This window comes from Rosa rugosa, chromosome 4 (genome assembly GCF_958449725.1).
Source record: "Rosa rugosa chromosome 4, drRosRugo1.1, whole genome shotgun sequence".
NCBI lineage: Eukaryota > Viridiplantae > Streptophyta > Magnoliopsida > Rosales > Rosaceae > Rosa > Rosa rugosa.
In genome coordinates, this window is record NC_084823.1 from 2,832,860 (window position 1) to 2,973,621 (window position 140,762).

The 140,762-nt window shown below is 40.2% G+C and overlaps 9 protein-coding genes and 1 long non-coding RNA gene across 11 annotated transcripts; 2 read left to right on the forward strand and 8 right to left on the reverse strand.

The window, feature by feature from the left end:
* Window positions 1–19,767: 19,767 nt before the first annotated feature.
* LOC133706771 (membrane-anchored ubiquitin-fold protein 6) lies at window positions 19,768–22,392 on the reverse strand. The gene is made up of 3 exons (XM_062132313.1): window positions 21,870–22,392; window positions 20,975–21,145; window positions 19,768–20,222 (listed from the first exon to the last, which is right to left on the reverse strand). The coding sequence occupies exons 1-3, from the start codon at window positions 21,997–21,999 to the stop codon at window positions 20,167–20,169; spliced, it is 357 nt and encodes a 118-aa protein (XP_061988297.1). The 5' UTR covers window positions 22,000–22,392; the 3' UTR covers window positions 19,768–20,166.
* Window positions 22,393–25,261: 2,869 nt separating this feature from the next.
* LOC133745598 (F-box/kelch-repeat protein At1g22040) lies at window positions 25,262–28,140 on the reverse strand. The gene is made up of 2 exons (XM_062173695.1): window positions 27,952–28,140; window positions 25,262–27,103 (listed from the first exon to the last, which is right to left on the reverse strand). Exon 2 carries the CDS (start codon window positions 27,094–27,096, stop codon window positions 25,660–25,662), a length of 1,437 nt encoding a protein of 478 aa, XP_062029679.1. The 5' UTR covers window positions 27,097–27,103; window positions 27,952–28,140; the 3' UTR covers window positions 25,262–25,659.
* Window positions 28,141–52,913: 24,773 nt separating this feature from the next.
* On the reverse strand, window positions 52,914–54,107 carry LOC133742835 (uncharacterized). Its single transcript, XM_062170519.1, has 4 exons — window positions 53,763–54,107; window positions 53,638–53,701; window positions 53,293–53,529; window positions 52,914–53,248 (listed from the first exon to the last, which is right to left on the reverse strand). The coding sequence occupies exons 1-4, from the start codon at window positions 54,105–54,107 to the stop codon at window positions 52,914–52,916; spliced, it is 981 nt and encodes a 326-aa protein (XP_062026503.1).
* An 11,570-nt stretch (window positions 54,108–65,677) lies between these two features.
* LOC133744058 (large ribosomal subunit protein eL20z-like) lies at window positions 65,678–67,612 on the reverse strand (the record flags this gene model as incomplete). Its single annotated transcript, XM_062172183.1, has 4 exons — window positions 65,678–65,898; window positions 66,728–66,842; window positions 67,195–67,270; window positions 67,357–67,612. Coding segments are annotated over 4 exons (507 nt in total), but the record flags the coding sequence as incomplete, so codon positions are not given.
* A 4,765-nt stretch (window positions 67,613–72,377) lies between these two features.
* Window positions 72,378–77,784, reverse strand: LOC133706695 (uncharacterized). 2 transcript variants are annotated; one of them, XM_062132239.1, is made up of 3 exons: window positions 74,711–77,784; window positions 73,707–73,775; window positions 72,378–73,479 (listed from the first exon to the last, which is right to left on the reverse strand). In XM_062132239.1, the coding sequence occupies exons 2-3, from the start codon at window positions 73,748–73,750 to the stop codon at window positions 72,477–72,479; spliced, it is 1,047 nt and encodes a 348-aa protein (XP_061988223.1). In that variant the 5' UTR covers window positions 73,751–73,775; window positions 74,711–77,784; the 3' UTR covers window positions 72,378–72,476. The 2 variants fall into 2 exon arrangements, with proteins under 2 accessions (XP_061988223.1, XP_061988224.1); XM_062132240.1 differs by lacking the exon at window positions 74,711–77,784 and having other exon boundaries at window positions 73,707–73,890.
* A 405-nt stretch (window positions 77,785–78,189) lies between these two features.
* On the reverse strand, window positions 78,190–79,163 carry LOC133707073 (uncharacterized). Its single transcript, XR_009844903.1, has 2 exons — window positions 78,794–79,163; window positions 78,190–78,493 (listed from the first exon to the last, which is right to left on the reverse strand). It is a non-coding gene; the product is annotated as an uncharacterized LOC133707073 (long non-coding RNA).
* Window positions 79,164–96,627: 17,464 nt separating this feature from the next.
* Window positions 96,628–98,973, forward strand: LOC133742841 (uncharacterized). Its single transcript, XM_062170523.1, has 4 exons — window positions 96,628–97,173; window positions 98,109–98,180; window positions 98,439–98,576; window positions 98,916–98,973. The coding sequence occupies exons 1-4, from the start codon at window positions 96,857–96,859 to the stop codon at window positions 98,971–98,973; spliced, it is 585 nt and encodes a 194-aa protein (XP_062026507.1). The 5' UTR covers window positions 96,628–96,856.
* Window positions 98,974–102,356: 3,383 nt separating this feature from the next.
* On the reverse strand, window positions 102,357–105,441 carry LOC133707299 (uncharacterized). Its single transcript, XM_062132859.1, has 2 exons — window positions 105,290–105,441; window positions 102,357–103,766 (listed from the first exon to the last, which is right to left on the reverse strand). The coding sequence occupies exon 2, from the start codon at window positions 103,577–103,579 to the stop codon at window positions 102,704–102,706; it is 876 nt and encodes a 291-aa protein (XP_061988843.1). The 5' UTR covers window positions 103,580–103,766; window positions 105,290–105,441; the 3' UTR covers window positions 102,357–102,703.
* A 1,853-nt stretch (window positions 105,442–107,294) lies between these two features.
* Window positions 107,295–108,995, reverse strand: LOC133743947 (large ribosomal subunit protein eL30-like). The gene is made up of 4 exons (XM_062172034.1): window positions 108,791–108,995; window positions 108,573–108,674; window positions 107,635–107,703; window positions 107,295–107,531 (listed from the first exon to the last, which is right to left on the reverse strand). Exons 1-4 carry the CDS (start codon window positions 108,915–108,917, stop codon window positions 107,491–107,493), a joined length of 339 nt encoding a protein of 112 aa, XP_062028018.1. The 5' UTR covers window positions 108,918–108,995; the 3' UTR covers window positions 107,295–107,490.
* An 8,395-nt stretch (window positions 108,996–117,390) lies between these two features.
* LOC133745585 (sulfite exporter TauE/SafE family protein 3-like) lies at window positions 117,391–121,142 on the forward strand. The gene is made up of 12 exons (XM_062173680.1): window positions 117,391–117,612; window positions 117,845–118,004; window positions 118,981–119,181; window positions 119,256–119,320; window positions 119,406–119,442; window positions 119,549–119,613; window positions 119,687–119,773; window positions 119,871–119,921; window positions 120,003–120,227; window positions 120,411–120,504; window positions 120,623–120,763; window positions 120,869–121,142. The coding sequence occupies exons 1-12, from the start codon at window positions 117,391–117,393 to the stop codon at window positions 120,952–120,954; spliced, it is 1,434 nt and encodes a 477-aa protein (XP_062029664.1). The 3' UTR covers window positions 120,955–121,142.
* Window positions 121,143–140,762: the final 19,620 nt, after the last annotated feature.

Consider the following 140,762-nt stretch of genomic DNA (forward strand, 5'->3'; position numbering starts at 1 on the left):
ATTGGGTGCCCATATCAATTTCTAGTTTTTTTTTTTTTTTTTGCTACCCACTACATTTCCTGGCTGGTCAAATTTTATTTTTCCAGTAGTGATTGTTTTTTTTTTTATTATGATTTGGTTGGAAATAATAAGATTATTGGAAGGCAATAATAAGATTACTGAGGAGCAATAAAATGTTTATTGGGGCAATAATAAGATTATTGGGAGGCAATAATAAGATTATTTGGGGGCAATAATAAGATTATTTATTTGGATAAACCTCCGAAAGCTTTCAAAATTCAAAGCATCTTCATTTTTCACTAATTATTGATCCCCAATAACAAGTTTATTGGGGAGCAATAATATGATTATTGGAGGGTAATAAAATCAGACGACGGAATCCGGTCACCAGTTCGGCAGTCGGATTCGGGATTCCGGTGACTGGTTGTCGGATTTCGGTCACTGGACGCCGGACTCCGGTCACCGGAGACCGCAGCCGGCCACTGGTCACCGGTGCACAGCAAGGTGGAGGATGACTTCTCTCTCTAAGTGAGAAAGAAGGAAAGGGCAAAAAAGTCCCAAAAATAAATAAAAAGAATAAAAAAAGAATTAATTGGGTATTAGGGAAATAATCCCTTAGAGTGTTTTGGGTAAATGGGGTTAAAAAACTGTTGGTGGAGCAAGCGGGCAATTTTTAAGCTAAAATTGGGTAAATGATCATTTCCCCTAGTAATTATTCTATGGTCCTGCACTATCACTATAGTGAGGTAGTCAGGTCAGTTGTTAAGAGCACATATTGTATGACTTTCATGTGATTTTATTTCACATATTGTATGACTTTCACGTGAATTTTATTTCAAAATTATAGGCTTTCACTAAAAATTTGTAAGAAATGTTTATGTCATTTGAATGTTTAAAGCTAAAATAAGATATTGGAGAAAGATTAATGATATGTAACAAAAGACATGTGCTTGAATGGTTCTCTTAACCATTATGCTACTCAAACCAATTAATTTTCTTGTCTTCTCATGCTTTTATTGTTTTGGAATAATACGAAGATCAAAATAGTTAAAGCAAACATGTAATGATGGATGAAGTAAGTAATATATGCAAGTGAAAGAAAGATATTTATTGTATGGGGTGAAATTCGGACACCCCCTTTTACATTCTACACACCCTTTGCATTTTTTTAATATTTATTATCAATTCACTATATTTCTCTTCCAAAATTACACAATCTCTCTCTCTCTCTCTTTCTCTCCCCCTCCCCCTCCGATCCAAATCTGACCCTCTCTCCCATTTGGGGCTTGAGAAACGTGAGAGAGAAGAGTACCCATTTGGGAGCTTCGTATTCTGTGATTGTGGGAAGAAGGCGACGGCAGAGACGATATGGGCGGACCCACGTGTGGGCCTGCAGGGGTCCGGACCCTCCCAAACAAATAAACAAATCAGTTAAATAGTACTAGAGTTTGTACAAAAATTTAAAAGTTTAGGTTTTTTAACCAATTGGACCCCCCCTGTAACGTACCGAACCTAAATTTACCAGTTTACGAGTCTTTCGATGGGTAAACGACATTTACATTTACTGTTTGGCTCTGTTTTGACATTTTAGGGAGCCCTAAAAGTTGACTTTTTGTTCAGGTCAAAATTTGAGAAAATGTTCATAAAAGTTGTAGAGGATGTTAAACCGAGCGCGTGTATATATGGTACGTAAAAATCGGAGTTCGTATGCGAAAGTTATAAACCAAAATGTAAAGTTACTATTTATGGTAAATTAGTATATATATTCAAAAATTTACTATGGTAGATCAGTTCTACCACACACTCTCTCTCTCCTCTCCGTTTCTCTCTCCCCGAGCTCTCTCTCTCTCTCCTCTGCACCTCCGGCCACCTTTCGATTCCGGCCACCTGGGAGCGAACCGCGACCACCGTTGGCTTCCTCTCCTCCTCCTGGACACGCCTGCGGTGGTAGCTCGTCGAGTTTTGGCCGGAAAACGGCGAACCAAGGCCGAGAAGGTTACTGTAGCATGTGACCGTTCACCTCAATTCCGGCCACCTACGGCGACAAATCCAGGCTTTTTAGAAGCACATTGAGGCGTACTTGAAGCTCCCCAAATATCTTGAAGCGATTTGCAGCGTGGAGGAAGAAAGCATAATTAGAAAATTTTACTCTACTTCGGTTTGCTTAATTGTTCGGCCACTTAGAGGTATTTTTTGACTTGGCCACAGTTATGAAAGATGCTTAGAATGTTGAGTTGATGATGTTGGTAAAATTTGGTAGCCAGATGTGGTGGTTAACCGGCGGCACGTGGGGCCAGGCACAGCCGCCTGTGGCGGCGCGTGAGGGCGCGTCCGGCCGTTCCTGGTGAGTTGTTTTGGTCGATTGAGTAGTATATATTGTTTCAAATTTATGGATAGGTGTTTGGTGGAAGTTGGAGGAGGTTTGGATATTAATCAGAATTTCCGAAGTTCAATAGTTTGGTAATGGATTTATGAGAATTCCACTATCGAATTTCTCTTAGCTTTGCCCTAGAAAACCTTCAATTAAAGAATTGGTGCAAATGATAAAGTTTTGGTTTAATCAGAGAAGAAATAGAAATGTTAATTTATGAGGATTTGATGTGGGAATCGTATTTAATTTCCAGATTGTTATTCATGAATTATAATTGTATACAGGGCAATATAACGAGCTATTGCTCGATGAAGGAACTCGTATGCGTGATCGCCTAAATAGTACTATGAGTGGACATTTGTTTTAAATTAAATGTGCATGCAGTATATTATTATTTTCTGATTGAGGTTTAATTTATTATTTGAATTATTGAGTATTATGATTTTCTGAGCTTGATTTCTTGAGATTTATTATGCTCTATGAGTTACGGGATTTTTAGTGGATTTTCTTCCCAAGGGCTTTCAATAGATTTTTCAAGCTAATTATTTATGAGTTATTGAGTGGGGAAATGATTTTCGGGAAGTGACTGATTCAGAAAATATTATGAAAATTATTGATTTCGAATATCAGTTTTTATGATGATATACGAGTACGAAGGATTTAGCAAATATTTGAGCATGATTGAATTATCGAGATTTATTGAGTTTTGAGCTCCTCACTTATCAGCCTTGAGTTAGATTGAGATTTCTTTCCGAAAGCATTTATTGATTTACAGAGTATTTGATTTATGCTTTCGAGGATTTATTGAGATATTGAGGTTTGAGTTAGCGAGGCAATCCTGAGTTATGCTTTCGATGAATTTTTAATGTTTTATTGAAGTAACAGCGAGTTTCTTTCTGAAAGCAAGTAATTGAAAGAGGTTGTTTCCAGTTTATTGAGGAGGCTATCTTCGGTGCATGCGTATATTACCTAGTTGGCAGTCCCTTCTAGGTAATAGTCTGGTTGGCAGTCCCTTCCGATGCGTCACCTGGTTGGCAGTCTCTTCCAGATGACATGAGGTAGTTAGTTGGCAGTCCCTTCTAATTACCTGTGGCTAGTTGGCAGTCCCTTCTACCCACCGCCTCCTATTCCGGTTGGCAGTCCATTCCGATGCGTCATCTGGGCGGCAGTCCCGTATGAGATGACTAGACAGCAGTCCTTTCTAGTAATCAAACGAGCCTTTTGAAAAGGATGTTTTATAAGGATTGAGGATGAGATTTTAAGAGATTGCAAGATGTTCTATTTTTACGTGATTAAGATCGCAGTATTTTCAAGATTATTACTGCATGCGAGGTTTTAGAGAATAACTTGGGAAAGCATTAAGTTTTACATATTCATTCGAAATTACTTATTTTTCGTCCACTCACTCTAATGGTTTTTTAAATGTTTTCCCCTGGGCCCTTCGATTTTAAATGCCCAGTTTAGCTTGAGGTCGAGCGTACATGGGGTTGAGGCATAGCTGTCATAGCTTCCGCATTATAAAGTATCAGTCATTTATCTTGTATTCTATTCTTTTGTACACCTGTACATTAGATTGCTCTGATAACCTATGAGATTAATATTCTTAAGTTCAGAATTTTTTGTGAAATGGGAGATGTTGTGTTTTAGGGAGCATGGTGGCTCTAGTAGAATAAGGATAGATGATTTAGAAGTGTAAATGTTTTTCTACAGGTTTTGGGTTGTCCATTTTTAGGGGAAGTTCTGTCAAATTTTTGATAGAATTTCTTCTAAGGTGGGCCCCACAGGACCTCTTCGGATTTCAGGGTGAAATCCAAGGCGGGTCCTATCACCCCCCCCCCCCCCCCCCAGATTGCATAATGTAGTCATAAATAATATATTTTATTATAAAAGTTAGTAGTTTGTTTAAGGAAAAGACAAGATAATAATGAAATCACAAAAAACTAAAAAAGAAAAACGAACCTCTCATTAAATATTTTCTAAAATTATTAAGAATTTTTTTTTTTTTTTAGGGGAATGAAAGACTAATTCATTGATGAAACATCATTACAATCAGAGATTAAAATTGCCTCCACAGACGGAGGAATAGTTGAAAAAAATTCCAACTGAGAATCGGTATTCTTAGCATCTTGTGCCAAGATATGAGCCGCTCCATTGGCTTGTCTTCCCACCTTAAGAACACGAGCATCCAAAGCTTCATGCAAAAGCTCCCGTAGGTCTGCTAGCAGAAAACCCAAGTCAGAATGGTCTAAAGAAGATGACAACAGAGCCGTCACCAACTCCAGGCAATCGGTTTCCACAATTAGAGGTGTGAGATGATGCTCAAGGGCTATCTGCACCCCAAGAAGCAAGGCCAACAACTCAACATGTTTGGCTGAGTTTGCTGTCATGACCGAATGCCGAAACCCATGCAGAAACAACCCTGTATGATCATGAAACACTCCTCCCAACCCTGTACGCCTAGAGGTCTGATCAAACGCTGCATCAACATTCAACTTTACATAGCCAACTGGAGGCTTAGTCCAATTTGGCATGACCCGGATCCCCGACACGGACTGAGGAGCAACCTGAGCTGCTTTGTAATCCTTCCACCATCCCAAAGTCATGGGTACCACCTCAGAGGCTTGCTTGAAATCTCCATCCCAAACTTTGGCATTCCTATTTCTCCAAGTAGCCCACAAGATCATCAAGGAAGGGGCAAAGTTTTGAGGAGTCAAATGATGGACAGTAACCAACCAATCAGCAACGTTTGTAGGGGCCGAAACCAAGGGTAAAGTGGCACCTTCAATCAAGCTAACAGCGTGAGGACAGTCACGAACCGCATGGATAGGCGTCTCAACGTCTTCGTCACAAAGTGGGCATTGGGTATCAAGATCAATACCACGTTCACTTAGCCGACTCTGAGTAGGAAGAATATTAGACGCTGCTTTCCAAGCACAAATTTTCACAGTATTGGGCACAGATGCTTTCCACAATTGATTCCACAGAGCCGCACTCGGATTGAGTGCGGAAGAATGATCAGCAAGAATTCTGTGTCGAGCCACATGGTAGGCTGACTTCACTGTAAACCGGCCTTTTTTGTCCCCACCCCAAATCCATCTATCCTCATGATTCCGAGGACTAAGCGGAATATCAAGGATCTTTTGAACAATATGAGCAGGAAAAAGTTCTGAAAGCAAAGTAGAATTCCACACACCTGGGGACAAAAAAGAATTCATTTAATGACAGTCAGTTATATGCAAGGGAAAAATAAATAATTAAAGGAGATTGATGTATAAGGCTCTAGATTCGCTCAGAGAGTTTAGGATATTTATATATTGATTGATATATTTTTTTTTTTACATATCTCATTTATTTTTAGAGCTCTTTTACGTTTTGAGATTCAGCAACTCTAAATTGAAATAGTTTATAAAAATGAATTGCTTGCTATGTGTAATGTTTAAAGATTTTTTTTTGTAAATTATTTTGGTAACAGTTTTGTATTTTGTATGGACCCCCCTGATTACAAATCCTGGTTCCACCCCTGGCTGCGGCGACAACGACGTTGACGAGTTGGGTCTCAACAAGGAGGTGAAATTCGGACACGTGCCACGCTTGAGGTGCTCGGAGGCGGTTCTGGTGGGGTTTGAGGCCGAGAAAACGGCGTCGCAGAGAAGACACTTGAGCTTCACAGCTTTGAGGACGTTGGTGTTGGGTTGCGAACCATGACGGGCTCCAAGTGAGCCCAGTACCAAGATCCCGTTTCTCAAGCACCAAACTCCGAAACCTTTACCCTCGTCGCCGATTTCTGCTACGGCGCCCGCCTCGTCATAACGCTGTTCAACGTCGCCGCTCTAAGAACCGCCGCGGAGCTACTCGAGATGACGGAGACTAACGACGATGATGACAACAACTTACTCCACTCAACGGATACCTACTTTAGCCAAGTGGTCGCCGTCAACAGAGACTACGCTTCAGTAGTGTTTAGGTCTTGCATGCCGTTACTTCCCGAAGCCGAAACTGTGGCGTTTCTCGTGAGCAGGTGCATTGAGGTGTTGGCTCTATCGAGAGCCCAGTATATGCTTTAAAGTAAACGAGAGCCCAGTATATGCTTTAAAGTTTACACCACTGAGCCTTACGAAAGGCAGCACATTGAATATCCATTCATATATTACTCCCAGTTTATACAAAGCACTGGAGATAATAGTAAGAACACAAATTATTTCTAACTATGTTCTTCACTTATAGAAACAGTATCTTGGTTTAATTTAAATTGCTAACAAAGGTCTAAAAAGATTCAATGTAAATAAGATGTGATAAGTTGGGCATGTTTGACATCTATGCACAACGAAAGTATGTCCTTGATCTATTGACTGAGACCTGAATGCTTGATTGTCAACCGGCCGAAACACCTATGGAGATGAAACACCAACACATGTTTGACACTTATGCACAAAGAAATATGTCCTTGATTTATTAATGATTGAGACCGGAATGCTTGACTATCAACCAGACGAAAACACCTATGGAGATGAATCATAAGCTTGCTGAGTACAAAGATCAAGTCCCCACAAATAAGTCCAGGTATCAGTGTGGCGTTGGTCGATTAATATATTTGTCACATACTAGGTCAGTTATTACCTATGCAGTAAGTGTAGTGAGCTAATTTATGCATGCACCTATTGAAGATCATATGAATGCTGTTTATCAAATCCTGAGGTATTTAAAGGCTACCCCAAGAAAAGGGTTGTTGTTTGCCAAGAAAGGAGAACTGACATTTGAAGGTTATACATAGGCAAATTGGGCAGGTTCATAAGTAAATAGAAGGTCCACTTTAGGGTATTTTACTTTTGTTGGAGGAAACCTTGTGACATGGCGTAGTAAGAAACAAAAGGTGGTTGCTAGGTCCAGTGTGGAGGCAGAATTTAGAGACATGGCTCATGGAGTTTGTGAGTTGTTATGAATTAGACATCTGTTAAAGGATTTGAGTTTCACGAAGAGGAATTCGATGAAATTACACTATGTTAATCAAGCTGCAATTGAGATTGCACATAACCCAATTCAACATGATCGTACAAAATATGTGGAGGTAGATCGGCATATTATTAAGGAGAATTTGGACAAGAAGATAATTCATTTTCCTTTTGTTCAATCAGATGATCAGTTAGCAGATGTTCTTACCAAATGCGATATCAGAAAAAGTATTTAACAGCTCACTTGACAAGTTGGGCATGTTTGACATCTATGCACCATCTTGAGGGGGAGTGTTGCATTATCTATACTAATTAGGATTAGTTGTTGATTGATTGATTGACTTGTAGTTGTAGATTTATTGGTTTGTAGTTATAGGTGATTGAATTGTAATTGTAGGAGTGATTAGTGTAGGTGTTAAAAGTTTACCTTTTGTATACGTGATGTAATCTTATTTAAACCTCATTGTGATATTAATGAAAACATATAATTCTAAACCATTAATTTTGTCATTTTAGCCATTGCAATTTAGTCATCTCCGGTGAACATCAAATAAATTGAAGTGAGATGAAAAACAGATTAGAACTTTCGCCGACATGATCGGCGGGAAATCAACAAAGAGCCCGATTGTTATCCTAAAAACTAACGAGAAGGTAAAAGGAGGTAGCAGCGGTTTAACCAGATAGACTTGTCGATGTGTCTGCGGCTTTAATCATGATGAGGATGAATGACCGCACAGTCGTCGACGTTGGAGGCCGGGTAGCAGGGCGGAAAAGGTTTGAATGAACTGCATTTCAGGTTAGGGTTTGAGTTCGGGTGCAGCAAGTGACCGGTTTTGATCGCGGCAGTAGAGGCGGAAAGAAGAGCTGATAGACAGGTTTTGATCGCTGGCGGCTTATTGGTGAGACGGAAAGCAATGATCCAGTTGAAATGGTACTGCTTCTTGCAGTACGGACACAGTAGAGGCATAAACTTGTCGATGCGGTACTCATACCAGTTCTTCAGAAAAATTCTCCTAATAATAAATTCTTTAATTTCATCCAATATCGTAATTGGTTATTGATTGAAACCATAGACGAGACCAGAAGCTTTACGTTCATAAACTATAATCTAGCTGTAGTACCCAAAGATCATGGTAATGTACATAAGATATAATAACATAAAAAATGTTGTGAATATCTGAGGTCGCTCATTTTAGAGAGCAAATTATACAAACACGCTTAACATATATACATGTAGTCGGCAATATTCCTCAACTGCTAACATGCTAATTACATATCATAGTTAGTTCTCATGTCTCTCACCAACCACAAGTTGAATAAATAATGACTTTTGTTTTACACGAAGCTAATGCCAGCTATAGGCTAGGCACAACTTAAGGGCTTAAAGCTATCTCAAAGTATTACTTATCCCATGCGGGCAAGTTCATTGAATGTATCGATAGTTCAATACCTATTTACTTATACATGTCACAGTTCATATTTTTAGTGCAAATACCTATTTTACATATTATTACAAGTCAAACATGTAAATATTTAGTTGGACTTTTTACTATTGATCATTGCCCAATAAATGTGAAGGTTTACCTTTTTTACAACATTGAAGACTTGGGCTTTTTTGGTCCCCTTTAAAGGTTTACCTTTTTTAAGCACACATGTGTAGGGCTGGGCTCGGTTCGGTACCGGAGCTTACGGGTCGATACCATGTACCGTACCAACTTATACTAGTATGCAAAAAACCATACCACTACCGGCCACAAAATCCGGTATACTGAGAAGTCGGTATAACGATTTAATGAAAATTATTACAATGCCTTCATCAACTGTCCTTATTTATCGTAATATGCATTATCAGAGATATTAGTTGTCTTATCAATGAATGACATTACACAAGATAATATTTTAATTACATAATTAAGAACCTTATTACATGAATGAGGACACATGCTTTATTTGGTCTAAAATATGAAGATTTACCACTTGAACAACACATTTATTGTCAATTTTGTAAAATTATTATCACATCCTAGACGGAGTAATTACCACAAATAGGACATTTATTGCAACGTTTTTCATCATTTGTACTTATATATGATAATATGCGTTGTTAGAGATGTGATTATCTTATCAATGAAGCACATCACACAAGACAATACCCTAAAATCGAGAACCTCATTATCTCAGTGGGGACAGATGCTCCATTTGCTCTATAACTGAAGGTTTGCCACTAGAACAACATATTCATTGTAACATTTGTAAATAAGTTCATAGATATTTGAAGGAGCCTCGTTAGCCTTTTTTTTTTTTTTTTGATGACAAGCCTCGTTAGCCTTGTAAATATGGTCATAGGTGGAATAAGAACCCCAAATAGAATTAAATTTCTACATCTACATGGTAACATAATATCATCATATAAGCAATTATTTATTTCATGATAAATTAATCAAATTAGACCCTAGTAATGGTCTAATCAAGTAATACTCAAGTAATTTGACCTAGCGCTCTGCTAGGGTTTACTCGACGACTTTCCACCGTCGACAAAATTTCTAAAATTTCCAAACCTTGATGGCCATGGTCATCACTAGTCTTGTGGCCAATTGTGTCGTCATGTTTGCTGTGTTTGGTTTGGCTTATGGAGAGCCGCCTTGGTCTGGGGCTTTTCTTTCCTCCTTCGTCGTTGATTCCGAAGAGCAATCGCTATCGCTGGGTATGACTTTGGGGCGGAGCTCAATGGAGGATCGATCCAGGAATTGGCTAGTTGAGGTTTTGCAGGAGGAGTTCGTTGGCTTTCGAAGGGAGTCGATGAAGGACGACGGAGGTCTAGGGTTGATTCTGACCCGATTTGCTTCTGCTGGCGGTTGGGACGCAGTCTCACAGGGACAGGAAGGTGGCGGCTTCTCGACAGCAATGCGAGCGTTCGGTGGCCAAGGCCTTGCAGCGACGGCGCTGGCTCATGGTTTCGGTGGCCGAAATCTGTTGGGTGGAGGTGTTGGGGTGCCCATAGCAGTCTCCATGCTTTGGGCCTTCTTCTGGGTTATGGGTAGTTGGGCTGTTATTTGGGTTTCAGAGTTGTTGGACCTGAGCTGGAAGTTTGTTCATGGGGCTGTTGGGCCAGTGCTTGGACGTTGGCCTCCCTGTGATTGGATACTAGGCTGGATGGGTGTCTTGTTGGGCTGAGGTTGATTGGAACTTTTCCTCTTGGGTGGCTCTGATGAATGAAAACGGAGTGGATGGTGATACATCATCATCTACTCTAAATATTGTTTAATTTTTTATCTTGGTCGCAAAGACCAGTTTCTCTTAGGGTTTTTTATTCTGCTTCGGAGTTCCTAGGTCTTTGTTTGAAATAATGGTGCGTGGACTTTCTAAAAGGTGGGTGTACTGGGGGCATCCTGGGTCTTATTATTGTTTTCAGAATAGGTTTTAGTGTTCTCTAAGGAACGATTCTTTCTGTCGACCCCTTAGGGGTGTTTCGTTTTTGTACTGCTTGCTGAATCTATATAATGGGCTGACCTCTTTTGATAAAAAAAAAAAAGAAAAAAAAAGTCATACTCAAGTAATGGTCTAAAATATTCAAAAAAAAAATGGTTGTATAGCAAATAGGGGTGTAAATGAGCCGAGTCGGAGCAAATACCAAGGTGATCATGTTCAGCTCATTTGCTTTTTGTCGAGCTCGAGCCGGGCTAAAGCTTGAATTTTTTTTTCCATGCTCAACTCGGCTCGGCTTGAATATTTTTCTTAAGCCCGATCTGGGCTCGGCTCGGCTCAGCTCGATTCATTAGACGAGCTCGAGCTTGAATAAGTTTGGCTTGGCTCATTTGACTTTAAATTTAAAAAATAAAAAAGGAAGAAAGAAAATTTATCCAAATTTTGATGTCTATCCATCAAATTTGGATTTATTGTTTTTCATTGTAATAATTTTACTTAAATTCTCAAATTCTCTTCTAATTGAAAAGGAAGGTATTAAAAAGAATGATTAAATTCAGTTTACCCTCCTGAGGTTTGGGGGTAATTTCATGTTAGTCCCTGTCCTTTCAATTTAATCAGTTTACCCCCCAAGCTTGTCAATTCTCCTCAACCGTGTCCATTCCATCCAATTTGGACGTTAAGTCTGATTTTTAGGGCTAAAATGGTCATTTCAAGACAAAAAAAAAGAATTTTTATTTATTTTTATTTTTTCTTTCTGTTTTTTATTTTTTTTATTTTTATTTTTTCGGTTTTTTAATTTTTTTTCTTCTGTTTTTTCATTTTTTATTTTTTTTATTTTGTCTTCAATCTATACACCACAAGTTATAATAGGTTTATAAGAACAAAAAAATACTCTAGGTGGTTGAAAGCCGCTCACTGATCTACGATATTTGTGATATATCTCCGATAAAGTGAAGAATTTTAGGAGATATCCCCAATAAAGTGAAGAAATATCAGTAAAAAACGATTTTACACTTTATCTATAAATATCTGTAAAAAATGACTTTACACAGATATTTCTTCATGATTTTACACTTTATCTGTAAATATCTGTAAAAAATAATTTTACACAGATATTTCTTCACTTTATTGGGGATATATCCTAAAATTCTTCTTTTTATCAGAGATATATCATAAATATCGTAGATTAGCGAGCGACTTTCAACCACCTAGAGTATCTTTTTGTTTTTATAAACCTATTATAACTTGTGGTGTATATGTTGAAGACAAAATTTATATAAAAAAAAGATGGAAAAAAAAATTTTAAATGAAAAAAAAAAAACAGAAAAAATAAAAAAAAAATTCCTTTTTTTTTTATAGTTTTTTTTTTCTTGAAAGACCATTTTAGCCCTCAAAAATCAGACTTAACGGTCCAAATTGGACGGAATAGTAGAAATTGGACACGACTGATTGAAATTGGAAAGCTTGGGGGGTAAACTGATTAAATTGAAAGGACAGAGACTAACATGAAATTACCCCCAAACCTTAGTGGGGTAAACTGAATTTAATCCTAAAAAGAATTAAAAGATTTGAGATTAGAAAAATTATATTTTGTTGTAGAGAAACTGAAATTGAGAGAAATTTTCTGTGCATTCTCATTGATAATAGGGGCCTATTTATATAGAGGATTACAATGCATAGAATCTCAATCATACAAGGAAAGTAATCTTACATTGAATAGGAATCTAGATCCTTCTAATTTAACCCTCTTACCAGTAGGTCAAGTAACCTAGAGTTTGGGCCAAACACAAATTAGGGTTTACTTGAACACTCCCCCTTGTGTTGCCCAAACGCGGTGCTTCTCTCATTGCCTCGTTAAAAACCTTGCCAAGTAACAAAAACCCAGTGGGACAAAAATAACCTCGGTCGAAGGGGAAAAAGAGCACAACACACCCTTCACGCTTCGAGACGAACATGTAGACATCTCCCCCTGATGTCTGCGCGTCCCCCTGATGACTACGATCATGGGAGTTCAGATAATTTCCGCAAGCCAATCCTTGCCACATGTTTCTCTAACGTGGATTTGGGCAATGACTTAGTAAACAAGTCTGCCACATTGTCCTCAGATCGAACCTAGTTCACTTTGATCTTGAGGAGCTTCTGTTGCTGCTGATTGTAGAAGAATTTAGGCGATATGTGCTTGGTGTTGTCGCCTTTGATGTAGCCTTGCTTCATTTGTGCAATGCAAGCAGCATTATCCTCATAAATGCTTGTTGGCTCATCTGTGGTAGACTTCAAACCACAATTGCTTCGAACATGCGTAACTATGGATCGAAGCCATATGCATTCACGAACTGCTTCGTGAAGAGAAATAATCTCTGCATGATTCGAAGAGGTAGCGACTAAGTTCTGCTTTGTAGACCTCTAAGATATCGCGGTCTTTCCCATGGTGAAAACATAACCAGTTTGGGAGCGACCTTTGTGTGGGTCAGAGAGGTACCCAGCATCAGCAAAACCTTCCAAAACACTTATATCGTTTTGGGATGGGGAGAGGGAACGCAGTCCACCATGTGTGGCGTCCCTGGCACTTGATGGGTCCGAATCCATCTTCTCTCTGTAGGGATAGAACAAGCCCATATCGATCGTACCACTTAGGTATCGAAAGATATTTTTAACACCAGTCCAATAGCGTCGTATTGGCGCAGAGCTGTATCTAGCTAGCAAGTTCACAGCGAATGAGATATCCGGTCTGGTGCATTGTGCTAAGTACAATAATGCGCCTATTGCACTTAGGTAGGGCACTTTTGCCTCTAGCACTTCTTCATCGTCATCTTTTGGACGAAATTGATCATTCTTTGGATCAAGACTATGGACGACCATTGGGGTGCTTGAAGGTTTAATCTTGTCAGTGTTGAAATGCTAAGCATCTTTTGGGTATAAGCTGATTGATGAATCAGGATACCATCTCTACGGTGCTCAAGTTCTAAACCGAGGCAAAACCGTGTTTTCCCAAGATCTTTCATCTCAAACTCGGATTTCAAGTGTTCAGCGGTTTCCCTTAACTCTTTAAGGGTGCCAATTATGTTCATGTCATCGACATAAACCGCTACTATTGCAAATCCGGAACTTGTCCTTTTTATGAACACACATGTGCATAGTTCATTGTTGACATATCCTTTCCCAATCAAGTAGTCACTTAGACGGTTATACCACATCCGTCCGGATTGTTTCAATCCATATAGTGAGCGTTTCAATCTAATTGCAAACGCGCTCCGTGGTTTAGAGCCACTTGATTTGGGTAACTGAATTCCATCTGGAATCTTCATGTATATCTCTGTATGTAGATCCCCTTATAGATACGCAGTAACCATATCCATAAGCTGCATGTTCAGTTTTTCAGAAACTACCAAACTGACAAGGTAGCGGAACGTTATGACGTCCATTACGGGAGAATAGGTCTCCTCGTAGTCGATTCCAGGGCGTTGTGAGAAGCCTTGCGCCACAAGGCGAGCTTTGTACCTTACAATCTCGTTTTTCTCATTACGCTTTCTAACGAATACCCATTTGTGACCAACTGGTTTGGTGTTGGGCGGTGTAGGCACAACATTGCCAAATACCTTTCTTTTCGCTAGAGAATCAAGTTCTTCCTGGATCGCATCTTTCCATTTTGGCCAATCAGCTCTACGTTGGCATTCATCAACGGAGCGTGGTTCGATGTCATCGGTCTCAATAATCTCACGCGCCACTGAATATGCGAATACATCATCAATGATGATGGAGTTTCTTTCCCACGTCCCATGTACACTAGTGTAATTTACAGAGATCTCTACGTTCTCAGGGATAGGTTCTGACATTGAGGCGTCCCCCAATGATGTCTCTTGGACATAACCATAATCCGGAACATTCTCATGGGACGGATTTTGAGTATCGATGATCAAAGGATTTGTTTGTGCCTCATTCGCTCTCTTTCTAGGGCGAGTATCCTTCGAACCAATCGGTCTACCGCACTTCCTTGCGGGACCTGCGGCCATAGATGCCACATCATTGCCATGTTGGGCAATGGCGCCATCTCCTAGTGTCACAAGAGTGGCGTGATGTCCAGTATTTGAGACATCGATCCTTGTAGGCACGTTTGCAGCAGGTATGTGTGATCTCGTCACTTTGGCAACATCAGAAAACGCATCAGGCAGAGTGTCTGCTACGTTCTGGAGCTTGATTATTCTTCGCACTTCAAGTTCGGACTGTGCGGTACGGGGATCGAGATGAGACATAGTGGGGACAGACCACGACAATTCCTGTCGTTCCTGTTGAACATCTGTGTTCTTATCTCCCCCTAACGATGGGAAGACTGTCTCATCAAAGTGACAATCCGCAAATCTAGCGGTAAAGAGATCGCCTGTCAAGGGTTCAAGGTAGTGGACGATCGTTGGAGATTCATATACAACATAAATGCCCATTCGTCGTTGTGGACCCATCTTAGTACGCTGTGGCGGCGTAATAGGCACATAAATGGCACACCCAAAAATGCGTAAGTGCGAGATATCAGGCTCGTACCCAGTCACTAGCTGTAACGCAGAGTAAGATTGGGTTGCAGTGGGTCTTAGACGAATTAGCGTCTCTGCATGCAATATTGCATATCCCCAAGCAGAAACAGGGAGATTGGTGCGCATAATCAATGTCCGTGCTATCATTTGTAGTCGTTTGATAGCGGCTTCTGCGAGACCATTTTGGGTATGAACATGGGGAACTGGATGCTCTACATCAATCCCCAGTGACTTGCAATAGTCATCGAATGTTTTCGATGTAAACTCCCCAACATTATCAAGTCGAATTGACTTAATAGGATGGTCAGGGTAGTGAGCCCGTAGACGGATAATTTGGGCGAGGAGTTTAGCATAAGCAGCATTTCGAGTGGACAACAGCGCGACATGTGACCAGCATGTCGACGCATCAACCAATACCATAAAGTATTTAAAAGGTCCGCATGATGGTTGAATTGGTCCACAGATATCCCCTTGGATTCTCTGTAAGAACGGAATGAGTATTTTGGGATCCTTTGCGTAGGACGGTCTCGGTCCTAATTTCCCGAATGAACAGGCTTTGCAGAAAGAGCGAGGGGCCTTAGAAGCAACCAATGAGGATTTTGGTTGGGCCTGAGCGTCTGTAGCGCTATTAGAAGCAAAATGTGTGACTACATCTCCCATCATGGCGTTAAAGCCATGAGAATTGCTGTTCATGGCGTCACGGCCATTGGGAGGAACAACCATGGCGTCATGCTCATGGTTGGCGCCATTTATGGCGTCATCACATGGGACTTGGGCGGCCCTATGGTGCCCCAAGACGGCTGCGGCGCCAGATGCTGCAATTGTTGCTAAGTCCATGAATCAATTTTCGATTCTTGCTTCTTCTCACTCTGAAGAATGGATGTCCGTGTGAAGTCTTTAGTATACGGAGCATCATATCACGACCAGGATGTCCTAGTCGGTCATGCCAAAGCCAATATGTGTCTGAATCCAAGAGATCTTCTCTTTTGACATTATTGGATTCAATAGGTCGAATTGTAGTGACATAAAGTCCACTAGATTGACACATAAGCTTCTCTAAGATGCGCTTTCTTCCGCAATCATTAGAGGTAATGCAAAGGAATTCTATTCCGTTCTCACTATGCGTTTCCGCATGGAATCCGTTGGCTCTAATATCTTTAAAGCTCAATAAGGTTCGGTTTGCCTTAGGAGCGTAGAGAGCTTCAGTGACTTTAATCAAGGTGCAAAAGGAATTGGGTCATTCCATGTCCTTGAACTAAACCTGATGGCCCAGCCATCGTAGTCACAGATGAATATGTAGGCAACATCTCCAAGAATAATTGCCTATGTCGTAGAATGGTGTGCGTAGTCGCACTATCCGCAAAACATTGAAGTTCATCCATTCCTAAAAGAAAAGCTCGTAATTAAAAAGGAGTCATAAAGAAACGAACTCAACTTTTATTAATAAGCCAAACGGAATTACATCATCATTTCTTTAACCAAAGAAAATCTAATCCAATAAACTAGCTAATGCAAAACAATGGTAGTCGTCTAACTCCTTTCGGTAATTCCAATGCAAATGTGACCAGGTGAGTAGAGAGATGTCGGTGGAGCAAGGCTCGCTTAAGTACCACTTATCTCAAAACCTTCCTAGACATCACACTTACATTGAGTACGCCTACTTTGAAGAAAGACTAATATCATTGGCATCTACTACAAAAGTAATATGGCAATTGCCTACATCTCTTGGAAAATAAAAAGACTTAATCAAAATCGCCAGTTTCTGGGTCTTGATCCTTGTAGTCTTCCACCCTTAGATCGAGATAGCCATATTGATCTTCTTGTTCCATGTAATGTGCCTCCCTTGCTTCACGATACATCTTGTATGCGTTCGCAACGTTCTGGGATGCAGTACACTTCTTTGCCCAATGTCCACTTGATCCACATCTGAGACAAGCATCATTATGGTCAGGTTCCCTTGATCGAGTCGCTCTGGGAGTGTTTTGAGGACGGTTATTGCCTTTGGTGACATTACCACGATAACCAGAGGCTTGGCCTCTCTCTCTCTTCACACGTTTACCTCCACGGTTCCGTGCACGCCTATCTTGGCGGTTTCCTTCCTCTTTAGGGCTAGAATATGGACCAGAACGTCCAGAATTATCCCTATTCTTAGGGTTTCGCTCCTTGCGTCCTCCCTTGGAGGTGCGACTATAATTAGACTCCGGAATTGACTTGGTTCCCACGGGTCTAGAGTTATAGTTCTTCACAAGTATGTTGTCGTGCTTTTCAGCTACGTTCATGGCACCAATTAGCTCATGAAATCTTGTGATGCGTCTAGCATTGACATCAATCCGATAGTTTTTGGCTATCATCAATGCAGAGACGGGGAAGGTGGAGAGAGTTTTCTCGATCAACATCGTATTAGTGATTTTCTGTCCACAGAATTCCATCAAAGATTTGATACGAAGTGCTTCTGAATTGTTGTCAAGTACAGACTTGAAATCACAGAAGCGGAGGCTAGACCATCTCACTTCTAAGTCTGGAAGCAGGGAATCACGGACGTTGCCAAAACGCTGCTCGAGTTCTACCCATAGCTTTCTTGGGTCTTCCTCATTGAGGTACTCATTTTGGAGCGCGTCATTCATGTGCCTTGTCATGAGAATGATGGCTTTAGCTTCATTCGCCTCTCTCATAGCTCTATTTGCTTCAAAAGCAGCAGCTTGTTGAGGAGTAAGCACGTCCTGACTTGGCTCTTGGATCGTACTCAGGATCCCATCAGCCTTAAGATGCTGGCTCACATCACGGACCCACTTGTGGTATCCTGCGCCTGTTGTCTCTAGTGGAGCGAAGCTCAACTTGTTCAGGTTACTCATCCTGAAAAACAACAAGAAAATAGGGTTAGTTTCGGAGCGAAGAAGGCTACCACGAAAAACTATAAAATTTCTGAGCGTAGTCGCTTCCAAGAAATTAGGGATTTTCTGAGCGTAGTCGCTTCCAAGAAAATCCGATTCCAAGAGGGGTTTTGGATTAGAACGAAACAACGATGTATGTGGTCGATCGTTTTCTTCTCAACAAACTCTAAGTTTGGAGGACTCTACAAGCTCCAAGGTTGGAGTGAGCACGAACCCCCACAGTTCGGCTATTGGTCTCCCCTATGAAGAAGAAAGGGGGGTAGAAGAAGGAATGTTGGAAGTCCCCGAGAAAAAGAAGAGAAAAGTAATAAAAACTTCAAAAAACGGGAACTTTTAGAAAAGTTTACCTTGAAAAGTCGTCGGAAATCTTGACCGGAAAAAGTTGGCCGGAAAAATGTCGCCGGAAAAGTGGTTGGAAAAAGGTTGACCGGTCGTTGACTGACGTTGATCGGAGGTGCTGACGTGGCAGTCGGTTGCTGACGTGGGCGCTGGTGCTGACGGGACGCTTATGCAGGCGATGACGTGGCAATGGCCTGAGGTGGAATGACGTCACTGGGCCACGTCGCTGCGCTTCTGGGCTTTTGGGCTTCTGGCTTGTGGGCTGCGTGCAAGGCTCCTGGGCTCGGCTGGAGTTGGGTTCGGCTACTGTGCTAGTGCAGGGAGGAAGGGAGGCTGACGGTTCGGAGGTGCAGCGCTTCTGGTGGCCGGTATGGACGTCGTTTGCCCGTTTCCGGGAATAATTTTTCCGGTTCCGTGGATCTGAGGTCAGAGTGCTTCTGTTGGTGAAGTATGGATGTCAGATTCAGAGGTTAAAGCTTCGAACCGGTTGGGGGAAAATCTATCACTTCCGGAGGCCGGTTCGGGTCTTTTCCGGCCGGTTCTGAAGGTGGCGCCACCGGTTCTGGGCTCCTGGGGTTGAGATATTCAAGGTAGGCGGTGGTGGTATCTGGGATTTGAAGGCTACGAATTTAGGGTTTCAGGGTTAGGGCTCGTGCTAATAACGTGTTGTAGAGAAACTGAAATTGAGAGAAATTTTCTGTGTATTCTCATTGATAATAGGGGCCTCTTTATATAGAGGATTACAATGCATAGAATCTCAATCATACAAGGAAAGTAATCTTACATTGAATAAGAATCTAGATCCTTCTAATTTAACCCTATTACCAGTAGGTCAAGTAACCTAGAGTTTGGGCCAAACACAAATTAGGGTTTACTTGAACATATTTTTATTTATGCTATAAATCTTCGTAAGTTGAGTTTTAACAAACGAGCCGAGTTTTAACAAGCTCGAGCTACTTTTGAAAATTACAAGCTACTCACAAGCTAGACGAGCAGAATATATCCTTGTTCAACCTCGACTTGTTTTTTTGTCGAGCTTAAAATTGAGCTCAAGCTCGGCTTATTTATCTTACGAACACGAGCCGAACGAGCTAAAATCAAGCCGAATACGAGTCGAACACGAGCCGTATCGAGCCTATTTACAGCCCTAATAGCAAACACTCCAATACCTTAAAATTTTCTTCATCTCATGCTTTTATTTGTTTTAGAATAATATGAAGATCAAAATAGTTAAAGCCAGCATATAATGATCGATGTAGTAAGTAATATATACAAGTGAAAGAAAGATATTTCTTGTACCACAAACAACAATGGGTTTACAATAAAACTCTCAAATCAATCAGATCAATTGCTCTCTGTTCTTCTGCTTTTTCTTTTTTTTTTTCCCTCTCTTTTACCACTTGTTTGCATGGGCGCCAACAAATCCGAAGCTCCCAATCCAACAGTGTGGTTCATGTTTCATAACAAATCACATGCAATATAGAACTGAAAATGGTGTTTTACAGACGGAACAATAAGATTCAAAGTAACAAAAGCCAGAGCTGATGGGTTTATGAACTTCTTGCTGCCCCTTGTGATTGGGAACTGAGATCTCATCAGCAATGAATGAAGAATACATGCGTGAAACTAAGAAACTGAGGAAGCTCTGCCTTGCTTGTTACCTGGAGCTACAATATTGTGCATGAACATCGAGGTGTCTCCGGTGAATCATTCTGCAATTTATCTGTGGAAAATTCAACCATTAGTTGCTAGTATCTGGAAATGCCTTCCATTGTTTGAAACATAATCTAATTTCCACATGTTATATAATGTATGCTGCCAGAGTTTCTCATGTGAAGTACATAACGTTTTTGTTAGCCACAACGTGTAGTACCATGTAGTACCACAACTAGTAACTGAAAAGAAAAACCTCCACCATTAAATTTTTCTTAGAAAGTGAGAATTTCTAATGGAAGAATGATGAAAACATAGGAAAAATTAAGAAGGGATAACCCGAAGAAAAACCAAGTCACTATATATAACACCAATATGAAGGGAGGGAAAGGACCAAAAGAACAACATAAATAATAGTAAACGAGAGCCCAGTATGCTTTAAAGTTTACACATTGGAGCCTTATGAAAGGCAGCACATTGAACATCCATTCATATATTAATCTCAGCTTGCTTGTATACTGCAATATCATTAAGAAGCTGTAATTATGAGAACAAGCTTCAGAGATTAATGGTCGGCTAAAATAGACCCGAGACTTCTAACATGCTGAGTTGTCTATGCTTAGGGTCAAGGTACGGAGAGATTGATCCATAAGAACTTTGCATCTTAACTAAATCAGATAGGCATAGAAACTGCTCATCATCATGACCAAGATATTGGATACTTAGGGGAAGAGACTAATAACAACAACAAATTCACCAAATGTGATAGAAGATATAGGTTACATAATCGCAACCATGTCCAAAAATAGCAACATAATTTACCACTCTTTTTGTCTGCAACAGGAATACGCACAACCACATGCATAGTGATGAGACCTCCTGGGAGTTCACCAACTGGAAGTCTAGAATCAGCAAGTGTCCTGTTGTTTTCCAGTATCTTTCCCGCATTAATAAGCTTCAAATCATTTATCGTCCTTGGACCATTTTCTTTCTCTATAAGATATTGTATTGAATGAGAAAATATGTCAATTTCAAATCAAAGCACAATGTTAACAATGTAATCATTCAGGAATTCACTCATAAATTTGGGCAAAATAGAGGCCTTTCTGCATTTGACTAATATTCGGCATTGGTTGCTGCTAGGGAGGGAACAAAAAGCAGGATATGGCCAACTATCAATACCGGAAACACATATGAAACATGAATTATAAAAACACACTACTCAATTCATGAATTATAGGTCGAATAAACAAAAAATTCATTACTCAGTATATGGCCAACATAAGCATATACTTAAAAAACAACCCGAAATGGTTTAATGATTCTTCCACTACATCAAACCATCATCTTGGGACTATACGTACACTAAAGGACAGAGTAGGAGCCTCAAAATTGCTTAGACAAGAAACTGCAGATAATAATAACACAAACAATTTCCAAGTTCTAACTATGTTCTTCACTTATAGAAACAGTATCTTGGTTTCAACACCTTTGGCCAATAAATTATGTGGCCTTCAACTCTTCTACAGATTATTCAAAGTATATGGCTCCAAACATTAGTTCCAATAAAAATGGCTAACAAAGGTCTAGGAAGAATCAATGTAAATAAGATGTGATAAGCATAATGACAAAGATTGATGCAAAAACCTCCCAAGAAAAAACCAACAGAATCATATAAAAGCAACAAGTACAGAACTTTTAACAAAAGATATATAACCTTTGGGCCATTGTGTTAGTATTTTCTCTTTGAGTGATGCTACAGTAGCAGCTGGGCTAAACTTGTGTGGACCTATGTCGGTGCCATCAGATAATCTGAATTTGACCTCAACCAAATCTTGGGTTGCCATTGATGAACTTTACAGCAACACCCCACTTCAAAATCTCATCACACTAGAAACCAGGTTAGTTTCCACAATCAGAGAAAACCCAGATTGAATCTGATAAAAGATTTACTTATTAGACCCGAGAAAAGCTGAAGGCTTTGATGGCCATGGAAGAAGCAATATCCAAAAGAGATTGAAGTGAACTTGGAGTTCACACACTGATAAAGATTCAAGCTTTTGTTGATGTAAAACCCAGAAGCAGGGAGATTAGATATCTGTGAAATCAATACAAAGAAAGAAGAAAGAGTCCTCCTTTTGCTTTTGGCCAGTTAGTACAAGACACCTCCTTTTGAATTGCTTGATGTAGAAAATAAGGAGGTAGAAAGTGCCCAAAACAATCTGGAATGAGATATTTCACCAGAATTAACAGAAATTTCAAGTCATTAAAGGATGTGATTACTTATTTGCCCATATATTAATTTGATGATAGCGAAATTGCTATAGTTATTTTATGACTTTTTTTTTTTTATGCTCTACAAAATCAAAGGAGAGGACCACAACAAAGAAAATAATTATATCGTGAAGATATATCGTGTTAGCACCGTGTAAAGATTAAACAAATAATAGCACAAGATTTATATAGATTAAGTATATCTTCTTATTCTTTCCTTTTTTTCAGATGAGGAGATTTGTTGGCAATCTTAGAGAAAAAAAACAAATGCTTTGGGGAGTTAGCCCAAATGAGGAGGAGGAGGAGCGAAAGAGAGAGAATTGGATTAGGACAAAACCTAAAGATTAATTCTCTTCTAATATAATAAAAATAGTTATTAGAAAATAGCTATCGCACCTTTAGATTTCCTAAAACAATACGGAGTTCACTAAAAAACTAGTGATCACAGTGGAGCACAACTAAAATGAACAAAAAAAATCTCATATATTTTCTATCTTCTTTTCTGGCTGTTCGTCTTAGCTTGAAAGGGTTCAGGTTTTCTAAGCGAAACTGAAAATCCAGTTCTTGATGCAATTGATCCACAATCCTGATGCAAGCGGGAAGCTATACAACATTACAACCCCAAGGTTAGCGATCCTAGATATAGGTTGTGCAACTTAGCCAAAGCAGTAGCAGATCTAATCGCAAAGCCAACTTTCTTTGATGAACACACCAACGGTCTAGAGTTTTTCTCATTGCATTGACCTCGGTCAACCACTTTGAATAATAATAGGTAGTCTTATGGTAAAAATGTTTTGTTAGTGCAAGTGCACGACAGTGCATTGAATACTCTCTGTGTATGATTCACATATAGTGCATTGAAGTATCTAGGTAGTTAATTGAATTCAAACAATACACTATTTAGTTCCTTCCCAAAAATCATTTAACAATTCGTGGCTTTTATTAAATTATTAACTGAGGTGAGCCGCACGACCTTGTTAAGTGAAGAACTAAAATCCATGGAGTGAAACATGTTCAATAGAAAAGAAAAGAAAGTGCTAGTAATTTGGGAACTGAAGACAAAGTCAAGAATGCAAGTCACGTGTGAAAGGTTTAATTAATTAATTCATCAGATCCTTGTTAAGTAAACATTATTTTCATGAGCTGTATCTCCATTTGTGAGTTGTATCTCCATTTTCATTATACTTTTCACTAATGGGGAATTAGAATCAAACATACTTTTAAACAAGATAACTTACGCATATAGCATAGAATTTCCAGATGTGACTTGTATAATGGAAGCATCTAACTTGGTTTTGAATTTTGATGCACCATTACTGTGTGTTTTTTGCTTTATATGATTATTTGGTTCCGAAGTTAGAAGGGAGGCGAAAGTTTGAACTCTGACATTAATAAGGTGTGAGAAGTTGAGTACTCTAGATTGTTGATTGAATTAGTCACTCATCCCCCCCATGAATCAAAGTCATGGAAGGCAACCACAAAAATTGGCAACAATAACATCTCCATCCAGAAAACAACAGGTTTCTAGGGAAGTTATCACTTTGACAGATTCAAATGGAAATGAATGATGAAGACTTGAGAGAATGAGCGTGAATATGTCAAACTCAGATGCGAAGTCAGCAATCTTATCCAAACCATGTGCACCAGAGGAAGTGTTTATATCAACAGTGCTATTTACAAACAGACCATTTCATACTGATGCACATTTAGCAGCTTTTACAGTATTTGATGACTTTCTGCAGGGTTTCTTCTTCGTTAGTTGAGTCCTCAGGTTTCATGTCCTAAACATTCACATAATGTTTATGAATTCAAGTCCATCGATTTGCCAAAGCAGCAGGACTAAGAAGTTTCATGCTATTACATGTTCTTATCCTAGGCCATCTTTACAGTAATAATGAGCCAATCGCCTCAACAGATTTGACAGAAGTTAGCAGAAGCACCAGAAAATCTAAAATGCTTCAACCATTATAGGATATCAACCATTATGAGAACAAGAAGTAGTGCTCAGCAATGTAGTGCAGATTCATAAATTTCACTGATGACTTGATGAGTACCATTATATATCTGATTGTATAGAACTAGATCAGTACCACCTTCACTACTAATGTCAACTAGACAAACTTGAGCATTGTCTCCTATCAGAAAGCAATTCCCAATCATTTTATTGGAGGTGGATGTCTGCACAAAAATATATGTCAACATATTCAAATTCTGCATTATTGGCTCACTGAACCTAATCTTATGCATAATTGCATAAACCCATGTTCAAAAGGATTTGTTCACATGGTTTTTCTTGACAAGTCTCATTCCTTTATAAAAAAGTGAAACAGCAGTCAATGTGCCAAAATCTCCTGCTGGTTGAACTCACATAGTTGGCATGGGTATCCTTGAAAGGTTTCATGTGATTCCATGGATTTAATCAAATTTCTGATCTACAAACTGCACAGTTTAGATAAAGAAATAATAATTTTTCTGTCAAGAATCAACACAGCAATCTGCAACAGATATTCAGATCATACAAGCATTTTTTTTTTTTTTTTAATATCTCCTAGTTATGCAATTGACAGATCCTGATAGTAGAAGAAAAGACTGTCTTTGAGGGCCAAAGCCCATTACCACATACACAAATGGTGGACAGAGCTCATCACTAGGTGGCAAAGCTACTGATAGAGTTTTGATATTGATCATGTAACTCATAATTGGGGCTGCACCCAAATCCAACTAAACCATGCAATTTAAGGCATAAAGATAAACTTAATCAGATAAGCTTAGACAAGGTTGAGACCAAAATTATTCCTCATGTTGTAATGGGATAGTAAACTGTTTTTCTCTACCTCCTGGAAAAAAGATAAATTTAAGTTTATATAGATAAATGTAGCAAGTCACTTAATAACATCAGATTCACCATACTGATTTACCATATCTGCCAAATGATCACACAGATATATCAAAATCCAGAAACCCAAAGAGTAAAGGCTATGATGGAAGATGAATTACATAGTTCTGGAGGATCATGATGGAAAATAGATCACTATACAAGAAGCGTAATTTGTAGACTTCAAAGACTGAATAACTAGTGAAAAGCGCATCGTATCATATTTCTCTGTTTAAAAAAATTCTGGATCAGAACAAGCCCATTTGAAATGCTTTAAACAAGTAATTTTCATAGTAAACCACATATACGATATTATATGAAAGGCCAACCCATTGACTTACAGGGTAGTCGCCTTAAACTAAATGTCAATAACTTGACAACTGACCAATTCACTTGACCCAAAATCCTTAGTGCCAATGGCTTTCCACACAACTGTATCTGATTCTGCCAGTGACTCGGGATGTTCATGTAATAAGGATCCGGCTACGACAGAACATGAGCTTGACGACAGTGAACCCAAATTGTTCCGCAGATCAGCCCGCAGAACAGCGATATCATGATTAATATCTTTTGTTATAACATGAAGCTTTCCATGAAAACCAGCAAGTAAATATGGAGATTCTGAACCAGCCAAATCACACATGGGGACTTTCCGTATAACAACTTTCCAAGCATCTTCCTGTTGATCATACACCTTAATCTTGCCACTATCCAAAGAACTCGAAGGATCAAAAGCATACAATTCACCATCTACCACAACACTCAACTTCGTACCAGCTTGCCGAGCAGGCCAACCGTCACCCATGCCATTTGGCATTTCAATCCATGAATTTGTCTCAGGATCATAAATTTCTCCTCCAACATCAACAAAAAAGGGCCATGAATACAGACTCTGGGATACACATAACCTTCCCATGTATGGAGTCAACCCGGTGGCAATAGGCTTTAGCATGTCAGTCAAGAAGGCAGTAGGCAAGGCTTGAGCTTTTGAGAATGGCATGCTTGGTACTTCGGACCACGTACCTGTGGAGGGGTCAAAAACTTCAGCAGATTGAAGAGGAGCCAATCCACCTTGGCCTCGACTAACCCCTCCAACGACATAGAGCTTGTTATTCAGAATGCCCGTCTTACCATAGGCTCTACTTGTGGACATGGCTGGCACTTCGCTCCATGCATTTTGAATTGGATCAAATCTCCACACACATTTCATAGTTGAAGTTTTACAAAATCCACCTAGAACATAGAGGCATCCATCAAGAGCACCAATGGCACAACCACAAAATGGCATTTGATCAAATGAGTTCTTTCTCCCAAGCCAGCCTCTAATAGTATCAGCAATTTTGATGCTTGGCCCAACCATATTCCATATCGAAAACCAAGGCAAACCTCTAGCATACTCTTCTTCATAAACTACGTTTGGCATCCGAGGTAACCTCTGCCACTTCCTTGACAGGGGATCAAAAGCATGCCACGAGAGTTTATCCTCTTCAATTTTAGTCAACAAGTACAGCCATTCTTCTGTTTTTCCAAGCTCTTTTCTCAACTTAAATAGTTCGGAGCTTGTAACAGTTTCCTTCCACTTCTGTGACACCAGCCTGATATGGGGGTAGCAAATTCTAGGAAGTCTAGCAATAATTTGGATTGAGAGCTCATCAGGAAGGTTGGGAATTAGTCTTTTGCTCTCCTCATAAGTACATGATGACATTCTTTGCCGCTTACAGGTATCATTCTGAGAAACCTCATGATAATCGTTTGTCCTAGATTTGGCTGGTCCCAAACTCAAAATAGCCCCCATTCAATATCTGCAAAGTATCAGTAAGCCTATGAAACTCATGCCTTTATGTCAGCCCCAAACTTGGGACGAAAAGCAACACAAAAAAAAAAAAAAAGAGAGAGAGAGAGAGAGAGAAGAGAAGAGAAAAAAATATTGGATATCTTTTGACCTCATATTTTACTGCAAAAAGATACTTTCTTTTCATTAATGGAAAATTAAACTACACACAAAGCTACAAAACAGTGAGTCAACAGATCAATTCACAGTGATTAACAGATGCAAGAAGAAACTTTTGAACATTTGGCTTCCAAAGCTACTCAGAGGTAACACTCCTGTTTTTGACTAACTTGAGCTAAATTATGCTACTTTTTCCATGGTAGTATGCTAATATGCAGATATATTAGTTCCAGAGAGCACTGGTCTAATCTTCCCAAAGATTTACCTTTTTCCACCCAAAAAGTTCATAAGTTTACTTTCATCATCTTATCAAATGATCACCTATCTATATCCAAATTCAAATTTTACAAATATCACCAAATTTCTCAAAAGAACCGATAATATATCTGATCATTATACATTTCAGATTGGATGAAAATGAAAGGTAAATAAGATGTAATCCACTGAAATGCAGCCTCTGAACCTTAACCAAAGAAAACTGTACAAAACCCAGGATCAGAATCAAATCAAAGACAAACCCAAATGGAACAATTACTAACCAAGCAATAACAACAACAACAAAAAATCCCATAGACACCAAAATTGCAGCAAAAATCCCAAAAACAGAAACATATTACAAGCCTTACACACACCAAGTAAATCTTTCAATTCTCAGCCAAAATCAAAGAAAACCAGAAATTGGGTGTGCATGAATTGTACCTCTTGATTCAGAAAATGAAACCCTCCAATTTGGTAGGTTAGAAAACCAAGGTAGGTTAGAAAACCAAGGGCATCTATCGAGATGCTTTCCTTCTATTGAAGCCTGATCTGCTTCAAGGTGGTGTTTATGGCGGGTGACTTTAATGGAGAACTATTGGAGCTTATTGGATCATGACATGTATGTTGTGCCACGTGTTTGGAATGAAATTTTATCTTACAGTCTTTTTTTTGAAATGATCTTACAGTCTTTAGGACGACAAAGACTAATACTTTTCGTGTTTTTTGATGATTAAGAAAGACCAAGTTTTTCAGTCTTGGACAGTCCAAATGATGAGCTCATATGAATGCCGACAAATGGTGGATTGTTAAATTACATTGCCCATGTTTTGTTTGATTGATTGTTTCGCATTCTTCGTGTTCGTGGGAGTAGAATGATTGATCATTGACTGGTAAAATAGGCTACGTTACGAGTGGATTGACTTGACCATAACATGGAGCGAAATTGAATTGCAATTCATGTGCTCCAATTACTCCGATGAAGATTGATCATCTTTTCTATGAGATACTGAAATCAATTGTTTATTACTAAAGTGGGACTAGTGGGTGTCTGTTGCTTTCTGTTCTTTTCTTTCTTTTGAGAGGAAAGGTGTTTGGACTTGAAAGTACAAACGAAATTTACACGCTCTTAAGGTTATGTAAGAGGAGAGCTGCTATATTTCGACGTCTAGAGCCTAAAGAAAATAAAAAATAAAACTCTGAATTCAAGCAATCTTAACACCCAAAATAGGGATTGTGAAGTGGAGCTAGTAGATACGACTTAATATTCTTCGTCGACACATCCAGCTTAATGGCGTGTAGAAGAGGAATCAACTTTGGATTTGTTCTTACTATTAAAGAATAATCACAACGCCAACCAGAAAACAGAACACGATTCGTAGTACTTGAAGTCAGAAAACCAAAGCCAAAACCATGTCTACATATGCACAACCCACCATTAAAGAATCAGAAATATGTTCAGGCTTGAAAGGATGTGCCTCCCCATACTTTCTGATCTTTTTAAAACGTGACCACTAATCACCATTGAAAGCAAAATGTCCGGTACCTAGATTTGTAAATGGAGCGGGTTTGGAGCGGATTGACCTAAATCCGAATATGTTTAGTAACAACAAAATTTAACCTGACCTGATTCGATAGTCTGGCAGATCGTTAATAGCTTTTTCCAAATCCGTATCCGGCGAATTAACGGATACCATGTCTACTAGTCCGATCCGTTTATTATAATGAATATTCTTAAATTTTAAATAATAATATTAATTTTTTTATTTATTATGATACATCATAAAACTTCAATAAAACTTTCAGACAAAATGAAAAGTATCACCGAATGTTGAATTAAAAACTAGGGTTTTTGTCCATTTACCTCATTTCTAGGGATTTTTTTCCCACTTACCCCATTAATTTTTTTTTAATTCCCTCTTACCTAAAAGTAGGCCTCATCAAAAAGCCCGCGGATCAAGTGGGCCGATGGAGGCCCGCCGGCCCTGAGGGCTAAAAGCCCGGCCCGGCCCGTAGGCCCAGCCCGCCAAAGGCCCGCTAGGCCCGGCCAGTAAAAGCCCGTAAAATATTTTATATATATATATATATATGTGTGTGTGTGTGTGTGTGTGTGTGTGTGTTTATAAATATATATATACACACATATAGATATATATTTGTGTGTGTTTATATATATATATATGTGTGTGTGTGTGTGTGTGCGTGTGTGTTATATAGATATATCTATATATGTGTGTGTGTTTATATATATATATATATATATATATATATATATACATATCCTATCTAGAGCGGAGCTCTGCTTTGAAATTAACGGTGTGAAGTTCGAGTTTTGTGTCACTTTTCGATCGCACATCCACATCTCGACCGTTCAGTTTTTAGGTACTAGTGTATAGATCATCTCTGCAAATTTTCAGCCAAAATGATGATCGTTAAGGCATTGATAACTTCCTTAAAACTAGTACGGTTCATGTTGACAGATTCAGTCCATCCATTGGTTTAAGTGAGTTAGATACCTTAACGATAATCAATTTGACTGAAAATTTGCAGAGATGATCTACACAGTAGTACCTAAAAACTGAACGGTCGAGATGTGGATATGCGATTGAAAAGTGACCCAAAACTCGAACTTCACACGTTAATTTCAAAGCGGAGCTCCGCTCTGGATAAGATCTGTATATATATAATATGTGTGTGTTTATATATATATATAGAGATATATAGATATATACACACACACACACACACACACACACACACACACATATATATATATATATATGTGTGTGTGTGTGTGTGTGTGTAGATATATATATATATATATATGTGTGTGTGTGTGTGTGTGGAAGTTCTTATACTTCTATATAAAATATGTGCATATATATATATATATATATATTCTAAATATCGGTTGACCAATTTGATCGGATTCGAAAATATGGTGAAATTGGCTAAATTTTTTACCACACTCATAATTTATTGTAATAAACTCAACCAACGGTCGGTTTTTCCATTTTCTTTGAATTAATAGGTGTTGCTCTTAGGAGTGTATGATATATAAATATAGGTTTATAAGAGTAACTACGTTTGACCTAGTTGATCGAATTCGAAACGATAACCAAATTTGCTAGATTTTTTACAACCACCATAAAATATTACAATCTCTCAATCGAGCGGTTGGTTTCTCCAAATTCATCTTCCACTTCATGGTTGTTTTAGTGTTTGGACCCAAAATGAGCATTTTCGCCTGACAAGGCACGTCTTGGAGAAATTGAGCCAATGTCAGTGGCTCAAGCTATATATTGTCGACAAGCTCGAAATATTTATTTAGAGGCTAAATAAAGCCTACTATGGAAGCATGGAAGCATGGAAACATGAAAAGTCAACTTTAGCACATTTTCCTACTTCGGCTAGGAGAAACCGAGCTAAACAAGGAAGGAGGGGCGGCAGACTGACCAAATGAACTTGAAATGAGCTGAAACTCTGCAGATCCATTCTAGACAGCCCAAGGATAATTTCTTATGAAGAGTGCCAGAGATTTTTTTTGAGTGGAAGGCCTTCAAACAATCAGTCCAATTTTCTACAAAAGCAAAACTGGAAAACTGGACCTGTAAGAGGGGGGCAACACTATACAATACAATAGGGGGGCAATCAGTCAAGGGACACCCCCGACGACCGCACCCGAACGGTGCTGGCACGCCCGCGCAGAAAAGAGACTGTTGACCAGCTGCAACAAAATTGGAGCCAAACATTTAGAATGGACCTCAACAATTTAAATGCAATGTATAAGTCATACAACTTTAGGAGACAAATTAGTATAGGCCAACGTATTTGTAATTAAAAATTGAAATTTTTATCTTATGTCCACACACATCCATCGATGAATTATTTACAAGCGTGATGTAAAAAAATAAACAAGTTTTGCGTTCATCACGCCATCGGTCAACCAAGAAAACATGCAAGTGACTACAGTTGACCAATCCGATCGAGTTCGACACTATGGTGAAATTGACTAAATTTTTAACCACACTCATAATTTATTGTAATAATCACATCCAACGGTCGGTTTTCCCATTTTCTTTGAATTGATAGGGGTTGCTCTTTGGAGCGTGTGATATATAAATATAGGTTTAGAAGAGTAACTAGGTTTGACCTAGTTGATCGAATTCGAATCGAAAACCAAATTGGCTGTATTTTTTACAACCACCATAAAATATTACAATCTCTCAATCGAGCGGTTGGTTTCTCCAAATTCATCTTCCACTTCATGGTTGTTTTAGAATGGACCTCAACAATTTAAATGCAATGTATAAGTCATACAACTTTAGGAAGAAAATTGGTATAGGCCAATGTGTTTGTAATTAAAATTAATTTTTTTTATCTTATGTCCATGCACATCCATCGATGGAATATATACAAACGTGATGTGAAAAAATAAGCACGTTTCGCGGTTGTCACGCCATCGGTCAACCAAGAAAACATATAAGTGACTACGGTTGACCAATCCGATCGAATTCGAAAATATGGTGAAATTGGCTAAATTTTTTATCACACTCATAATTTATTGTAATAAACTCATCCAACGGTCGGTTTTTTCATTTTCTTTGAATTGATAGGGGTTGCTCTTTGGAGTGTATGATATATAAATATAGGTTTATAAGAGTAACTACGTTTGACCTAGTTGATCGAATTCGAAATGATAACCAAATTGGCTAGATTTTTTACAACCACCATAAAATATTACAATCTCTCAATCGAGCGGTTGGTTTCTCCAAATTCATCTTCCACTTCACGGTTGTTTTAGAATGGACCTCAACAATTTAAATGCAATGTATAAGTCATACAACTTTAGGAGACAAATTAGTATAGGCCAACGTATTTGTAATTAAAAATTGAAATTTTTATCTTATGTCCACACACATCCATCGATGAAATATTTACAAATGTGATGTAAAAAAATAAGCAAGTTTTGCGTTCATCACGCCATCGGTCAACCAAGAAAACATGCAAGTGACTACAGTTGACCAATCCGATCGGGTTTGAAAGTATGGTGAAATTGACTAAATTTTTAACCACACTCTTATTTTATTGTAATAATCACATCCAACGGTCAGTTTTCTCATTTTCTTTGAATTGCTATATGTTGCTCTTTGGAGTGTATGATGTATAAATATAGATTTATAATAAATTAGTGCCTTTAAAATTTTTTTGGTACAATATAGAATTATAGATATGTTATCTTTGATTGTATTTGATCATTATCCAATGAATTTCCAAAGCTTGATTAAAAAAAAAAAAATTTTGTCTTTAAATATTTATTTATACATAAAGCCCGCAAGGCCCGGCCCAAAAAAGCCCGCAAGGCCAAGCCTGGCCCGGCCCGAAAAAGCCCGCAAAGCCCGCTTTATATGGACGGGCTTGGATCCGTCTATTTTTAATAAAGCCCGGCCCGGCCCGCTATTATTTAAAAATATAGCAAGGCCCGGCCCGGCCCGTTGACGACCCCTACCTAAAATAGTGTAAGGAAGTCTTCCCTAAATTTTTTTTTTGTTTTTTTTTTTAATACCATTTTACCCTCACCCCTTTGTTAGTTAGAGAGAGAGAGAAAATGGAAGAGAGAAAAACCACAGGAGATTCCGCCGGAATCCGGTCACCGGTTGCCGGAATCTGGTCGCCGCCCACCGGATTTTTCTGAAAACCTCGCCGGAGATCCCCAAAGAGGTCGTCGGAGATTTCATAGGTCGCCGAAAAGGTTTATTGCCCCAATAGACGTCTATTACTCCCCATTGCCCCCCAATAGACGTCTATTGCCCCCTAATAGACGTCTATTGCCCTCAAATAGAACTTTCGGTAGCCGAAATGGAAACTAATCTTCCTAAAATTAGACAAATAAAACTTTGATTAAAGAAAAAAACGAAGATATTATATCAATTTAAAAACGTCTATTGCCCCCCAATAGACGTCTATTAGGGGGCAATAGACATTCAAAAAAAAAATTTCTTTAATTCTGTCCAGTTACTTAAAAAAAAAAAAAAAAAGCTTTGGGCACCCAATCACCAATCTCCTCTGCCACAACCTGGGCCGAGCACCTGCGGCGTCCAGGAGGCCATCGAAGACGTCGTCGTTGTCAGCGCGACGGTGGTTGGACGGGGCATAGCTTGGGCGAGCTGCAGCGGAATCTGGGAAAGAGTTTACCCGCGCTGGCGAGGCGTCCAGGAGGCCATCGACGACGTCGTTTGATCGTTGTTGTCAACGCCATAATGGTTGGACGCGGTCGAACTCTCCGGCAAGCTGCAGCTGAATCTGGGCAAGAGGTCGAACCGTGCTGGAGTTGGAGATTGGGGAGCGAATCGACGCCTGCCGGAGGTGGAGAAAGAGTGAGAGAGGATCGATGCCGGGCGGAGGTGGAGAGTGGATCGACGCCTGCCGAAGGTGGAGAGAGAGAGAGGATCAACATCGGCCGGAGGTGGAGAGTGGATCGACTCCTGCCGGAGGTGGAGAGAGAGAGTTTCAGATCGGAGAAGAGAGAGAGAGATCGTAGGCATATGTGTAGTTTATTAATTTAACTGAGGGCAAAATTGTCTTTCTACGTTAAATTGGGTAACATGGATTAAAAATCTGTTGCTGGAGTAAGTGGGATAACTTTGGCTCATTTTGGTGCTTTTGGTCAAGAACCCTAAAACTATCATACTCCTTAGAATAATACACTAAGATAAGCAAAATATTGGGGTAAAGCTATGGTATGTTAACATTTCTCATACATCAACTATTTTTACCACTTTAAAGACTCATGTTACCACTTTGAGGACTAATATTACTATTTTGAGGACTCATATGGTAAACTAAGAAAATTTACCACTTTAAGGACTCATGTTACCACTTTGAGGACTAATATTACTATTTTGAGGACTCATGTGGTAACTAAGAAAATTTACCACTTTAAGGACTCATATTACCACTTTGAGGATTAATATTACTATTTTGGTGACTCATTTTACCACTTTTAAGGCAATTGTATGCATGTCATACGTTAACACATTGTAGAATTTTCCAAAATATTGTATTTATTAAAAAAATAATGTTAAATACTTATAAAAATGAACTGCATCATTAATTGATCATATCAATCTAAATTCGTGTTTGATCCGTTAAATAAACTGATTAACAGATCCGAACCATTACCGGATTAAATTTTCGATCCAAACTCATCTAATAATCACAGATCCAGGCTGGATACTAATCAAAATCCAGTCCATTGACAAGTCTATCGATACCAACGAGAGCAACTACTTGCTCCTGCCAATGTGGCATCTTCTCGTTGAAAGATTTTGAAACCATCTTCATAGTTGAGAAGCTCACGAGAAACCAAACTCACATGCCGAGAGAATCGTGGTTGTTATTGCAGCTTCAATTTAGAATTAAAAAGAAAACGGAGCCCCTTTTTTTATTTTAATAGAAATTGATATAATTAGGATCAATAGCCGGCGAACTATCAATGGCTAGAGTCTAACTGTACTTAAAACAAGATAGTCGACAAGAAAATCCGGAAATCCTATCCTAAGCAAAACAGACTCATTTCAAATTTACAAGTCGATGATAAGCTCGCTACAATTAGTGAACTTATAAACAAAAAAACTGCATGTCTTCTGGGGCAAAATCATTCATTAGCCTCCCATTAGCCAATCACGTAATTATGATACCAATAGAAAACCACTTCCTAGCCAACAAATAGGAGCAACTCCTTATCCATAAGCCGCTTGAAAGCCAATCTTATAATAGATAATTATAAACTCTCGGAGAAGTCATGATCTGCAAACGATTGGTCTTGGACCATATATCAACCTAACTACCCAAGAAGGTTCACCTCTTAGACCAGACCCACCCTCATCACTAAGTGATAAATGAGGGTGGCAAGGCACCCTCCCTACTGGTCCACATCATAGGGCCCAACAACTCAGACTTGAGCCCAAGCCCAAACCTAAGCAAAGTGAGCAGAAACCTTAGTATGTTTCCGCCAATACATCACCGTCACCGCAGCAGCCAAATTTTCTGGCGGCCTACCACTCCAGCTCCGCATCCCATCTCTGGTACTCCTCAACGTCCCTTTTGCAGCCGGTAAAAAGACCCAGCCAGAATTTGGAGCCGAGAACGATTCCCAAACTAACCGAAATCCCGTCACGCCAACCCGCCCTGGTAGTCGATCGGACTCCCAGATCCCCTCTTCTCCCGAATCAGCTGAACCGGCGTCACCAGCAACTGCCTTCGATCTAACCAGCATCAGCCGCTCTGCTGCCCGACATCGCTCTACTGTCCGACTTTGATCTGCAACAGCGAATTCCCACTTCAAATAGTGCCAGGTGTTGTGCGTAAGCGTAACAAACAAGGTATTGATATGAATTCAACAGTAACAAACAAAGCAAAAGAAAACAACTAATAAACAAACCACAAAGAACACCAAGAATTATAGTGGTTCACTCAATCAGCGTGATTGAGCTACATCCACTTTCGGAGCCGGCAAGATATTCCACTATGATCAATTTGGAGAAACATACAACTAGAGTTTATGAACAACTCTCTCTACCCAAATCCCCAATACACCCAAAACCTATTAACTCTCTTCTTGATTCAAATGGAGAAGAAGAAGAATACTTACTTCTCATATACAATACATAGCAACACCAACAACTAAGCTTAAGAAGCTTCAACTATGGAGTAGCTAACTCACCAACAAGAAGAGGAAGGCTCTTTGAGTATTCAAGGATGGATTCTTATGTTTCTCTCCACTTCTAATAATCCCTTTTTCGGCTGCCAACTTCAAAGGCATATATATATGCCTACATATGTGCAATTAACCTAGCACATGCAGCTCACGTGGGATACGAACTTGGGCCAAGCCCATCAAGTCAAAGCCAACATCAACAATCTCCACCTTGGCTGGACCTGGTACAATAATATCACAAGTAGAATATCATATATCAATTTTCCGCTCTGACATCCCCGTAGGGAGAATCAAATGCTACGAACACCAATCAAGTTCAAGCAATGCTTGAACTTGCTCAATGGAACTGGCTTAGTCAACATATCAGCAGGGTTGTCTTCAGTTCCAACTTTCATGAGCTCTATATCACCATCCTCCACCAGTTGACGAATCTTGTGAAATTTGACATTGATATGTTTAGTGCGAGCATGAGTAACCTGGTTCTCTGCTAAATGAATAGCACTCTGAGTAACCTGTAGTAATCACTCTTTCATTCATGTTTTGCTCAATTTTATCATTCTTTTTACTTTTTTAGATACTCATGCCTTTTCATTTCTTTTTCGGCTAATTTTCCTATCTATTATATTCAATCATATATTTTTCATTCTTATATTTTATTTTTGTTTTCTTTATTATATTAATTTGACCATGTTTTTATATATACTTCTTTATAATGTTGTAATTAGTAAGGCCTCGTTTAGATTTTCGCTCAAGGCCTCTGAAAATTCAAGACCGGCTCTGAGTGTGACTTCACCGAAGTGAACAAACCAAGACATTCACACCTCATCAAGCAAAGATTCACTCACCCGCCAATCACTTTAATGCCCTGCTAAATTACAAGTCTCCGCTACAAGACTCGGCGGCTTTTCATAGTCACTACTCCCTATAAAATGCCCATACATATGTTTGGAGGTATGAAAGAATTGCTTTAGGTTCAAATATCTAGCTTTTCATTTAGTTTTAGTTTATTTCGATTTGAAAAAAGCTTAATTATTCTTACAAAGTTTTAAATAACATGAAAGAAAGAAATTAAAAAACCAACATCCTAGATTCACTATGTTCGATCTCACCCGATCTAAGACTACACATAACAAGGCTACTTAGCTTGATCCAGAAAACACCCTAATTCTTCTTATGAGTTGCTCTAATTAGATGACAGCAGTCATTGGACGAAGAGGAGCTGAAGCAGGGTGTGCAAATTAGTTTTGCAGTTGTTCATGGACACTTGCAGCTAACTTTGTGAAATACATCGGCAGATTTCCATATTTCTCAGCACACCTGCTGATCTCCGAGTGTGACTGAGGCACCGAATTGCAAATCAACATAGTTTTACTCTTAGGCCTCATCATTTGGCTCGCGGATCAGTGGGCCGATGGAGGCCCGCAAACCCGACGGGTGACTTGAATCATAAACTCTTCTCAAGCGTACGAATCGTGTCAAGTAAGGGAAGTATTTGGACCTTAGTTTATCGTACCTCGGGGATTAGGTGTTGGACCTAACCAAGATAATTGGCGGTAGGATACTAAAAGCACACAAGAAAAATAAAAAGTAAAATAAACACTATAAACAATCAAGGCACCAAGCCTTGGCAATGCTCGGCTTAGCTCACACCAAGCCTATTCAAAGCCACTAACTTGTAGCCTCAAGATGGGTATACACAAATGAGTCGATGGATTTAATATTTGAGAATTGATTTGAACTTAACAAAAAGTAATAAAATGCAAAGCTATTAATAAAAATGCAAGGAAATTAAACTAGAAAAGTGTGAACAATATAATGAGAATGTCGGGTGCTAGGGAGGTTCCTTCACCCAAATCTCATGTGTCGGAAGCTAATCTAATGTAGATGCAAATTTCCTACTTTGGCGGTAGTCGTATCCAAGGCGGTTCGAGGCTCAAGGACCGAAATTCCCTTTCATGGTATTCCTACTCCGGTTCAAGGGTCGTATGAACTCACTTGGCATGAATTAGAGCCGGTTCAAGGGTCTCTAATTCACATCAAGAGGCCTAAAGATCGAGGAATTAGACTACTAAGCGACCCGCCCGTGCATTCACGCAACGGGTGTAAATCACCATGCTTATAACCTCTCGAATACGAAATTGAAGGTTTCTAGCTTAGGAATTAGAGGGGGTCAAGCCTCTAACTCCATCCTAGACATGCTCAAAATACACACCTAGAGTTGACTAGGCTCCTAGACATGCATTTTAACCCAATAAAAATATATATAAGTATCCATCATATGAAAATTGCATCATTACATTAAAATAAGCATCTTTTACACAAGATTTTGGCTAGGGCACACCGGCACACAACCCTAGCCCCCAACAACAAATCTACTCACTACTCATCATTAAACAAACATCAATATACATAATTTAAAGAGGAACAAAGTGAAGAGAAGTAGGAGTAACAAGAACAAGCCACAAATTGCTATAAAGCAATTATGACTAGCTTTGATTTATGGCTCCCCACTTTAATTTACCCAAATTTAATGGTGATGAATTTCTTGATGCTTGGGCTCTCCCTTTGAAATTTGTGGAATTGATGAGAAGGTGAAATCTTAGTGAGGTAGATCTTGGTGAGGTGAATTTTGGTGAGGAGGTGATGAAATTTTAGTGAGGTAGATCTTGGTGAGGTGAAGTGGATCTTGGTGAGGAGAGAAAATTGATGAAGTGGTGTGGAGAAGGAAAATGAGGTCTGATGCGGCACTGTTGGAGAGAGGAAGAGGAATAGGTCTTCCTGCGGCGCTGTGTCTCTTCGTCTCTATTTGAAGGAGAGCATCTATCCCTAAAGAGATTCGGTGGTTGAGAGTAAAAGGAAATGGAGCTGCTACGTGTAGGCAGCCAATTGGCTTAAGGAAAAGCATAATTAAGCCATTGCTTAATTAATGAACCAACACGTGCACAGCAAGCAGATTCCACTCCTCCTTTTCTTGTATATCTTTTTCATTTCTTTTCTTCTTTTTCTATTTCTTCACATATATATATATATATATATATATATATATATATATATATATATATATATATATATATATATATATATATATACTCAAATCTTCTCCGCGATCTCAATATATTTTCACACCAACCATCCAAGAAGTAGTCGGGTTTTACTTCTCTCGCTGACATTGACCATGGTTGACCGGAGTTACTATTTTGTCTTTTTGTCGGAAACTCCAATTTTGCTCCAAATTCGCACCATTTTCTCTCGTTTCGCAATTCTGCTTATTTTCTACAAAATAACAAAAATGGATTAATTACATATTAATTGACATGAGGATTGACTTTATTCTAGTGTTTTAGATACGATTACATGCATAAAAATGCATGTAATCAACGGGTAAAAGTCCGGCCCGGCTAGCATAAAAGCCCACAAAAGGCCCGGCCCTGTGGGTAGAGGGCCGAGTTTAGTTTAGGGGTTTGAAGCCCGACCCGGCCCATAGGCCCGGCTCGCCAAAGGCCCGTAAATACCCAGCCCGTAAGCCCGCAAATTAAATATTATAGTATATGTAGTTAATTATATATTAGACAATAAATGCATGCATATATATGCACACACATTGTTAACGTTAGTGACCGAGTGGTCTAATTAACATAAAGAATGAGAGAGAGAAAGAACGACACAAGCGAAGTATAGTGGTTCGTTTCCCGCCTTAGCGGGAAACTGCGTCCACTTGAATGTTGTAGTATGTGTGTTTGGGATTACAAAGTGTGTAATGGAGTGTGTTGAGTTGTGGGAGGAGGCATTCCTTTTATAGGTGAAGGAAGCCATCTCCTTTACATTTTCTTAGATGTGGGACAAGAACCCACTATTCTAGTCTTGAAGCCATGTTGTGAGGGCAACTTTGCAAGGCCGGAAAGGTGGCTTCCCGGCGACGTATTTGCCACTTCCGGATACCATAGCGTAGCTTGAACATAGGGTTACAAGATGCAAGTAGCGGTTGGATCCCACGAGGGTGTTGTTTATGCTTGGTGAGGTAGCAAACTAGTCTTGCTAGTAGAGGTATCTACAAGTCCCCGAAGTCCCCGAGTAAGAGGAGCTTCTTGTTTGGGGAGTTATAATCATGAAGTCATCAAGCATAAACAATGTCCGAGAGGCGCCTAGCCCCTACAAGTCCCCGAACTCCGTAAGCAAGAATGGGCTCTTTTAACCTACACAATGAGACAAAAACGCGCATATGTAGAATGCTTGTTGTATTGGTTACCGTTCGTATTAACGGAATGCGAAAAGAATTCGATTTGTTGCAAGCGACAAATGGTAGAAGAATTCAATATTCCATTAATGTGTATGAACATGTAAAATATTGGTAGTTGTATATGTGGATCTTATGGCTATAAAACACGCACAATAGATAGTGGTAAGTGTAATGATTGTCCATATAAAATTATGGGAGTAGTCCCGGTGACATCGTATGAAGCGTTTGTGAACTTGGGGCTTAAGTAAAACATGTTGGACATGATCGAGCAAGTTGGGTTGTTCGAGCAAGTTGGGTGTAGTTGAGCGTGTAGGCGCTGTGCGAGCATGCGGGTCGTGGCGATACTCGATACCCAAGTGAGTCGTAACCCGAGCAAGTCGTTTATCCGAGCATGTTTAATTAAGTCGTAAGTGTCACAAGCTTCTAGATGAGTTGTCACATGTTGATTTAATTGAGTTGCAATTAAAATAGAAGCATGGCATATGTGTATAGCATGTACTTATAGTAAAGTCGCTAATAACGTACATTTTGTAGGCATGCGCCAGGGTCATGGAGATATGTATAGTCATGGCAAAGGCTCTAATTGCAAGAGCGTAAGAGATAAGATATAGTGACTTATCTTATGCCGATTTGGAGGCTAGCGGAGTTGGCCGAGCGTGACGGTCCATTGGTTGTGGTGGTAAAGTATTCCGATAATGTATTTCAACTCGTAGTTGAGGTTGAATGCTCCATAGAAATAATCGAATTTCCTTAGAACAAAATAGGTGATTAGTACATGAGTATGTAAAATCAACACTAGTATTTTGCATATGTACTTTGATAAGATATTAAGCAAAGTATATATGCGAAGTAGTAGTTGACGGCAAAATGACATATTTAATTATGTGCTCTAATATGCATTTCAATTTTGACCATGAAATTATGAATTTCAAAGTAACAATGGAAATAAGTCATCATGTGTAGTAGGCGCTGGAGCCTTTATAGACACATATCGATGCCAACATTGAACTAGAATGACTAGGTCGGGTTTTGAGTTGGTAGACAAATGTGGCAAATTCCCTGAAGTATGAGATCTATAAGCATGTGAAAATGTGAGACCAATACATAGAATAAGTGCATGTGTTACTGCCCTTCAAAAAGGTGTGAAAGAATTTATCTTATCCTTGCTGGAAGGACATGTGATATGCTTGAAATCCATTTACAGTTGCGCAAATGAGAAGCATCCATGCATAGTTCAAATGTAGAATGATTGTTAAAGCATGGATAATGAGCTAATCTTTGATATATATACAGCAACTAATTGCCAGAAGAGGAGAAAGGAGTAGTACTCATGCTTTGTGTTTCATTTGAAAGCTATATGATGAGTGATGCACTGAGCATATGAATGCGTACAATTAAATAGATATATGGCCTGATCTGTGCATCAAGTATGCAATTTAATGCAATCATCATAGAGGTGATCTATACGTGAGTGTATCACCTCCTTGGTGCTACCTGTCAAGAGGTTATATACTTGACTAACAACATATGAAGATATATGGTTTACAATTTGAGAAAAGTATAATATGTGCAATTAACGATATAACGTTATAGGTGGCGTCACCTTAGCATGCATGCTTTTGCTCAGAAGCAAGCACGTGGTGTGCAAACATGCTTATCAATAAAGATAGGATATACATAGAGCGACACAGAGACTTAACTTATTGGCTATTTTGACCGGAGAGCGGGAGAGGAATTCAAAGGCTGAAGCTTGTAGCCATTACTGACGGAGTAAGAGAGATGGCCGACGTTGATCGAACAATTGTGTGTGCCAGAGATCCCAGCAGCGGACGCAGTGCAAGAGCAAGATTGGGTGTCTTGTCAGTTGGGTGTCCAAATCATATTTGGACTGTGGTTGCCATACGCCGGTGACTGCTGCAATTGCAGATTGAAGATTGGCGGAGCTTGGCCAGCGGGTTATCGGGTTGGAGGTGCTACTCAGTGGAGCTTTGGCCATTGGTGGCGGCTAGCGGTGGTGCCCAGCGGTGAAGGTCAGCGGTGCCGCTGATGGTGCTTTAGCGGAAGAGTTGACGCTTAGCGGGGAATTGATGGTCGACGGAGACTTGGTACGCAGCGGAGACGCAGTGGAAACCTAGTGCCTAGTGAAGACTGCACAGCGGTGAAACTCGGCAGTGAATCCAGACGGCGAAGCTCGGCGGTGAATTTTAGTGGTGCAGCTCGGCGGAGCCTTGGCCAGTGGTGAAGCTCGGCTGAGCCGAGCTTTGGTGTGGGGGTGGTCAACGAATCTGACCCTACAATCAAGGCCATTAACGAGAAGTAATGGCAGCAGTAAATACAACAATTAATATAGCCGTAACAGCGACGATAAATGCGACATTCAGTATGATAATCATAGCCGCCAATAAGTGACGGTTATTGCAGGAATGAATATGGTATTAATGGCGGTGTGCCGCTCAAGTTACCACAACTTGCTGTGCAAGTTTACTTGCAGTCCACGCCGAAATACATCTATAAATAGGTGGCTCGACGTCGAAGTAAAGCATCGAATTCTAATTATCTATACTCCACTACTAAGAAACATACTGACTTAGGCATAAGAGAGTTTTATGCAGGTACCCCCCCTTCTCCTCGAGCCGACGGTCAAACTCCAGGTCAACGCTCGAAGGAAGCTTCTCGATTGTTCCCGGTCAGCTTCCGCTCCAGTCCGCATTCATTGGTGAGTCAAACTCCTCTACGGAATTTTTCTGCACCAACAAGTGGCGCCGTCTGTGGGAAACACTTATCCCTAAAAAGTGATGGCGGGAGCTGCCCCTGACGGGATTCCATTTCTGTCACTGAGGACTGGTAGTGACGAAATTCCTCCCCACCAGCCGCCGTATGGGTCCATCCCGAGCCCTATTGGCGACCTGAACTTGCCTCCAGCTGATGAGACGCAGAGACTGAGGCAGGAACTCGAGCAATTTCGGAAGGAAAAGCGGAACCGCGAGGCTCGTCGTCGACGAAAACTTGAAAGGTTCCTACAACTTGACAGTGATTCGTCAGACGATGACGCCATCGGCGATCCCCACCAAACCAACAACGTGGTAGCAAACGCAGGCGCCAGTGGTGTTATCGGGGGAATCTCTGGCGGACCCCACGTCGAAGGGGTGGGAGGCACGTCGAATGGGGGCAGAACGGCGGAACCGGTCTAGGCCAATCCAAGAGGGTGCGCAACGAATCGTGGCGGGAGAAGATGGAAAAGATGATTGATGCATGGAAGCGTGCCGGCCCACGAGAGTTGGCGGCTGAAATCGCGAAGGACGTCGGTAAGTCTCCGTTTACCGACGACATTCTGAATGCGGCAAAGCCCGGTAGGTTTACCACCCCGGTATTCCACAAATACGATGGAACGATCGATTTGGTGGACCATATCAAGGGGTACAAACAACAGATGTCCATCGAGACAACCGACGAAAAATTAATGTGCAAGATCTTTCCTTCCAGTCTCACGGGACCGGCACCGACATGGTTCCAAGATCTCAAGCCACATTCTATACCGGATTTCGACACATTGAGTCGCGCTTTCATTTCACAATACTTCTTCAACCGCAAGCAAAAGAAAGAATATGGGGGTAACTAGGGGAGTGGAATACAAGGGGGCACATAGGAGAGCCGATTTCGAGGCACCTCGTCGAGGCAATTATTGGATCGTCACATAGGAGATTATCGGCATCCATAGGAGCCAAGAAAAACAAGGGGGCATATAGGAGAATGGAATACGTGTCCAAGCCATGACGGTCGTTGCGGCCGTCGACGTCATCACCTGGGCATCATCACCTAGGCCGACATTAAGATTGATGCTGAGGAGATTACGCCGATGACGTGACACCCTCGTCGAGGAACCCTTGTCGAAATGGATGCCTACGCCGACGATGTGGCACCCTCGTCGAGGTACCCTTGCCGATTGCCGACGACATGGCACCCTCGTCGAGGCACCCTTGTCAAAATAGACTCCAGCATCGAGGCGCTTACGCCGACGACATGACGCCCTCGTCGAGGCACCCTTGTCAAAATAGACACCGACATCGAGGCATCCTTGGCGAGTAGACGCCCACGCCAACATCGAGACTTTGCTCAATGTTGAACGAGTAAGAAGGTCAGGCTATAGCGTTGTTATAGTAAAATAAAATGTGTTTTTATTTATTTATTCAATCATCGAGACAAGGAACACTCGAGGCTAGAATTGAAAGAGACATCAGAAGCAGCTAGAAACGGTCACCTCCCGCGTGACCTTTATTACATGAACATAATGCTGAACAAATGAAAGTTCGAGGGAAAACTTCAATTTCGGGAGGTGCCGTCACAGCCCACGTAGTAAGGCAAAAGAGACTCATCTAGCCCGGGGAAGTTCAGTATCATGCGTTGTCGGTATTCGGTGACGGCATCGCAATATCCATCTTCACGACTTTGAACGCGGACCTCATCCAGAAACCTTTCTCGTCGATAACATTCGCGGAGCTCTACTTTCCGGCACTCCGCATGGTCCCTCGAGCGTTGAAGCTCCATTGACAAGTTGTGGACCTCCGCCTTCAGATTGCGCGCCTCTGACAAGGCATGCTCGAGCGAGTCCTGTAGTACGAAGGATTCCTCTCTCAGAGTTCGGAGGCGATGAGATTCGGGACTTGTTCCCCTGTCAGTACTCATGCTTCGACGACGAGGGCGACTAGGACCGGCATGAGCTCTTAGGGAGCGAGGAAGACTCGCCTCAGCATCGACAGGGTAATTCAATACATCTTCGAGGAACTGGCGAGTGTCGAGATCAGATGAGAATCCCCCTGAGCGTTTGGAGGACCTGGATAGAAATAGAAAACTTCAATGGACTACCCATGCCTATAATAAAAGAAATAAGAGAGAAGTAAAGTAGGGAAAGAGAGAAACCTGTCAGATGAAATCGTAATAGGAGCTTGACGGTCAGGAGTACGTTCCTCAGCACCAAAGATCTGTTTGCCACGTCCTATGGGAGAGTTGAAAACGATACGGAGTTGTCTCTTTTGTGGAGCCATGGAGACGGAAGGGAGATTCCAGAAAGGTACGAAGAAGATAATGTTCAAGTCAGGACAGATACATAGCTATTTATAAGCAGAATATGGAGATTTGAAGATTCAGAATTGAAATCCAGAATCCGCAAAGTGATAGCCATATTATGAGATGGATATTAGCATTTAAAAAGGCAATATTCGCATCTGAGGTGGCGAGAAATCAACAGGCAAGTATCTTTCAGACATCAGTATCGAATCAAGGATATCATCATTTAAGGTGGAGATTCTGCATTCATCATTATACCATGGGGGATAATGTAAACAAAATCGATGGGAGCGAGATTACAATCAAGGGAATTATGGCAGTTTTATTGAAAGATTGAGACAATTTATTGGATGAAATCAACTCAACAAGGAGGGAAATACATAAAGCCACATTTAGAAAATACCAAATAAAAACCCTACGGCTTCGAGGAAAGTGAAAGTGAAACGTAATGTGCTATCTCCAACGCTTATTTGGAGCAAGGAAGGGATGATACTTCGTCTTCTCCGCCAGGCCCCTCAGAAGCATTCGACGCTGACGAATGAGCATCCCCTGGTAGCATACCACGAATGGGAGAATAGTCCCTGGGGGCAAACCCATAAAAGTGATCAAATTCGTCAGGCCCTATGTAGCATCTAAAGGTCAAAGCCTGGTTCCATTCGAGTCGGAAATGTTTGGCGGACACGCGCTTCATTTTGGCTACGCCCTTTTCGAACTCTTCGTCCTTACTTCGAGTGACCAAAGCCAAGTCAGTTTTTAACTTCGCTACCTCGCGATTTCGGTCCTCGAGGATGAGACTCAGCTGCGTCATTGACTCCATTTGGTCGTTTAGTTCCTTCTCCTTGGATTTTAGCTCTTGGTCATCCTTCTCAATGCGTTGTTGCTTCCTGGAATGAAGAGCGTCGAGACTGCGCAAAAAACGATGAGACGCCATGGGGGCCTACACAAGCTGAAAGAAAGATGGGATCAACGCATGCATACGTGAATAAAAACAGTACATGAATAAAAATTTTAAAAAAAAGGGGAAGCGGTACTTTCATCAAGCTGGGAGGAGCATAGGTCGTCATAGAACTTCATAGCGCTCTTGGGAGGCCTGCCCGATCTAGGGTTCGATGATGCCAAGGCGCCGGCAATGGCTAACGCCGCCAAGCCATTGGAATCTAAGGATTTACCAGCCATGACGAAAGAGTAATATCGTTTCTTAAATCGCAATTCTAGAGCTATGGGAGGAGGCGGTTGCATGGAAGAGGATGGACCCGACAGGGGTGAAGGGGTGCTTGTCGGGGGCACATGGGTCCTCGAGGTAGCAACATCAACGGTAATATCTCTCAGGGACGTCGAAGGGGGCGAACCACCACGAGGAGAAGAGTGCCGAGCTAATTGAGTAGGCGGAGCACGAGATGGGTCGTCACTAGCAGAGAGCTCCACAACCTTTTGCTTCTTCCGAGGAGGAGGAATCATTTGAGGGAGTTCCCTCACGACGAGGAACGACCTTCCCTCATCAGTTTCATCACCCTCAGGGTTATCCTCGAATCCTTCGGAGTTCACACTGTCGTCTTCTTCCTCCGCTATCGAAATTTCTGAGCAGGGAACGATTGATTTGAAGGCACCCTTAGCCTCAAGGTATTCAGCAAACAGGGATTCACTGAGGTCGGTCCGGTAGAAGTGGCTTTCTATCTTCGCAACAGAGAACGCTAAGGCTGCCCTGACCTTGTACCAACCACATGGCTTTGATAGCGGCCGAATAAAGTCGACAGGCGGCTGGATGTCATGTCAAGGAGATTCCCGCGAGTCACAAATTGAGAAGGATACCATCCGTGACCAACGAGGTGTCGCTCCAGCCACTCTACACGGTTCGGTGGAATTTTGGTCTTCGCTTGGGAAGGTTTGTAAGCTGCATGGCGAGCGGTCAAAGTTAGTATGTGGATAAGCAGTACAATGAAAAGGAAACAAGATCTAGGAACTTACCAAGATCATCCGCGAAAGCCTTCGGGGGAAGGAGGTCCAATTCGAGAGAGCACCAACCGCCGGTAATCATCAGAGCCCTAGATTTCCATCCTTGACAATTATTGGAAACCACCAATGCCTTCATCTTCGGAAAGGGGGTGAAGTTAAAATATCGGAACTTAATCACCCTGGAGCAGTTATAGAGATAAAGAAAGTCGGATAATCCCAATGAAACTTCCCATTTCGAACCCAGGATCAAGAAGGCCAACAAGAGGAGATAGGAGTTTGGGGTGAGCTGAAATGGGTGTACTCCAAGCACGGCCCTCATAAGCTGGAAAACAGGGTGAATGGAGAATCAGATATACCGCAGCTGCTCAGGGGCCAATATCAAGGCATCTTCGGGGATGTTTCTGCCGGTGTAGATGTCCGCATCTGCAGGAATCGCCGAAAGCTTAACTCCAGGCGGCAGGGAGAACACCTCGGCATATTTCTCTAGGATGTGATTTTCCGGCCGCCAGGGTGTAGGTTCAGTAGTTGACTCCATATTCGCCCTCTGATTCCTCGTCAAGTCAGTAGTTTTGAGTCGAGCCATAAAGGTACAAAGGACGAGCCTGCGAAAAGATGAGTGAACACCCTCATAACGGTGGAATTAGGCAAATAAAACCCCGGAATGCATCACTACCATCATGCAAGATAGGGAAAGTCAGCGGAAAATGCTTACAGTTAATGCACAGAGGCAAAGTTAAGAGGACTAGCAAGGAGGGGCCGCAGTCAACGGAACTAGAGGCAGAAGAGGGGAAGGTCAACAAAAATACAATATATATATATATATATATATATATATATATATATATATCACAAGATAATAAAATAAATGAGATAAAGGAAATAACAAGCAAGAAATAGAAGAGAAGGAGGAAAAAAGTTGTACCAAGGTTGGTGGAGTTGCGCCACACGCAGGTAAGGCCTGCACACAAGGTCGGGGCAACGGGTTTTACGGCAGAAGAAGAGAGAAGGCCGGCTAAGGTTCAAGCGGCCAGCGGAGGAGCACAGATTGGGCGCGACGCTGTCCAGTCGGGAGTAGCGGCCAGGTGGAGACCGTGGGTCAGGCGCGGGGAAGCAGGAGCTGGTCGTTGGGGTGCAGGTGGCCGGATCGGTGTCGTACAGTGGCCGGCGAGGTCGAAGTGATGGTGGTGCAAAATCAGCTCGGGCCGAGGCCCTCTTTATAGGGAAGATGCACCAAAGAATCAAGGAATAATCAAGGGGGCACGTAGAGAATCTCGCCGGCAGGGAAATCCCCAGAAAATCAGGCCGGAATCACGCCAGAATGGGCTGGAGACGGGTCGCGGCGAAGCTGGGTGCGCAACCGGGTCAGACCCACGTTCAGGTCGGGTCAGGACTCAGATCCGTTGGGACCGGGTTATAATCGGGTCGGCGTGACCCACTATTTAAAAAAAAAAAAAAAAAAAAAAAGAAGAAAACATAAATTGGGCTTGGGCCGAGCTGAGTGTGACATGCAATGGGTTAGAGATTAGGCTGGTGAAACCTGTGGCCAATTTGGGCCTTCTTTGGAGAGGGTTTCCACGACGGGTGTCCAAGGGAGGAGCAAGGGTGTCCAGAGAGGAAGTCCGGATTTTGGAAATTTCCTCTTTGGACAACCGTCCAAAGAGAAAATTTGGGGGCATTGTGGGGGTGGTCAATGAATCTGACCCTACAATCAAGGCAATTAACGAGAAGTAATGGCAGCAATAAATACAACAGTTAATGTAGCCGTAACAGCGACGATAAATGCGACATTCAGTATGATAATCATGGTCGCCAATAAGTGACGGTTATTGCAGGAATGAATATGGTCTTAATGGCGGTGTGCCGCTCAAGTTACCACAACTTGCTGTGCAAGTTTACTTGCAGTCCACGCCGAAATACATCTATAAATAGGCGGCTCGACGTCGAAGTAAAGCATCGAATTCCAATTCTCTATACTCCACTACTAAGAAACATACTGACTTAGGCATCAGAGAGTTTTATGCAAGTACCCCCCCTTCTCCTCGAGCCGACGGTCAAACTCCAGGTCAACGCTTGAAGGAAGCTTCTCGATTGTTCCCGGTCAACTCCCGCTCCAGTCCGCATTCATTGGTGAGTCAAACTCCTCTACGGAATTTTTCTGCACCAACATTTGGCCATCGGTGGAGAACGGTGATGCTCGACGGAGCTGTGCTAGGCGGATCCCTTGACAGATTGACTCTTGATGGACCATCGAAACGCTTGTTGCTTGAGAGATAGCTGCTGGCAGAGGCGTTGTTTGGCGGTATATAGGTTCGAAGGGTGAGCTAGAGTGGCTAGCGGTGGCTCAGCTGAGTTTTTGCCGGCGGATGTGGCTGGCGGAGCTTTTGCCGTTGATTATGCTTAGCGGAAGAAGCAGTTGCCTCTAACGGTGATGATTGAAGATAGGATGGGTGCCCAGAGAGGTTTTCTGGGTGTCCCGAGTGAATCACGGCCAAATTTTTTTTTTTTTTTTTTTTTTGAGTGGGCGTTGACCACTTTTGACCAGTGTTGACCAGCCCAGTGGGCGTTGACCAAGCTTTAATTTGATGTTTTACCGCTGGCCTGGGCAGAGGTTGCCGCTTAAGAATTGAGTGGGCACAAGTTGCCGCTGAGAAGGTTGAGGAGTTGCCGTTGACCAAACTTGATTGGTGTTGACAAAACTTGAGCTTAGAGTGGGTGTAGCGTTGACTTTTCTTTAACTTGAAACCTTGCAACTTTACAGGCACTGGAAACAAAGTTGTTGAAATTTTTTTGTTACCGCCAAGGATGGGGCTGGGTGCAATGCTTGCTAGTGGTTTATACAATAATTCAAAGAGAAAAGAAAATGCCAGTGAGCAATTTTGATAACTCAAAAGAAGAGAAGAAAAAATTCTTTTTGAGCTTCGTTAAGATGACTTAACTCAATGGTAAGTGACAAAGCCTTTGTGTTGGCTTCCCACAGACGGCGCCAATGTTAACGTTAGTGATCAAGTGGTCTAATTAACATAAAGAATGAGAGAGAGAAAGAACGACACAAGCGAAGTATAGTGGTTCGTTTCCCGCCTTAGCGGGAAACTACGTCCACTTGAATGTTGTAGTATGTGTGTTTGGGATTACAAAGTGTGTAATAGAGTGTGTTGAGTTGTGGGAGGAGGCATTCCTTTTATAGGTGAAGGAAGCCATCTCCTTTATATTTTCTTAGATGTGGGACAAGAACCCACTATTCTAGTCTTGAAGCCATGTTGTGAAAGCAACTTTGCAAGGCCGGATACGTATTTGCCACTTCCGGATACTGTAGCGTAGCTTGAACATAGGGCTACAAGATGCAAGTAGCGGTTGGATCCCACGAGGGTGTTGTTTATGTTTGGTGAGGTAGCAAACTAGCTTTGCTAGTAGAGGTATCTACACACACAAACATATATATATATATATATATATACATACAACCCTTCTTGGCTGCGGATATCCGCACCTAAGCAAAAGGTGCGGATTTCCAGTTTTTCCCCACTTTCCGATCATATTTTCACATCTTAACCGTTCAGTTTTTAGATCCTAATGTATAGATCACTTCTGCAAATTGTCAGCCAATTTAATGATCGTTAAGGCATCCAAAACTGCAATTTACCATTATAAACACAAACGGTTCCTGTTCGACAGATTCGGTTCGTTCGTGTAAATTGCAGTTTTGGATGCCTTAACAATCATCAAATTGGCTGAAATTTTGTAGAGATGATCTATACATTAGGATCTAAAAACTGAACGGTTAAAATGTGAAAATATGATCGGAAAGTGGGTAAAAATGGGAAATCCGTATCCGCACATGAGCAAGGTTATATATATATATATGCATTTTCTACGATCCCATTTTACACAAAACAAACTTATGCAATAATAAATTTGGAAACTACAAGTAGCATCTTACTTTAAATATGTTATAATCTAAAGAGAAAAATACACCAACAGTCCCTCAACTCTTGTGCACCGGCCAGTTTGATACCCCAACTCACAATGGTATAAATGTGATACCTGAACCCATATTTCGCTATCAACGAGATACTTCCGTCAGATTTCACTGACTGATCCGTTAGATGGGTGACGTGGCAAGCACGTGGGCCCCAAAAAAAAGGGAAAATGACTTAAATGACCCCAGACTATACCAGACCTTGATTTCCCACCATTTTCCACAGGGAATGACCACAATTCCCTCCATATTTGTACTATACCACACAAATTTCCATCAAATGAAAATATAACTTAATGGGGAGAATCGGTAAGCATTGAAAACACATCTAATGAGCAGAAATCTGACCAAACTTCCCATTCAATTATAACATCATGTCTTACAAAGGATAAATTAAAATAGAGCGAAATAAAAATGTTCCATGATGCATAATTTGTCCAGCAGCACTTAATACGCAACCTCAACTAAAACTGAAACAAAAGAGTTGACAGTGCTGCAACCAAAATACTCCAAAAATCAGCAATGTAAAGAAGTTCAAAGTCCTGCCCATTCAGAGGAAGCTTGACTTTGTTGCATAGGCTGGGATGACTTCTTATGTGCACCTCTTGCAGCAGGATTTTGACTACTTTGAGTAGGAGGTTGCTGCACACTTTGTGAAGCTGAGGCACTTGTATTGACAGTAGAAGTACCACCAGCAGTTTCCTTCATCTTCTTCCAAGTCTTTCTTGACCTTATGATTTGGTCCTTCAAGTTAGAACACCCCTTTGGAAAAGATGCTCTCTTGGGCTACCAAAAATCAAAGACAAAGAAACAGGACAATCACCAAAAATGCCATTTCAATATCAGAAAATGCATAAACAAGTAAAGCATTTTGGGAAGTGAAATTACAAGTTCAAGAACATAATCTCAAGTTCAATTAAGCACACATACATGCTGCAATTTAAAATTCTACAAAGCATAATCAGTTCAACTTGTGTCATACCTTGTTGTTGGTTCTCTTCCTTTTGTTACTAGGATTTGCTCCATTAGATGAACCCTCTCCCTTTTGAAATTTACAAGAAACTGTTAGTGCACATACACAAAGTAAATGGAAGTTTGCTGCATAAAAAATCTCATTATTAAGGACCTACAGTTGCTGCTGCCTTAGCTGCCTTTGTGATTGGACAACCTAACTTGTTGTGTCCTTGCTGGCCACATACTCTACAAGACATTTTTATACCAGTCTTAGGCAACTTCCCCTCTTTAGGTGCAGGTGGGGCTGTGGTCTGATTCCTCTCTCCTGGTTCCTTCACCCTTTTCATCTTAGGCCGACCAGGTTGCTGCTTGAAAAGTGGAGGTGCAATGGGGTAATCAATAGGTTCCCAATCCTCTTGGCCAACAATAGGGTAGATTATGGGGTTGTAGGCCTCCATATAGGTTGAGGGCATAAGATAGTCATCACAATATAATGCAACTTCCTATTTCTTGAACCTTAATGCACAGACGGCATGAACACAGGGTAGCCCACTCAGCTGCCACCTCTTACAGGTGCAAGTATGGAGGCCCAGATCTACAGCATGCTTGCTGCCATGCTCTCCACAGCCAGTGATCTGAAATATGAACTCCCCAGCTCTATGTGCTCTGTATTCAGTTGCTCTCTGACCAATCTTGTCAATGATCTTCTTGATTCTTGGTCCAACCAAATCCTTCCACCTTTCACAAGCCACTCTTCTATTTGATTGCCTCACCATCATATCCATTCTAATCTTTTCTAACATTGTTAGGATAGGCTTATCTCTAGCTGGCAGAATGGCTGCATTGAAAGACTCACAGAGGTTGTTGAGCAGTAGGTCACACCTAGACTCATCTTTAAGTAAGCCCTAGACCATTGTGCTAGATTCTTGTCCTGAAACCAAGACCAAGCTCCCTCACTTAGCTCCCTTAGATCAGCCATATGCTTGTTGAACCACACCACAGTGCTTGATCTTGCTGCATTCCAAACCAATTGTTTTAGCCCCTCCCCTGGATGCTTGGCCTTGAAATTGTTATACATATGCCTAACACAGTGTCTGTGTTCAGCATTTGGAAACCAACCTGCATATGTACAAGTCCATATTAAACCAACAACAAATGGCAACACTTATAAATCCCAAAATCGAAAATCATATAAACAAAGTAAATTCCAAATTAAACAAGCATTACCTGCAATTGCATTTCCCAGCCCTTTTTGCTTATATGTGATGAATGTGTAGCTGCTATCCCTTTTCTATCTTCAGATCGCATTTCAATAGGTAAAGAAACCATGTCCATGTTTCTTGGTTCTCAACCTCAGCAATGGCATATGCAATTGGAAACATCCCATTGTTTGAATCTATGCCAACTGCTGCCAATAGCTGTCCAGGATGGTGCCCTTTTATGTGACACCCATCCAAACCAATTATAGGCCTGTAGCCATTCTTCCACCCATTCTTGCATGCTGCAAAACAAATGTACATCCTCTGAAATCTCCTTATGTCACCATCCATACAAGTCTTGATCTCCACAGTTGAACCCGGATTACTTCTCAATAATTCCTTCATGTAAGCAGCAAGGTTGTTGTACTGATCTATGTAGTGGCCTTCATTCATTCTTTTTGCTTTTCTCTTTGCTCTTGTTATGGTTTGAACACCCATATCCAGCTTGTATTTCTTCTTTATATGATTGTGGATCCCAGCCCTTGACTAGTTCTCATCCACCAACAGATCGGCTTGTACCTCTTGGGCTATTCTGTTGTAATTCAAGAAGTGGCTTGTTTCCACAGGAGAACAGGTATGCTTGTTGTTTAAGGTCCTGATGATCAAGGTTGGACCCTCACCCTTTGAAGTACTTACATTCAATCTGAATGGGCAGTCCCATTGGCAGTTGACCTCAATTTTATGCTTTGAATTATTCTCAAACCACAAACCCAATTGGTTTCTGATTCCACACTCCCTAACAGCCTCCTTAAGTTGCTCTGAGTTTGGGAAAGCTAACCCCAACCTAAATTTGGGATTTCTCAAATCCACAGACCTGATCCAAGGTCTGATCTTCACTCCCTTGTTAATCTTCTTTGGAAGTGAATTCCCATCCTCATCTTCCTTTGTTTCACTGCCCTCTATACTCTCAAGATCATCAGAATCTCCATGGTCATCTGAACAGTAGCCTCCATACCCCATGTCATCAGATGAATGGGCAGTCCCTTGGCTGTGTGACATTTTCTTCAAAGTTTGCATCATCAAACTCATCATGCTCCAAATCATAATCTGAATCAACATAGAAATCAGATCCTGAATCCGTCTCATCATCCTCAACTACCCTCTCCTTTGTTCTTGCATTGTTGCAACTCCCTTTCCTTCTTGTGTTATACCTCGGATCTTTTGGTTTCTTCCCCCTCTTGTCAACCTTTGCAGCCTGAACTGGTTTTTTTCCCTTATCAGATACAGCATCCTCCTTGCTTTTCCCTTTCTTGCTTTGCTGTGACTGTTGTAATATCTCCCTCAACTCTTCTGCCAATTTCTCCCTAACAGCAACAGCATCCCTTGCCCTTTTCTCTGCAGCCTCTTGTTCTCTCTTCTCTGCCTCCTCCCTAGCTAATTGCTCGGCAGCCTCCCATTCTCTCAATCTCTGAGCCTCATCTTGTTCCTCAACACTAGCTTGCCTTTCTCTTAACTCGGCTGCCTCACTTTCAACCTTCTCCCAAGCTTCTTTTTCAGCCTTCTCAGCAGCCTCTCTTTCTCGCCTTTCTATATCCTCAAGCTTCTTGTTTAAAGCAGTTGTGGCAGAGGCAGGCCAACTCCTTTTGGCACAATGCTTCACCCTTTTAGGTTTAGTAGTGGCCTTTCCGAAGTTACCCTTATGCCCCTCAGTTCCACCACTTTTCCTCATGTGTCCCTCCTGCCCTATACTTGCTTGGGACCCCAACACATCTGGCAGAATATCAGAAAGACCTGCAAATGTGCTTTGACTTGGTCTAACTCAAACATTTACTCCACCTTCTTCTCTTCCCACATTTAAGCCCTCACCCACCCTTGTTTCACCCTCATTACCATCTGAACCACCCACATCTTCAAGATCAATTATCTCGGGAACACTGGTCCCCACAGTAGCTCTAGAAGGTGATCTATTTAACTGGATACCAAGCAAGTTGGCTGCTTCAAACATTCTTTCTTTCTCTGCTGCTGTGCACTTATTGAGTGGATTTTTCCAATCAGGATCATTGAGCTTCAGATCATCCAACTCAGCCTCTCTCTTCTGCCTAGGACCACCTCCAGTTATGTTCACTGAAATCTGCCTTTTATTCAGAGGAATGAGCTTCACCATTTCTATAGCATCTGCATCATTCTTGATTGGAATAAACCCTTCATTGCTTGATGTCCGAAGCAGCTTGAAATGGTATGAGATGGGCTTCTCCCTGTACCCCAACGCATAGGCAATATTGTTCATCTCCACCCATGAAATTAACTCAGGATCTAGCCCATCTAAGTAGATCTTCCCCCCCATCTTGTTAAACCTTGCCACCTTAGACTTCTTTGTCCCATCTAATTGCTTGTCAAAATTGTTAAACAGCGACAAACGTGGCCCGTGGCCCACCATTGTACCGATACTGTCCCAACTTAACCACCCGATAGGTGTTGGGTTTTAATCACAAAAGGTCTCGGTTCAATTGGGTGTGATCCACCCACTTATAAGTTATATTTTATTTGTCACTTTTCCAATGTGGGATCTTTCCTCTCCAACACGCCCCCTCACGTGCAACCTAACTCTAGGTCTGCATGTGAAATTAATTAATCCAAGGCCCACATTGGACACTTGGTAATTTCGATGGCAATACAGGGAACCCCAATTTGGGCTCATGATACGTGCCTACGTGGAGACGCAATTGGAGAAGGACCCGCTCTGATACCATGTTAAACAGCGACAAGCGTGGCCCGTGGCCCACCATTGTACCGATACTGTCCCAACTTAACCACCCGATAGGTGTTGGGTTTTAATCACAAAAGGCCTCGGTTCAATTGGGTGTGATCCACCCACTTATAAGTTATATTTTATTTGTCACTTTTCCAATGTGGGATCTTTCCTCTCCAACAAAAATACCCACCATGAAAGATTTCCATGGTGTACAAATGCTCTGGAACTACAAAAACAACAGAATATGAACCTATCCATCAATAACTACATCAATACGAGACAATAACGTCCTAAGCTTTTAGGAACCCTCATTGATAATGTACGATACCTAATACGACTCGTATTCAAACTTTGCCCAAATCGATTTTTCTGGATTGGGAATAGAACATTTAAAAACGCTAATTCGAAATTAAGCATCAATCACTAAGAACAAAACCATTATAAAACCCAGAATGCACAAATCCATTTCCATCTTACTCTTTCTTTAATCAAGCAGCACTACCAAACCGATTTTTATATGTTTGTCGCTTTTGGCCTTGACAGATTCGATGAAACCCATAATATTTTAACAACGCCTTTCGTTTTTATAAGTGTGACCATGCTTTGTTTGTCGGCATCAAACTCATTTCCCCTAAACCCTAAACATCAGATAAGAATACAGGATTGAGTAGAATCCAAAACTTACTTTCTGGGGGTGGTCCAGACTCCCGAAAGATCCTCCACATCTTTGCCATCTCTCTACTGTCGGAGATTCGGTTCAGTCCGTGTTCTGCTCCGCTCAGACTCCCAGTCAGATTTTCGAATCTTTTGGAGATAAAAGGTGAAATTTTCGATGGATAAGAGTTTGGGTCTCACTTCGACAAGCTTTTTCGAAGAGAACTGTGTGAGAATGGAGGGAAACTCGGGCTTTTGATCGTTTAGGGTTGCAATTTGGGAAAAAAGACGTGTTTGCCACGTCACCCATCTAACGGATCAGTCAGCGAAATCTGACGGAAGTATCTCGTTGATAACGAAATATGGGTTCAGGTATCACATTGATACCATTGAGAGTTGGGGTATCAAACTGGCCGGTGCACAAGAGTTGAGGGACTGTTGGTGCATTTTTCTCTAATCTAAACAACAATGTTTGGGTATGGTTCTGGGAAGAGAGATGGGTAGGGGAAGCAGCTTTCACCATTTGTTTCCTCGGCCATATATTATCTAGGGTTACTGGATAATATTTTAGCTTTCCATTTGTTAAGCAGTTCAGATTTCTGGTTTCTTGCTTACCAATGTCTTTGCTTTTTATGACATTCTGGTATAGTCTGTGTTTCATATTGGGTTGCTTCTGTACTAAATTATGTACTTTATCCTTGTCTAAAAGACATGTTGGCTTATATCGCCAAAAGAAAAAACAAAACAAAACAAACTTCTCAACAATTCTCAAAATTACGATCTGAACAACAACCATCTGGTAACCAAAAATTGGAAAACGACTCACTTCAAAAACAAGACACACCAACTTAAGCTTTCATAAATCACTTAACCTCAGCTCATAATTGCCACTGAAGGATTATCTTGTTCCATTGCAGAAGGATTAGCACCTACATTCCGATAGCCATCTCCAGCTCCATCTCCCACTCCCTCTCTACTTCCATTGTCTCCTTGAATCTTCTCAACACACACACACACACACACACACACACACTTCTTCCCCGAAATTAAAGCTATACTCAAGTAAAAAATTATATGTAGATTACATTATTTGAAACTAGAGAACATAGGCCTGGTCCGACCCGACCCGAAAAAGCCCGGTTTATATAGACGGATTTGGATCTTCAAATTTATAATAAAGCCCGGCCCGTCATTATATAAAAATATTATCCGGCCCGGCCCAGTCTAAGGCTACTACGGGTTCTGCCCGGCCCGTTAACGACCCCTATACTCTTATCCACATTGTTGTACATTCATCATAAAAGGCTTTCTGTTTGGAGGCCAGAAATAACGATTTTAATAGAATAGGGACCAGGTGATGTGATTCTAGGAGCGCGGCCGGTGAGTATATCTTGTTATATATTATGCTATATATAGATGTGTGTGCATGTGTGTGTGTCTGTACATGACTCTTAATTAGTTAGTTAATTTAATTCAATTAATGGAACGATGGTCATGATTGATTTGGTATCTGTACATCAGGGGTTCAACACTACTTTTAAGCTGACCCCAACCTGCATTGTCATTGGAACATATAATCCTGAGGTGTTAAATCCCAGCGGTCTATAACCGGATTGTCCACAATATGGTCACTTCCTTGTTACCCACAGTCTCTAGGTAATTCTCAACTAAATAACACTCTTTTCAAGCATCAATGCTCTGGCTAGTTCTTCAAGTTTTGCAGCAATATATATGCACTATTGCCTTTTAATTATAGGGTCCTTGACCCAAAGCACTAAAATAAGCAAAAATTATCTTACTTACCCCAATAATAGATTTTTGTTCCCACATACACAATTTAATGTCAAATGACTATTTTACCCTCGACCTAATTAAAAAATGACAACCATTGCCACTCAACATCAATCTCTCTCATCCCACTCTGACTCACTCAACTCAGCTCGTCGCCGGTCGTCGAAAATCTCCGGTAAGCTTATCCTCTCTCTCTCTTCCCCCCCCGGGTGAAGGATCTCGGCAATTGGAGTCGTTTGCTGCTTCACCGAATTTGATGTACCGGGTAAAGTTCGACCCGGCCACATTGGAGCTGGTTCTGTAGCTGGAGACCAAGTTCGGCGTCGGATGTCGTCGTACCAGAGGTAGAAGACGGTTTGGCAAGTCGGAGCGGTATCCAGGAATCATAATTGAGGACGTCAGGGTCAAAGGGTTCAATTCCGGCAACCGGCACGGGTTAGTTCACTTGGTTCCCTTGTGCATCGTTGTCGTGGAGGTTCAATTGGTTGTGAGTTTTTGTTACCTTGGTTGTGGGTCTTGAACTAGAGATTCACTTGGTTCTCTTCTCTCCATAATGAAGTCCTCATACAAAATTAAATCAAAGATTAGCTATGCTCTGTAGCTCTGAAGAGGTTAATTAGTTGAACAAAGCATCCATGGAAATAGAGACGAAGCAAGCCAGCAGCCTGGCCAATGTGAGTTTACTATTTGGTGAGATAAACCCTTCTGCACTTGTTGATATATAAAATAGAAAGGAAGGCCATCACGTGCTCTTGTTGATATATAACACAGAAGAAGGCTATGACATTGACATGTGTGAACTAGAAGTTGGAAAATGCAAAATTCTATTCCTATAATATTATGAAGGTTTCTTATTTTGGAGCATTAGTGATTTAATTGCTACTAGCTTTTTCTACTCTTTTGTGAATTTGTTCCGTAGACTTCAAAAGTTTATTGGAGGTTTGTTAAAGGTCTATTGGGGGCAATAGGCGTCTATTGGGGGACAATAGATGTTTTGAATTGATATAATCTCTTCGTGTTTTTTTCTTTAATCAAAGTTTTATTTGTCTAATTTTAAGAAGATTAGTTCTTATTTCGGTGACCGAAAGTTCTATTGGGGGGCAATAAACGTCTATTGGGAGGCAATACATGGGTGATAGTCGTCTATTGGGGGGCAATACATGGGTGATAGTCGTCTATTGGGGAGCAATAGACGGCTATTAAGGGGCAATAGACGTCTATTTAGGGGCAATAGACCTTTATTGCCCCTCTATTAGGGGGCAATAGATGTCTATTGGGGGCAAAAAAAACCATTCCGGTGAGATTTTCAGCAAATTCCGGTGGGCGACGGCCGGTGACCGGAATCCGGCGGTCGGTGACCGGTGACCGGAATCCGACAAAAGTTGGCCGGATTCCTGCGGCTGGTGACCGGACTCCGGCGGCCGGTGATCGGACTCCGGAGGCCAGTGACCGGGCTCCGGCGAAGTCTCCTATGGTTTCTCTCTCTTCCATTTTCTCTCTCTCTCTCTAAGTAATAAAGGGGTGAGGGTAAAATGGTATTAAAAAAAATTAAAAAACAAAAAAAAATAATCTTAATGAGGTATTAGGGAAGACCTCCTTAGAGTGTTTTGGGTAAGAGGGAATTAAAAAAACTTAATGGGGTAAGTGGGAAAAAAATCTCTAAAAATGGGGTAAATGGACAAAAACCCTTTAATTATAATTCTACTTTTTTAATTTCCTCAGGGAAGAAGCATAGGCAAACAAGGAGTACATGTTTACAAAGTGGTTGCTGTCCCTAGTGTGTGGACTTATATATCTCTAAATCGGCGCTTTCTCGAGCTCTTAAGTAGTATCTTATCTTAATTGATCTTACTTTGTAGTCTGCTAAGTGTGACCCTTTTATGTATTAATGTGATATAAGCAGTTTATTCATAAGATATGTTAAGGACGTGTATTGTATTGTTCTATCTTAATATATTAGTATTTGGATGTAAAACTGAAACATAACATTAATATAGAACAATACATTATATGTCCTTAACATTAATTAAGAATAAACTACTTACATCGCATTAATACATCAAAAGGTCACATTTAGCAGACTACTACAAAGTAAGATCAATTAAGATAAGATATTACTTAAGAGTTTGAGAAAGCATGCACAGATATAGAGATGTATAAGTCTATCACACTAGAGACAGAAACCACTTTGTAAATACGTACTCCTTGTGTTTGGCTCCCAAAATCAGTTTGGTACAAACTATCTCTTTTGAATGCGCGAGCGTGCCAGCACCGTGGGGTGCAGTCGTCGGGGCGTCCCTTGACCTGACTTCTTCTCAAACGATGTGGACGAGGAGAGCACCAACCTCGTCACAATGTTCTTTTCTATGCCTTTCGGAAAATGACTTTTTGCCTTACTGGTAAGGGCTTTGGTTGTGGTCTCTTTGCGTTCACCAAATCGATACCCAACGTTGTAGGTTGAGCAGAGCAATCACCGGGAAGTCTGGAGAAGCACAGGTTTTGCTAAAGCGTGACTTTAGCTTCGCTGGGTTGCGAGGGCGTTACCCTTGCTTCGTTGGAAGTAACGGTGGCAGTAGCACTAACAGTCGGCTCCTGGGGAGACTGGGACTAGAAGCACGGTCGCTGGGTTGGTTTGGTGGCACTGACAGTCGGCTCTTGAAGAGACTGGGACTGGAGTGTGGTCACCGGTAAGAGAGGCTGCTCCGGGGAGACTTGGGCAATCGTAGAGATTGGTTGAAGAGTTGTTGGTCCTTTGTTGTGTCGTCTTTAGCCTCCATATATAGGCTGCTGCAGATTCTCTTCCTAATAGGAATGAAATACTATATTTTAGGCCACAGTTTTGGCCTTGAATCAAATCAAAACTCTTAATAGTTTTGATAGCTATCGTACAATAAAAGATTAACTCTGTCGCCGCTAGAATGTAGGCAAAGTTAATTGCCTCTGAAACCAATATCTTGGATGCGAACTGCTTCCAGGCAATGTAATTGCCTCAAAGATTGACTCTTGGATATTACCTTTGCGAGCACTACGTAGCTCGCGGCATGCAATCATGTATAATTGCTTATATATGTTCCATATGCTCTTGATTGTACTATATGTCTTCGCGAGGACTCCTTAATTGACCCATCTGCCATGCATGAGCAATTATATGTATATATCTTCCATATGTTGCACGTCCCCTATGGCTTTGGGTTGACTTATTGGTAGTGCATGGGCTGATGGCCCACCTTGGTACTCCTTCCTTAATTAAACCATACATATATCATATACATATATATTCCATCATCAAGCATGATTGCATGATAGTATATACTGTACATGCACGCCCTTAATTGCATTGGCAACCATAATAATGAAGGCTAGTGAGGGATAATTGTGTCATTCCTTAATTGATCAACCCAATCTGCTCGCGCTCACGACTGTGATAGAGATATATGCGGGGCTTTGATAATTACCTTGCATGACTCGCGTAATCTCGGCCATATATGTAGCTACCAACTTCCCGTTTTGCACAGTCTTGACAATCAAGCAAATCACCATTAATTATCAAATATCTTGATAACTACTAGTAAATCAAGGAATATTCAGATTTGCTTCAAGATTGCTTGGCCTCCAAGTAGAACTTATTTAGCCTCTAACTAATATATTTTGAACTTATCGAAAATATATTGCTTGGGCCACCGATATTGGCCCGGTTCTCTTCGAGTCCCCCTCGTCGGGAAAAAATGTTATTTTGGGTTCAAACACCTTGTTTGCGTATGCTTTCCTCAAAGTAGAATTATAATTAAAAGGCAATAGTGCAAATATATTGCTGCAAAACTCGAAGAACTAGAGTGTTATTTAGTTGCATTTACAATTACCTAGAGACTGTGGGTAACAAGGAAGTCAACCATATTGCGGACAATCCAGTTACAGACCGCCGGATTTGACACCCAAGATTATATGTTCCAATGACCATGCAGGTTGGGATCTGCTTAAAAGTATCGTACGTTGAACTACTGATGTACATATACCAAATCAATCATGATCATCGTTCCAGTAATTGGATTAAATTAACTAACTAATTAAGAGTCATATACAGACACACACATGCACACGCAGGCATATATAGCATAATAGCAAGATATACTCACCCGCCGCGCTCCTAGAATCATATCATTTGGTCCCTCTTCTATTAACATCGTGTATTTCGGCCTCCAAGCACAAAGCCTTCAGTGATCCGGGTCGAGTCTTATATAGAGCTCTTGCAGTGAGACATATCAGACGGTTAACTCAACGAAATATGCATGAACTTGGCTGGAGAGAGAGAGAGAGTCAAAGAGTTCAGAAAGAGGAAGAGAGAGCAGAGAGTCAGAGTTCAGAAAGAGCAGAGAGTACGTTCAGAGAGGCATGTGGAGTTTGTGAGAGAATTAAAGAGATTGAGATGACCCCCACCCGAAAAAACCAAAGCTCCGTCCGGCCAGGCCATGTGCATTTTTCTTTTGGTCCTTCAATGAATTTATGAAAAAAAAAAAAAAAAGTTCTCTGTGAGTTATAATCGTGTACATATACATTTTCTTTATTTATTTGTTGATGTCAAATTTGTCCGGATTGCTAGTGGATTTCCAGTTTCGAATATGAATAGATAAGGATAGAGAAAGAAGTCTGTGCTAAAAACAAATTGGGAGAGGAAGAGAAAAAATCAAGAGGCCGTGTGCATCTAGAGGTAAAAAATATTAGAGAATTATTGGGGCCAACTTTTTAATTGAATTTGAGCAAAAACTTGTTATTTAGGGCAACTCCAACCATAGGCACCATTTGGGGGTGCTATTCTCATTTTAGCACCCCCTTGTTGCACTATTCATATAGGACTCAATTCTCATCTCCAACCATTAGTCCTATATTTTCACTATTCTTGACTAAAATATAATATAAGTATAATTTTGATGAATATTATATTAAAAATATGTTAATTTAATGAAATAAGGTTAAAAAAAATAATTTAACATTTTATCATAATATTTAAAAATTATTCTGATTATTTAATGAATTTAAAAAAAGATTTTTTTTTTTTGTCGGCATATACGACAAAAGTGTCGGCACATACGAGTAAGAATCTAATTATTTAGATCATATTTAAGAACAAGAAGATGGGTTAATGAATGGAAAATTGTGAAGGAGATGGAGGATATTTGGTGTGAGAAAATAGAAAAGAATGGGTTGGTATTTATAGAATTTCCTATATTTTACTGTTCCAACAGGTATATTTTTTTCCTCAATTTTCTGGTATTTTTTTTAAATTTTTTTGGAACAAAAATGAAATAATAACCGACCATTTAATAAGAGCCGTTGATAAGTTTTTCTCCCTCAAATCTGAGCCATCAGATCGAAATAGATCCGTTCAGTAAAAAAAAAAAAAAAAGCCAACATCAGACTGTCCATTTTCAAAATGGAGCGATCTCAGCCGTCAATTTAGTGACCGTTGGGACACGCAACGGTCGGCAGCAGACAAACTTCGCCTTGAGGGGCCCACTGGAGCAGACCACCTGCAGTGATTTTTCTCTCTCCAGCGCAAGTGGGCGCGTCTTCCTTCTCCCCTGTTCTCCCTTCTGCGCGTGCTGCCCACCCAAGCCTTCCAGCGCGTCACTCCAATTGTTGGGCTGGGAAATCAGAAGCTGTGGTCCCGTTTCACTGTTCTGAGTCCTGGTCTTGGATTTGTCTCAAATATGAGACTCCAAATGAGCCCAAGTCTCATATTAATAGGACCAGATCCACCAAAAATACAAGGTTGGAGAAGCAAAGTCCTATATTTGGCAAAATTTTGGTTTGGCACCCTATGGTTGGAGTTGCCCTTAATTCACTGTGTTTTTGGGTTTTGAAGTGATCAGATTCAGAGCTCATTTTCCGCAAAACTAAAACTCAAATGGGTGCGGCTATTGCCACCCTACTATTTTTTTAGTTCACCCTACAAACATTTTAATTATTGAAAGACTATATTACCTAAGTGCAAAATGACTAATAAGTACACTATTTTTCTAAAATCCAAATATGTAAGAAAAATAAATATATAAGTAATTAAATAAATACAAAGACTACTTAATTTCTCATTTGATAACATTAAGGGGGGTGTATTGTATATGGAATTAGTGGAACTTTTAAAGAAATCTATGGAATTTAAAAGTCTGGGTGTATTCAATATAGACTTTTAGCAGTCCATGAAAGTCTTGAGGTATTCAATTAGGATTTTTAAAGACTTCATGAATTCCACCAAAATCTAGGGGTATTCAATTAGGACTTTTAAAAATGAATAAAAGTACAGAGGTATTCAAAATATCATTCATACTTATGGAATTAGAAAATCATGGATAATCATGGACTTTGTAGTGTTAACTATCACTACTAAAAAGAATTTCTTTTGCAACGCCTATTTTGCGACGGCAAATTTGGCTTTTGCGACGGAAAAAACTTTTCGCGACGGAAAATTGAGCCTTTTGCGACGGAAATGTTGGCGTTGCAATAGGTGGCGTCACAAAATCCATTTGCGACGGTAAAATGCCATCGCAAAAAGTATTTGCGTCGGAAAACTGGTGCCGTCGCAATGGCTAAACTATTTGCAACGGATACTTTGCCGTCGCAAAAAGATATTTCATTTAAAAAAAAAATTGGGGTGAATTTGTTGCGACGGATACTTTGCCGTCGCAAAAGAATATTTCATTTATAAAATAAAAAAATAAAATAAAAGTGCTAGGCCTAATCTTTATGATGAGCAGCCAATTATGCACAAGTAATTTGTGAAACACCGCATTGTTGCATATATATACATTGCTTCCTTCCCTTCCTTTCGTATTAATTTTCCTATCCAAGTTAGTATACTGTGAATGTTGCTTTCAAGTTTGGAGAAACAGAAAACCATATTTATAGATACAAAACACCCAATACTCTGTCAAGAATTTGCAACAACAGAAAAACCAATATGTATAATTTAACAATAGCCATCCAACTGCTTCTATTCTAGGTACAAACAGAGAATCAAGCTTGTTGTCCATATTATCCTCACCAGTTGTGAGTTCGCTTTGTAACGCCAAGAGTGATAGCTAGCACTGCAATAATTGACTGAAAATGAAGTATATAGTTCCATGTTAGGGCACGAAATGTATAAAAACCTCACTTTAGAGAAACCAAGAAAGACGAATACACTCAACTTTCACAAACGAAAACATTAAGTACTGGATAAGGCATGAATACAGGATAAGCTAAAGAAAAATGGGCTGCATGCCTCCAACCGCATTTTCTACTTTCACAAACAGACATGAGGAGAACAGGAAACCTCAGACATGCACCTAGAATTACCCTTACGACTAACAAGGCTCATAAGTAGCAAGATGTGCACATTGCGTGATAGGTTTAAACAGTCCTATTATATGAATATGGTGCCATGAACTAATTAAACAAATCCCTAAAATGGTATGTAGCTTCAAACAGGCAGAACAGATACAGCTGCAATATATATTGCAAGCACACAAGTTTTAAAGGACTACCAGAAGTTCAGGCAAATTGCACGCTACAACAAACTTGACTGGAACACAAACTTTCCAAACAATCATAATCAACACTATGTTCTAATCCAAAATGCCAGTTTCTATAATATATGCAAAATTCCCTTATATCATTAAGCTTATCCTGAGTTTGTATAGAATATCAACAAAAACTAGATACGCATACAGCCACTCTGTAACCTTGGTGGCAAAATTCAAGAACGTGAAGATCGAAGCTATTTGCCAATTCATGAACATGGAACTGTACTTATGAGGAAACGCAAACAACAAAGAAAACTGCTTCTGGAAATCCATCATTACAAAATAATCACAGTTATAAATATACAGGGATATATTTGATTAGAAAACATTACTTAGCACGTAAAATGAAATGAAGGAAAACTTACTGCTAATGTGCATGCAACATATCCAGGTTTTTCTCTGTAGTCCACCCTCACACAAAGTAAAATAAAAGTTCCAATATACCAGGGGATGCCACCAAGAAAGAACCCCATTATAAACCTTCAGAGACAGTGAAATTGTATTCTGTCAGTTACAGCCATCCAAAATATGCTAATTGAAATATGCATTCAAAGTCAAATATACAATCGAAGTTCATAATGAATAATCTACGATGTCTTTCATATCAGATATCATGATCCCTTCTTTTTTCTTGGTCTGAAGAAATCATACTATCTGATTTAAAAACTAGCACAACTCTTTAAATTGCAACGAAATTGTTTGAAGAAATAACTCTGCTCCTGTAACTCTGTAAGCACAGAGTTATCCATTCGATTAAACTCTTTCAGCTCGAAAGTGATCACTATGATTTGCACAAACAACACAATTCATACCGGAAAGTGAATCAACTCACAATAACCAGCCGCTTCCAAGACCACAGCACGGAAGCCTTCGTTCCCTCACATGCCTTCCCTCAACAACAGCATAACCTGAACAAAGATCAAACCAAAAATCTTAAGCTCGAAATTGAAATTGGAAAACAAACGAGCTACGGATCATCGATTGAGATCGTTACCGGTGACAGTTTGGTATCCCTGGTGGTGGTGGTGGTGGTGGTGGTGGTGATGGTGGCGCTGGGGAGGTAGAGGAGGCCGGCCGGAGGAGCCGAGAGGAGGGACTGGCGTAGGGAAACCGACTACCGGCTCGGACGGTGGCTGCGGAGGGGGGTAGTTGGCGACGCCTTGGAAGGTGTCGTAGTACTGCTGGCTCTGGTGGTCGGCGGCAAGTCCTCGGGTCTTGGAATTCGCGTCATAAAGATTAGGCCTAGCACTTTATTCAGTAATAATTGGCTGCTCATCAGAGGACGACACCGACGAAGTCCCACTGGAAACCGATCCGGACGCAGATCCCAACCCAATCCCCTGATCATTTCCCACTCCCTGCGCCGACGACACCGACGACCCGTTTATAACCGTCCCCAAATCCTTACTGACTCTCGGCGAGCCACGCGGCGTCGGCTCATCGAAGCTCCTGTCTCTCTTGGTCTTAAGAGAGAGGAGGCCGAGGATCGCTAGGTGGATAAAGCGTGGGAGAGAGGAGGATGAAAGAAAATCAGTTTTGGTCTAGATCTAAAGGATTGAATAGTTTTTTTTTTTTTTTTTTTTAATTATACAAGCGACGGCGTGACTGTACCGTCGCAATAGATGTATAATTATGCGACGGCAAGGTTACGTCCGTAGTAAAAATTCTCTGAGATGCGACGGTAAAATAGCCGTAGCACATGCCGTCGCAAAAGTTGACTTTTCGCGATGGAAACTTTTCCGTCGCAAATTTCCGAAGCAATTGCAATTGTTTTTAGTAGTGTATACATACCAAATTCCAATAATTTTCTAGCCTCCAGACCAAAGATTTGAAAAAGTCTATCAAAGTTTCCTCTTTAAAAAAAAAAAAAAAAAAAATCTATCAAGGTTCTTCTCTCTACGCACGAAGAAGTTGGTCCTTCATCATCTCTCTTTCTTAATTTTTTGTCTTTTCTCTAATCTTTTATGATATCAACGTTTTTTGATACACAACATGTTCATTGTAGTTGTTGAATGTGATTTTTGTTTTTTTTTTTTTTTTCAATTGTGATACTTCGAACCCTAATAGCAATAAAAATGATTTATGAAACCTTAAAACCCAAATATTGTGGTCTACCCCTAAGACCTTCAATAGTGTTGCTATGGCATACTAAATTTTATCTTATTAATTAATTATTCTCATTAATTTGAATTTATATTATGGTTCAAAGAAAGGTTGAACAATTGAATTTCAATTGATTGATTATAGATCAAGACAATGACCAATAATATGTTAATCGGCGAAAACAAAATTGATGAGAATAATTAACCATAAACATCAAGTGATCTATATTGTATATTTATGTTGTTGGGAGATTAGGAATGAGAACAAACTCGCTAGACATACTAACAATCATTCATTTGAGTCAATTTCTATTAGAAGATACTTAAGCATTGAAGAGACAACGAGTTATTATCTTGTTTTGTGTTTGGGCTGCATTTGTTTTGTTTTTTGTTTTTATATTTTGTACATGCTAGGAAATCTGTAGAAGTCATTCATAATAAAGTATATAGATTTTCATGAATCAATAAAAGTCTGTTGCTAAAATCAATGGTTTTAAGAAATCCATAACAGTCTATCAACTTTTTAAAGAGTCTGTGGACTTTTCAAAAAGTTTGTCATTTAAAAAAAGTCTGCACAAATCTAAATACAATACACCCCCCTAAGAGTTTTTCTATTAGATACTCCAAATTTACTCACTTGACCTCTATGCTTTTTACACCTCTTATCAAATTTTCAAATACTAAATTTACTTACTAAACCTCACTAAACTTCCTCAAATAACCTCACTCATATAATTTGCAAACAAATTATTATCTTTAAAATAAAAAATTTAGTCATTTCAATGATTTAATCACTCTATAAATCTTAACTAAATATACATTTCATAATCAAACTTGAGTTTCAAAAAATAATGTCTAATCAATAAGAAAATGCCATCAACTATTATGTTTTTTTTTTCTATTTTAGCTGTGCAAAAAAAAAATGAAGAAATTATTTGTTTTTATTCTCAAAAAAAAAAATCATTCGTTTTTTATTTTATTTTTCTGTATTTTTTGTACCACATGATTAATTATTTAAATTTTTTTTTTTTTTTTTTTTGCAAATATAATGGATTGACTTAGATTTAGGTCATAAATCATAAGAGGATTTATTTTGTTTTCCCTCACCGATATGCGTTCAACATATATATCATACATTTTTATGTCACATGATCTTAATCATATTTTTAATTCTTATTAAATATATATGAATGCTTTAATGAGTATGTAGTGAAATTGGAAAATGAAAATAGATAAGGAAAATAATAAGGAATACAATCTAATATTATTGAATTGGAAAGTCTACATAAAATAAATATAATATTTTTTTGGTATAATTATTGTCCTTAATAGTCATTTTATAGTAGGTATATATGTCATTTAATAATTCATAATAGAGTGAGGTCAGTGAGCAGATTTAGAGGTCCCAATAGAAACTCTCTAACATTAATCTTTATCTTCTCCACCCAAATTTGAATTTATTACTATTTTTTTGCCTTTTTGTTGCCTCATCATCGTTAATTCGTTATTCAATTTCACAAAACCATTACCTTTAACTTCATCAAAATCTTTGCAATATTCTTTGTGAACACCGAAAGTAAAAATTTAAAACACGAAGAAAAAAAAAATCCATCTCTTCTTCATTGATCATAGTTGTAAATTTACTAATCTTTTTACATAGATTGAAATAGAGAACATTGAAATTGAAAGAAAAATTAAAAAAATAGGAGTAAATCAAATTATAATTTTATTAGGAAACTTTAATAAATTTTAATTTTTTATGAGTATAAATTAAATGAGAGATTTTCGCTAAAAATATTTATTTTTTAATTGGATATGTTATATAATGATAATATTGGAAAGAGAAATGAGTTAAATAAGTAAATGTAATAATTATAATTAAAATGTAGGGTGTAATGAGCAAGTAGGGTGAACAAAGAAAATTGTAGGGTGACAATAGCCGCACGCCCGCACCCAACTCAAATTTACAATCCGTTCGGGCCAGCTGTAAGTCTTGGAATGAACTAGCTTCTCTCTAAAAAAGGAGTGCCAGTAGAAGACTTTGCAGGCCGTGTTTGTTAGGGGGGATTGTGTTACCCCGGCTTAATTTCTTTTAGAGTCCTCCACTCTTCAAGCCAGGTTATGCTATAGAGTTCCTTGACCCATGTTTGGTGCCAGCGGGATTAAATATAGAACCAACCTGCAAAACCACCAACCTGCAAAACCTTCAACACCAGCAAAGCTCCAAAACCAGCAAAGCTTCAACACCACCAACCTGCAAAACCTTCAACACCCAGACACAAACCCCATTGCATTGTATTCTATACACTCTCTCTTCTCTCTCTGTCAATGCAAACAACAAAAATAATTGCCAGAAGAAAACACACAAAGCACTTGAGCACACACCTTCCAACCTTTTGCTTTTAATTGCTCTCTTTTCTTTTCGAACCCACCTTTTGCTTCTCTTTTCTTTTCAAGAACCCACCTTTTGCTTTTAATTGCTCTCTTTTCTTTTTTTCCTTTCCTGAAAATCGCGCTCTCCTTTTCTTCTCTTTACACCCAACACTGCACCAGAGTGAGTGGTATTATGGGTATGAGATGGCCGTACTGAAAATGGCTCTGCCCAGCAACAATGCCAGTACCCAAGAGCAGCAGAAGCTGAAGCAGGAAGAAGAAGACCAATTAGTGAAGCCAATGTTTCATGACTTTCTGGGTATGAAGCCTTCAACACCAGCAAAGCTTCAACACCACCAACCTGCGAAACCAGCATAGCTCCGAACGATGACCTCATCAGAAGGGAAGAGTAGATCGAGTGAGAGTGGCTTCCACAATCCCATGGTTTTTGGTGGGTTTGTGGTAGACGGTGTCGGGGTGGTTTTTGGGACTGTGGAGTCTCATTAAAAAGAGTCCCCTTGCTGCCAAACATGGGATAACTGGGATTGGACTAGATAAGAATGTCCAATCCAGTCCAATCCCGTGTAACAAACACCACCTGAGAGTTTGATATGAATGAGAGAGAGAGAGAGAGAGAGAGAGAGAGAGAGAGAGAGAGAGAGAGAGAGAGAGAGAGAGAGAGAGAGGGTGGGGACAAATAAATAGAGGGGTGATTTGGTAAAAGAAGCACAAGTGTAGAATATAAAAATAAGAGTGCAAATTTCAATATCCTTAATTAATTGTGATTGCCGCTCCAATTTGGGATTGAAAAGGAAAAAATAAGTGAATCCATTTTTGTCACTTATATAAATTAAATAATCACTTATACAAATTAAATAAAAATATTAAATTGTTGCCGCTCCAAAGGAAATTTAAATAAAATATTTCCTTGAATTGTTGCCCATAATAGCATTTTTTTTTGGGGGCCAATATATATGTCACTTGCATCAATATTTCCATAATGTGCACATTTTGGAAAAAAAATTGTTTCTTTGGGCACCGTCAAACTTCCACAAAATGGTCTTTGACTACCATTTTAGAGAAAATTTTCCTTAGATGCACTTTTTAAAAAATTCATGATGCTACGTATAACGTTTTGGTACTTGAGCCTTTATACATTCAAAACACTTTAAATTACACCAAGAACTATGCAACGGAGATCCGAGAAAGTCATTGCACTCTCTATGAATTGCAATTGGATCTTCATCTCATCACACATTCACTCTCCAACTCTAGCTAGCTTATCTAGATTATCCTTCCTTAAATAGATCTCATCATCTAGTTGCATTCTCATTGTTAAGGCTTTTCATAGTCACTACTCACTATAAAATGCCCATACATATGTTCCCAGCCTCCCAGGTATGAAAAAGAATTGATTCAGGTTCAAATATATCTAGCTTTTCATTCAGTTTTAGTTTATTTAGATTTGGAAAAGCTTATTTATTCTTACAAAGTTTTAAATAACATGAAAGAAAGAAATTAAAAAACCAACATCCTAGATTCACTATGTTCGATCTCACCCGATCTAACTACACATAACATGGCTTCTTAGCTTGATCCAGAAAACACCCTAGCTAATTCGTCTTATGAGTTGCTCTAATTAGATGACAGCAGTCACTGGACGAAGAGGAGCTGAAGCAGGGTGTGCAAAGTAGTTTTGCGGTTGTTCATGGACTCTTGCAGCTGACTTTGTGAAATACATCGGCAGATTTCCATATTTCTCAACACACCTGCTGATCTCCGAGTGTGACTGAGGCACCGACTTGCATAGTTCATCCACATTGTCATCACATTCATCATCATCAGCATCAGCATCAGCATCATCTTCGTCATCATCAGCATCATCATTATCATCCTCAGGATAGTCTTCTTGAGCAAACTGCACGTTTTCCATTTCAAGCTCTTCATCATTTTCCTCACACACGTCCAAATGTCCACCAAACGATTCAGTCACATCATAAGTCGTTAGTATGGTGTTGTCCAGAGGCACAAGCTTCAACACAAGGCGGCCGCTGTCACGTTCGGCTTCGAAGTACTCATGGTGCCGTGCTTTCTCTCCTTTCAGAATTAGCCTTCCATTAGAGTAATGCCTAGTCAGATTCCAAGGCATGCGACATTGCAAATTCCTCGTTTGTGCCAGAAGCGGTATTGGTGGTGGAAATTCCCTTTTCACCCTTTTGCTTCCTCGAGTACTTTTCCTCTTGGGGTAACTGCTGGTCGTCATTGACATTAACATATCGTCGTTAGAGGTTGTCATGTAGGCGACGCCACTGTCTGTTCCGAGCAAGTCGTCCATCATAGACGAAGTCCACGACGACGAGTTATCCAATAACGACCACGAATAAGTGAGTGAAGACTGCGAAGATGGCGATGGTGGTGCGAGCTTGTAGTTCTTGTGAACGATGTGGCCATGATTATGGGATTTAGGGTTGAAAATTAGGGTTTTGAGACCCGACTTGAGATTTTGATGCATCGAATCTTTTGGGGTTTGCATGTGACATGTTGACCTCGAACCCCACAACAAACAGATAGAGGAAATTATGGATTTATAAGCAGTGCAGATAAATGACCTTCCACTCGTGAAATCCATGGTGTGATTTGACCTGCAAGTAATTCATGATCGAAGGAAGATTAGTATGATTTAATTTATAGTGGATTAAAAGGGATGTAATTACTGATTTGAGTTGGGTCTTATCCAGTGTTTGTAAAAAGGACAAGATCTCTATTCAATAATTAAAAAAAAAGGACAAGATTTAATCTCTGTAGTTGAGAGCTGGTAGTTTATAGCGGACTATACGTGTGGAGTTATGGTGGAAGAAAATTCTTCTACCTCTTAACAGCTATACTTTGTCTGCTTTCACTGCACCGTTTCATCTATCTGCTTGGATTTTACTTCCTGCTATTAATGATTCAAATTTAAGAAATATAGAAAAGAATGAAAATCGATTAGATTCTTAGAATGAGGATTAGGTTGCAATATTCTCCCAAGAAATAAAACCTAGAAAACAAATACACAATCATAGATGATATGCAAGAGCATAAATTAAGTGTCATTCATTTCCATAAAGATTTACTTGCCAAAATCCCTGTTTTCAGAGCATAAATCAAGATGTGATTCATTTTTCCATACCAAAAAAAGTATCTCATTATCAATTTGAAACTGAGAAGAGGAAAAAGAATTGTGAGGTGGATGTAATCCCTTGATTATAATGAAGGCTAGGATAAACAAGACTGTATCGGATCTCTGCAAAAATTTGGATAACAAACTATTCAAGAGTTTGACCCTGAGTGGAAAATCTAGCAAATAACTCTTTAATGAAAAACTATTATCATTAAAATTAATTTACTTTGTTGACATTTTGAAAAATTAAATCCGTGGTATAATCTTCAAGCTTTCAGTCTTAAATTAATTTTGAATAAAATTTTTCTATGACATTCAAATGTTTGGACAATATATGTCATTAGATTATCAATATGAATCATCGGTCATGACGGTAAATATTAATTGATATGGTAACAATATCAAAACAAACCAAATACTAAATTAATAAAAATAAGAAGTTCTCAAAAGAAGATGTTGAGTTTTCTTTTTTAGTCCAAAAAGAAAAGGTTGTGTGTGATTTGATAGAAAAGCAAGTATTAACACACACCTTCATAATTGTCTTCTTCAGTTTGAATGATGATATATCTCACACAAGATATATGATCACCAAAAATCACAACGAACAAAGACATTCAAGGTTGGTGAAGAGAAGCATATAATTAACCAAAAATTCAACCACAATTATATGCAAGAAATTAAGGGAAATGAGGAAGAAGGAATGGTTTACTTACTCTAGCTATGTGCATTATATGATCAGTAATGCAATTTCTCTCTCTCTCGCAGAAAGACAGAGAGAGAGAGAGACAATAGACAGCTGAGAGAGATTAAGAGAAAAGCATTGCCCAGCTTGCAACCACCTCTGAGTGCTCTGTAAGCCTTTATAGGAGAGAAGCTTAGCACTTAACCGAGTTGGATTACCTTGATTGCCCGTGATTTCGACCTAAACGACAACCCTTGACGCACACACTTCCCAAGGGCACAGAAGTCATTTCTCGCTCACCCTGAAACGGCTGCTTCTATTCTGGAATCGGCGGAGGGCTGTGTTCGTCTGCATTTGGCTTTGGCATCTGATTATTGTAACCGGCAATAAACAGGGTATCAGCTGACTCCGCTGGGGTTGTATCATGTGATTGGTGGGCCTGATGAAACAGGAGGGGTGAGTTGCACAGGAGATCACAGTGATATACAACTACGAACTGAATTTGTCTGGTTTTGTATCTCTGGCTTCCATGTTTGATGCCAGGTCTGTTCTTCACTTCTCCACCAACCACCATATGAGACACGTAGAACCCTTCTTTGGATGTTTATATAGAAACACATTTTACTTGCGCATGCATCTCGTCGTGTTCAATGAGATTTGCTTGCACATGACAGGCACACGTACTCTAGCAAAATAGTGTAAAAAGTAAAATTTTCGGACACAGAAATGTTTTACGCCTATGGGCGCCGAGGCTGGGATAAATGTTGGTGGTTTTTAAGTTTTATGTTAATACCTTCCGTATTTATGTTCAAAATTGCGCACACTTATTAAGTTCTAATTTTACCTTATATATGTAACTCTAAAATGACGTCGTTTTGGATATAAATGAATATCAAAATTAATAAACTCACCGCCGTTTTTTTTTTTCCTTCTCCAATCTAGCTCTGTTAGGGTTTTAGACAGATCGCCGGCCTCTCTTACACCTTTATCATCTTCTCCAATGACTACTTGGGGATTCAAATTTTACTCTATTCTCTTGAAGATGGAGGAGGTGGACGCCTTCATCTTGAAATCGCGGAGGATGACGGTGAATTTGTGGGGATGCTAGGTTCGAGCATGTCTAGCAACGTAAGGTTGGATATGATGAGTAGGAGGTTCAATACGGTAATATTTTTGGTTGGTGGTTCGATTGGCGTGGGAGGGCACCGTATCTGAGCGGAAGAGAGGAGTCTGGACGGGATTTGGTGGATCTAGCTCACTCTGAGTCGGATCGAATTGCTGGTTTTCAAGATGTGGTATGGTTGGGGCTTCAGAGCAGCAGTGGTGGTTTTCAACCGTGTTCTTAGGATGTTTATCCTGGTGAAGTCGCTGTTTGTTTACAAGGAGTGACAAGGGAGGTTGCTACCTCACCAACTGAGTCAAACCAGGCCGCTATCATCGATGACAGTTCCCGGCGGTGGTTTTAGACTGTGTTCCTAGGATGTTTATCTTGGTGAAGTCGCTGTTTGTTTACGAGGAGCGACTCACCAATTGAGTCAAACCAGGCGGCTATCATCGATGACAGTTCCCGGTGGTGGTTTTTGACTCTGTTCCTAGGATGTTTATCTTGGTGCAGTCGCTGTTTGTTTACGAAGAGTGACGAGGGAGGTTGCTACCTTACGAACTGAGTCAAATCAGGCCGGTATCAGCGGCGACAGTGTTTTGATAGAGGATCACGACGGCGGCACGGAGAAAGGTGGCTGCTGATTGGAAAACTGATCCAGCTCTAGGGCTTCTAGGTGTTGGCCTTTTGGAGTAGGCTGTGCATGGAGTGGACTTGGTAGGCTTGGGTCCATAGGGACCCTAGTGTTTTCTTTTTTCTTTTTAACTTTGGTCATTATTCCTTCTTTATCAAAGGGGAATATGACTATCTTGTTCTTATTGAGTGAAGAAATCGCAATGGAAATAGTAGCTCTTTTGTCCTTTAATTCCTTTCGGGGCTCTAATTTCCTTGGTTTAGGGCATAATTCTAAAAGTGGGTGTGGTAGGTAGCTTATTTTAGTGTAGGGATAGGATACCAAGTAATGAATCTTTCTAGACCCTAAGAGCATATGCCACCATAGGCCAAAGGCCAAATATATTTAGCCTACCAAAAAGAGAATATTCCCTCTAAGATACCTATTTGGCCTATTAACAAAAAACAGTGTTGCCACCGTAATCTATAAGCCAAACCCCAAACATATATTTCTGGTTTTGACAAGGCTATTAATAAAATCAATCTATTTTACTTAAATAAAAACATATATGTGTGTGTGTATATCATAAAACTTGAAAATTACACACACAAAAAAAAAAAAAAAAACTGAACATATCAAATATTAGGTTCATATTGAAGATCTCAACAAGATATTAACAATGGTATAATTTTTATATTCAGAAACATTATAAATAACACATTTATATAAGAAAATTATAATTTTATAAATGTATAAAACATAATATATAAAGAAATAAAACATAAAAATTTAATGGGACCTACCATTTAGCCTACCAAATGGGAAGCCAAATTTGGCTTATGAAATGTTAGCAGGTCATTTTTTTTTTTTTGAAGCCCGTGTACTAGCCTACGATGGGAGAGGGAGATAGGCTATAAATGGTGATATAGCCTACGGGTAGGGGTCATCATTTGGCCCTTCGGTCCTAAGCCCGCCCGGCCCATAGGGCCGAAGCCCTATCCGGCCCTTGCATTAGGGCGGACCGGCCCGACCCTTTCTCAAATAGGGTAGGGTAAGGGTCATGCAATTGAAACCCGGCCCAGCCCTTCGGCCCTACCCTTTTGAGCCAGTTAGGGCCAAGCCCGGCCCGGCCCTCTAGGCCCTACCCGTTTAAGCCCTAATAATTTTCTATTTTTTTCTATTTTAAAAATAATTTTTTTTTCTCTATAGCATACAACTTATCTCTTTTTTGGTAATTGATTTCCTCAGCTTTATTTTCTTTAATTATTGTTTCCTTTGTTAAATAAAAATTAATTTAGAGTTTTAGAAAGATAGTTAATTAAATATAACCACATTAACTAATATTTATAAATGTTATAACTTATAAGTTAATTTCAATATATATATATATATATATATATATATATATATATATATATATATATTAAATATGATCAACAAAAAACAATGAGTATGACCATGGAGCCACATTTTAAGGAAAAAAGAATAATGTATTTCTTTTTGTTAAACAAATTAAAGCCCTTTTAGGCCCATTTTGGCCTTATTTGGAAGGCCGGCCCGACCCGGCCCTTTTGGCCCTAGTGACTCGGACTTTTCAGGCGGGTAAGGGTTAGTATATTTAAGCCTCGGCCCTACCCTACCCGACCCTAAATTTTGTTGACTTTGACTAGGCCCGGCCCGACCCTACCCTAAGCCCTAAAATTTAGGGTAGGGCCCGCCTAGCCCGACCCATGATGACCCCTACCTACATGGGCAGATGCTCTAAGAGTGTTTCATTATTGTACTGTTTGCTGAATTATATAATAGGATAACATTTTCAAAAATAAAATAAAATGAATATGTATGTGACTTACATGATAAGCCGAATGAAAAAAATCATCTAACTGAAATGTACATCGAAAAACCTTAATTTCTTTGACATGAACTTCCCATCGAAAAGTAGTGAGATTCCTCTTCTTCCCCACCAATTTTGCAACTTTCTCTTCAAACAACATCCCGGATCCTTTGCTTGCACTTCTTTGAAGCTCTCGCGGCCATGAAACCACTTCAAGATAGTGAGATCACATTCCTTCAATTCCTCAACTATTGAGCAACTACCTCTGTAAATTAAGAAGAAAGTTGTCAACCAAAAGTGCTCTCTCTTGTTTATGGGTTTGTTTGGCAGTTGTCAACCATTGACGATAGTATTTAACTATTTATGATTAAGATTTTCAGATAGTAAAATTAGGACAAATGAAAAGTAAAAAACCACAAATACAATTAATTCAATTGAAGTGAATGAATCTATCTAAACAAAAGCTCAAATCAAACGGTTTGAATCTCTACTCCCCTTTGGGTCCCCTTTCTTGTAAATGAAAACAAAGAAAAAATTATGAAAAGGGAAAAATAAAATTACAAACCTTGAATCCAATCGTTTTTTTCTTCTTCTTTACCCAAGGGAAGGCTGGAAGCTGCAAAAAGAAACTGTAGATTGTAGAGAGTACCTGGGTATATGATCTACAAGAGAGATGAATCGATCTCTGCGGCGGAGAAATTGAGGAGGGCTCTTCTTTTGCATTTATTGAGATGATAGAATCAAATTATCGATTTATCATAATCTTAACTCATTTCTGAATCATTTTCACTAATCGAGTTGAGAGCGTTCAATGTTTATTTCACTCTTTCGTTCACAGAGAATCAGATTCATACCCCAAAAGTTGCGTCCACCAGACGACATATGCCGCATTTGCACAAACAACAACATGAAAGGCAACACTCCACGACCGACAATTTTTTTATTCTTTTTTTATTCCTATTCTACCGATTTCAAGATGCAAGTGTGATTTGAACCAGTGACCTTGACATGGAGTATTAGTTATTTCTAATAACCAACAGTCAATAATTAATAGCTCACCGGCCATATTTCTTTTCGTCGTCCAGTAGTTTGTTTCTTACATCCATATTTCCTTCAAAAAGGCAACACATTACGCGTACATGACTAATTTCTTAGAGTGAGCTAGTAAGTGAAATAACACTTAGCATCATAAACTGGTGGGAAAATTTTAGGAATAGTACATGAAGTTGGGCCCACTATGCATTTCTGTACACGAAGTTACAAATTATGAACTCTAGTACATGAACTTATGTGGAGGTATTTGATAGGAGCATAATTATGCGATAATAATGTTGTTAATTCCCATATTTACTTTGTTAGTTTATCTTATTTTCTGGTTAATTTAGTTGTTTTTATGTTTATTAGGTTTTCCGAAGTCAGGAAAGAAATAAGAGCAAAAGGAAGGAGATATGTGCAATTGATGGAGAATTGTGGACTCTTGATGAATCAAGGAAGCTTAAGGCAATATGAAGGAAAAGATATTCAGCAATTAATTCTCTTGGCTGCTTCTATTGGATAGAAGGATGTGAATGAATCCTAAATCAATCAGAACATTAATCAAGGAGTTAGAGTCCCAAAAGAAAAGAAGGAAAGAGTTACAAACTGAAAAAAATCTCTCCTTGGACGTTCAAGAAAATGGGATCTCACATACGAAAAAGCATAGACGCACAAGAACTTGAGAAGAAGAAGAACTACAACCTTGCCAGAAACGATCGATCGCTGCAAGCCAGAGATCGATCGATGATTCGTATTTTCCAATTTTCTGATTTTTGTTGTCTTCTTCCTCCATGAACTCCTTTGTGTTTTTGATTTCCATTATGTGTAACTAAATTTCCAGTAGTTAGGGGGCAGTTGAAGCCCCTAGACATGATCCATAACATGCTTTGACATTCAATTTGTTTTCCAATTTGTTTGGCGCAAAAACCAGTTGGCTTGCAAACTGTCTCTTTTGAGTGTGTGCGCAGGCGTGCCAGCACCGTGGGGTGCAGTCGTCGGGGTAGTCCCTTGACCTGACTTCTTCTTCAAGCGTTGTGGACGAGGAGAGCACCAACCTCGCCACAAGGTTCTTCTCTAGCCTTCCGGGAAAGGACTTTCTGCCTTACGGATAAGGACTTTGGGTGTGATCTCTTCGCGTCACCGAATCGATACTTAGTGTTGTAGACTAAGCAGAGCAATCACTGTGAAGTTTGGAGAAAGCACGGGTTGCGCTAAAGCGTGACTTTAGCTTCGCTGGGTTGCGAGGGCGTTGCCCTTGCTTCGCTGGTAGTAACGGTGGCGGTTGCGCTCGCAGTCGGCTGCTGGGGAGACTGGGACTGGAAGTATGGTCGCCGGGTTGATCTGGTGATGCTGACAGTCGGCTCTTAGAGAGACTAGGACTGGCGGGCGGTCACCGGGTTTCAACGAGGTTGAAGGTTTGCTCCGGGGAGGCTTTGTAATCGCTAGGATTGATTGATATGAGAGAGGTCTTTTATTCGTCCTTGAAACCTGGTATATATACCTAGGGTTTCGACTGCTCCTTGCCACAGAAGGATTATTGGTTGAAGTTTCCTATTCAATCCTCGCTACCCGACTCCAATAAGGTTTCGTTTTCCTTATGGATCACGGAATGGGTGAAGCTGTAACCCAAACCCGAATAGGCTTATTTTTGGGCCGCATGTATCGGCCCGCTGTGCTGAATCCACTAAAGGATCTTGCCAAAATTACTTTTGGGCTCAAACATTGCCCCCCAAGCCCCGATATCAGGCCCACTAAAATGTAACTGATAGAAGGGGGTTAAAACGACATGCCTGGTGATCGAAACAATGTCATTAATGAAGGTAGCGTCTATTCGCTTGGCAAAACGTCTTTTCGTCGCATCGTTTCCCTCACAAAATCTTTTATTTAAATACCGCAGCCGAATAGAGACCTGTCACATCAGAAACCCTTCCAGTCTCCTAAACCCAGAAATCTCTCGCTCCATACCCGCTTTACAGAAACTCAGAAATGGCTCCCCCAAAGAAGGTGATTATTGATCAGGAAGAAGAGCTCACTGAGAATGTCGCTCGCACTTGGGGAGCCAACATCGGTGCCCGTTGTCGAATCCATACCTCTGTCCAGAGGCCTCTGCTTCGCAGGCTTTCAGATCATCACGCCGGACTGGGTCCAACACCGCGACACTCTATTCCTGCTGACGCTCTCCCTCTCTATAGCCTGCCCATTCGTAGACCCACTCAAGTCCTCCGGAGGACCCCTGCGGATTTCAGCAGTTGGGGTGCGCAGAATCATAGGGCAAAAATAGGGCACTGGCCATCCAAAATTAGCGAAGAGGAGATCTCCTGGTATCATGAAGTAAGAGCACGAGATTTGGCTCGCTGGAACGAAGCAGGTATTACCCACACTATCGATTTATGCTTTCGCCTTCCTCGCGGTGGGAATCGTTCACCACTCGCTGCTTTCCTTTGCTTCTGGCATACTGCTACCAATACTTTTGATTTCCGATTTGGTCAAATGAGTATAACCTTGTTGGACATCCTCACCATTACTGGACTGCCCATTGATGGCGAGCCCTATCTGCATGGCCAATTCGATTCTGACACCTTCGCATCAACCATGAACCAAACTGGTCGCAGTGTTCATAGCGGCTCTTACCCGCGGTGGTTGCTTTTCTATCGCAAGGAGCGCAATGCTACTGGCGGCATCGCTTTTCTGGAGTATTGGCTCTGTAAATTCATATTTTGTACTTCCTCCTGTAAGCCCACTGGTGCTTGGACTCTTCTAGCGACAGCCCTCTACAATGGTCGCCGCGTGGGATTAGGACAACCAGTGTTGGGCGCCCTCTACCGTACTCTATATCAGGCCACTATGCATCCTTTTGAGACCAGCATTTCTGGCCCTTTCTGGATCCTTGATTTCTGGATTCAAACTTATTTTTCATTCTTCCGCCGCGACGATATTCCACTCCTACCACCGACTAATGCTCTTCTTGGTCATTGGTTTTGTCGCGATGCGAGGTACACATCTCCCCCCTATTCTGAATGCTTCTCATACTTGTATCTCCTGCACGAAATGCCATACTGTGATTTAATACTCAGTAGGAGATACCCTGCTCCTCTTCAAAACGGATTTCTTCCTGGGGCTCCCAACTATAATGATCGCGCGCGCTTGGCTTTTCGCCGCGCGATCTCTTGTTCAGACATTAGGCTCGCTGCTGATGAACTCAGTTATGAGCTCTATGCCCCCAACCATTTTGCCCGCCAGTTTGGTCTTATTCAGCTGGTGCCTTTTCCCCTCTATGATGCCTGGAATTTTTATACCTCTTGGCGACGAATTGGTCCCTCTGATGGGGCTCCGCCAAAGCAAAGCATGCTCGCGCTGGTCGACCTCCCAAACTGGGCTAATAACATCATCCCCGTGGATGGGACCGCTGAAGATTATGATCAATGGTGGGAAGAAGTTTCTGTCAACTGTTGGAGGCAAAGGGACGACGCGCTCTTCGCGGCCATCTTCGAAGACTTGAGGTACCCTTATGATGCTGATACTGAAGCACTCGCTCGCTTTCATGAAGACGAAGAAAGACCTCCACCACCCGAACCGGCTCCACGACCCGCGCGAGCCCCGCGCTTGGTTCAAGCTGGTATTGTCATTCGCGAGCAACCTCCAGAGGTACTTGCCTTGATATGTCCCTTTGTTTCCTTTATCACCTCCACCTCTGTCTCCTAACTCGAAATTTATAGCAGGGACGCGCGCCGCCTTCAGGCAGTCGCACAGTAGGTGTTCCTCCGGCCACTGGTCCGGCCGCTAAGCAAAAAGCAGTACTGATCCGGCCTGAAGTAGAGGATACTTCTTCTGACGATGACGATCCTCAAACTGTAAGGGTTCTCGCTTTAGAACCTTCTTTGTTATTTTAGCAGCCCTCGACGTCTAATTGACTTTGTTTAAATCTTGACAGATTGCCGCTGCTCTAGCACGCAAACGCAGTCGCGCTGAGCTCAGAACTGACCCATGGGCAGAAGACGAACCAACCGCTGATCGACTGGTAATGCCTCTCTCCCGGAGACACTGATGCCTTGTCTTGTTATGTATAGCTCATAATGTTTCTCTGCTTCAGGTTTGTCGCAAGCTTTCTAGGCCAATTGGGGAAGGATCCTCTGCTGCCAGCGAGGGTGTATCTGGTACAAACGCCCAAAAGACCGACGATGGCCCTCCCTCTGCGATCAATGCGGCAAACCAAATGCAGCTGGTTGTAATTCCAGAACCAGTTACTGTTGACGGTTCGCCTGAGGCTGAAGACAAGATGTCTCTCCTTCCTACCTTCCGCGAGGAACCCATTCCCCTTCTGGCATCGACGGTGCCTGACCTGGACCCAATCCTTGGTGAGGCTGCTCTAGCGCCAATGGTAGGTTTCCGCGAGCCAGCAGTTGAAGAGGTAACTCTCTTAATCAAAAATGTTTATCTTTTCCCTTTGGCTTGGTTATTCTGAAAGTATATCTTTTCTTTTTTAGGGTCCAAGCGCGGAAGTAGCAGCAGAAGAAACCGCGAACGAGGATCCTGCTGAACCTGTTCCTAATGTGGTTGGCCAAGAACCTGCTCCCCATGCCCCCCAAGTCATTGAAGCTGGGGAACCTGAAGAACTTCATGAACCAGTACCTGAAGCTATACCTGTCGCGGAGCCTCCTGAGGCCCCTGGCGCTGAACCCCCTACTCCATCCACTTTAGAACTTTTAGCTCGCGTGCTCGAAGTGACTCCACCTGGGGTTGTAGATGAAGCCAGGGAAGGTCTCCGTCGCCTCTTGGGTCCCGATATACTGATTCCTGATGCGCCCGCGAGAGTTTTGGAGTATCTGAGGGTGCTTCTTCGCGAGGGCGCGGTCACTGAAGAACAATTCCAAGAGGTTGATGGACTGCTGCGAGATCTCCCACAAGGGCTTAACGAGAGGGCAGTTGCTAACGCGCAGGCTAGACAGACTGAAACACATTACCAAGCTCTTACTCATCAAACTGACAATGCTCGCGGTCACTTGGGCGATTAGGCTGATCTCATCAGGGATCTGACACTCGAGAGGAACCACCTAAGATCCCAGATTCTTTCTTTTCAAGCCCGTTTAATCGAGGTTACTGCTATGCTTGCCCACGCGGAGCTTCAATTGGAACAACCCCTCGCTGCCTTCGAGACGCTGTCCCAAGAAATGGCCCAAGCCCGTGTGGCAGCCCAACAAGCTGCTCAAGCTGCTGCGGACGCTAACTTTCGACTGGACGAACTCTTCCTCCGCTTGACCCGAGCAGGCTGGAGATTTTTAGGCCCCTAGTTATTCCGTTACTGGGCCCATATTTGTATGAACAATATTATTATGAATATCTAAAATATTTAGCCCACCTTTCTTGGCCCAAATACATGTTCGATCAGATTTTCTGGCAGTTTAGCGTTCAATCCACCTTTATTGCTGTTGAAACTGTTTGAAAAGATATTCTCGAAACAAAGCGGTTATCTCCTTGAAAACTGCCCCGCTTTCCACGCGCTTTCAATCATCTTCATTTCCGAGATCTTTGCATTCAATTCCAATCGATACTCTTATTGATGGCGTTGAACGTACTTCAACTGCCCCTTTTAGAGTCGAGACCACTGAAACTGGTCCTATAAATACCTGTGCTTGTGAGAAGAAAAACTCAAGCGAATATGGCTTTCCCAATAATAGTGTCACAAACCCTACTTCTCTTTCTTCTGTTTCTGAAATCTTCTCTTTACGATCTCAGCCTCAAACCCAAATCCTTAGGTCTTATGGCTTAATCTCAATACCTGAGTAGGTCTCATGGCCTAATCTCAGGTCCATCCGCATGTCTTTGGTCTCTGGAAATCCGGATAGGAATCTCCGGTTTCAGTTAGGCTGAAGAACACGCGGCGCTCCTAACGCGGCGGAAAGAGATTTTGAGTGATCCCTCTCCTCAGATTTCTCGCGTGGAGCAGGCGGGAGAAGAGTGGGCGGCCACTCAAGGCCGAGTGTTCTTCTCTCGCAGCCTACCTCTAGGGCCAGACTGCCTGACTTATGTTTTTTCCCTAGAGGTAGATGTGGTTGTGAGTTGCGCTCTCCTGCAGACCATCTCCATCCCGGAGGGTAATGGATTACTTCCTTCCCTCCATCTTCAGTACAAATGAGAGCAGCTGCAACTCAGATCAGATAAGACATGTGGGTGAAGAGAGGGAGAGGAAGAGAACTTTTGATCATAGCCCCTTGTCAACGCAAGATTCAAGATTTCAGTAACTCTTATGATTTGTGGGCCACTTTTGGCCTTGTAACCTGCAAATGTAATAGTTTCGATTTGTATTGCTTCTGGCCGCAAAGTCACTTTATGAATGAAAGTTTCTGAGTATTGCAAAAGAAACTGTTATAAAATAAGGCCTCATGTATAGGCCATTACATATATATATATATTCTTAACACATCTTGTCAAGAAATTTGAAAATAAATTGCTACAAAAAGTATTGCTACAATACACAGCCTTTGTGAAGGCCTGAATATATAGGATGTTGCCCCCCATAGTGTTCGTAGGTGAAGGGAAGACAGGATGCGAAGGCCACAAAAAAGAAAAAGGCCTGAGTAGGAATGGATGTTGGGAACTGACGAAGACTATGTTTGCCCCCCTGTCTGAGAAGGGGAATCTGGAGGATCTTCGAACTCCCAAACACTAGGGTAATATTTCTTCAGGAATCGCCCGTTGATGGGGTTGCGATGGATGTCACCGTCCAAATCTTTGAGGTGAAAGGCCCCGCGCTCTAGAATGCGGTGAATAACAAAGGGTCCTTCCCATCGCGGGGTCCATTTACCGCGACCTGTCAACTTCTCGCCAAAGGGAAGAACAGCTTTCCAAACAAGGTCACCTTCTTTGTAACTACGGCCACGTGTCCTCTTGTCATAGGCGCGAGCAACACGCTGTTTTTCCATTACCAAATTATCCAAAGCCGTTAAGCGCTGCTCGCTGAGGTCCTCATGCTCTTGCCACATCGCTTGGACATAGTCTTCGCCTATCAAGTGATGCTGATCTTGGACTCGCAAGGATTGAACGTTTATTTCTAAGGGTAAAACTGCGTCATGCATGACCAAACATGAGTGCATAGGGCGTTGTAGCAGTGGGATTCCTCTTGGAAGTGCGATAAGCCCATAATGTCTCATACAACGTGCTGTGCCACTGGCGAGGGTTTTCAACAAGCATCTTCTTGAGAAGGGTGATAATAATCTTGTTACTGGCTTCCGCTTGACCGTTGGACTGAGCATAATATGGAGTGCTGTGGACGAACTGGATGCCCAACACGTTGACAAGTGTCACTACCTCACCGCCCATGAACGCTGCCCCCCTGTCGGAAACGAGCACCTCAGGGATACCAAACCTGCAGATGATGTGCTGGAAAATGAATTGGCGAATGGTGGCACCAGAAGCCTCTCTTAAAGGTGCAGCTTCGACCCATTTGGTGAAGCAGTCCGTGGCCACGATGATGAACTTGTGTTGAAGGGAAGAATGGGGGTGAATCATCCCAATCAAGTCCAATGCCCAACCGCGCGCAGGCCAAGGCTTAATAATAGGTTGCATGGGAATGTTGGGGATGTGCTGTACTGGACCATGTGCCTGGCAATCTTGGCATCCTTTTGCGAACGCGATACAATCCTTCAAAATGCCAGGCCAATAGTAGCCATGTCTCCTGATAAGCCAACGCATCTTAGGGCCCGCTTGATGGGCGCCACATACTCCTGTATGGACTTCGCGCATTAGCCGTTTTGCTTCGCTGCCATAGACACATCTGAAATCCATGCCATCTTCTCCACGTCGTCGCAGCTCGTCGCCCCTGAGGAAGTAGTTCAAGGCGAGAAAACGAACCTTCCGGTCTGTCGTAAGATCTGGATGCTTGAGGTAAGCGATCAACGGAATTCGCCAATCGACGTCAATAGGTTCTAGGACAGCGACGACTGGATCGTCGGGCGGGTCAGGCCGTGCGAGCCATGAAGGCAGCGTGCGGCGCTCAACTTTCAATATGCGCTCGCGAACCCCATATTTCAGTGTAATACCCGTAGCCAATTGAGCAAGCTCATTGGCCGCAAAGTTGCGCTCGCGGGGAATGTATTCCAAATCAGCGTCATCAAACTGATCCAGAAGCTCAATGGCGCGAGTGAGATATGGCACGAGCAAACAGCTTACACACCTGTATTTCTCCTGGAGCTGATTTATCACGAGCAGAGAGTCACCGCGTACCTGAACGTCCCTTACCCCCATTTCCAGTAAAACTTCCAGGCCAATAATAAGGGCCTCATACTCTGCCTGGTTATTAGTGCATTTAAACTCCAATTGGAAAGAATAGGAGAAACGATCGCCCGCTGGGTTTTCCAGAACAATTCCGGCTCCTGCTAATGTTTCTGTTCTTGATCCATCGAAGAATAATACCCAGGGTTGCAGTGAGACAGTGGCTTGATACCATATTGCATACTCTGGGATGTGCGCCAAATCTGGTCGAGTTGCGGTGGTGCTCGCGATCTCTAATTCTTTGACTGGGGGAATATCCAACATAGGGTGGTGTGCCAAAAAATCTGCAATAGCTTGTCCCTTCACTGCTTTCTGTGGAACATATTGTAGCGAAAACTCTGATAGAGCTAATACCCATTTGCCAATGCGGCCCCTTAGAATAGGGCGCGACAACATGTACTTAACCAGGTCGGTTTGAGCGATGATGCTTGTAGTAAAGGATAACATGTAATGTCGCAACTTGCAAGCGGAGAAGTACAACGTGAGACACAACTTTTCCATAGGAGAGTACCTTGTCTCGCAATCTGTAAGTGTCCTACTGAGGTAAAAAATGGCATGCTCGACACCTTCTTCATCGTCTTGGGCAAGTAAGCTACCTATAGAGACTTCAGCCGCTGAAATATATAGCTTTAACGGAAATCCAGCTCGCGGGGGGACCAGGACTGGTGGACTCGCTAAATAGGCCTTGATTTTGTCGAAAGCCTCTTGATGCTGAGATTCCCATACAAACTCATTCTGTCCTTGCAACTTCAGCAATGGAGAGAAGGGCTGGATCTTACCTGCAGAATTAGAAATAAAACGTCGTAGGAAGTTGATTTTACCCAGCAGGCGTTGGAGCTCCTTCTTAGTTTGTGGAGGGGACGCGTTGATGACCGCGCTTGCTTTATCCTCAGGGACCTCAATTCCCCTCTGATGTACAATGAAGCCCAGGAAATCTCCCGCTTGAACGCCGAACACGCACTTGGCGGGGTTCATCTTCAGCTTATGTTGGCGCATTCGCTCGAAGACTCTCCTGAGATCTATGATGTGGTTCCCTTTCTCTTTTGATTTAACCACGACGTCATCGATGTAAACCTCTAAAATTTTCCCAAGGATATCGTGGAAGATCAGGTTCATGGCTCGCTGATAAGTGGCCCCAGCATTCTTCAGCCCAAAAGGCATAACCACATACTCGAAAACACCCGCGAATCCAGGACATCGGAATGCAGTTTTATGTCTGTCCTCCTCCGCGACCGGAATTTGGTGATACCCTGCGGTGCCATCCATAAAGGACAGTAATTCATGTCCTGCTACAGCGTCTACCAACATATCCGCTATCGGCATGGGGTAAACATCTTTAGGTGTAGCGATATTGAGGTCTCTGTAATCCACGCAGACCCTCATCTTACCATTCTTCTTGTGAACTGGCACTATATTAGATAGCCACTGATTGTATTTGGCCACTCTGATAATGCCTGATTTATGCATTTTCTCAACTTCCTCTTTGACAAGGACTTGGGTTTCTGCATTCATTCTTCGCGGTTCTTGTTTCACAGGCCTCTTGTCAGGGAGTGTTGGTAGCTGATGGCAAACCAAATCCGATGACAGGCCGGACATATCTTCATATTTCTCTGCAAAGCAATCTTTGAATTCCAGTAACAGCTCAATAAGCCTCTGTTTTTCGCTAGGCTCCAAGTAAGCACTGATAGCCACTTCCATAGGCTCTTCTGTCGTTCCAAGATTGACCTTTTCAGTAGGGTCTCTGACCTTAGGGGGTGTGTCGTCCAACGCTGCCGGAGCGAGCTGAATTTCTACCTCCTCTTCCTGTTCCTGATCAGAGAACTCTTCATTGACAGTTTCTAAAGTTGCAACTCGATCATAGGCCTCTTTCTCCACTAAGTACGAAGATAATCTTTCATACAGCGAGTGGAGGGCCTCTAGCCCTTCCTCTGGAAGGTTGTAATCCATTAATCGTTTAATGGTTTGGGCACAGCGTGGCCAGGCCTGTCCAAGCCTTCCTTTACGAGCGTGAGCCCCCACTGTGCCAATTCAGAGGCCGTCACCCCTGTGGGGCGACCCTTGTTATCGATGCCACTGACTTGCAATGGAGTAATAGGCTCCAAGTAGTACCTGGCATCTACATAATTTGCGGAAACCGGAAATGGACGAGGGTCAGCTTTGATCACCTCAGCCTTATCTGTCTCTCTGTTCCACATAATGAGTTCCTGATGGAGAGTTGATGGAACACAATAACTCCGGTGGATCCAGTCCCAGCCCAGAATAGCGCTATAGGCTGCATAACAGTCAGTTACAAAGAAAGCATAAACACCCTCTGCAGGACCAACCTTGATGCGCAAGAAAAGTAATCCCAAGGTCTTCGTCACAGTCCCTGCGAAGTTCTTGAGTGTAAGGGATGTAGACTGGATTTTCTCTTTCTTGATTCCAAGAAAATGCATGGTCCTGGTAGTGATGACGTTCACAGCAGCTCCGGTATCAACCATAATCTTGCTAACTTTGGTACCACCAATCTCCGCTGTGATGTACAAAGGTCGCATATGTTGAACCATAGCGGGTGTAGGCCTGGTGAAGCTCATGAAGAATTCTTTGCTGTTAGCGTCTTCTGTTTCAAGAAAGACAGCCTCCTCTACAGGTGTTGTGATCGCTGATGTAATCTGCAAAGGTTGGGCGCTATTTTCCTCAGTTTCTACACAATCCTGCGCGGCGACTGGTAGTGCATACCTCGCGGGGAGTACGTAAACCATGTTGCAAGATGTATCGGTCACAACTGTTCCATCCATGTCTTCTTGCAGGTTCAGCTTGGGTTCTTTGACAGGTATGTCAGTATTGAATTGCTTAGCCAGCCGCTCTACCAATGATTCCTCTGTAAGGCCTTTTACCTCACATTGCTCATGCCCCGATATCCCGGTGGCTCGCTCAGGCGAGTTGGACTTTGGGTCGCTTGTTGTAGTTACCTCAGGGGTAACGACGACACTCTGGACCTTTTTAGGTTTCCACTGTAGCGTATTGGCAACTTTGTCCTTGCCCCCCAGTCTCTCAAAAACTGAGGATTTGGCCTCTGAATCGTCGCGAGACAACTTGCGCCTGACATGCGGTCGCCTAGTCGGCGAACTCTCCTTTCGAGCTGGCGGAGGTCTCCTCTCGTCTGTAATCCTGCAAAAAACACTGGGCTGAGATGCCCCTTTTGCTGAGCTCGCTTGCTTCTGGAAGCTGCGGGGAGTCATTAATGGCTTAGCAGCTAATATCTCCATCTCTTTCTGATACTGTTCAGGTGATTTGACCAGCTGCGAAGGTTTGATCAGACCCTGGTCCAGAGCCTCTAGCGCGCGCTTGGCTTCTCCAAATCTGCGCTGCAGTTTTCTCTTCTTGGAAGGACTTATTTCCACTGCCTTCCCCTTTTCCCTTGTGTACCACTTACCTTCCTTAATCGCGTTGGTAGAAGCAGGAGGTATGTAGGGCTTGGTCAAGATATCTTTGCGCTTGATCATGGCTTTCTCTTCTGATTTCTGATCAACCGTGGCCGCTTTCAACCTCTGGAAGAGATTGGAATCCTTCGGGGATGGTGGTGATTCCAGTTTCTCGTTTGTTCTTGGACTGGAAGGTTGGTAGTTCTGTGATGGCGACGACCATTTGATGGGTGGGAGAGAACCAAAACGAAATGTCTGCTCGCCCTCCTCGCGTGACACCTGAATACCACACTCTTCCTGGCATCGCGAGCATAAGACCACAGATGAGGCTTTACCCACTGGCTCAACCTTCTTCTTTGCAGGAGGCTCATCCCTGTCAGGTTGGTCTCCTTTCGCCTTTTCATTCAACTCTAGGGTTGGTTTCCTCCGACTCTGCTTAGTCCAGTTCACGTCGACCATGTTGACCCTAGTGTCAGGAAAAGGGTTCAGGTCTACGAGCGCTGCCGCTGTTACTGGAGCCTCTACCTGCAAACTACCATTATTAAGCCATACCTGAATCTGGTCTTTGAGTTTCACACAGTCTGCTGTATTATGATTCCACAGGTTGTGAAATTTGCAGTACTTCTTGTCTGGGCGAGGAAACGGTCCAAAGTCGGTCTTTACCATTTTCGCGTTGATCATCTCATCTAGGATTTCATGTGCCTTATTGGCATCATATGTATATGCCGCGAATTCTGGTTTGGTGAAGGCCATTGATTTGAGCTTGACAGGTTCTTTGGAAACTTTCAACTGTTTCAAGGCTGGGTTCTTTCTCCCTGTCAGCTCATAAGCAGCGATGTCATTATCCTTCTCTTCATCATCATCTTGACTCAACTCTTCACTGTGGTGGGGATAGTAGGGGTCATAAGTAGCCGGTTGGTAGCTCAGGGCCGCTACAGTGCGATGTTTTCCTGGTACATATGTCCCCTTGGAAGCATTCTTCCTTGCATCAGTTTCTCTAAGGAGATGTTCGAAGCTGCCCACCTCTGTGATGAGTTCTCCCATTGACTGGATCATGCTGCCATGCTGCTTCTTTCGCTGTCGAGGCTCTAGACCCTTGATCGCCAACTTGATCAACTCCTTCTCCGGCAGGATCACATTCAGTTTGGCCTTTTGAATCTGGAAGCGTTGAAGGTATGCAACGGCGGATTCAGTAGGCTGCTGAGCCATCTGGGTGAGAGAAGCCAAATCAACTTCAGGCTCAATGGCTCCAAAAGTTTCTCGAAAGAGTTTTTCCATTGCGGGCCAATCTGCCACTGTTCCTGGTCGGAGTTTGGAAAACCACCTGAAAGCCGCTCCTGAAAGAGAAGTGCCAAAGATCCTGCACTTGAGGATGTCATCATTCTGGTACTGGCCGCATTGCACTTTGAACCTGGCCAGATGAGTGATTGCATTCTCGGTGTCTTCCCCTGAAAAAGTAGAAAATATGATGTTTTTATATCCCCTGGGAAATGGCGCGAGCATTATATGTGGCGGGAAAGGTCCCTCATAGACCCCATCCATTTGGGCTCTCGGGTTAGCCAGCCTGATCATCTCCTCGACCTCGTCTCGTCTAACATATTCCGGGCCTAGAGGAGGGGGAGGTGTTGCCATAGTGTGGCGAGCAGCCGGTATGGGTATTGCTTGGTTCACCGTTGCTGCCTCTTCTCCCCTCTGGACAGCGCGGGTTGTAGCGGGCTGTTGAAAAGTCACTGCCGGCATAGGCATCTCTTTTGTCAAAGCTGTTATCTTGACAGGATTACCAGCTTGGTCAATCCCGTAATAACCTCCTGCCAGCTCCTGATATATGTTTTCCGCCCCGTCGCTGTCGTACTGAGCGAACACGGTGGAGTCGGACGGAACTGTGCCACCTTTCGATGTCTGCTGCCTCTGTCTGGTGGTCTGCCCGCCTGACGAAGTAGCCTGTTCTTTGCTACCGCCAATAACCAACGCTTGTTCTTTATTTTTTTGTGGCGTAGCAGCAGCTGTTGTAGGAGGTGTAGTGGTGTTGCTGCTAACTTTCTCTCGCTGATTCGGCGGCACGTACTTGCCTGAACCAGATGGTTGGCCGAGGGAACCCAGGATAACGTTAGGATCACCTAACGTCTTGTTCAACACTTCTCTAGCTTGGTTCAACTCGGCTCTTTGCATGGCCACCTCAGTTGCGAGATTCTCTCCATCTTTACGAAGCCTTGCCATATCAGACGCTGCCTGCTTTGTATGGTTCTCAATAATCTCTATCAATCCCTGGTGGCTCCGGTTCTGGTTCTCTGCAATACTCGTAGCATGAGCCCTTAGCGCATTCTTTGTTTGTGAGATTTGTTCTGTAGTCTCCACTGACTGTCGGGAAAGACGTTCGTGTATCTCACGTATAATCTTATTTGTCCTCGCGTTTTCCCTTTCAAAATCAGCGGCGATCCACCTGCTGTGATTTTCGACGTTTTCCCTCATGATCGCGAGCGCGACCTCGGTTGTTGCTCCCTCTGGAATAGGCTTCGCAACGAAAGCCTCTATTCCTCCACTCCCCACTGTGTTGGAGATAGTGGTAGTGACAGGCTCACTGGCCTGAGTAGCTGTAGTAGTTTGACCCTCAGCAGCGGTCTGGTGATTCTCTCCTTGTTCCGTTGACATATTGGAGGATTCGGAATGGAGAGAGAATCTTTGAATAACTTGTTCTTCAGAAAGACCACGACACTCCGCGCGAGAATGCGGTGTGTAACTGGAGGTCTTATGCTTTGAGCAGTTAGCGTAGCCCTTTTTGTAAGGGTTTTTGCTTGACTTCCCAATGGCTAACGTTCACGAAAAGACACTAGTTGGTCCCACTGGGCGTGCCAAAATGTTTGGCGCAAAAACCAGTTGGCTTGCAAACTGTCTCTTTTGAGCGTGTGCGCAGGCGTGCCAGCACCATGGGGTGCAGTCGTCGGGGTAGTCCCTTGACCTGACTTCTTCTTCAAGCGTTGTGGACGAGGAGAGCACCAACCTCGCCACAAGGTTCTTCTCTAGCCTTCCGGGAAAGGACTTTCTGCCTTACGGATAAGGACTTTGGGTGTGATCTCTTCGCGTCACCGAATCGATACTTAGTGTTGTAGACTAAGCAGAGCAATCACTGGGAAGTTTGGAGAAAGCACGGGTTGCGCTAAAGCGTGACTTTAGCTTCGCTGGGTTGCGAGGGCGTTACCCTTGCTTCGCTGGTAGTAACGGTGGCGGTTGCGCTCGCAGTCGGCTGCTGGGGAGACTGGGACTGGAAGTACGGTCGCCGGGTTGATCTGGTGATGCTAACAGTTGGCTCTTAGAGAGACTAGGACTGGCGGGCGGTCACCGGGTTTCAACGAGGTTGAAGGTTTGCTCCGGGGAGGCTTTGTAATCGCTAGGATTGATTGATATGAGAGAGGTCTTTTATTCGTCCTTGAAACCTGGTATATATACCTAGGGTTTCGACTGCTCCTTGCCACAGAAGGATTATTGGTTGAAGTTTCATATTCAATCCTCGCTACCCGACTCCAATAAGGTTTCGTTTTCCTTATGGATCACGGAATGGGTGAAGCTGTAACCCAAACCCGAATAGGCTTATTTTTGGGCCGCAGGTATCGGCCCGCTGTGCTGAATCCACTAAAGGATCTTGCCAAAATTACTTTTGGGCTCAAACACAATTAATAAAGTTGAGGTTTTGTTTACCGATTTCTCATTGATAAATTCTATGTTTGTGTGCTTTGGTGGCCTACTTAGTATGCATGCTAGGGTTCTAATACTTTGATTGTTTGATGCCTGGATCAATAGTTGGATTCCTCAAATTATCTAGAGAAGTAATTGGTAGTTTTCACTAGCAAGTAAACAAAACCCTAGGTTTAGCAAGGCTCTAAGTTATTTGCGATGCCTAGTGATTGCTCAAACTCTTTTCAAACTTAATGATCTCTGCATGTTTAATCTAATAAACGTACCTTTAGGTTGCATTGCTTGGGAATAGTCTAGGTGTAGAGCACTTCCTGCCTAGCGTACAAAGTAAGAAAGGGTAATAGGTTGTGTTCAAGCGTACCGAGTCAATTTGAGCGTCTTCAACTAAGTTAATTGGTAGCAAATTGGACAAAGTGTGTTGTGTGTGATTGTTGGGGGTGGATACTTCCTTCCTAGCTAGTTTCATTATCTTGATATCAACCAACTTCAATTTCGTTTTTCTTTCTGTTCTCTGTTTTTCTGTATTTCATTTCCATAGCAAATCAACTCCAAAATTCACCAAATTTTGTGTGCTAGACGCCTTGTGTGTCTAGTACGTCTCTGTAAATTTTCATATTTTTTTGGGTTGTTTTGGTTTGATTCGTAGTTTGTCTTTTGACTGCTGTTCAGTAGGAACTGCAGTCACGTTTTTGTGACTTTTGTTGAAGCACTTAGTTTAACTTAATCCTCTGCGGGAGACCCTTATTTCTCTATACTATGATTGACATATTTGCAGGGAAATAAGGAAAATCAATAGCTTTAAATTTAGCTATCAACTTTTCCAATGGCGACCTGCAAAACCATATTCCATACTCCTCTTTTCAATCTCCGCTTCCTGTACTCTCTTCGACATGGGACATTACAAAAACTTCAAATTACACTTCCATATCAACAAACAACAAATCTAATTCCAGAATTGACCCATCAAATAACCCAATTTCTAACCAAGATCAAAACTTGACCACTCCAATTGAACACACATGCAAAATCGGACTAACCATGGGATCGGTCATGGCCTTGGGGTTGGGCTTGGAATGGGAGAGATTGGCGAAGAGGTTCTTGGCCTTGAAGCTCTGGTACCAAGCGAGAATGGAGCAGAGAAGAGATAACGATTTTTCCGGATCCGATGGGAGACTCGAGCAAGGCATGGCAGTGGTCATCCCAGACAGCTCGATCGAGAGTGGAGACGACTCTGCTCATGAACGCCTCTTGGGCTATGTACGGCTGGTACGGGAACCCGACGTCAATGCCTCCGATGGGCGGTACAAGCTTTTCGATGAACTTTTAGGGTTTGTTCCTGGGAACTCGACATCGATGCCTCTTCCACTGCCGGGTCCAAATCCATGCCCCAATCACCACCACCATCACCAACGCTGCTACTCCGCCGCCCAAAACCTTGCTCCCCAAAAACAAGATCAAATCTTGTTCCTCCGTCACCCTTCCCAGAACCTCTGGAATTTCTAGAACGATCTCGATCGTTTGATTCGATCTCCACCATTTTATACCCACTTGTTGGGTGAGCCGATCTGAAGCAAAGGAGAGGGTAGAGCTCCACTGCCTTTCCCCGGGAAAACAAAGACCATAATCGCAGAGGAGAAGAGATAAAAAGAAAGAAATAAAAGAAAAAAAATAAAAATAATAAAATAAAATAAAAAGAGAAAAGAATAAATTAAAGTAAGATGTGAGGGTATAATAGACTTTTTGACGCGTAAGGATTGTCACGTCAGTAACTTAACAGAGTTTTTGGACGGAAAGTAACGAAATTGACCTATCGCACTACTAGAATTTTGCTTTTAGACATCACGACAATTACATCGGTGAGAAATTCACGCGATGTAAAAAATTATCATTAACATCGATTCCTCAAATTTCGATTTATATGTATATAACTGACATCGTTTTTTACTGTTGACTGATGTCTATATTTTGATTCCAAAATTTTTGAAAACGCGGAAAGACTAACTTAAACAATTTCGTACACGCGGGGAACAAAATTTTCCCACTTTACTTCACTCACTCTCTCTCGCCCTTCCCCGAAACCTATCCCCCTCCTCCTCACCCTCTCTCTCTCTCTCTCTCTCTCTTACCCCCGTCCCAACTGAACCGGAACCACAAAACCCTAGAAAACGAATTCGAAGAGATTTCTTTGTGGCTCATCTCGGAGGTGCAGCCTGGCGTTGACTCGTCAGAGGATGGCGAAGAAGAAGGTGGCTACGGTGAGCCCACTCCGGTGGTTGGAGATCGTGACGGAGGAGAGAGTGTCCTCCAGATCCACTTTGTCTCGTGGAGTTCTTGTTTCCTTTCTGTTCAACACCCAACCTCCTCCTCCATTTCCTAACGGCACCGAACCGTCCTCTTCTTCCTTCTCCGCCTCCGACCAGAACCCGTCTAAGAACGAAGAGGAGAGAGAGGTCGGGTGCGAGGGGTTAGGGCTCAAAGATGGTGGATGTTCCAGAGTTCAAGGCCTCCGTTTCAGAGACGAATTGGAGCAACTCCGAAAGAAGTCTGGGTAATTTGAATCTTTTTAGTTTATGGATTTGGTTTTGTGTCTTTGAAGTATTTGTGAGTGGGTTTCTTAAGTTTCTTCACTTTTGTGTGATTCTTTCTTTAATTTATTGAATGGATTGGATTATTGGCATGATAGTCATATGAAGATATAGATCCTCTAGGCTTTTTTTTGATTGATGATGGAACAGAAAATTGAACTGTCGCCAAAAATGGTATACCCAGAAAAGTACTGCTGTTGATTTTATGAAATTCATAACTTCAGAGATATCTTGACTGCAGAGGAGCTTAATCCCTTGCTTGATGGCTCTGCACAATCACAGATGCACTTCCTTTGCAAATTATTTTACTTTGTTCGTCAGTTACACTACTTTTGTACATATGTGAAGGTATCCATCTGCCCACGGAGCAGTATTGCTTTCGCTTGTGAAAACTGAAAGGTTGAACCCTTGATGTGCTATTTTCAAAGGTATTAATTTTAATGCGCCTCATAGACATTGTCAATAACTATTGTTGCAAGTTTTTCAAATTATTTTCCTTCATGGTAGTACCAGTTCTTCAATAATGCGATTGGTTATTTCAATGAAAAAAAAACCATCAGATCTACTTCTGCTAAAGGTGTGTATCCACCCTATTTGAAGCTCATGTTGCTCCTGCAGGTAGCTTTGATTTGGGTTTTGTGTTTTGATCTGTTTGGTTACTGGGTTTGCTTTGTTTTTTCAATTGCTTCACTTTTGTAAAGAGTTTAGTATAGTATTACTGTGCAGCTTTATGTAGATAATCAGATACCCAGTTTTGCTTTCTCTTTATTGTACTTAAATTGGTAATCTTTTCTGTAAATTGTTCTAAGTTGGGTCGTACTTAAAACAAATTGGGTGTTTTTGTTTCTTATTATTGGCTGGTTTATAGTGTTATTTGGATTGGATTGTGTTTGCTCAGGGCCATTGATAAAGCACTTCTCTTCCCTTGTCAAGTGGACGAGGGCGGCATCTGCCAAAACACCCCAATCAGGTGAATATGAAGTGACTACTGTTTTAGGTGTATTTTGGTATTTTTGTTCTTAGATTAGTGGTTTGTTAAGTGTAAGTATACTCAGTGGTGTGTGTTATATGGTTTTGTGGTATTGTAGATGGTATTGTGTGGTATGGGTGTTGTGTTTCAAGAGAGCAAGTTTTTCAAGTTTTCGGGTTAGTGTTGCTATTTTTTTACACTGCTTGCATTTTTGGTGATTTGTTTGTTGATTTGTGATGTTTGTTTATCTGTATGCAGGGGAAGCCTCCTGACTGGCAAGATTTTGCGGTTATTATTACTCTGCTGGTCATCAACTCCACCATTAGTTTCATCAAGGAAAATAATGCGGGTAACGCTGCAGCAGCTCTCATGGCTCGTCTTGCTCCTAAAGCCAAGGTATCTGATATACCAATTTGTTGTCGTTTTGTTTTTAGGGTGGTAGTTACTGCTTCTGTTATGGTGATACAATAGGCCATAAGCTCCATCTTGGTCTATTGATCAATTTTTGATGTATGAGTAGAAAGATTTTATGGTGGTATACGATTGAAGTAGAATCTGATCCCCAAAAGAGGGATGAATATTTACACAGATTGATGAGTCTCCCAAATCAGGTTAAATATGAATACCACTGTTTTAGGACCTGTTCATATCCTCCTTGCATGCACACACAACACACTTGCAAAGTCGCAGGTGCTGATAGTATATTGTGTGGCTTATGAGGTACTTGTCATTCAGAAATGGTCTAGTACTATTGCTGAAGGGGGGTCTTTCGCTTCTAAAACATCCTATGTAAAATGTTGTAGTCACTATGGTTGCTTGCATCCCAATCTGGTTTATCACCGTACCATTTGTGCATTTATAATATAAAGTAATACCTCTGGGTATGGTTTCCCTGTAATCTTTTTTGTTTTCTGATTAAGAGTTTGGTTGTCTGCAGTCAATTGGTGTGAGTGTCCATGTAACCAGTGATGAGAAGGTATGGATCTAGAAGATTCTAAATTCATCTGTGTGGAAGTGGATAGCGGTATAACTTAATCTCATTTTTATTTTTGTTTTGCAGAAAGTAGTGCAAAGATGGCCTTGCTTATGGAATGGTACACAATGACCGTTTTACTTCTTTGCATGCCCTTTAATTTGTTTTGTATATGGAGAAGTTTAGGCCATATGTCCCCTTCTCCCTACTCTTTGTACACTTTTTATCAAAAATAGTATTAATGAGAATTTTCTTTTGGTTACCACTTGTATTCTCATTGTGATAATTTTCTAGTGAAGAAACTGATTTATGCACATAAGAAGCAAACCACTTTTTAACTAGAAATTGAAGCAAAAAGAACGAAAACTCAACAACTTAATATAACAAACTGATGTCATAAATGACTAAGACCATCCGTTCTATCTATAGAACAGATGTCTAATATTGATATATAAATCAATTTCTTTTGTAAAACGATGTCACAAGAGGAAACGAAATCAGTTTTTTATAAACCAACCAATGTCTGGAGTCATTTTATACATCGAGACGTTATAAGAAACTGATGTCTAGAGTTATTTTTAACATCGGCTAAAAACTGATGTCTGGGTTTTCATGATCTTTAACATCACCCACTAAGACATCGGACGATTTTTTTTTTAACATCGGTTTCTGGCCGATGTCAAAGACCAAAATTCTAGTAGTGTTGGTTCAAAATTGGAGAGTATAAGGACTAAACGTGTGAAATTAGAAGGCGAATGACTAAAGTGTTTTTCAGATAAAAATTCAAGGACTAAACAATATTTAGTCCATAAATAAATAAATAAATAAATTCAAACCTAGCTAGAAATTGAATAACTGTTGTTTGAAGATAAACTAGTCAAACAACATCTAAATACTATTATTGTCTGAATAACAATTGCACAACAGACTCGTAATAACTCTTGTCCTAACAACAAGATGGAGACAATAGCAAGAAAAAATATGTTGTACCTTTAAATCCGGGATAGTATCACACTTACCCAACAATAAATTTTGCCTAATGCAATCATATATACACAATAGAATAATTCTTTCTGTTGTTTTAAAATATCTGACGACAATTAAAAATTTTGCATGTTGTTGGAAGCATGTCGTCTGAAGCTATTATTGGCATAGTGTGAATACCTCTAGATAACAATTCAAATTGAATAAAGCAGACTTTTAGAGCTTTTATACCAATCCTAATTGAATGTGCAGACATCCAAATTCTAGATGAATCTTTAAAACACCATAGAAATCCAAATATAATATACCCTTTTATTTTTCGATTGATCTCAAAGATCTAAAGATATATATCCAACTTGTAATATATTATCATATTGAAGAAGTAATAAAAACCAATACTAATCAAATGCTACTTTGCAGTTTTCGTAGCATCATATATATTTGAAGTTATCTGTCTTTCAAGTAGATCAAAATGTTTCAGAACTTCAAAAATTGGTGGGACTTGAAAATTAAGAGATCAACTTGATCGAGAAGACGAATTTGAGTCATACTCCACCGTCCAATTAAAGGAGAGTGACAGCCAAGCTTAGGCATTGATATTCCCAGCGACAGCACAGGCTGCAGAGATGACTGAGAGTTTTGAAGTGCGAAGTGCAATGAAGAACAGGCCAATGATGCTGGTCTGAGTAAGTGAGTAACTATTATTACTTATAGTTGTAACACACAATGTTGCTATCAATAGCTGTGATATTAGGAGGTAGCTGTACTCACTATTCCTTCTTCCTTCCTTCAAACATTTGGAATCCCGGTAAGTCATTTTACATTACTATCAAATGTGGTCGACCTCGTAAATTGAACCATGTATTGTTCTATCTCCTTGATATAATTGCTTTACAACAGTGGAGCTCGATCTACGTACACCACACCTGGATTTGTTTCGAGGAACGTGGACACATCCATGCACACTTCTCTCGATCTGTAGAACTTCAGTAGTGAATCAATCAGTACACAGAAGGCTGTTTGAGAATCTACAATCTCAAAAGAGCCGAACCCTACTTAATTAATTAATCGGTTTAGCATTGTTTCTTACATGGTTTGGAATATTTTCCAAACCTTAGGTCACGAATAATTAGGATGAAATCAGCTGTCTCCAAGTACACTATTCATATTCTGTCCTCATTGGTCCAAAAAGAATAAAAAATAGAACAAAAGATTAAGAAAATATTTTTTTAATCTTTGTGGACCAATATCACCAATATTAATCTATGGTGTGTGTATGGAGGTGGGGGTCATTTGTAATGTCATCCTTGTGGTAGAAAAATTGTTAATAATACATGTTGGGATTTTGTTTGCTTAGCTCTTACTGAACTAGTTGTATTTGCCTTGGCATTTTTGAGGACTAGAAAATTGGGCCAGTAAATTGTTTCGATAAATTCGATCGAGCTTAATAAGTCATCGACTCTTTTGTGATCGTTATTCTGAATGACTCTTTTGTGATTGTTATTCTTTTTTATTATCAGACTTTTGTGATTGTTTTCTAGTTATTGATTCATTAGGAAAAAACAATGAAGTCAATTTAGCATATTCAGGTTGTAAAACTTGTGATTAATGGTATAGTTAAAGTAATAGAAATTGACTAAAGAAATTAAAACTTGTAAAACAATACAATTGTTTTGCACATCAGGGTCAATACTCAATACTATCATCACACGTTCCTACTCCTGCTTCTGATCCGTGTCTGTAGAAAAGCCAGGGGCCACTGCGCGATCACCATCCTCTGGAGTTTTTTTGTTTGTTTTGTTTCTTTTAAAAATGGACTAATGGAATTTGCTATCACAAGGAAAGATGATTTCTACTATATAATGAGTGATGTGGACTAGAAACAGTTGCTATATATACAGGCACCCTAGAGAAGAATACGTTCCACATCGATTTGTTCATGTCTCATGGTTTTCTTCTGAAGCATATGTTGCATAATTATCCAACGGAACACAGCTATGAGAAATTCTGTTTCAACGTACATTCAGCAGTATGGCCATCTCATTACGTTTTGTTAAATTCTCAACTTTCACATTTTTGGTATGATAGCATCCAAGACCCAATTCTGGATCCAATTACGTACCTCAGAATCAAAACATTTGTAAATGTGCGATTGTACAGCACTCAAATGCATGTATATGAAGAATAAAGGTTCATCCCCATGTACAAATTAATGACATTTTTCTCTACCAAGAAATATGAAAGCAAAATTCTCATAAGATCTCTTCAAAAGGAAAAAAAGAGAAGCACCAACGATATAAACCAATAAAAAATGAACAAATTTCCTCATTCGAGCTGTTGCAAATTAAACAACCTACACACTCCTCATCCCTATCAATCTGTCATGGCATTGATAACCACACGAGAGAATTGGAAAACCAAAGACAACTAAAGCTTTAAAAAACGATAAAACCCTTGAAGCATGGACATGATTTGTCACGAGACCTACTGAAATAAAAAGTGATAGCTCTAGTACAACTTCTAATAGACTCCTCCTTGCTATCTATCACATAAAATTGGACATCTCTCAACTATGAACTTGCCTGATCGCCGGCACTGGCACCCCGAAAATACACGGGGAACCTGTTCCCACACTGTTGAAATTGAAACACTTTCCTGTCGAAATTGGCTCTTCAGGCACACCATCATGGTGCTGCAAATCATCAACCCCATCATCATGTTCATCCTCCTCCTCCTCTTTCTCTTTCTCCTCCTCTTCCTCTTCCTCTTCCTCATCCTCACCACATCCATCATCATACCTATCATAATCATCCTCTTCATTCTCCTCGTTGTCGTCGTCATCATGAGCATTTGCCTCATCCATATTGTCCTTCTGATTGGCCGTGAGAGGCGAGGCCAACAACTCGTCATCAAGAGGAACGAGCTGCAAGGTCAGTCGGCCGTTGGATCTGTGCGCCCTAAAATACTCATGATGCCTGACCTTCTCCTCTGTCAAAATCAACCTTCCATCGGTCGTGTAATGCCTCTTCAAAACCCACGGCATGTGGGAGGGGAGATTCTCCGTGCGCGCCAGCATCGGAATCGGAGGAGGAAGCTCCTTCCTCTTCATCATCGCCAGTCTCTTCTCCTCTCTCTTGTCTTGCACCTTTTGGTTGTAGCAGTTTTGTTGTTTGTAATCGCAGTGTGATTCGTCTTCATCCCTGAGGACGTCGACGCAGCTCTCCATCCCAATGTAGTCCCCGGACATGAGTCCTGGGGTCATGGTTGGGGACAAGAGATAGGCCAACATGGCGGAGGAGGGACTATTTTGGTGGGATACTGGGGTTTGTGGATGATGGGGTACAATAGTGTGGTCCTTGAGACCCAAATGAAGAGAGCGAAGGGGTAGTTGTTGTTGTTGTTTTAGGCATGGATTGTCATCATGGTCTCTGGAGATCTGCATTTTATACAAGTGAATGGAAGACAGGGACAGTGTGGCAGTAGGTCTGGATTTAATGGGGGTTTGAAAAGCAGTGTTGGATACAGAGAAACTGAGAAAGATAAGCAGAGCCAGCTAATTTCTGTGCTGACGTAAATAGTCAGAATTCAGAGTCTCAGGCGTATTCTACTGTGGAAATGAGATGGCTGACCTGGCAATTCAAATTCAAATCAAGGAAGCAAAATAAATATTTATAACCACAAAAATTTGGATATTTGTTAATTGCTTAATCCGGACCATCCATATAAGAATTCTTCCGAATATAATTCATATTGACTCTTTCTCTTTTCAAAATATTATGCTTCACCTAGCATTTTAGATAAAATTTCAACATATGTGTGTAAATCTATTGTTAGGATAATGCATTATTTGTTTTCGGGATAATGTTCGCGTACGAATCGCTAATCTTGACCATAAAATAGAATATATTTAAATAGATAACTCACAATATAACACATCAGAAATATATAGGTGTAAATATCCATTAAAGATAGATAATTTCAAATTATCTTTTACAACGTTATAAACAATCCCTAAACCAAAAATTTGAACAAATTTTAATCAAAACATGGCAGCATAACACATAAAAATGTGTAAATTTAGCGTAGTCTAACGCGCTATCTGTTTACGGGATAACGAGATATTTTTTTCATTGCAGAGTGTTAATCTTGACTAATTGAACAAATTTTAAAAAAAAATTTAGTATAATTTTATTTTAATAGATAACAACATGTCACATTGTATATAGCTTAACTTTTTTAATTTGCTAAAAGAGTGTTTGTAATGTCCAAAACCTAATACGTATGTAAATCCTAAACCCTTGAATTTAGCCGTCCACGTGGTTTAGTAGATTGCACCACGCGTTGTTTCCATGTCATGCATGAAATGTATTACTCGTGCTGTAATGCTTATAAGTCTGGACATCCAAGAGAGCTCATTGGACCGTTTGATGTTGTTGATTTACTAAATGATCATAAGGATCAACGATCTAAAATGCATTACCGATTGCCATTCTATACGACAAATATATTAAAGAAATTGAAGAAGAAGAACAAGGAAAACGTATACGCATCTTAACAGCTGGAGAGTTTGTATGAAAGTGAACAGATGGAAACTAGAACTCCAATCCAAATCAAACTAGAAAGACTCTATTTTATCGTTTTGATTCGATATTTTCTTCCAAGTAAAAGCTAAAATAATTGGCAAGACTATATTTTTGTTATTGTTACGTAACTGAAAGAGATGGCAATATTAAAAACAACAGTGAAGACCCTTTAAAGTTCTAACAATGTAGAGTTGTAATGTTTGTATACGTACGGAGAATAATCATATCAATTAATTCCATTAAAGATGAAATCAAAGCTATGTGAAAGATTTTGAAAACGGCCAAGAAAGGAAAATAACAATAAAACTAATTCAATGACATGGTATATTTAAGTCCTAAGTATAATATGAGAACGAACATTTATCGCAAAAGAATGAATGTACAGAAAGGAAACGGCCTCATCCTTGTGTTACTGTGCATAAATTCGAATCGACCTATCCTAATATTAATATCTATAGCCGGTTTCGAAAGTTCATGTCAGGTTTAATTCAAATCAATCACAAACATGAAGCTCCAAACGCCAAATTACGAGTAAGTCAGATAAAAATGAAAAAGGAAAAGGAACTTACAGGTGGAGAATGGAGAACCAAGGTATAGAGGGTGTTCTTGTTGGAGAAGAGAGTACGAAGAAGACTCATGATGGTTAACGAAAATGGAGAGAAGAAAAAAGAGAGAGAAAGGGGGAGATTGGAAAGGGTCACCTTCACCAAGCAAGATAAAGATTTGTGCTGTGCATCTTTAAAATACTGAAAATTTGGCCGCTCAAACGTCGGCTGTTTGATACCTGAATTATCTTCTCTGTCTCTGAGTAGGATTGTGCGATATCATTCCAAAAATAGGCGGGGTTTTAGGAACCGAGTTTGAGCACGATAACCGAGTTTGACTTGGCGAAGTACTGGAAATTATCCAGATATTTTTGGTTTTTTCTTCAATACAAATTTAGTTTTTGTTATTATTTTAAATTCTCGCAGTTAAAAATAAAATTTCCAGAATTTGATTGTTGTAACTGTCTGTAAGTAAACAGGAGGTGGAGTAAATAGTGTTGTAAATTGTAGTTATCCGTTGCATGCTAAATTGAAGGGGACGTATCTGTGGATAACTATTATCTTAATCTTCTTGATTAATTTACCAAATGTGAAAAGACCTTTTCAATTACACCTTTTATAATTGTTAATTGGAATCTATCGGATTTTGATTTTTGAATTCATGGTATACGTTTCTTTTAAGTAATATATATACAATTTTAGGAATATTTTATAACTTTGCCAAAAATAAAAACTAATTTTGAATAACTAGTCATAATTAACGGGAGCCCTTCTAATGAGGACTAGTTGATGACTGTTTTATGAGACTCACTTTTCGATCACAATTCTGCATTCATAATCGTAATTGATCAGTTATGAACATAAACAGTTTATATTTAACATATTTTGTTCGTCTTGACGATTAGCAATTTGGAAAAAAAATTTCAGATACTCATGCATACATAAACATCAAACGATTGATTTGCCATACTGTAATCGAAAAGTTCACCCAAACTGTTAATTAGAAAGCCCTCAACTAGTCTTTATTTTAGTGGTCTTCATTACAAAGCTTCCCATATTTACCTATTCATTTGATTTTTAAGTTACTGCTAGTATCACGGTTGCACCATAATGTAAAGGAAAAATGAGTCCCAAACCGTTAATTAAAAAATTCTCAACTAGTTTTAATAATCCTCATTAGAATGGCTGCTCATATTTACCTACTCATTTGATTTTTAAATTACTGCTAGTATCAGAAACCAAAGCCCAAACCAAATATTGTACCACATCTAGTTACTACCACAAAAGCAGAGCCTATAATAACCCTTAAGCCACATCCAACCGCCTCTAGTTGCCGCCACTGTCGCAAACTGTAAACACTTCTACCGAAGAAAAAAAAACAACGAAGAAAAAAAAGAAAAATAAGGGCAAAGAAGCCTGTAAAGAAACCACAGGGATAGACCTGAAAGCCTCCAAAACAAGGATGGGTAAAAGTACCGGAAACCAAAGCCCAAGTTAAACTGAATGCGGAACTGCATCTAGCCGCTCACAAAAGTAAATCCTAGACTAAAAGGTTTTTTCTTATTCTCATTCTATATGGTCATAAAACGTGGATTGCAGGTAGCAACGGGAACGACCTAGTTGTCAGCATTTCCCAAAATGGAACCTAAAATACAAAAAACCAACCTCTAAATCCGTCTCCAACCTCAAGGCAAAACCCAAAAGCAACTCCTCATTTCCATTGAAATTTGAAAGACATCCTACTCAAAACAAATCAATTTACAAAAAGATCAAACAAAACAAGTTAATTCTTTTGATTGGTTTCTGTTCAGTAAATATTGGATATGTTGGATGTTTTGGGTTGAATCACAGGATTCAAACCAGAGGGGAAACCTAATAAGATAAGAGTAACCTTGAGAAAAGCCAATAAAACAGGATTAGGCAAGAGATAAGTCAATAAGGTGAATCTTCGTCTGCAGCTTAAGCTCCTTTAAGAAGGTTTTGTAAGTAAATGATGCAATGGCAATGAAAGAGGCTGACACAATGCAAATGTGAGTACCCAATTATAACAAAAATAACTTAAAAATAATCGTCTAAACAGCAGGATCAAGTCTCATCAAGTCACTACTAACAGAACCGCAAACAAAATCTTCAAACAAAAGCGGGGCATTACATCATTGGTGAATAGAGCAAACAAGCCTAAGAAAAGTAATACTTTGACAACGGAGGCAGTGTCCAGCAGTCCATCACTGATCACCAGGCAGTGTCTTGATGATATCCGAATCACCTGAACATTATCAAAACCAGAGGCCAAGTCAGCTAAATCAGTTTTTCAGATGAATGAGGCCAGACACTATATAATTTAAACGAACATAAACAATTAAATGTACCTGGATCAATAATGCTAAGGCACGACACTCGGAAATACTTGCCACATGCTGTACCCAGGTCAACATTGTCTGAAAACACAAATGACAGCGAAAAGAAACATATAAGTACAGCAATTCATTACATTGTTTTTGACAAATTTTATAACAATGACCATCTATAGTAATTTTCCTGCAGCGTATGAATCTTTATCATGTCAACAAAAGATACAAACATCCTATGCAAAAGCACAGTAAGAGAAATTTTCTTCTACTTGAACTTAAAGTACCATACATCGTCAAAGCAAACATAGAAGAGGTACATCTCAACAATGTATAATGCAGAGAATTCATGAGTTTCTAATCCATGCTGAAGAAGACAATGAACCCAAGACTTTTTATGTTTCAAATAAAGTCCACAACTCAAAACAAAAGAGGTAAACAAAAGTACAGAAGCACCATAATAATCCAAATCTACCATCCAATAAGATCACCAGAGAAGCAGGGGGTAAAATTACAAATTATAAACCACCATGACCATGACCATGACACCATCATTTAACCAACACATCAAAACAAATTCCCCAGACTCTGTTCGTTTGGGGGACTATGCAACTATGACCCTTGCTCTAAATCAAGTCCAGAAGAGACAACAATAAGCTAAATGTGACTCGAGAACAAGTATCATACTCATTGACAATAGTTCCTTCTTTAGCTTGCAAGTTTATCGATAGCTTAGTCAGTAGTTATGTGCTCCATTTTAACTGCTTTAACATTTAGTAGACAATTCACGATTCAAATTCAACCAAAATGCATCATTATATATCCACACATCTCACTTCATCAAATTAAAATGCACAAACCAAATAGCAAAGAGCAAATCAAAAAAAAAAAAAAATACAAACTTTTCATATCTCAATCAGATGCAGACCCAGAATATCAGAGTTACAAAAACCACTTACTTCCATTGTAGTGATGAACTCCAACCTTAGCAAGCATGGCGTAGTACTCGATCTCCGACTTTCTCAGAGGAGGGCAATTGTTCGAGATTATAATCAGCTTCCCTGCAACTCACCCACATAAAAAAAAAATCAAATCCCACATCGAAGATTCAAAACCCAAATCGCAGAAATGACAAAGATTGAAAATTTGGGTCAAAAGAACCAGAGATAGATACTACCTTTGGAGCTACGAAGAGTGTCGATGACGGTCTTGTAGCCCAGAGTGTACTTGCCACTCTTCATGACGAGAGCGAGCCTGTTGTTGATAGACTCATGGGTCTTCTTGGTTTTCTTCACAGCCACCATGGTTGAATCTAGAGCCCTGTTTTCTTCTTCTTCTTCTTGTGCCGCCGAGACCACAAACAACGAGAAGAGCTTTTGGAGGCACCAGTTAGGGTTTTGGTATTAATAGAAGAGTGTGAGCGGGTTAGGTTTTGGGGTTTTTGTGGGTTGTGAGTGAAATGGGCCGGGTTGGATGGTTTGTAGTTTTATTAGCCCACTAATGTGTCTGGTTTTCGGGCCGGAGATAGGTCTACTACCTCATGATTTTTGGGTGGTTCGATAATATGAATAGGTCCACAAAGATTTCATTAGTCTAGAACTTGAGAACAATTATACAAATAATTTCGTACTATACATGATGGTCTGGGACTATACTATATTTTTATCTAAAACGAGGGGAATGGAGTCTTGGGGTTGCTCTTACATAACTATGGTGTTCTTGGTTCGCGTTGTTAGATCATCGACAACGAAATTTTGCAATGATGTAGCGTGGTTATGATGGGCTTGGTTTTGGTATTGGACTGAACATTTAGCTGACCTATTTTTGGTAGATTAACCATAATTTAGACCGTGAAATTTTTTTGGGATGATACGATTGTGAAATTAACCAAAATTTCAATATCTTAGAACTTGAGAAAAACTATATACAATAATTTCATACGTATGGTGGCTTGGGACTATACAATTTTTTTAATTTTTTTTTTTTCAAAAATAGGGAGAATGGAGTTGTGTTGCATGATGAAGTGTTGAAAATCTCTAATTGTTTGGGTCAATGACAAGAGAAAACATGGAGGCGGTTGTTCATACATAACCATGGTGATCTTGGTCCACGCTATTGGCTCGTCGGTAAAGAAACTTTGCAATGATGTAGCGTGGTTTTGGGATTGGATTGATCATTTAAGGGGATGTTTGTTTTGTGGGATTGGATAGGATTGGATTGTCTTATATAATAAAACAAGACTTGACCCATGTTTGGCAACAACATGGACTCTTTTAAATGAGACTATGGAGTCCCAAAATCTCCAAAACACCTTCTACCACAATCCCACAAAAAACCATGGGATTGTGGAAGCCTCTCTCACTTGTTCAACTCCCCCTTCAGTTTGTCATTCTCTCAACATTCTCACCTAAACCTGCAATTCAACTCCACCCCCTCTATGGAAGAACAGAGCTCAAGGAAGAATGGGAAGCAACGATGAGTTGAAGTCGGAAGTGCTGGAGCAGATGAAACAGCAGCTCGCCACCGACGCCAGTAAAGTCAGAAGGCGGTCCGTCTTTAGCAGTCGAAGGTCAGAAGCTGGGTTTCAATTTTCTCGTGGAGAAGCTGGGTTTCACTTTGCTACAGCTGGATTTCAATTTTCGCGTGGAGAAGGCGGTCCGTCTCTAGCAGTCGAAGGTCAGAAGCTGGGTTTCAATTTTCGCGTGGAGAAGCTGGGTTTCACTTTGCTACAGCTGTGTTTCAATTTTCGCGTGGAGAAGGCGGTCTGTCTCTAGCAGTCGAAGATCAGAAGCAACTGCGGCTGTGCTTTGCACAGAAGGTCGGAGAAGAAGGACCGGCAGGTCTGGGAACCGGTGGGAAGTCCGGCAGCGTCTGGCAAAGGCACCACAAGAAGGAGGTGCAAGGATGATGGATTTCGATTGCAAGCTTTAGTCCAGGCAACACCAAACATGGGTCAGATCTTAGAGTAACATATCCCAGATTATAAGAGTCCAGGACAGTTATAGAAATTAAGGAGGAGCATCACAGTCCTGGGAAACAAACATCACCTTAGCTGACTTACTTTCAGTAGATTAACCTAAATTTGGATTGTGAAATTAACAACTTGTTTAAAGTTATGGGCCACAGTTTGGATAAACGTTGATACCATGCAGGTCATAGGTTACGAGTACAAAGTCTTATCAGATGTATAAGAAGGTCGTTGGTTTTTTTTTTTTTCTTTCTTTCTTTCTTTGGTGTGATTATAAGAAGGGTGGTTCTAGTTAAACCTCTCCATTTACTATTTGGACCTCCTCTTCAATATTTCTCCCTTAATCTTCCAGTCTTGTCCATTTTTATTTTATTTTATTCTTGTCAACCTCCACACCACTTCTCTGGATTCTGGCTATATCATGCGATTACATCTACTACCTTAGCTACATCCTTATAGCCTATTGTTTAATCGTTTGGAGGAAGGACATATAGTACTATATTCCAAGAATACAAGTTTAGATATTTAATTCATGCTTTGGGTATGAAGTTCAATGGGAGCATGATTTTTTTTTCGAAACTCAATTGCAATGGATTAATGACTAATTGTCTAAATGAAGGGAATTCCTCGAATTTGAATGGTGCCAGAGATAAAGAGAAAAGCTTGGATTAGATCACAGACCTCGATAAGAAGCTTGGTTCTTAGGGCTGAAACTTTCAAGAACGGTGCAAACGCAGAGGAAGAGTTATCAGTCACACACACACACACACACACACATATATATATATATATATAATTACTAATTAATAATTAAATTCTAACAATTGGGTCTTGATTATGAATATATAACAATACAACATACCAATAATTGGATAGCTAATAAGAAACCCAGGTGAGAGAAAGAGTGAGGGAGAAGAAGATGGAGACAGAATTGGTTGTGGTTTTTCTATATTTTTTATTATTATTTAGTTTTCTATAGGGGTAAATTAAGAATTAAATTTTTACAAAAATTAGTGGAGGTCCATATAGTAAATCTGGACTCTGGAGGTCTGAATAGAACCACCCTTATAAGAATGTTGGATTGGGATTATAAAAAATGAAAATAAAAGATGTGAAAATTATTCTAAAAAACAACACAATTTTTCAGGGCCTTGTGATGAGTCATTTTATACTTCCAATAAATTATTTATCGGCTGCAAGCAAACGAGGCCATGAAAACGGTTTTCATTCTCAAATTTTAGTAATGGAAAAAAAAAAGGACTAAATTCTGTTTAGTCCCTTGAACTTTAGGGCTAAAATCACTTTGGTCCCTGACTTTTTTTTTTAATCATGATGGTCCTTGATCTTCCAAATTGCATCAGTTGCGTCCAAAATTTGAAATTGGCTCAAAAGATGACGTCACTTGCAGAGTCGGAGCCGACATAGAGCCCTATTTTTCAGCCTTTGACCAGCCGAGAAGGGTAAAATGGACATTTCCCCTTACCTCCCCAATTCCAAACCCACCTTTCTTCTTCTAATCAGAGTCCCATCCTTCCATCTCGACAGCCTCCAGTTCCAACTGACCACCCCAATGTAGAGCACCACCGCCACCGCCCCACTCCAAACCCTCTCTCTCTCTCTCTCTCTCTCTCTCTCCCTCCCTCCTAGCATCTTCTCCGGTGCAAATCCTAATCTAATCCTTTAAATTTACCAGAATTAACATTACCATAACATTTCCAGAAAATGACAAAGTACATTGCTACAAATTACAAAATTTGGCTATTTTTACAAACTTAACCACAAAAACGTCAAATACCAGATAGGTATAACACATTTTCAATCCAAAATAGTACAACAAGAACGATAGTAGACCCAAATTCATACTATTTCTCTACCAAATAATGCTGATTGTATCAACTTACTCTATTATAAGTTTCAATGTAGAAACAGAAACGTTGCAAAAATAACCCAAAAATTCATAGGGCCCAAATTTGGGCTACTTTCTTCATCAAATTTCCCAACAAAAACTTGAAATGCGAGATGGTTATCCCAGATTTTCACTCTAAAATGAAGGACCAACCTTCTTAGTCTGTAAAGAACCTCCACTTCTCTTAAATCTGAGCTCACCATCTTTGGCCGGAGGGGGAAGTGCGGCGACCCATCAGACCCAAAAGAGCAGAGCTTAAACTGGTGAGTGTTGAGAGCTTCCCGAACGAGCTGCTTAGATTCTTGATGAGCTTCAGCCGCTATATTGCTTTCCTCTTTGAATGAAATCAGAGGCTGCGGAATCGGGAATCGATTTATGAATAAAAATCTTCGACTTCTTACCCTCTCTGGGCTGCACAGAGACCACCATACGAATCAGCCTCTTTGGTCGAATTGGGAGTTAGGGTTTGGGAATTGGGATTGGATTGAGGAGGAGGACCTGGGGCTAGGATCTCGTCTTCGGCGGCGTCGGTTTTGAGGTTGAGATCGATCAGATGGTTTTGAAGACCTCATCTTCAGCAGCGACCCAGTTCCTCCTCTAACTCCTCCTCTCATGCCACCGTCAGATGCTAAGATCGTCGGAGAAAATACGGCCTTTGAATTTCTGAGAACAAGTGTAGCAGTAGGGGTTTGGGAATTGAAGAGAGAGAGGATTGGGAATTTTAGAGAACGAAAGAGAGGATTGGCAATTTTAGAGAGAGAGAGAGAAGCGTACTGGACTGATAGGAAAACAATCGGTGACGAGGGTAGTTTGGACATTTCGTCCAAACTGTGGGTCAAAGGCTAAAAAATGGGGCCCTATGTCGGCTCCAACTCAGCAAGTGACATCATCTTTCAAGCCAATTTTAAATTTTGGAGTCAACTGATGAAATTTGGAAGATTAAGGATCATCGTGATTAAAAAAAAAAGTCAGGGACCAAAGTGATTTTAGTCCTAAAGTTCAAGGGACTACACTGAATTTAGTAAAAAAAAAAAAGGATGTGTCCAACTCTTGCACAAGACAAGGTAGCACGGCCTTGCTCAGCATCGACTATGTTTAACTGACATTCCAACTCTTTGTATTTTATGGTTTTGTTTCCGGAATATCAAAGTGCAATAGTTTTACTAGTGTTATCTTTGTTTTTCAATTTTGTTCCATTATTGATTGGGGGTCAATTGTTTGTTAGGGAAAAGGTGACTGCAACTTGGAGGATTGAATCAGTAAATTGCCAGATGAAATTCTTGATAGTATACTGTCTCTCTTGAACCTAAAGGAAGCAGTTGCCACTAGTATTCTCTCTAGTCGATGGCGGTATATGTGAACCTATATGAGGACTCTTAATTTTGACATCTGGGGGGGGGGGGGGGGGGGGAGGTAGGTAATTATTGTGAGCCTACTAGAGTAACCGTAGGAGTTCCATGTCCCCTCTTGATTTCATAAGATCAATGTTATATCGCTAATTCACAGCAAATCATTGTTTTAAAACGTTGAGGCGCAACTCGACACGTTTTCAGAAGAGCCTTGCATAGTAAATAATATATATATATATATATATATATATATATATATATATATATATTTAATAGGATTTGATATTATTAGTCATCAAAGCCATAAAACAGGCCAGAGTCTAACATATACTTATACAAGAAATCCGGTAAAGCCAGATAACCTATCTAAGCCACTACTAAACTCATTAAAATCTAAATGGACGCTCGTTGGATAGCAAGCCTAAAACAAGCAAGAACAACCTCACTATTTTAAGGAAAAATCATTTATCTAGTCTAATCTGCCATCACTCAATTGTGATACAAATCGTAGAATAACTTATAGAGATTACTCCAACTTTAGAAGGCTTGTAACCAGATGTCTAATAGCAGAGAGACTTAAGAAAATGCTAGCTCCTTCCCCTTAGGGTTGGAGCCAGCACCGTCCTCAGCCTCTTCAGGAGCCAACAACCTCGGCAACAGGTTGGTCTTGCTCTTCTTGTCCATTGCAGCAAACTCACCCAGCCCAAGCTTGAACTCAAACCTAGGCCCAAGAGCCCAAGCACCCCTCATTCCAAGGTTGAGCCCAGGCCCAAAACCAAACAAAGAGAATAGTAGCCCTAGCCCACCCTAGCCAGGCTACTTCTGCCGCCGTTCCCCCTTCTGGTGGCCGGCCGTTCCATAGCAACATCAGATCCGGTAGAAAGCAACCTCCAAAGACCTGACGATCTAGGCGGCGTCTCCCTTGCAGCCCCTCACACAGCCTGCCGGAAATCACGCGCAGCAGATCAGATTCACTCTTCACCAACGTTGCCGCCTGCAACGCCGATCACCTGCACCAATCAGATCAGAAATACCTCTCGTCGCTGACCACCAAGAATTTCACCGGGATTTGCTCAACCTAGAACACCAAGACCAAAGCTATAATCATTGCAAAGCAACAGCAACTTTCACCAGCTACGATCTCCACCGGGCCTGGGCTAGAAGAACCGCCAACAATAGACGGATTCCTCTCTGTGCTCGACTAAACCCTAGGAGAGAGTGCCGTTGTGGTCTCACTTTACCTATTATAACTCAAAACAATTGGTCATGCTTATATATATATATATATATATATATATATATATATATATATATATATATATTTTATATATATTTTTTTTGAGTTGAAAAGGTCACACTTTTATAAAGTTCAGCAAGCAGTACAATAACGACTTGCCCATAGGGCCGTCAGAAGAAGCCATTACATAGAGCACACAACACTAGCACACCCCTCACACAAGCGTACTACTCAGCGCACCCACCTTTTAGTATTAAGCTCAGACAAAGAAAAATTAGAGCTCTGAAGAAAAGTAAAAAAGACAACAGAGCCCCAATCTTTCTTCGCGTTCTTTTATGCTCAAGCCAAGAAAAATACAGACCCACCCTCTTTTTGGACAAAAAGAGAAAGGCCTACTACTAAATTAAAAAATAAAAACATAGGCCAACAATGAACCCAGAGCCCAACAGAAACTGACCATATCCAAGGCCCAATTTCCACAAACCCTAGAGGAGAAGATAGCCCTGGTGTTGCCGCCGCCACCTCCTTGTGGGCCCAAAACCTAGCACTGCCACTGCCGCCACCCTCTGGGAAACCCCCGCCATCGCCATGGAAGCTATTGCTCCCATGGAAACCACTGCTGGCGTCGAAGAGATCGCCGCCACACAGGACAGACTGCACAATTGGATTCGAATTCGAGCACAGGACCGCCGACAAGCAAGACCGATCCACTATTAACACCATCAGAGCTATGTAATCCCGGGCAAACCAACCTGGATAATCAACGCGACGACCACCACAGGTTCAATCACCGCCGAATTCCGCAGGCCAAACACCGCTATCCATTCGCCCCACATCACTAACACTCCGATCCAATCTCAGATCGACACCACCATCACCATACCCAACGCCGGCAATGAGCAAAATTAGGCATAAGCACAGGAGCAAGGAGCCCCGACAAGAAGTCCCGCCGGCAGCACCAATAAGTAAACTAGAGAAAGGAGGAAAGACATCATTCGCAGTCAAAAGCACAAGACCGACACCACCCGAAAATAGTCGCCGTCGAGAAACCTCTGGAACAACAATATTATATGGATTGTTTTTTATACTAAAACAAAATCCTTGCAGCTTAGCTTAAGCATTAGGTGATCTTTGAATGATTCAATATCTTCAATCACAAATTCACAATGGTTTGATGACTTTTAAAGTATTTGATTGTAACAAGGATTGGTGGTATATTAAAATCCCTCATTTGTTAGGATATGATAGCCTATTGAATTGATATCACTAGGTATATATTAAGACATTTTCTTTCCAATTCTCTAACCTCACGAGTCTGATCGAAGAAGCATGTAAATCATGCCTCCCGCTCCCGCTCCCTCTCCCTCTCTCCCTCTCTCCCTCCTCTAAGGCGTACGCTTTTGCCTTACCTTTCACGTCTTCTGCGCCTTCGGTACCTTGGGCATGCACTTTTTAATTTGAGCCTTGCCATCATAGCAGACGCAGTAGGATTAGAAAATTGTGTCTTTCATGCCTTTTTAAAACAGAACAGCAAATTAACAAATTCACAACTGGCGGAGCTACACCAAGGCCTGAGCTGGCCTTGACACCCCCAGTTTATGCAATAATATGTTATATATTGTATGATTAACATAAGCAGGAAATATTTCTTACTTATTTGTGCTTATATGGTCCTCTCAGACTATTTGGTAACTAAAATTGTATTAGTAAATTCTATTAAATTACTCTTCTTTCTGGCTTTGCTATTTCCGTAACAAAAAGGGTCCTTTGCTTTTCAATAAAGTAACCACCACATAATTAACCATAAATAATTAAAACCATAGACTGTGAAATAGATCCATAAATAAGATTAACCTCTGGAGGAAGAGGACTAGAATGAATGGCTAGGTACTCATAGTAGACTTCCGGAAAAACTCAATTAGAAAAATTATCTAAGATATTATTTCTTTAATTTTATCACAAACAATAACTTGTATTTATTTCTTCTTCTCTAAATAGGTATGATGAATTAATATTATGCTTTATATTTCGACGGTCTTGGCTCCGCCGAGGCAATATATTCTAGGGGTTTTCCTTATTTGGCCTGCGCTCATTCAATATGATAGTGACATATTATTCCAGAAACTTCAAGGATGCCAAAACATGCATCGGCATTGATTCAATAAGCCAGAGATTATTGCCCTGAAAGTACAATTGCATTCAGGTTCTGTAGATAGTAAGAACTGAGTTTTGTTTCCAAACCTTGAGCTTTCGATAGAATATAAGTCCTGCTTTGAGTTTTGGGTTTGAGGAGGAATTGCTCGATCAAATCTTAGGTATGGCTTGGAGAAGATCATCAAATTGGTGGAATCTAACGTTGATTGGAAAGTTTGGGATTTTTTTTCTTGCTATAGCTTTAGTATCTGTTTCAGCAAAAGAAAGTTTGGAGCCACAATCTTCATCAAGTCAGAAATATGGGAAAGAGGTTGAATCTAATTACTTAATCAGAACTGAAAAATCGCATACTGGTGGAGTATTGCGTTATAAGCATGTTTGGCCTGTAAGTCCAGTTTCTCATTATCTTTGTTGATTAAAAAAATTATTGTCTAAGAATGATTAAACACGTTAAATTTTTCACTTTCTAGTTAACTTCCTGTCCCTTTTGTTCTCTCGTACTTCCCTCTATTATATAGCTAAACAAATAAAACAAAGAATAATATGTTTTCTGTTCAATAGTGATAGATTTTTTTTTATGGTGTGGCTGTCTAGTAATAATTGGAATTGTGCCATAGGGAATAAGATTTGGCTGGAAAGTTGTGGTTGGTACACTACTTGGATTTTTTGGAGCAGCATTTGGAAGTGTGGGAGGTATTGGAGGGGGTGGCTTTTATGTTCCAATGCTCACTCTCATTATTGGCTTTGATCAAAAATCGTCAACAGCAGTATCAAAATGTAAGTATTACCGTCTTTTTTTTTTTTGAATTGGCCCGATGGGCAATAATATCATTCATCACAAGCCAGAATAGGTCGTTACATACCCTTCCGCGATAGTGGTATTACCCACAGCGGTACATAAAAATAGACCTACTCATTGTACAATCAAATACGTAGAGGTAGCGGGGATCATCCATTGATACTACGCCGGAGGCGCTAGAGATCTAAGTTCCTAATACAAGAAACATTATTGTAATTAGACAAAAGCTAAAAACATAGGGTAGCCCAAAATAGCAATGGACTAGGGCAGAACTCCAGCCCAACAGTTTGTGGCCCAATAGGGTAGTCCACCAAGAAATGCTCCAAGCCCATCAATCAGGCACGGTCCAGTCCACCATCTCCTCCCCTCACCCGTCGTACATCACCGTCCGGCCAAGTTCTGGCCGACCCACGGCTCCAACCAGCGTCGCTTTGATCCGCCCCGCCACACCATCATCCTGGCGATCCAAAACAAGCCGCCGTGACGCATATCAGCACAGAACACAATCCGGATCCAGGCCTTGAAACCCCCTCCACCATCGATCAATATCCATGGCATCGCCGATCCCAGAACCCAGCAGCAAGGATCGTCGTCGGACCATAACGCACGAACGCCTCCTTCGCCACCCTCCCAGCCGAACCTTTTGACAAAACCCGAGCAAATCCTCCGACCCAGTCCTACGGGCATTAGATCTCCCGTCCGGCAGCAAACCCCATGACGGCGGAGAGGCCGGATGCCAGCCCCGACGTCCGGCGGCACGAGAATAAGAATTCAGACGGACGTAGGCCTTAGGGTTTTCCCAAGGTGAGAGAGAAAACTTGAATAGTAGAAAGAATTATTACCGTCTATTATCTATACCTAAACATAACTAATAACATTGACATGATGCATCGGTCTATAATTTTTTCTCTTGTTTTTTTATTTCCCATTTAAAGTTTTAAACACATATTCTAGGTATGATCACCGCTGGAGCAGTTGCAACTGTCTTGTACAATTTAAGGCTAAGGCGTCCAACTCTCGAGTTGCCACTCATCGACTATGATCTTGCCCTATTATTCCAACCAATGTTAATTTTGGGAATCAGCATTGGAGTTTCTTTGAATGTTGTTCTTCCTGAATGGTTGATTACCATCTTAGTAATTGTCGTTCTCTTAGGTAAATCTACTTTTCTTTTTTCTAAACTGCCGCAATTCTCCGCATTCACAGTTGAACAAGTCTTATTAATGTAGGCACATCAATTAAATCCATCTTCAAAGGCGTTGACACATGGAAGAAAGAAACTAAAACAAAAAAGGTGATCTTTCAAAATATATATTGGTTTATTTTGTTTTCTGCACTACTTGATCCACTAATACTGGATCTTGTGTCATTATTCTTAGGCTTTACTGGATGCTTCCAAATGCTTGGAATTACAAGGTGAGGCTCAGAGGTTGTTAATCATATATCAAATAGATATCTGGGTGAGGTTGTCTATAATTTCTTAACTGTCTAGATATCTTTGGCTAACATCCTTTCCAATTAGGGAGAACCGATACTCCTAGTGGTGCAAGAAATAACCCAGCAGAAACCAATCAAGCTGAAAGAGAGGTAGCAATTCTGAAGCTTAAAACTTTTGTCTAGATGCATGGTTTTAGGGATTGACTTCTATGACTCCCAACAGGTTTCTGTTCTTGAAAATGTGTATTGGAAGCAACTTGGAATTATTGCTACTGAGTGGCTCATAATACTTGGATTGCAGATTGCCAAGGTTTCTTCTTTTTTTTTTTTTTTTTTTCCTTTTGGAATCTCTCTTAACGTTAATGCATTAAGAAATCAATTGATAGGAAACTTATTTGTTGGCACAGAATTATGTGACAATTTGTTCGGTGGCATATTGGTCATTAGATCTCTTACAGGTACCTTCCAAGGCTTCTTGTAACAAGAAAACTATATCCCTTCTCTTCCTTTTTTAATTTGGCCAGTCTCCTATCGATTAGATTCCGGTGGTTGTTGGACCAAGTTCATATCAGGCAATCAAACTATACCAAGGGCAGAGAGTAGTTGCATCTCAGGGATCAGAAACAGGTGCAAACTGGACAATCTACAAGCTTGTTTTTTATTGTGCCAGTGGAATAGCAGCAGGGATAGTTGCTGGACTGCTTGGTCTTGGTGGAGGTTTTATTATGGGCCCACTCTTTTTGGAGATGGGTATCCCTCCTCAGGTAGCTTAATTAATAACTTTCTTATTTTCAACATTTTATGTGATGATAAGCTGGATTCAATTCAATTCAAATTCAAGTTGAATTAGTTTGGAAGACACATTCAATCAATCTTACTCGATCTTTCTGTTGAGAATACCTGTTGCAGATATATTTTTTGGTAATTAAGAACTATTACATATGTAGGTGTCAAGTGCCACAGCCACCTTTATCATGACATTCTCTTCATCCATGTCAGTGGTAGAATACTACCTCCTGAAACGATTTCCGATTCCCTATGGTAACTTTCCTGGCCTTTTGACCATGTTTCTGGTAGTGCATTGATGAGTAATATAATGTTTTGAATACAACTTTATGTTTTCAGTTGAGTGTTGAGTTCTTTCATTATTCTTCTGTAGCTCTGTACTTTGCTGGTGTGGCTACTGTTTCTGCGATCATCGGGCAACATGTAGGAGAGAAAGTTATTAAAGCATTGGGAAGAGCATCTTTGATCGTCTTCATTCTAGCTTTCACAGCATTTGTGAGTGCACTCTCATTAGGTATGTGTCAATTTTGCAGATGTGGATGAAATTCCTCTCATTTTTTACCTTCATTTCAAGGCCAGGATATGGATGTTAATTTACATATCTTTTGATTCTAAACAGGAGGAGTAGGCATAGCACATTTGGTTACAAAGATTCAGCACAAGGAGTACTTGGGGTTTGAGAATATGTGCGCTCATAAATCCTAATCTTCTTAACTCTTTACAAGCTCTATGACCGCCTCCTTTGCTCCACAGCATCAAAATTCTTCCCGCACTTGATGTACAACTGATATCAAACTTATGACTTATAGGTATTACTTATTAGAAGAATATACTATTCCCAATTAAGTACTAAATTCAAGATCGATCTAGTTTATCATTGGTGTTGTGTGACATTTTCATATTTATTTGACTTGGTAATTCAAATGCGTAAACTTGTAGAGAAATTGAAACAATAGTGCTATTACCTTGTTAAGATTTAGAGCAAGGTGAACATGGAATATCTAAAAAAATCAGGTAAAAAATCAAGAAAACTTAATTGGATGGAGTAATTTCAAAAAGAGGATTGTACTTCAATTTTTTCAGTTTGGTTAAAAGAGGATTTGTACTTTTAGCAATTTGGTTAAAAGGATTTGTACTTAGAAGAGAGTACATTTAGGTGTTAAGCCACCTAATGAGTGCACCATTTTCTATACAATTCAGACGACCAAAACTTGTGTAATCCTTGAGTGGCTAGGTAGTGTTAAACATGCAAGAGTTCTAAAAAGAGATGCATGCATATGCTAATTTCTAAGAGATACTATTTATCCATCTCCTCTTTCAAACTTTTTTTTTTTGTGATATATCTCTCTTATGTTCTTAACTCCATTTTTTTTTTACTTAAAAAAACTGCGATTAACAGAGAGAAGGCATACTGCGATTAACAAATTCATAAACAATATATTCACTATAACATTAAAATTAATTAGATTATTAATTTTTTGGTCGAGAAAACATTAGAATCTCATCCAAAGAGTGGTCAAATTCAATGGCGGACACAGTATAGGCTGAGTAGAAGCCACTAACCTAGTGAGATTTTGGTCAAATTGGAAAATGTATAGTGCGTGTACAGTAGCTTAATTTCATAGTCTAAAAAGCACCACGAGTCACAATCAGAAGCTGTGTTGTTTCTAGGCTTTGGACATGCTTAGAGCAAGTTCACCTGTTAGGTCACTGGGTCAGAATACTATTTACTATTTTTTTATTTCATATTTATTCCACCCGTTGGGTCTGGTCTGTGGGTCAAGACTAAATAAAATGTTCTTTTAATTTATTTAGTGTAATTGAGAAGTATATGATGTAAATAAATAATAGTGATTAACATTTTGAAAAACTTAACAACACATTCATTAATAGTTTAGGTGAAGAAAAAAATGTTAGGAAGAGAATAGGCTTTGTAACCGTGAAAGAAATATATTGGGTGTGGACCGTAAACCAGATGGTAGAAATTCCATATTTTAATATTCTTACCGTTGCATTAACTTTTTTCAAAGAAATAAATTCTGACTGTTCATTTGAATGAAGAGGAAGCAATCAATGGTGCTGATGTCGTGACACTTGGAAACATTGAATTTGAACACCAATAACCATGCAACATGTGTTTGTCATTCAAGTACTTGGTTCAATTATGTGGGAACAAGACAAAAATACGGTCTCATTCTTCAATTATGTCGCTTCGCGATAAAAAAAAAAATATATGGCTGTCACCCAGGATTGGGCGTGGGCCACACAGCACACTGGCAACCAGCCTCTTTGGGTCACGACCTGGGAGGCTGTTGTTACTTTAACTTGATGGGGTGAAAATTGTTGATTTACTAAGCATGCACTGATTTTCATTTTTGGCTTCATGGCTTAATTTAAGCATTACCTAAAATCCAGAAAATGTCAAAAGGTCCCTTATGCATATAAAGTCCTTTATTTATCTCTAGCAGGTAGAGAAGTTTTCTTGAAATCGGTGGCTATGGCAATTCCTGCTTATCCTATGAGCTGCTTCAAAATCTCGAAAAGCTTTTGTAACGAGATCAATTTAGCCTTGGGAAATTTCTGGTGGGGCTCGGGTTAGAATGGTGATAAGTTGCACTGGAAAAGCTGGGAGTGTCTGGGAACCCTCAAATCTGAGGGAGGATTGGGTTTTAGGGACCTACATCTTTTCAACTTGGCCCTCCTAGCTAAACAATGTTGGTGCCTTATGCAAGATCCTGATTCTCTTTGGCGCTCGTATTATTAAGGCTAGGTACTTTCCAAATTGCAGTTTTTTTGAGGCTATCAAAGGGTATCGTGTTTCATGGAGTTGGTCTAGAAGCAAGAGACTGCATTATGAATGGTAGTTGTTGGCAAGTCATCAATGGCTGCTCAATTAATATTTGGAAGGATAGATGGCTCCTCCTCCTAGTTGTGGCATTCTTGGAACTGAGGCAGTTCCCCATAATAATGCCCCTGAGTTGGTTAACTCCCTGATTGATTGAGATTCCTATACTTGGACACTGGATAGTATTTGTCACGCCCCAAATTTTGAATAAATGAATTTAAATCCGAAACGCGAAAACTCAACAAAAACAAGAAAGCACTAAGAAATTTTTTCATTTCAAAGAGTTTACAATTTAAACTAAACAACAATTCAATAAGTAAACTCACCTACACTCTCTCACTACACAGCGGAAGATTTAAAACTAAAAGTACCCTTCGATGTCCACGCTACCGAATGTACACCTCAGCTTCGACGACGATCACTCGATATTCTAACCTGCACAATAACCCTTACACCATGGAATAATGCACCTGGTTGAAACAAAAAATCTGGTAAGCTTTTGCAAGCTCGTATGAGTAAAACTAGAAAACCACTAAAACACTTTTCCCACCCAAGGACAACAAATCAACATAATGATTAATTCTAACATCAAATCCTTTTTTTATTAAGGAAAACACATGTCACCACCATGACAAATCAAATCATTTGAAATCTCAACAACAAACCAAGAAATCACTTTTCTTTCCTCCCGAATGAAGCATTTATCACCACAACAACATGATAAAACATTACACAGCTCACTAGAGTCTTAACCATAGCTGCATTTACAAATCAATCCAAATAAATATCAGTAATCCCTGCGTAGAAAATTAGTTCAGGAGATCACCCAAAAAGCACACAATTCAAAAATAGAAATCATAGTAATCCCTGCTTAAAATTTAGTTCAGGAGACTACATTAAAATCAATCAATAGAAATTATAGTAATCCCTGCATATAGCTTAGTTCAGAAGATCGATTACTTAAAAAATCAGCAATAGAAGTGAAAAAGAAAAAGAAATAAAGAAACCAAACAATAGAAATGAAAAAGTAAATTAATTAAAGAAATCAACAACTCACGCTAATGAATCCTTCCAAAACTCAACACCTTTTACCAAAAGGACAATTACAAATCACCCCGTGACAAAATCATAGGAAATGTTAACCTAACAAATCAATATGAAAATCTAGTCCAACTTGGACACGTTGGTAGACAGACTAGACTTCTAAGCTTTTGCAAGCTCGTATGAGTAAAACTAGAAAACCACTAAAACACTTTTCCCACCCAAGGACAACAAATCAACACAATGATTAATTCTAACATCAAATCCTTTTTTTATTAAGGAAAACACATGTCACCACCGTGACAAATCAAATCATTTGAAATCTCAACAACAAACCAAGAAATCACTTTTCTTTCCTCCCGAATGAAGCATTTATCACCACAACGACATGATAAAACATTACACAGCTCACTAGAGTCTTAACCATAACTGCATTTACAAATCAATCCAAATAAATACCAGTAATCCCTGCGTAGAAAATTAGTTCAGGAGATCACCCAAAAAGCACACAATTCAAAAATAGAAATCATAGTAATCTCTGCTTAAAATTTAGTTCAGGAGACTACATTAAAATCAATCAATAGAAATTATAGTAATCCCTGCATATAGCTTAGTTCAGAAGATCGATTACTTAAAAAATCAGCAATAGAAGTGAAAAAGAAAAAGAAATAAAGAAACCAAACAATAGAAATGAAAAAGTAAATTAATTAAAGAAATCAACAACTCACACTAATGAATCCTTCCAAAACTCAACACCTTTTACCAAAATGACAATTACAAATCACCCCGTGACAAAATCATAGGAAATGTTAACCTAACAAATCAATATGAAAATCTAGTCCAACTTGGACACGTTGGTAGACAGACTAGACTTCTAAGCTTTTGCAAGCTCGTATGAGTAAAACTAGAAAACCACTAAAACACTTTTCCCACCCAAGGACAACAAATCAACACAATGATTAATTCTAACATCAAATCCTTTTTTTATTAAGGAAAACACATGTCACCACCGTGACAAATCAAATCATTTGAAATCTCAACAACAAACCAAGAAATCACTTTTCTTTCCTCCCGAATGAAGCATTTATCACCACAACGACATGATAAAACATTACACAGCTCACTAGAGTCTTAACCATAACTGCATTTACAAATCAATCCAAATAAATACCAGTAATCCCTGCGTAGAAAATTAGTTCAGGAGATCACCCAAAAAGCACACAATTCAAAAATAGAAATCATAGTAATCCCTGCTTAAAATTTAGTTCAGGAGACTACATTAAAATCAATCAATAGAAATTATAGTAATCCCTGCATATAGCTTAGTTCAGAAGATCGATTACTTAAAAAAATCAACAATAGAAGTGAAAAAGAAAAAGAAATAAAGAAACCAAACAATAGAAATGAAAAAGTAAATTAATTAAAGAAATCAACAACTCTCACGCTAATAAATCCTTCCAAAACTCAATACCTTTTACCAAAAGGACAATTACAAGTCACCCCGTGACAAAATCATAGGAAATGTTAACCTAACAAATCAATATGAAAATCTGGTCCAACTTGGACACGTTGGTAGACAGACTAGACTTCTAACTGATTGTAACCACTCACCCGACTAAAGGCGTGATTCCCGATATATTGCCTGAGGTCACAACCTGCGACCCCGGATCCTTAGGTGAACCTGACCCTTATATCAAAACATTTAAACGAGTCGCACTGGACCCAAAACGTTACTCAAATCACCAAAAGAAGAAATCACAACCTGTGACTCCCACATCTTCAAACACTTTTCAAAACAATATAAATACTATTTCCCACAACATATTGTTTCCTGAAAAGTCATACCCCAAAACAATATATGAACTCACTCACAAATATTGTTTGCATCACACAATTCCTCCAATACATGTTGTATTTCCACAGACAATAAATGCTCGAAATAATAATCCACATAAAATCACCATTATATTACTTTACCCAATGCCACACCATCCAGATATATAAATTTCACGTAATTATATATACATAGTCATCCACTCAGGAATCCTTACTAATACCAACTATAGTTCACACATCACGAAAATCAAGAAATTTGTTTTTATACTTAAAAAACTCATTTTCCATACATGTGAACCGCAGTCCTATAAACCGTAGTCGATCGAGTTCATATCATTTAAAATAAATATTCATTTCTGAAAACGATTTACAATTTATTAAACAATTCTGAATAATAAGGTAAATTTCGTTCATAAATGAACCACGTGAGATTTACTCACCTCTAACTCCTGCTGCGTCTTCTCTTACAGGAGAGATAATGTATCGAATACACTCCGTCAATCACCTAAGTAATATATATCACAACTTAGTACACGAATCGAAAAAGGATTAAAGTTCGAACCCCCGTTGAGCTAAAATCCCGAAAGTAATGCCAATCGAGGCGAAACTTCATCCGAGGCCACCCGAGGTCTCCGGAATACTTCTACGATCAATATATCAAAGTTACAAGTTGATCGGACGGCCGAATCCTTACGGATCAAAAATCGATCGTACCGAAAACCCTAAAACCCTAAAATCCTTACTAATACCAACTATAGTTCACACATCACGAAAATCAAGAAATTTGTTTTTATACTTAAAAAACTCATTTTCCATACATGTGAACCGCAGTCCTATAAACCGTAGTCGATCGAGTTCATATCATTTAAAATAAATATTCATTTCTGAAAACGATTTACAATTTATTAAACAATTCTGAATAATAAGGTAAATTTTGTTCATAAATGAACCACGTGAGATTTACTCACCTCTAAATCCTGCTGCGTCTTCTCTTACAGGAGAGATAATGTATCGAATACACTCCGTCAATCACCTAAGTAATATATATCACAACTTAGTACACGAATCGAAAAAGGATTAAAGTTCGAACCCCCGTTGAGCTACAATCCCGAAAGTAATGCCAATCGAGGCGAAACTTCATCCGAGGCCACCCGAGGTCTCCGGAATACTTCTACGATCAATATATCAAAGTTACAAGTTGATCGGACGGCCGAATCCTTACGGATCAAAAATCGATCGTACCGAAAACCCTAAAATCCTAAAAATCATAACTTGCTCATACGATTTCCAAAAATTACAAACTATATATCGATATGCTTGTATCGATGAGTAGGTCACAATGAGGGACATAAACTGCCCCTAAGGCGGAAAACGCCCCCACATAAAGTGCCAGAGCAGCCGCCGACCTCCGAATTAGGTGGCGAAACCTATGCCAAACACTTCCTCTCAACATGTACATCAACATTCATAACTAGCACAGAGTTTGAATCAAAGCCTTTTGGCCGGAATTTACCTTGAAAGATCGGAAAATCGATGAACCCTAGAATCCCAATCTTCAAAATTCGATCACCATATGTTGAATCGTTGCAAGCCACCTTGGGAGGAAGCTTCTACGTCCTCTGGGCTCCAAAAGCCTCCAAGAATCGCCGGCTATGGTGGCCGGAATCGTGAGTTCCAAGAAGGCAAAATGTGGCAGCGCTGCCACCACTTCTCGGCGTTGCTGCTGTTTGGACCCAAAATGAGCATTTTGGTTTGACAAAGCGTGTCTTGGAGAAATTGAGCCAATATTAGTGGCTCACATATATATTTTCGATAAGTTCAAAAATATATTATTAAGAGGCTAAATAAGGCCTACCAAACATGGAAATGAAAAATCAACTTTAGCACATTTTCCTACTTCGGCTAGGAGAAAGCGAGCTAGACAAGAAATGAGGGATGGCGGACTAACCATCCGAACTCCAAATGAGTTGAAACTTTCCAGATTAATTCTAGACATCCCATTGATCATTTCTTATGAAGAGTGCCAAAGCTCGTTCAGAGTGGAAAACCTTCAAACAAACAGTCTAATTTTCTGCAGAAGCAAAACTTGGAAACTGGACCTGTAAGAGGTCCAGCAGTTTTTTAGGCCCAACCACTATATGAAAAGCTCTGAAAATTTATCAGGGTGATCTAAACTCATAGTGGAACATTTATTATGAAGACGTCATGGTCAAAAACGGAGTGCTTGATGGAGATAAAATTGAAGGAATTTCCTTGTCTAGAAAGGCTTGGAAACTGGAACTGTAAGAGGTCCAGCAGCGTTTTCGGCCCAACCGCTATATGAAAAGCTCTGAAAATTTATCAGGGTGATCTACACTCATAGTGGAACATTTCTTATGAAGAAGTCATGGTAAAAAACTGAGTGCTTGATGGAGATAAAAATTGAAGGATAAGGGAGCAGAAAATGACTCAAACCTAACATTCCATTAAGTGTTTAAGTGCTCAAACCTAACATTCCATTAAGTGTTTAAGTGCTCAAACCTAACCCATTATGATTTGTTTTTAAGGCCAAATAGTGTTGCTTGGTAGCCTATAAATAGAGGCTACAACATAGAACAATTGACCAATTCATACATCAAAACATCTCTAAGATTAGTTCTCTCTAGAGCAAACCTCTCTAAGAGCAACTCCTGTCCTTCTCTTTCTCTTATCGGTGATCACACTCCTAGTCCTAGTCTTCTCAGAAGCCGACTTTCAGTGCCACCAAACCCTCTGTCAACGTGCTTCGGTCCTAGTCTCCTCGGGAGCCGACGGTAGTGCCGCGACCACAACGGTTACAGAACCAGCCAAGCAAGGGTAACGCCCTAGCAACCCAGCCAAGCTAAAGTCACGCTTTAGCAAGATCTCAATACTTCCCGGTGATTTCGCTCTGCTCAATCTGCAATATTGAGTATCGACTTGGTAACACAAGATAAAGTCCTCACCACGAGGCAAAGAAGACCCCCACGACGAGGTTGGTGCTCTCCTCGTCTACAGTCGCTCAAAAGAAGTCAGGTCAAGGGACACCCCCAACGACCGCACCCGAACGGTGCTGGCACGCCCACGCAAGAAAAGAGACTGTTGACCAGCTCAAGAAAAACTGGAGCCAAACAGCTGCGCCGTGCACCGGCCGACCCACGCCGTGAAACTTCACAGAGTTGTATATGGGATTGAGGCGAAGAGAACGGAACAAGCAGCTCGTCGATTGGTGGCCGGACGACAGAGAAATCGCCGGTCGAAGTCGGCTATTCGGGAATGGCTCGGGAGAGATGAGAGAGAAACTCAGGTTTCCAAAAAAGGAAACCCATATTTTTTTTCTTCTGATTTTTGAGAAATTTTCCTATTTAACCAAAATGAAAAATTTTTCCGATGACCATAATTTCTTCATACGAACTCCGATTCTTGCGTTCCGCATGTCTACGAACTCGTATCAATGCGCTCTACAATTTTCGTGAAGTATGTTTTCACAAAATTGAAACGTACATAAAGTCAACTCTTGAATCGAAACATTTCGAGCAAATAATAGTTCGAAATAATTTCCACTCCACCATCGAATCACGAAATCGTAATAACGAACATTTTAATAGTTCCCGAAACATTTAGAAATTAACAACGAATTTCTGGGGTCTTACAGTATTCTTCATATTATCAACCCAAGTGAAGTTAGAAAAATTTCAACCTATTGGTGATGGGGTGGGTCGGGATTGTTTAATTTGGCCTTGGAAGATGGTAGTTATTCTGTACGTTTAGGGTATCATTGGATCCATCACAAGATCTCAACCCCATACCTTCCATCTAGTGGCTCCGCACATATCATTGATACGAAGGTTTGGAAATCCCTGTGGAAGATAGACACATTACCTAAGATAAAGCTTTTCCTTTGGAGGGTTCTAAATGGGGCAGCTCCTACAATGTATAATCTTTTTAGAATCGAAGAAGATTGACAACTTCCCCTATATGTCTGATTTTTGGAGCAAAGGAGGAGAGCTTTGAACATGTTCTTCTCCTCTACCCTTGGGTCGATTTGGTCTGGTTTGGTTCTCCTTTAAGCCTTAGGGTGGACAAACAATGCATCACCACTTTCAACACAACAAACTAATTCAGCGCAACAATAGTGAAAAGAAGTGGTTACTTTTACTATTATCAGCTTTTTGTGTTGGGCCATCTGGAAGTTCAGATGTCAACTTGTTTATCAGCACAAGCCATTGTCCCCAAGTTTCACAATTACTTTTGGAATCAATCTTGCTTTGGAGTATCTGGAAGCCTCATGTTGTCAGCTGCCTATAGACATGCCTGGTACTGATCTTGTTGTCAATCCTAGATGGTTAGCTCCGCCTCCTGGTTTCTTTAAGATCAATTGTGATGCGGCCTGGAATCCCCCTTCCTGTGCTGGACTTGGTGTAATTAATAGATACAACTATGGAGCTTTGCATGGTGGATATGCTTCCTCGGCCGTTTGTGGCTCTGTTTTAGAAGCCGAAGCGATTGCGATCCTAAATGGTGTAGAGCTAGCTAAATCATTGAATCTGGAGAAAGTGTACTTTGAATCAGATTCAAAAGAAATTATTTCTGAACTTAACAGTATAAGTAAAAGCAAAGACTGGAGAACTTATCTGATTATTGAGCAGATTAGAAGATGAAGCTCTACTTTTGAAGATTGTTGTTGGGAATGGGTTTCCCGAGAAGCAAATTGCGTTGCCCACAAAGCAGCCTCGCTTGCCTTTCTAATGGTGGGTCTTCTGAGATGGGCTAATCAGCCACCACCATCCTTGACCTTGGTGCTAAGGAACGATGGGCTCCCATGCCCACTGTGCGGAAGAGACCTGATCTTGGAAGTGGACGGAGTTTATTTTTCCTTGTCTTTCCTGTTTCAGGTTATTCCCAGTTCTATTTCCTCATCTGGAGATAGTTGGTGATTGACCTTTCCCTTAATTACAGTCTTGGGCTCTAGTGTTGCTGTGCTTTTTGGGCTTGTCCCTTAATGAAAATCTTCATTATCCAAAAGGGTAAAAAAAAAAGAAAAAAAAAAAAGAGAGATTGGAAACTCTTTTCAAAAATGCCGGTCAAAATAAAAGCAAAGTCTTTTAATGAAGGAGAAATTCTACTATGAATACCATTCACAATAGAGAGCAACTCTCCTAGTACAATCCACAAGGTTTTGGACATGTCTGGCCATAAAATACAAAAGGATTTACACCTGAAAGAATTTGTCATAGTTTTGTTTTATGTTTTTTTATTATTTTTTTATGTATAGCCCTGTCTATATTTATTACTACGTCCACCACTGAACAAACCAAATGCCAAGATTCATACAATAATTCTACATCTAAAGTTCTAAACCATTAAATATGAATGTTGGTAATGGAGCATATAGTTGTGCTTGAGCTCCAAATTAGATTTGATTTAACTTCTTAATCGCAGGTTGACAAAGCTTTCCTACTAATACTAGAAAGTGTTCCCGCGCGATGCTGCGGAGCAAAACATTGTAGTACTTTTTTTCATTATTTAGAGATTTTGTAATTGAGTGCGATTTAGTTAAAAAAAATAATTAAAATGTACTTAAAGATATACGTACAAAAGTAGAGTGAAATTGTTTAAGAGTTGGTTACACTGTATCCACTCAATTCTTGGAGTTGCGTTCTGTAGCATATGTACATACCATTATCTCACCAAAAAATATTTATTGTGATTTCAGTACAAAGAGTTGCCATGTCGGAGCGAAAAATATCTTCATTGCTTCTTACTCTTCAATTTAACCTATTCAAAAGTGCATATCTCATGTTGCAACTTCCCTTGCTCAACTAAGTTCTTATACTGCATTAATGGCCTTGAATACAAATTGAATCTATAGTTGAACATCAGCAGAAAATAACAAAGCTTATATCAAAACTAAAAAATCACAATTGAATTGAAAATTTACAAAGAAAAAAAAAATACCCTATTAAAATCAAGCATATAAAAGAAATGAAAAATAGCTAAACAATAGTCCAATTGTTTAAGCAGTTTGTGAATGCCCTATCAATAATTTACTTTATTTAAGTATAAGAACCTTCATCTGAGTGCCTCAATTATTACTATTGTTCCGAATAAATATTGGAAGTTAGGTCAAAAATATGTTATTCAACATACATCTTGAACAAAGTTTTGGTATTCATGTAATTTGAGTACTTGCATGGGATTATAGTCCCCTTCAAAAGTCTAACATGTAATTGTTACCATGTTCCTAATCATAATGTTATTCACATTATCCAATTAAACTCTTAGATTAGCAAGTCATGAGTATACTAATTCTAGTATGTATAAGACAATAGTAATATAAATCCAGTCAACCAACTATTCCTAAAAAGTTCTAGACCATTACTTACACATGCTGCAATGTAGCCTAGTATAACATGCTTTCAATGGCAAGTATCATATTAGATATGTGGAGAACATGCACTGAATCTTTCAAATGAATGCCAAGAGAATGCTAAGAATTTTCAACATGGTGTTGTAAAATTCCGCAATATAATCAGAGTAGGCATAATTATTCTCACAACATTCGATTGTGGATGTGACAAGACCCTAGAAGATATTCCACCAGCCATTTGTCTCTCTATGGTCTAAATGTACTCAACCAATTAAGTTTTTTACTTAGAAAGTTGAAGTTCATAAAACCTGCAAATCTTGTACCTGTAGAAAACCACTATACAGATGGAGACTTACATTCAAATTACACACATTCGAACAAAGCAAATGATCATCCCTACACTAACTGTAACAACATCAGTGCTTCAACCAATGTGATCATGCATTAACCATACGAAGAAACATGCCATGAAGAAGGAAAGATTGTCCGGATTTGTTCATTTGTTCTCATGCAGTGGTTGATCCATGCATATCTTCATTCAGTCTTATCCAACTTAGCTAGTTCTACAAATATAGATAATATGATGTCAAGGATAGTTAATGTGAAGTTTGTTATAAAGAAAACATAAGTGCTAAGAGGCACAACAACCTGTTCAAAGATCTGCTCGTAAGAAGTAAGCTCCCTGCTACAAAAGTTATTGACTAATTCTTCCTTCACAAATTCCTTTGACGCATCAACAACTAAGCAAGCCTCAGATAGCTGTTGGAGTAAATTAGTTCCATTCGACATTTTTCCAGTGCCTAAGCTAAGAATAAAATGCAAAAAATGAAAAACTTAGGGATAGAGAATAATAATATTAAAAAAAAAACAACTAAAGGAGAAAAAGGTAGGTAATAACAAACAAAGAGCAATGGGTAATCTTGGATATGATTAGACTAAGGTTCGGTCGATTTTCGAAAAGGAGATCGACGGTCAACAATGTAGGCTGATGTTGAAGCGTTTAAATAGAGGTTTGAAGGCCTGATTCAAGTCCTCGAAGTTCTACAATGGGCTACTGGAAGCGTAAGCCACCAAAGTTGGATTATCGGCCAATGCTGATAGGTATCATGCTCGAGCTTTCTGGGTGGTGATAAACACATGAATTAGGTTACTCAATGAGCTAAATGTCTTAATTAATTTTTTTTTTATAGGTAATAGGTGGAATTGCGGAAATCATGATCAAATGACGCTAAAGTGGAGTGAGTGAGAGTTGTCAACGAAAAGTTGGCTACGAATCGATATCATCAAAAGGAGAGAACCACTAAGAGGAAAAAGAAATAAATAAAAAAAATGGCAGCAAATTGAATTAGACAATTTTTTTTGTCAAATTAAATTAAACTAATTAATATTGGTTTAATTAGAGAGTGCTGACATCATCCTTCCCTTTTGGTCTCTCACGTGCAAAACCTTAACTATGGGTGATTGTTCAATCAAGTAATGGATGCAGCCATTCCTTCCCTGACACGTGGCAACTCTCTCTGTCCTTTTTCTTTTGCACGAATGATTATCACCTCACCCGGGAGCAGGTGCCTCATGCCCTCATTCCACCACAGCCTCATTAGAGCAAGTGCACCCGTAGTCAAGAAAAGACAAAGTCGAGAAGTCGAGAATTCGACCAGTCAAGTTACTATTCACTGCCACTGGACATGGGTTTACACCCGTTGTTTTTCTTGCCCGGTCAACACGGTTCATTATTATATAATTTTAGGGGGGTCTCGAAAATCGACTTTTTACACATACATAATTTGGGAAAACTTCATTCATGAAAGTTATAGAGATCGTCGATACGAGTTCGTGCATATGTGGAATGCAAAAATCGGTGTTTGTATGAATTTATTATGAATTTTTGAAATCTGAAAATTTTCTATAAATAGAAAAAAAAAATTCTATTTTATTTCAAAGGACGAAATTTTTTCTTATTTTCATTTCCCCCCCCCTCCCCCTCCGGTCTCTCTCGCTCGCGTGCCCCTAGAACTGGCGGGTTTCGTCCGACCCGACCCGAATTTTTCTCCGGCCTCCGTCTTCCTCCGGCCAAGGACCCGGCCACCCTTGAAGTCGCCTCACCTCGTCCGGCCGCTCTGTGGCGTCAAACCGCCCAGACGCTGCCCCTAGGCCGAGATCGAAGCAACCCAGGCCGAGATCGAAGCAACCCAGGCTCTGTGACATCAGCCATGTTCTCTCCCCTTCCAACATGGCAGCTGGGCTTCTCCTTCGACTGGTCAAGAAATTAGTCAGGGCTTTGCCCTTTTTCTTCCCCTCGGTCATCCCAAGCCAAGTTTTGGCTGGACAAAAACCAACCGGTGGAGGGATGAATCTCTACATGCCCGGTCACCACGTCATAATTCCATGCTTTTGCCCGGTCAATACCAGACCGGTGCACTTGCTCTTATATATGTATATAATGGCAATCCAGTAAAACGTAGCAACTTGTAGGGGCAAAAACGTCTTGCCACTATTCATAAGGAAAACACTCCTTTGAGCAGGTGCCTCATGCCTCATTCCACCACAGCCTCATATGTACATATATATAATGGCAATCCAGTAAAACGTAGCAACTTGTAGGGGCAAAAACGTCTTGCCACTATTCATAAGGAAAACACTCCTTTAGTATATAGTATAACACTCCTTTAGTATATAGTATAATTTCGTGGTCGACTTGATTAATTAGTGCATGAATCCTAGAAAATATTTGCAGATTCACCTAATTTCCAATGAAAATGACATGCATGTTCCTTTATATTTGGGATTAAATATCCAGGTTGGATACTGACACAGACCTCGTTGCTTTTTTAATGGTGTATTATCAAAAGGTCGAAGAGATCATGGTTTTATGATCTGATGGCTTAAACTATGATATAACTAAGAGTAATAGATTGTGGTCTGTCGGAATTCAAAAGCGCCAAGTGGATTCTCCTTTTTCTATATTACAAATGTTGGAGGATAAAGTGTATATTTCTGGTGATTAGATTAATTATTGTAATATGAGGAGGATATTAGTGCATGATTATATTTCATGGAATACCTTTACTTTTGTTGGAGCAAGGACGGTGAGATGTGCCTCATTCTTTTATTTTGTCATATTATGAGAGTGATATTTTAGGTTTTCCGCAATTTAGATTTCGTTAAATTGTTCGTTTTTATTTGTTTTTTTGAAAATTTGGTTCGATCCCCTCAATTGTCATTCATATATATATTTTTTAATTAATAAAGTAAATGTTAGATAGATTGTTCCCACATACTACACTCATTTCATTAATATATATATATATATAGTCCGTCTCAGGTGCGGACGTCCGTACCGAGCGGACGGTACGGATTTCCTGTTTTCGACCACTTTCCGGCCACATTTTTACATCTTAACCGTTCAGTTTTTAGGTCCTAGTGTATAGATCACCTCTGAAAAATTTCAGCCAATTTGGTGATCGTTAAGGCATCCAAAACTGCAATTTACCATTATAAATACGAACGGTTCCGGTTCGACAGATTCGGCCCGTTCGTGTAAAATGCAGTTTGGATGCCTTAACGATCACCAAATTGGCTGAAATTTTGTAGAGGTGATCTATACACTAGGACCTAAAAACTGAACGGTTAAGATGTAAAAATGTGGTCGGAAAGTGGTTGAAAACAGAAAATCCGTACCGAAAATTCGGTACGGACATCCGCACCTGAGAAAATTCCTATATATATATATAGGGCCCTTCCACTAAGGGATCCATTTTTTGGTCTTTTTTAGGGATAGAGCATTAGACCAACTTTTCGATTACATTTCGCAATCTCAACCGTTCAGTTTTTAGGTCATAATGTGTAGATCACCTCTGTAAATTTTCAGTCAAATCGGTGATCGTTAAGGTATCGAACTAAATTAAATCAATGGACGAACCGAATCTGTCCAACCTGAACCGTTTATACATATAATTGTAAATCGCAGTTTTGAAAGCCTTAGCGATAATCAATTTGGCTGAAAATTTGTAGAGGTAATCTACACATTAGGACCTAAAACTGAACGGTTGAGATGCCTAAATATGATAAAAAAAAGTTGGTCTAATGCCTCATCCCTAAAAAAGACAAAAAAAAAAAGGATCCCTCACTAGAAGGGCCATATATATATATATATATATATATATATATATATATATATATATATATATATATAATATTAAAACTGATTATTGAATTGACTAAGATTGAAAATTAAATTACAAAACATAAACTAACTAGTTTGAATGCATGAAGGGTTTACAGTGAGTACAGAAGGGAAGGGGAATGACTAAAGCGGAGACTACTCAACACATGAGTTGCTCCGCTAAAACTAGAGAGAAAATGAAAGAAGGAAATGAACTTGTAAAATGAAACTTGTGTTAACTAAAGGAGGGATGCTCCTTATATAGGACTTGACGCTCCGACATTTGGGTCAGACCATCTGCTTTTACTCGGAAAAGGCCAAAAATAGGAAGCAGCACGATTAGCTGTGTGTTTTGCCTCATGAGTGAATAGTAAAAAGTTACTGTTCATGAATAGTGAATTGTCTGTCTCGTGAGTGAATAGTAAAAAGTTACTATTCATGAATAGTGACTTGTCTGGTATTGGCTTTACTCGAAATCTTCATATGGATCTTGACTATCTTGGTAATCAGCCCATCTGGCTGTTTTATCGGGAGTGTCTGGATGACTGTGAGAAGAGGATGAGGAGCGGGAATAGGCTTCTTCTTCTTCTTCATCTTCATCGTTACTGAGGTTAGCAGCTTGTTCTAGGAGTTTTTTGGCTAACTCTTTCAATTCTTCTGACTTGGATGATGTATCGGATTTTGCTTTCCCCTTGGATTTTGAAGAGGAAGGTAACTTGTGGGATTGTGGCTTTGACTGAGAAGTGGATGCCAGTTGGGTTGGCATTGGAGTGACTGGAGATCTTGACTGAGAAGGTTGTGCTGGAGTGACTGGAAATTCTTCATTGAATTGGGAGATAATTCTTTCAATTTTGAAATTATCCCTCCATTTGACTAGGAAGTGTCTGGAGACTACATGTTCTTTGACTTCGTAATGCCATTTAAAGATCCAGGGGAGCTTGTATTTGGCCATAAAATATAATGCGACTGGAAAATTCAAGTCATAATTTGTGAAATTCATGACTGTTGAGAAACAGGTGACTGCATTCTTGATCTCTTGTGGGAGGATATCAAAGGGGCAACCATGAGCCCTCCACCATCCAAGGAACCACATTGGAAATTGTCTGTTGAATTTGAAATCGAAATTTAAGAACCATGAATGACTGGAATCATCAATTTGATGAAGGAAGATGGTATTCCATGCTTCTTCATAATCATAGTAATTGAATGAGAGATCTCCGCATTTGTTGTAGGTGAAAGGAGGATCACCCCATTGAGAAAGAGAAATGATGCGAACTATGTAGAGAGAATGGTACAGGATTTTGGTTGGGTCTTTTTTGTCAGGAATAGGTTTAATGGTGATTGACTTAGTTTCAAAAAGAATATCTCTATAAAACTTTAATGACTTGCTAGGGTGACTAGGTAAAAAGTGAAAACCAGGAGGGCAATAAGTTTTGACTAAAGACATTGGATTTTTTAGATGACTCATGGTTGGTTCAACATAAAAAAGATGGTGAACAGTTCGCTGAATGTAAGGAGAGGTTTTTTTGTAATTTGTTTGTGAGTCAGATTTGAATGGATCATATTGGTTGACTAGAGCTGACTGGTAATTGGGACGATTAGTACCAAGGGTGCTACCAATGGTATTGAATCTATTACTGGGTGGTAATGGTAGGGGTGGATGTCCAGCATAAGGGACTAAACTGGAAGATGACTCTTGTTTGACTGGTGTTGATGATTCTGGTTTAACTGTGTTTTTGGGAGCAGTTGGGCAAAAAGGGTCTTCATTTACTGGATTTGAGGGATTTCTCCTAGTGGATGATCGGGTCTTCATGTTTTGGAACCCTGTAGAAATTCTCGGGTTAGAAAGTCTGGAATGTGATTGTCACTGCCTTTAATGAATGCAATTTCAAAATCAAAAATACTTAAAATTGCCTGCCATCTGGCAAAGATTTGTTTACTAGCAATATTTTGAACATCTTTTTCTAGGACATCTTTTGCACTTTTGCAATCCATTCGAACTAAATTTTTTTGATTTAATAAATCATCTTGAAATTTACTAATACATAAAACAATAGATAAAATTTCTTTTTTAATAGTACTGTAATTGCTTTGTGATTGATTCCAGACTTCGGAATAGTATCTAACGATTTGCTCAGGATGAGTAGGAGAGATTTGTTGTTTTAAGACACCTCCATAACCAACTTCAGAAGCATCAGTTTCGACAATTTTGAAGGAATTGGCGAGGGGAATGCCAAGACATGGAAGGGTTTTGACATAACTCTTGATTTCTTTAACTAAAGAAGTATGAACTGGTGACCAAGGAGGGGGATTGGTTTGTAATCTATCAAATAAAGGTTTACATTTCTTCCTTAGATTTTGGTAGAAGTCTGCCACATAATTTAATGATCCTAAGAACCTTTGCAATTGATTTTTGTCTAGGATGACATCAGGGAATTTGTCAGCAAACTGGATTACTCGATCTATTGGACTAATTTGGAGATGATGGATATTGAATCCTAAGAATCTAATATTAGTTTGAAAGAGTTTAATTTTGGAAGCAGAGACTACGAGACCATTGTTTTTTATGATGGTGAAGAATTGGTGCAAATGTTTCCAATGTTGATCGATTGATTGTGAGAAGATAAGGACATCATCAATGTAGACTATGGAAAAATGACTATATGGGTTGAAAATGTCATTCATAATATTTTGGAATTCACTGGGGGCATTTTTAAGACCGAATGGCATGACATTCCATTCATAATGACCGAAAGGGGTGACAAAAGCAGTTTTGTATTTGTCTTCCTCACTAATTTGTATTTGCCAGAAACCAGATTTCATATCAAATTTGGAGAAAATGACAGCATTATTTAATCTGTTAATGAGATCTCGTTTATTGGGGATAGGATATCGAATCCATTCTAGAACTGTATTGAGAGGTTTATAATTGATGACTAAGCGTGGAGTTCCTCTTTCTAATTCGGCATTTTTCTGCACATAGAAGGCAGGACATGACCACGGGGATTTACTTTGTCTGATGATTCTTTTGTGAAGTAAATCTTTAATTTCTTTTTTGCAGAATTCCATGACTTCTTGATTCATTTGAATTGGACTGGCTTTGGTAGGAATATTTTTCTCATGGAACCCTTTAATATAAGGGAGAGTGACAATATGTTTTTTTCTATGCCAAAAGGCAGTAGGAATATCCGAACATAATTCGTTAATGATTTTTTCTTCGAATGTTTTGACTTTTTGTTGGAGAAAAGGTTCTTGGAGTTGAGTATCGATTCGTTTAAAATTGATTTCTTCTTTAAGAAATGTGATCTGCTTATATTTTGCCTGAATACAATTCAGTGTTTTTGAGATAGAATTTTCTTGGAAAGCCTTTAGGGTATGTATTTCGGGATTGGATAGAAAGGTAAATTTTACTGGTTCACCAAATGGATAGGTGATAATCCCATCATATTCTGTGGTAAAAGGATAAATTATAGTAATGAAAGGAAGTCCTAAAATTACTTTGTCGGTTAAGTTTTTGACTAAAACAAATGGTGTTTTGAAGCATACATTATTTTGACAAACATGTGCTTTAGGGATTTCGTATTTTATATCCATCTTGGTTCCGTTAGCTGATCTTAATGACTCTTTTGTTTTTTCAAAGTATTTAGAAGGTATCAAGCCTTCTTGGATACAGTTGAGATCTGCACCAGAATCAATAAGCGCTGTTGTTACTAACTGGAAATCATTAATTTTAATTTGTACTGTGGTATACCATTTTTTGAGTTGGATTTGACGAATGATGCTGATAGTGTTTTGTTCTGATGTTTCCACATCATTTTGCCCAGGTGGATCGTTATTAAGAGGGTTGTCATTAGAATGCTGTAGTTTAAGTAATTGATGTTCTATTTTGAGAATAGTTAAGTCATGTTTGATTTCTTTGTTGTCATGACTGATTTCTAAATTTGTTTTTTGTAAAGACTGTATTTGTGTTTTAATTGTCTTTATTTCTTGTTGTAGGTCTTGGATTGTTATTTCTTTTTTACTAGTTTTAAATTTGTCAAAGGTTGAAGTAAGACAAATTTTTTCCTGAGGGATATTAACAACGTTTTCTTGTGTGATTAATTTTTTCAATTTCTTAAGATATTCTGATTTTAATTCTTGGTTATCGATTTTTCCTATTAGATCAATTAATAATTCCTCCTGTTCTTCTTGTTTAGAAAGAACATTTATAGTTTTGCAACAAGTATCGTTGCACCCGAAACAGATATCTGGTGAAGAGTGTT

What these genes read in the sequence shown, in the direction of transcription:
- LOC133742841 (XM_062170523.1), top strand. Translation starts at nt 96,857, where the DNA reads ATGGCGAAGAAGAAGGTGGCTACGGTGAGCCCACTCCGGTGGTTGGAG. An exon ending in TGCCAAAACACCCCAATCAG is followed by an intron (nt 98,181 to 98,438) that starts GTGAATATGAAG and finishes ATCTGTATGCAG; the next exon opens with GGGAAGCCTCCTGACTGGCA. An exon ending in GTCTTGCTCCTAAAGCCAAG is followed by an intron (nt 98,577 to 98,915) that starts GTATCTGATATA and finishes CTTGTCATTCAG; the next exon opens with AAATGGTCTAGTACTATTGC.
- LOC133742835 (XM_062170519.1), bottom strand. Translation starts at nt 54,107, where the DNA reads ATGGGTGTTCAAACCATAACAAGAGCAAAGAGAAAAGCAAAAAGAATG. An exon ending in TTGCATATGCCATTGCTGAG is followed by an intron (nt 53,702 to 53,762) that starts GTTGAGAACCAA and finishes ATCTGAAGATAG; the next exon opens with AAAAGGGATAGCAGCTACAC. An exon ending in TTACTTAAAGATGAGTCTAG is followed by an intron (nt 53,249 to 53,292) that starts GTGTGACCTACT and finishes CTTTCAATGCAG; the next exon opens with CCATTCTGCCAGCTAGAGAT.
- LOC133706695 (XM_062132239.1), bottom strand. Translation starts at nt 73,750, where the DNA reads ATGAAACGGTGCAGTGAAAGCAGACAAAGTATAGCTGTTAAGAG. An exon ending in CAAAGTATAGCTGTTAAGAG is followed by an intron (nt 73,480 to 73,706) that starts GTAGAAGAATTT and finishes AATTACTTGCAG; the next exon opens with GTCAAATCACACCATGGATT.
- LOC133707299 (XM_062132859.1), bottom strand. Translation starts at nt 103,579, where the DNA reads ATGCAGATCTCCAGAGACCATGATGACAATCCATGCCTAAAACAACAA.
- LOC133745585 (XM_062173680.1), top strand. Translation starts at nt 117,391, where the DNA reads ATGGCTTGGAGAAGATCATCAAATTGGTGGAATCTAACGTTGATTGGA. An exon ending in GTCAACAGCAGTATCAAAAT is followed by an intron (nt 118,005 to 118,980) that starts GTAAGTATTACC and finishes CACATATTCTAG; the next exon opens with GTATGATCACCGCTGGAGCA. An exon ending in AAGAAACTAAAACAAAAAAG is followed by an intron (nt 119,321 to 119,405) that starts GTGATCTTTCAA and finishes CATTATTCTTAG; the next exon opens with GCTTTACTGGATGCTTCCAA.
- LOC133745598 (XM_062173695.1), bottom strand. Translation starts at nt 27,096, where the DNA reads ATGGGGGCTATTTTGAGTTTGGGACCAGCCAAATCTAGGACAAACGAT.
- LOC133706771 (XM_062132313.1), bottom strand. Translation starts at nt 21,999, where the DNA reads ATGGCAACCCAAGATTTGGTTGAGGTCAAATTCAGATTATCTGATGGC. An exon ending in ACTAACACAATGGCCCAAAG is followed by an intron (nt 21,146 to 21,869) that starts GTTATATATCTT and finishes AATATCTTATAG; the next exon opens with AGAAAGAAAATGGTCCAAGG. An exon ending in TGTTGCAGACAAAAAGAGTG is followed by an intron (nt 20,223 to 20,974) that starts GTAAATTATGTT and finishes AATTTTCCACAG; the next exon opens with ATAAATTGCAGAATGATTCA.
- LOC133743947 (XM_062172034.1), bottom strand. Translation starts at nt 108,917, where the DNA reads ATGGTGGCTGTGAAGAAAACCAAGAAGACCCATGAGTCTATCAACAAC. An exon ending in CACTCTTCGTAGCTCCAAAG is followed by an intron (nt 108,675 to 108,790) that starts GTAGTATCTATC and finishes GGTGAGTTGCAG; the next exon opens with GGAAGCTGATTATAATCTCG. An exon ending in CCTTAGCATTATTGATCCAG is followed by an intron (nt 107,532 to 107,634) that starts GTACATTTAATT and finishes GATAATGTTCAG; the next exon opens with GTGATTCGGATATCATCAAG.